We start from the raw sequence: 140,611 nt of genomic DNA, 5'->3' as shown, positions 1-140,611 counted from the left end.
TTCCTCCTGGAAATGTAAGAACTCTACTTTATGCAATTCCTCTGTAATCCCTCCTGGAAATGTAAGAGCTCTACTTTGTGCATTTCCTCTATAATTCCTCCTGGAAATGAAAGAACTTTACTTTATGCACTTCCTCAGTAATCCCTCCTGGAAATGTAAGAACTTTACTTTGTGCACTTCCTCTGTAAATCCTCCTGGAAATGTAAGAACTTTACTTTATGCACTTCCTCTGTAATCCCTCCTGGAAATGTAATGACTCTACTTTGTGCATTTCCTCTATAATTCCTCCTGGAAATGTAAGAACTTTACTTTATGCACTTACTCTGTAATCCCTCCTGGAAATGTAAGAAATCTACTTTGTGCACTTCCTCTGTAATCCCTCCTAGAAATGTAAGAACGTTGTGCATTTCTTCTGTAATTGCTCCTGGAAATGTAAGAACATTACTTTATGCACATCCCCTGTAATCCCTCCTGGAAATGTAAGAACTTTACTTTATGCACTTCCTCCTGGAAATGTAAGAACTTTACTTTGTGCACATCCCCTGTTATCCCTCCTGGAAATGTAAGAACTTTACTTTATGCACTTCCTCCTGGAAATGTAAGAACTTTACTTTATGCACTTCCTCTTATCCCTCCTGGAAATGTAAGAACTCTACTTTGTGCATTTCCTCTATAATTCCTCCTGGTAATGTAAGAAATTTATGCACTTCTTCTGTAATCCCACCTGGAAATGAAAGAACTCTACTTTGTGCACTTCCTCTGTAAATCCTCCTGGAAATGTAAGAACTTTACTTTATGCACTTCCTCTGTAATACCTCCTGGAAATGTAAGTACTTTACTTTATTCACTTCCTCTGTAATCCATCCTGGAAATGTAAGAAATCTACTTTGTACACTTCCTCTGTAATCCCTCCTGGAAATGTAAGAAATCTACTTTGTGCACTTCCTCTGTAATCCCTCCTGGGAATGTAAGAATGTTGTGCATTTCCTCTGTAATTCTTCCTGGAAATGTAAGAACTTTACTTTATGCACTTCCTCTGTAATCCCTCCTGGAAATGTAAGAACTTTACTTTATGCACTTCCTCAGTAATCCCTCCTGGAAATGTAAGAACTTTACTTTATGCACTTCCTCTGTAAATCCTTCTGGAAATGTAAGAACTTTACTTTGTGCACTTCCTCTGTAATCCCTCCTGGAAATGTAAGGACTCTACATTGTGCACTTCCTCTGTAATCCCTCTTGGAAATGTAAGAACTTTACTTTATGCACTTCCTCTGTAATCCCTCCTGGAAATGTAAGAACTTTACTTTATGCACTTCTTCTGTAATCCCTCCTGGAAATGTAAGAACTCTACTTTGTGCACTTCCTCTGTAATCCCTCCTGGAAATGTAAGAACTTTACTTTCTGCACTTCCTCTTTAATCCGTCCTGGAAATGTAAAAACTCTACTTTGTGCACTTCCTCTGTAATCCCTCCTGGAAATGTAAGAACTTTGTGCACTTCCTCTGTAATTCCTCCTGGAAATGTAAGAACTCTACTTTATGCAATTCCTCTGTAATTCCTCCTGGAAATGTAAGAACTCTACTTTGTGCATTTCCTCTATAATTCCTCCTAGAAATGTAAGAATTTTACTTTATGCACTTCCTCAGTAATACCTCCTGGAAATGTAAGAACTTTACTTTGTGCACTTCCTCTGTAAATCCTCCTGGAAATGTAAGAACTTTACTTTATGCACTTTCTCTGTAATCCCTCCTGGAAATGTAAGAACTTTACTTTATGCACTTCCACTGTAATCCCTCCTGAAAATGTAACGAATCTACTTTGTGCATTTCCTCTATAATTCCTCCTGCAAATGTAAGAACTTTACTTTTGCCCTTCCTCTGTATTCCCTCCTGGAAATGTAAGAAATCTACTTTGTGCACTTCCTCTGTAATCCCTCCTGGAAATGTAAGAACGTTGTGCATTTCCTCTGTAATTGCTCCTGGAAATGTAAGAACATTACTTCATGCACATCCCCTGTAATCCCTCCTGGAAATGTAAGAACTTTACTTTATGCACTTCCTGTGTAAATCCTCCTGGAAATGTAAGAACTTTACATTGTGCACATCCCTTGTAATCCCTCCTGGAAATGTAAGAACTTTACTTTATGCACTTCCTCTGTAAATCCTCCTGGAAATGTAAGAACTTTACTTTATGCACTTTCTCTGTAAATCCTCCTGGAAATGTAAGAACTTTACTATATGCAATTCCTCTGTAAATCCTCCTGGAAATATAAGAACTTTACTTTATGCACTTCCTCTGTAATACCTCCTGGAAATGTAAGAACTCTACTTTGTGCACTTCCTCTTTAATTCCTCATGGAAATGTAAGAACTTTACTTTATGCACTTCCTCTGTAATCCCTCCTGGAAATGTAAGAACTCTACTTTGTGCACATCCCATGTAATCCCTCCTGGAAATGTAAGGACTCTACTTTGTGCACTTCCTCTGTAATCCCTCCTGGAAATGTAAGAAATTTACTTTATGCACTTTCTGTGTAATCCCTCCTGGAAATGTAAGGACTCTATTTTGTGCATTTCCTCCATAATTCCTCATGGAAATGTAAGAACTTTACTTTATGCACTTCCTCTGTAATCTCTCCTGGAAATGTAAGTACTTTACTTTATGCACCTCCTCTGTAATCCCTCCTGGAAATGTAAGAAATCTACTTTGTGCACTTCCTCTGTAATCCCTCCTGGAAATGTAAGAAATCTACTTTGTGCACTTCCTCTGTAATCCCTCCTGGGAATGTAAGAATGTTGTGCATTTCCTCTGTAATTCTGCCTGGAAATGTAAAAACTTTCCTTTATGCACGTCCTCTGTAATCCCTCCTGGAAATGTAAGAACTTTACTTTATGCACTTCCTCTGTAAATCCTTCTGGAAATGTAAGAACTTTAATTTGAGCACTTCCTCTGTAATCCCTCCTGGAAATGTAAGGACTCTACTTTGTGCACTTCCTCTGTAATCCCTCCTGGAAATGTAAGAACTTTACATTATGCACTTCCTCTGTAATCCCTCTTGGAAATGTAAGAATTTTACTTTATGCTCTTCTTCTGTAAATCCTTCTGGATATGTAAGAACTTTACTTTATGCACTTCTTCTGTAATCCCTCCTGGAAATGTAAGAACTTCACTTTATGCACTTCCTCTGTAAATCCTTCTGGAAATGTTAGAACTTTACTTTGTGCACTTCCTCTGTAATCCCTCCTGGAAATGTAAGGACTCTACTTTGTGCACTTCCTCTGTAATCCCTCCTGGAAATGTAAGGACTCTACTTTGTGCACTTCCTCTGTAATCCCTCCTAGAAATGTAAGAACTTTACTTTCTGCACTTCCTCTTTAATCCCTCCTGGAAATGTAAAAACTCTATTTTGTGCACTTCCTCTGTAATCACTCCTGGAAATGTAATAACTTTGTGCACTTCCTCTGTAATTCCTCCTGGAAATGTAAGAACTCTACTTCATGCAATTCCTCTGTAATTCCTCCTGGAAATGTAAGAACTCTACTTTGTGCATTTCCTCTATAATTCCTCCTGGAAATGTAAGAACTTTACTTTATGCCCTTCCTCAGTAATCCCTCCTGGAAATGTAAGAACTTTACTTTGTGCACTTCCTCTGTAAATCCTCCTTTAAATGTAAGAACTTTACTTTATGCACTCACTCTGTAATCCCTCCTGGAAATGTAAGAACTTTACTTTATGCACTTCCTCTGTAATCCCTCCTGGAAATGTAAGAAATCTACTTTGTGCACTTCCTATGTAATCCCTCCTGGGAATGTAAGAATGTTGTGCATTTCCTCTGTAATTCTTCCTGGAAATGTAAGAACTTTCCTTTATGCACGTCCTCTGTAATCCCTCCTGGAAATGTAAGAACTTTACTTTTCGCACTTCCTCTGTAAATCCTTCTGGAAATGTAAGAACTTTACTTTATGCACTTCCTCTGTAATCCCTCGTGGAAATGTAAGAACTTTACTTTATGCACTTCCTCTGTAATCCCTCTTGGAAATGTAAGAACTTTACTTTATGCACTTCTTCTGTAAATCCTTCTGGAAATGTAAGAACTTTACTTTATGCACTTCTTCTGTAATCCCTCCTGGAAATGTAAGAACTTTACTTTATGCACTTCCTCTGTAAATCCTTCTGGAAATGTAAGAACTTTACTTTGTGCACTTCCTCTGTAATCCCTCCTGGAAATGTAAGAACTCTACTTTGTGCACATCCCCTGTAATCCCTCCTGGAAATGTAAGGACTCTACTATGTGCACTTCCTGTGTAATCCCTCCTGGAAATGTAAGGACTCTATTTTGTGCATTTCCTCTATAATTCCTCCTGGAAATATAAGAACATTATGCACTTCCTCTGTAATCTCTCCTGGAAATGTAAGTACTTTACTTTATGCACTTCCTCTGTAATCCATCCTGGAAATGTAAGAAATCTACTTTGTACACTTCCTCTGTAATCCCTCCTGGAAATGTAAGAAATCTACTTTGTGCACTACCTCTGTAATCCCTCCTGGGAATGTAAGAATGTTGTGCATTTCCTCTGAAATTCTTCCTGGAAATGTAAGAACTTTACTTTATGTACTTCCTCTGTAATCCCTCCTGGAAATGTAAGAACTTTACTTTATGCACTTCCTCAGTAATCCCTCCTGGAAATGTAAGAACTTTACTTTATGCACTTCCTCTGTAAATCCTTCTGGAAATGTAAGAACTTTACTTTGTGCACTTCCTCTGTAATCCCTCCTGGAAATGTAAGGACTCTACATTGTGCACTTCCTCTGTAATCCCTCTTGGAAATGTAAGAACTTTACTTTATGCACTTCCTCTGTAATCCCTCCTGGAAATGTAAGAACTTTACTTTATGCACTTCTTCTGTAATCCCTCCTGGAAATGTAAGAACTCTACTTTGTGCACTTCCTCTGTAATCCCTCCTGGAAATGTAAGAACTTTACTTTCTGCACTTCCTCTTTAATCCCTCCTGGAAATGTAAAAACTCTACTTTGTGCACTTCCTCTGTAATCCCTCCTGGAAATGTAAGAACTTTGTGCACTTCCTCTGTAATTCCTCCTGGAAATGTAAGAACTCTACTTTATGCAATTCCTCTGTAATTCCTCCTGGAAATGTAAGAACCCTACTTTGTGCATTTCCTCTATAATTCCTCCTAGAAATGTAAGAATTTTACTTTATGCACTTCCTCAGTAATACCTCCTGGAAATGTAAGAACTTTACTTTGTGCACTTCCTCTGTAAATCCTCCTGGAAATGTAAGAACTTTACTTTATGCACTTTCTCTGTGATCCCTCCTGGAAATGTAAGAACTTTACTTTATGCACTTCCACTGTAATCCCTCCTGAAAATGTAACGACTCTACTTTGTGCATTTCCTCTATAATTCCTCCTGCAAATGTAAGAACTTTACTTTATGCACTTCCTCTGCAATCCCTCCTGGAAATGTAAGAAATCTACTTTGTGCACTGCCTCTGTAATCCCTCCTGGAAATGTAAGAACGTTGTGCATTTCCTCTGTAATTGCTCATGGAAATGTAAGAACATTACTTCATGCACATCCCCTGTAATCCCTCCTGGAAATGTAAGAACTTTACTTTATGCACTTCCTCTGTAAATCCTCCTGGAAATGTAAGAACTTTACTTTATGCACTTTTTCTGTAAATCCTCCTGGAAATGTAAGAACTTTACTATATGCAATTCCTCTGTAAATCCTCCTGGAAATATGAGAACTTTACTTTATGCACTTCCTCTGTAATACCTCCTGGAAATGTAAGAACTCTACTTTGTGCACTTCCTCTTTAATTCCTCATGGAAATGTAAGAACTTTACTTTATGCACTTCCTCTGTAATCCCTCCTGGAAATGTAAGAACTCTACTTTGTGCACATCCCATGTAATCCCTCCTGGAAATGTAAGGACTCTACTTTGTGCACTTCCTCTGTAATCCCTCCTGGAAATGTAAGAAATTTACTTCATGCACTTTCTGTGTAATCCCTCCTGGAAATGTAAGGACTCTATTTTGTGCATTTCCTCTATAATTCCTCCTGGAAATGTAAGAACTTTACTTTATGCACTTCCTCTGTAATCTCTCCTGGAAATGTAAGTACTTTACTTTATGCACCTCCTCTGTAATCCCTCCTGGAAATGTAAGAAATCTACTTTGTGCACTTCCTCTGTAATTCCTCCTGGAAATGTAAGAAATCTACTTTGTGCACTTCCTCTGTAATCCCTCCTGGGAATGTAAGAATGTTGTGCATTTCCTCTGTAATTCTTCCTGGAAATGTAAGAACTTTCCTTTATGCACGTCCTCTGTAATCCCTCCTGGAAATGTAAGAACTTTACTTTATGCACTTCCTCTGTAAATCCTTCTGGAAATGTAAGAACTTTAATTTGAGCACTTCCTCTGTAATCCCTCCTGGAAATGTAAGGACTCTACTTTGTGCACTTCCTCTGTAATCCCTCCTGGAAATGTAAGAACTTTACTTTATGCACTTCCTCTGTAATCCCTCTTGGAAATGTAAGAACTTTACTTTATGCACTTTTTCTGTAAATCCTTCTGGAAATGTAAGAACTTTACTTTATGCACTTCTTCTGTAATCCCTCCTGGAAATGTAAGAACTTTACTTTATGCACTTCCTCTGTAAATCGTTCTGGAAATGTAAGAATTTTACTTTGTGCACTTCCTCTGTAATCCCTCCTGGAAATGTAAGGACTCTACTTTGTGCACTTCCTCTGTAATCCCTCCTGGAAATGTAAGGACTCTACTTTGTGCACTTCCTCTGTAATCCCTCCTGGGAATGTAAGAACTTTGTGCACTTCCTCTGTAATTCCTCCTGGAAATGTAAGAACTCTACTTTATGCAATTCCTCTGTAATTCCTCCTGGAAATGTAAGAAATCTACTTTGTGCATTTCCTCTATAATTCCTCCTGGAAATGTAAGAACTTTACTTTATGCACTTCCTCAGTAATCCCTCCTGGAAATGTAAGAACTTTACTTTGTGCACTTCCTCTGTAAATCCTCCTGAAAATGTAAGAACTTTACTTTATGCACTCACTCTGTAATCACTCCTGGAAATGTAAGAACTTTACTTTATGCACTTCCTCTGTAATCCCTCCTGGAAAAGTAACGACTCTACTTCGTGCATTTCCTCTATAATTCCTCCTGGAAATGTAAGAACTTTACTTTATGCACTTCCTCTGTAATCCCTCCTGGAAATGTAAGAAATCTACTTTGTGCACTTCCTCTGTAATCCCTCCTGGAAATGTAAGAACGTTGTGCATTTCCTCTGTAATTGCTCCTGGAAATGTAAGAACATTACTTTATGCACATCCCCTGTAATCCCTCCTGGAAATGTAAGAACTTTACTTTATGCACTTCCTCTGTAAATCCTCCTGGAAATGTAAGAACTTTACTTTATGCACTTCCTCTGTAATCCCTCCTGGAAATGTAAGAAATCTAATTTGTGCACTTCCTCTGTAATCCCTCCTGGAAATGTAAGAACGTTGTGCATTTCCTCTGTAATCCCTCCTGGAAATGTAAGGACTCTACTTTGTGCACTTCCTCTGTAATCCCTCCTGGAAATGTAAGAACTTTACTTTATGCACTTCCTCTGTAATCCCTCCTGGAATTGTAAGAACTTTACGTTATGCACTTCTTCTGTAATCCCTCCTGGAAATGTAAGAACTCTACTTTGTGCACTTCCTCTGTAATCCCTCCTGGAAATGTAAGAAATTTACTTTCTGCACTTCCTCTTTAATCCCTCCTGGAAATGTAAAAACTCTACTTTGTGCACTTCACCTGTAATCCCTCCTGGAAATGTAAGAACTTTGTGCACTTCCTCTGTAATTCCTCCTGGAAATGTAAGAACTCTACTTTATGCAATTCCTCTGTAATCCCTCCTGGAAATGTAAGAACTCTACTTTGTGCATTTCCTCTATAATTCCTCCTGAAAATGAAAGAACTTTACTTTATGCACTTCCTCAGTAATCCCTCCTGGAAATGTAAGAACGTTGTGCATTTCTTCTGTAATTGCTCCTGGAAATGTAAGAACATTACTTTATGCACATCCCCTGTAATCCCTCCTGGAAATGTAAGAACTTTACTTTATGCACTTCCTCCTGGAAATGTAAGAACTTTACTTTGTGCACATCCCCTGTTATCCCTCCTGGAAATGTAAGAACTTTACTTTATGCACTTCCTCCTGGAAATGTAAGAACTTTACTTTATGCACTTCCTCTGTTATCCCTCCTGGAAATGTAAGAACTCTACTTTGTGCATTTCCTCTATAATTCCTCCTGGTAATGTAAGAACTTTATGCACTTCTTCTGTAATCCCACCTGGAAATGAAAGAACTCTACTTTGTGCACTTCCTCTGTAAATCCTCCTGGAAATGTAAGAACTTTAATTTATGCACTTCCTCTGTAATACCTCCTGGAAATGTAAGAACTCTACTTTGTGCACTTCCTCTGTAATCCCTCCTGGAAATGTAAGAACTCTACTTTGTGCACATCCCCTGTAATCCCTCCTGGAAATGTAAGAAATCTACTTTGTGCACTTCCTCTGTAATCCCTCCTGGGAATGTAAGAATGTTGTGCATTTCCTCTGTAATTCTTCCTGGAAATGTAAGAACTTTACTTTATGCACTTCCTCTGTAATCGCTCCTGGAAATGTAAGAACTTTACTTTATGCACTTCCTCAGTAATCCCTCCTGGAAATGTAAGAACTTTACTTTATGTACTTCCTCTGTAAATCCTCCTGGAAATGTAAGAACTTTACTTTATGCACTTTTTCTGTAAATCCTCCTGGAAATGTAAGAACTTTACTATATGCAATTCCTCTGTAAATCCTCCTGGAAATATGAGAACTTTACTTTATGCACTTCCTCTGTAATACCTCCTGGAAATGTAAGAAATCTACTTTGTGCACTTCCTCTTTAATTCCTCATGGAAATGTAAGAACTTTACTTTATGCACTTCCTCTGTAATCCCTCCTGGAAATGTAAGAACTCTACTTTGTGCACATCCCATGTAATCCCTCCTGGAAATGTAAGGACTCTACTTTGTGCACTTCCTCTGTAATCCCTCCTGGAAATGTAAGAAATTTACTTCATGCACTTTCTGTGTAATCCCTCCTGGAAATGTAAGGACTCTATTTTGTGCATTTCCTCTATAATTCCTCCTGGAAATGTAAGAACTTTACTTTATGCACTTCCTCTGTAATCTCTCCTGGAAATGTAAGTACTTTACTTTATGCACCTCCTCTGTAATCCCTCCTGGAAATGTAAGAAATCTACTGTGTGCACTTCCTCTGTAATTCCTCCTGGAAATGTAAGAAATCTACTTTGTGCACTTCCTCTGTAATCCCTCCTGGGAATGTAAGAATGTTGTGCATTTCCTCTGTAATTCTTCCTGGAAATGTAAGAACTTTCCTTTATGCACGTCCTCTGTAATCCCTCCTGGAAATGTAAGAACTTTACTTTATGCACTTCCTCTGTAAATCCTTCTGGAAATGTAAGAACTTTAATTTGAGCACTTCCTCTGTAATCCCTCCTGGAAATGTAAGGACTCTACTTTGTGCACTTCCTCTGTAATCCCTCCTGGAAATGTAAGAACTTTACTTTATGCACTTCCTCTGTAATCCCTCTTGGAAATGTAAGAACTTTACTTTATGCACTTTTTCTGTAAATCCTTCTGGAAATGTAAGAACTTTACTTTATGCACTTCTTCTGTAATCCCTCCTGGAAATGTAAGAACTTTACTTTATGCACTTCCTCTGTAAATCGTTCTGGAAATGTAAGAATTTTACTTTGTGCACTTCCTCTGTAATCCCTCCTGGAAATGTAAGGACTCTACTTTGTGCACTTCCTCTGTAATCCCTCCTGGAAATGTAAGGACTCTACTTTGTGCACTTCCTCTGTAATCCCTCCTGGGAATGTAAGAACTTTGTGCACTTCCTCTGTAATTCCTCCTGGAAATGTAAGAACTCTACTTTATGCAATTCCTCTGTAATTCCTCCTGGAAATGTAAGAAATCTACTTTGTGCATTTCCTCTATAATTCCTCCTGGAAATGTAAGAACTTTACTTTATGCACTTCCTCAGTAATCCCTCCTGGAAATGTAAGAACTTTACTTTGTGCACTTCCTCTGTAAATCCTCCTGAAAATGTAAGAACTTTACTTTATGCACTCACTCTGTAATCACTCCTGGAAATGTAAGAACTTTACTTTATGCACTTCCTCTGTAATCCCTCCTGGAAAAGTAACGACTCTACTTCGTGCATTTCCTCTATAATTCCTCCTGGAAATGTAAGAACTTTACTTTATGCACTTCCTCTGTAATCCCTCCTGGAAATGTAAGAAATCTACTTTGTGCACTTCCTCTGTAATCCCTCCTGGAAATGTAAGAACGTTGTGCATTTCCTCTGTAATTGCTCCTGGAAATGTAAGAACATTACTTTATGCACATCCCCTGTAATCCCTCCTGGAAATGTAAGAACTTTACTTTATGCACTTCCTCTGTAAATCCTCCTGGAAATGTAAGAACTTTACTTTATGCACTTCCTCTGTAATCCCTCCTGGAAATGTAAGAAATCTAATTTGTGCACTTCCTCTGTAATCCCTCCTGGAAATGTAAGAACGTTGTGCATTTCCTCTGTAATCCCTCCTGGAAATGTAAGGACTCTACTTTGTGCACTTCCTCTGTAATCCCTCCTGGAAATGTAAGAACTTTACTTTATGCACTTCCTCTGTAATCCCTCCTGGAATTGTAAGAACTTTACGTTATGCACTTCTTCTGTAATCCCTCCTGGAAATGTAAGAACTCTACTTTGTGCACTTCCTCTGTAATCCCTCCTGGAAATGTAAGAAATTTACTTTCTGCACTTCCTCTTTAATCCCTCCTGGAAATGTAAAAACTCTACTTTGTGCACTTCACCTGTAATCCCTCCTGGAAATGTAAGAACTTTGTGCACTTCCTCTGTAATTCCTCCTGGAAATGTAAGAACTCTACTTTATGCAATTCCTCTGTAATCCCTCCTGGAAATGTAAGAACTCTACTTTGTGCATTTCCTCTATAATTCCTCCTGAAAATGAAAGAACTTTACTTTATGCACTTCCTCAGTAATCCCTCCTGGAAATGTAAGAACGTTGTGCATTTCTTCTGTAATTGCTCCTGGAAATGTAAGAACATTACTTTATGCACATCCCCTGTAATCCCTCCTGGAAATGTAAGAACTTTACTTTATGCACTTCCTCCTGGAAATGTAAGAACTTTACTTTGTGCACATCCCCTGTTATCCCTCCTGGAAATGTAAGAACTTTACTTTATGCACTTCCTCCTGGAAATGTAAGAACTTTACTTTATGCACTTCCTCTGTTATCCCTCCTGGAAATGTAAGAACTCTACTTTGTGCATTTCCTCTATAATTCCTCCTGGTAATGTAAGAACTTTATGCACTTCTTCTGTAATCCCACCTGGAAATGAAAGAACTCTACTTTGTGCACTTCCTCTGTAAATCCTCCTGGAAATGTAAGAACTTTAATTTATGCACTTCCTCTGTAATACCTCCTGGAAATGTAAGAACTCTACTTTGTGCACTTCCTCTGTAATCCCTCCTGGAAATGTAAGAACTCTACTTTGTGCACATCCCCTGTAATCCCTCCTGGAAATGTAAGAAATCTACTTTGTGCACTTCCTCTGTAATCCCTCCTGGGAATGTAAGAATGTTGTGCATTTCCTCTGTAATACTTCCTGGAAATGTAAGAACTTTACTTTATGCACTTCCTCTGTAATCGCTCCTGGAAATGTAAGAACTTTACTTTATGCACTTCCTCAGTAATCCCTCCTGGAAATGTAAGAACTTTACTTTATGTACTTCCTCTGTAAATCCTTCTGGAAATGTAAGAACTTTACTTTGTGCACTTTCTCTGTAATCCCTCCTGGAAATGTAAGAACTTTACTTCATGCACTTCCTCTGTAATCCCTCCTGGAAAAGTAACGACTCTACTTCGTGCATTTCCTCTATCATTCCTCCTGGAAATGTAAGAACTTTACTTTATGCACTTCCTCTGTAATTCCTCCTGGAAATGTAAGAAATCTACTTTGTGCACTTCCTCTGTAATCCCTCCTGGAAATGTAAGAACGTTGTGCATTTCCTCTGTAATTGCTCCTGGAAATGTAAGAACATTACTTTATGCACATCCCCTGTAATCCCTCCTGGAAATGTAAGAACTTTACTTTATGCACTTCCTCTGTAAATCCTTCTGGAAATGTAAGAACTTTACTTTGAGCACTTGCTCTGTAATCCCTCCTGGAAATGTAAGGACTCTACTTTGTGCACTTCCTCTGTAATCCCTCCTGGAAATGTAAGTACTTTACTTTATGCACTTCCTCTGTAATCCCTCTTGGAAATGTAAGAACTTTACTTTATGCACTTCTTCTGTAAATCCTTCTGGAAATGTAAGAACTTTACTTTATGCACTTCTTCTGTAATCCCTCCTGGAAATGTAAGAACTTTACTTTATGCACTTCCTCTGTAATCTCTCCTAGAAAAGTAAGTACTTTACTTTAGGCACTTCCCCTGTAATCCCTCCTGGAAATGTAAGAAATCTACTTTGTGCACTTCCTCTGTAATCCCTCCTGGGAATGTAAGAATGTTGTGCATTTCCTCTGTAATTTTTCCTGGAAATGTAAGAACTTTACTTTATGCACTTCCTCTGTAATCCCTCCTGGAAATGTAAGAACTTTACTTTATGCACTTCCTCAGTAATCCCTCCAGGAAATGTAAGAACTCTACTTTGTGCACTTCCTCTGTAATCCCTCCTGGAAATGTAAGAACTCTACTTTATGCAATTCCTCTGTAAATCCTTCTGGAAATGTAAGAACTGTACTTTGTGCACTTCCTCTGTAATCCCTCCTGGAAATGTAAGGACTCTACTTTGTGCACTTCCTCTGTAATCCCTCCTGGAAATGTAAGAACTTTACTTTATGCACTTCCTCTGTAATCCCTCCTGGAAATGTAAGAACTTTACTTTATGCACTTCTTCTGTAATCCCTCTTGGAAATGTAAGAACTCTACTTTCTGCACTTCCTCTTTCATCCCTCCTGGAAATGTAAAAACTCTACTTTGTGCACTTCCTCTGTAATCCCTCCTGGAAATGTAAGAACTTTGTGCACTTCCTTTGTAATTCCTCCTTGAAATGTAAGAACTCTACTTTATGCAATTCCTCTGTATTTCCTCCTGGAAATGTAAGAACTCTACTTTGTGCATTTCCTCTATAATTCCTTCTGGAAATGTAAGAACTTTACTTTATGCACTTCCTCAGTAATCCCTCCTGGAAATGTAAGAACTTTACTTTGTGCACTTCCTCTGTAAATCCTCCTGGAAATGTAAGAACTTTACTTTATGCACTTACTCTGTAATCCCTCCTGGAAATGTGAGAACTTTATTTATGCACTTCCTCTGTAATCCCTCCTGGAAATGTAACGACTCTACTTTGTGCATTTCCTCTATAATTCCTCCTGGAAATGTAAGAACTTTACTTTATGCACTTCCTCTGTAATCCCTCCTGGAAATGTAAGAACGTTGTGCATTTCCTCTGTAATTGCTCCTGGAAATGTAAGAACATTACTTTATGCACATCCCCTGTAATTCCTCCTGGAAATGTAAGTACTTTACTTTATGCACTTCCTCTGTAAATCCTCCTGGAAATGTAAGAACTTTACTTTGTGCACATCCCCTGTAATCCCTCCTGGAAATGTAAGAACTTTACTTTATGCACTTCCTCTGTAAATCCTCCTGGAAATGTAAGAACTTTACTTTATGCACTTCTTCTGTAATCCCACCTGGAAATGTAAGAACTCTACTTTGTGCACTTCCACTTTAATTCCTCATGGAAATGTAAGAACTTAACTTTATGTACTTCCTCTGCAATCCCTCCTGGAAATGTAAGAACTCTACTTTGTGCACATCCTCTGTAATCCCTCCTGGAAATGTAAGGACTCTATTTTGTGCACTTCCTCTTTAATTCCTCATGGAAATGTGAGAACTTAACTTTATGTACTTCCTCTGCAATCCCTCCTGGAAATGTAAGAACTTTACTTTGTGCACTTCCTCTGTAATCCCTCCTGGAAATGTAAGGACTCTATTTTGTGCATTTCCTCTATAATTCCTCCTGGAAATGTAAGAACTTTAATTTACGCACTTCCTCTGTAATCTCTCCTGGAAATGTAAGTACTTTACTTTATGCACTTCCTCTGTAATCCCTCCTGGAAATGTAAGAAATCTACTTTGTGCACTTCCTATGTAATCCCTCCTGGAAATGTAAGAAATCTACTTTGTGCACTTCCTCTTTAATCCCTCCTGGAAATGTAAGAAATCTACTTTGTGCACTTCCTCTGTAATCCCTCCTGGGAATGTAAGAATGTTGTGCATTTCCTCTGTAATTCCTCCTGGAAATGTAAGAACTTTACTTTATGCACTTCCTCTGTAATCCCTCCTGAAATGTAAGAACATTATTTTATGCACTTCCTCTGTAATCCCTCCTGGAAATGTAAGAAATCTACTTTGTGTACTTCCTCTGTAATCCCTCCTGGAAATGTAAGAAATCTACTTCATGCACTTCCTCAGTAATCCCTCCTGGAAATGTAAGAACTCTACTTTGTGCACTTCCTCTGTAATCCCTCCTGGAAATGTAAGAACTTTACTTTATGCACTTCCTATGTAATCCCTCCTGGAAATGTAAGAAATCTACTTTGTGCACTTCCTCTGTAATCCCTCCTGGAAATGTAAGAAATCTACTTTGTGCACTTCCTCTGTAATCCCTCCTGGGAATGTAAGAATGTTGTGCATTTCCTCTGTAATTCCTCCTGGAAATGTAAGAACTTTACTTTCTGCACTTCCTCTTTAATCCCTCCTGGAAATGTAAGAACTTTACTTTCTGCACTTCCTCTTTAATCCCTCCTGGAAATGTAAAAACTCTACTTTGTGCACTTCCACTGTAATCCGTCCTGGAAATGTAAGAACTTTGTGCACTTCCTCTGTAATTCCTCCTGGAAATGTAAGAACTCTACTTTATGCAATTCCTCTGTAATTCCTCCTGGAAATGTAAGAACTCTACTTTGTGCATTTCCTCTATAATTCCTCCTGGAAATGTAAGAACTTTACTTTATGCACTTCCTCAGTAATCCCTCCTGGAAATGTAAGAACTTTACTTTGTGCACTTCCTATGTAAATCCTCCTGGAAATGTAAGAACTTTACTTTATGCACTTACTCTGTAATCCCTTCTGGAAATGTAAGAACTTTACTTTATGCACTTCCTCTGTAATCCCTCCTGGAAATGTAAGAAATCTACATTGTGCACTTCCTCTGTAATCCCTCCTGGAAATGTAAGAAGATTACTTTATGCACATCCCCTGTAATCCCTCCTGGAAATGTAAGAACTTTACTTCATGCACTTCCTCTGTAAATCCTCCTGGAAATGTAAGAACTTTACTTTGTGCACATCCCCTGTAATCCCGCCTGGAAATGTAAGAACTTTACTTTATGCACTTCCTCTGTAAATCCTCCTGGAAATGTAAGAACTTTACTTTATACACTTCATCTGTAAATCCTCCTGGAAATGTAAGAACTTTACTTTGTGCATTTCCTCTATAATTCCTCCTGGAAATGTAAGAACTTTAAGCACTTCTTCTGTAATCCCACCTGGAAATGTAAGAACTCTACTTTGTGCACATCCTCTGTAAGTCATCCTGGAAATGTAAGAACTTTACTTTATGCACTTCCTCTGTAATACCTCCTGGAAATGTAAGAACTTTACTTTGTGCACTTCCTCTTTAATTCCTCATGGAAATGTAAGAACTTTACTTTATGTACTTCCTCTGCAATCCCTCCTGGAAATGTAAGAACTCTACTTTGTGCACATCCCCTGTAATCCCTCCTGGAAATGTAAGGACTCTACTTTGTGCACTTCCTCTGTAATCCCTCCTTTAAATGTAAGAGCTTTACTTTGTGCACTTCCTCTGTAAATCCTCCTGGAAATGTAAGAACTTTACTTTGTGCACATCCCCTGTAATCCCTCCTGGAAATGTAAGAACTTTACTTTATGCACTTCCTCTGTAAATCCTCCTGGAAATGTAAGAACTTTACTTTATGCACTTCATCTGTAATCCCTCCTGGAAATGTAAGAACTTTACTTTATGCACTTCCTATGTAATCCCTCCTGGAAATGTAAGAAATCTACTTTGTGCACTTCCTCTGTAATCCCTCCTGGAAATGTAAGAAATCTACTTTGTGCACTTCCTCTGTAATCCCTCCTGGGAATGTAAGAATGTTGTGCATTTCCTCTGTAATTCCTCCTGGAAATGTAAGAACTTTACTTTCTGCACTTCCTCTTTAATCCCTCCTGGAAATGTAAGAACTTTACTTTCTGCACTTCCTCTTTAATCCCTCCTGGAAATGTAAAAACTCTACTTTGTGCACTTCCTCTGTAATCCGTCCTGGAAATGTAAGAACTTTGTGCACTTCCTCTGTAATTCCTCATGGAAATGTAAGAACTCTACTTTATGCAATTCCTCTATAATTCCTCCTGGAAATGTAAGAACTCTACTTTGTGCATTTCCTCTATAATTCCTCCTGGAAATGTATGAACTTTACTTTATGCACTTCCTCAGTAATCCCTCCTGGAAATGTAAGAACTTTACTTTGTGCACTTCCTATGTAAATCCTCCTGGAAATGTAAGAACTTTACTTTATGCACTTACTCTGTAATCCCTCCTGGAAATGTAAGAACTTTACTTTATGCACTTCCTCTGTAATCCCTCCTGGAAATGTAAGAAATCTACTTTGTGCACTTCCTCTGTAATCTCTCCTGGAAATATAAGAACGTTGTGCATTTCCTCTGTAATTGCTCCTGGAAATGTAAGAACATTACTTTATGCACATACCCTGTAATCCCTCCTGCAAATGTAAGAACTTTACTTTATGCACTTCCTCTGTAAATCCTCCTGGAAATGTAAGAACTTTACTTTGTGCTCATCCCCTGTAATCCCTCCTGGAAATGTAAGAACTTTACTTTATGCACTTCCTCTGTAAATCCTCCTGGAAATGTAAGAACTTTACTTTATGCACTTCATCTGTAAATCCTCCTGGAAATGTAAGAACTTTACTTTATGCACTTCCTCAGTAATCCCTCCTGGAAATGTAAGAACTTTACTTTGTGCACTTCCTATGTAAATCCTCCTGGAAATGTAAGAACTTTACTTTATGCACTTACTCTGTAATCCCTTCTGGAAATGTAAGAACTTTACTTTATGCACTTCCTCTGTAATCCCTCCTGGAAATGTAAGAAATCTACATTGTGCACTTCCTCTGTAATCCCTCCTGGAAATGTAAGAAGATTACTTTATGCACATCCCCTGTAATCCCTCCTGGAAATGTAAGAACTTTACTTCATGCACTTCCTCTGTAAATCCTCCTGGAAATGTAAGAACTTTACTTTGTGCACATCCCCTGTAATCCCGCCTGGAAATGTAAGAACTTTACTTTATGCACTTCCTCTGTAAATCCTCCTGGAAATGTAAGAACTTTACTTTATACACTTCATCTGTAAATCCTCCTGGAAATGTAAGAACTTTACTTTGTGCATTTCCTCTATAATTCCTCCTGGAAATGTAAGAACTTTAAGCACTTCTTCTGTAATCCCATCTGGAAATGTAAGGACTCTACTTTGTGCACTTCCTCTGTAATCCCTCCTGGAAATGTAAGGACTCTATTTTGTGCATTTCCTCTATAATTCCTCCTGGAAATGTGAGAACTTTACTTTATGCACTTCCTCTGTAATCCCTCCAGGAAATGTAAGAACTTTACTTTATGCACTTACTCTGTAAATACTCCTGGAAATGTAAGAACTCTACTTTCTGCACTTCCTCTTTAATTACTCATGGAAATGTAAGAAGTTTACTTTATGCGCTTCCTCTGTAATCCCTCCTGAAAATGTAAGGACTCTATTTTGTGCACTTCCTCTGTAATCCCTCCTGGAAATGTAAGGACTCTATTTTCTGCACTTCCACTTTAATTCCTCATGGAAATGTAAGAACTTTACTATATGCACTTCCTCTGTAATCCCTCCTGGAAATGTAAGAACTTTACTTTATGCACTTCCTCTGTAATCCCTCCTGGAAATGTAAGAGCTTTACTTTATGCACTTCCTCTTTAATCCCTCCTGGAAATGTAAGACATCTACTTCGTGCACTTCCTCTGTAATCCCTCCTGGAAATGTAAGAACTCTACTTTATGCAATTCCTCTGTAAATCCTTCTGGAAATGTAAGAACTGTACTTTGTGCACTTCCTCTGTAATCCCTCCTGGAAATGTAAGGACTCTACTTTGTGCACTTCCTCTGTAATCCCTCCTGGAAATGTAAGAACTTTACTTTATGCACTTCCTCTGTAATCCCTCCTGGAAATGTAAGAACTTTACTTTATGCACTTCTTCTGTAATCCCTCTTGGAAATGTAAGAACTCTACTTTCTGCACTTCCTCTTTCATCCCTCCTGGAAATGTAAAAACTCTACTTTGTGCACTTCCTCTGTAATCCCTCCTGGAAATGTAAGAACTTTGTGCACTTCCTTTGTAATTCCTCCTTGAAATGTAAGAACTCTACTTTATGCAATTCCTCTGTATTTCCTCCTGGAAATGTAAGAACTCTACTTTGTGCATTTCCTCTATAATTCCTCCTGGAAATGTAAGAACTTTACTTTATGCACTTCCTCAGTAATCCCTCCTGGAAATGTAAGAACTTTACTTTGTGCACTTCCTCTGTAAATCCTCCTGGAAATGTAAGAACTTTACTTTATGCACTTACTCTGTAATCCCTCCTGGAAATGTGAGAACTTTATTTATGCACTTCCTCTGTAATCCCTCCTGGAAATGTAACGACTCTACTTTGTGCATTTCCTCTATAATTCCTCCTGGAAATGTAAGAACTTTACTTTATGCACTTCCTCTGTAATCCCTCCTGGAAATGTAAGAACGTTGTGCATTTCCTCTGTAATTGCTCCTGGAAATGTAAGAACATTACTTTATGCACATCCCCTGTAATTCCTCCTGGAAATGTAAGTACTTTACTTTATGCACTTCCTCTGTAAATCCTCCTGGAAATGTAAGAACTTTACTTTGTGCACATCCCCTGTAATCCCTCCTGGAAATGTAAGAACTTTACTTTATGCACTTCCTCTGTAAATCCTCCTGGAAATGTAAGAACTTTACTTTATGCACTTCTTCTGTAATCCCACCTGGAAATGTAAGAACTCTACTTTGTGCACTTCCAGTTTAATTCCTCATGGAAATGTAAGAACTTAACTTTATGTACTTCCTCTGCAATCCCTCCTGGAAATGTAAGAACTCTACTTTGTGCACATCCTCTGTAATCCCTCCTGGAAATGTAAGGACTCTATTTTGTGCACTTCCTCTTTAATTCCTCATGGAAATGTGAGAACTTAACTTTATGTACTTCCTCTGCAATCCCTCCTGGAAATGTAAGAACTTTACTTTGTGCACTTCCTCTGTAATCCCTCCTGGAAATGTAAGGACTCTATTTTGTGCATTTCCTCTATAATTCCTCCTGGAAATGTAAGAACTTTAATTTACGCACTTCCTCTGTAATCTCTCCTGGAAATGTAAGTACTTTACTTTATGCACTTCCTCTGTAATCCCTCCTGGAAATGTAAGAAATCTACTTTGTGCACTTCCTATGTAATCCCTCCTGGAAATGTAAGAAATCTACTTTGTGCACTTCCTCTTTAATCCCTCCTGGAAATGTAAGAAATCTACTTTGTGCACTTCCTCTGTAATCCCTCCTGGGAATGTAAGAATGTTGTGCATTTCCTCTGTAATTCCTCCTGGAAATGTAAGAACTTTACTTTATGCACTTCCTCTGTAATCCCTCCTGAAATGTAAGAACATTATTTTATGCACTTCCTCTGTAATCCCTCCTGGAAATGTAAGAAATCTACTTTGTGTACTTCCTCTGTAATCCCTCCTGGAAATGTAAGAAATCTACTTCATGCACTTCCTCAGTAATCCCTCCTGGAAATGTAAGAACTCTACTTTGTGCACTTCCTCTGTAATCCCTCCTGGAAATGTAAGAACTTTACTTTATGCACTTCCTATGTAATCCCTCCTGGAAATGTAAGAAATCTACTTTGTGCACTTCCTCTGTAATCCCTCCTGGAAATGTAAGAAATCTACTTTGTGCACTTCCTCTGTAATCCCTCCTGGGAATGTAAGAATGTTGTGCATTTCCTCTGTAATTCCTCCTGGAAATGTAAGAACTTTACTTTCTGCACTTCCTCTTTAATCCCTCCTGGAAATGTAAGAACTTTACTTTCTGCACTTCCTCTTTAATCCCTCCTGGAAATGTAAAAACTCTACTTTGTGCACTTCCACTGTAATCCGTCCTGGAAATGTAAGAACTTTGTGCACTTCCTCTGTAATTCCTCCTGGAAATGTAAGAACTCTACTTTATGCAATTCCTCTGTAATTCCTCCTGGAAATGTAAGAACTCTACTTTGTGCATTTCCTCTATAATTCCTCCTGGAAATGTAAGAACTTTACTTTATGCACTTCCTCAGTAATCCCTCCTGGAAATGTAAGAACTTTACTTTGTGCACTTCCTATGTAAATCCTCCTGGAAATGTAAGAACTTTACTTTATGCACTTACTCTGTAATCCCTTCTGGAAATGTAAGAACTTTACTTTATGCACTTCCTCTGTAATCCCTCCTGGAAATGTAAGAAATCTACATTGTGCACTTCCTCTGTAATCCCTCCTGGAAATGTAAGAAGATTACTTTATGCACATCCCCTGTAATCCCTCCTGGAAATGTAAGAACTTTACTTCATGCACTTCCTCTGTAAATCCTCCTGGAAATGTAAGAACTTTACTTTGTGCACATCCCCTGTAATCCCGCCTGGAAATGTAAGAACTTTACTTTATGCACTTCCTCTGTAAATCCTCCTGGAAATGTAAGAACTTTACTTTATACACTTCATCTGTAAATCCTCCTGGAAATGTAAGAACTTTACTTTGTGCATTTCCTCTATAATTCCTCCTGGAAATGTAAGAACTTTAAGCACTTCTTCTGTAATCCCACCTGGAAATGTAAGAACTCTACGTTGTGCACATCCTCTGTAAGTCATCCTGGAAATGTAAGAACTTTACTTTATGCACTTCCTCTGTAATACCTCCTGGAAATGTAAGAACTTTACTTTGTGCACTTCCTCTTTAATTCCTCATGGAAATGTAAGAACTTTACTTTATGTACTTCCTCTGCAATCCCTCCTGGAAATGTAAGAACTCTACTTTGTGCACATCCCCTGTAATCCCTCCTGGAAATGTAAGGACTCTACTTTGTGCACTTCCTCTGTAATCCCTCCTTTAAATGTAAGAGCTTTACTTTATGCACTTCCTCTGTAAATCCTCCTGGAAATGTAAGAACTTTACTTTGTGCACATCCCCTGTAATCCCTCCTGGAAATGTAAGAACTTTACTTTATGCACTTCCTCTGTAAATCCTCCTGGAAATGTAAGAACTTTACTTTATCCACTTCATCTGTAATCCCTCCTGGAAATGTAAGAACTTTACTTTATGCACTTCCTATGTAATCCCTCCTGGAAATGTAAGAAATCTACTTTGTGCACTTCCTCTGTAATCCCTCCTGGAAATGTAAGAAATCTACTTTGTGCACTTCCTCTGTAATCCCTCCTGGGAATGTAAGAATGTTGTGCATTTCCTCTGTAATTCCTCCTGGAAATGTAAGAACTTTACTTTCTGCACTTCCTCTTTAATCCCTCCTGGAAATGTAAGAACTTTACTTTCTGCACTTCCTCTTTAATCCCTCCTGGAAATGTAAAAACTCTACTTTGTGCACTTCCACTGTAATCCGTCCTGGAAATGTAAGAACTTTGTGCACTTCCTCTGTAATTCCTCCTGGAAATGTAAGAACTCTACTTTATGCAATTCCTCTGTAATTCCTCCTGGAAATGTAAGAACTCTACTTTGTGCATTTCCTCTATAATTCCTCCTGGAAATGTAAGAACTTTACTTTATGCACTTCCTCAGTAATCCCTCCTGGAAATGTAAGAACTTTACTTTGTGCACTTCCTATGTAAATCCTCCTGGAAATGTAAGAACTTTACTTTATGCACTTACTCTGTAATCCCTTCTGGAAATGTAAGAACTTTACTTTATGCACTTCCTCTGTAATCCCTCCTGGAAATGTAAGAAATCTACATTGTGCACTTCCTCTGTAATCCCTCCTGGAAATGTAAGAAGATTACTTTATGCACATCCCCTGTAATCCCTCCTGGAAATGTAAGAACTTTACTTCATGCACTTCCTCTGTAAATCCTCCTGGAAATGTAAGAACTTTACTTTGTGCACATCCCCTGTAATCCCGCCTGGAAATGTAAGAACTTTACTTTATGCACTTCCTCTGTAAATCCTCCTGGAAATGTAAGAACTTTACTTTATACACTTCATCTGTAAATCCTCCTGGAAATGTAAGAACTTTACTTTGTGCATTTCCTCTATAATTCCTCCTGGAAATGTAAGAACTTTAAGCACTTCTTCTGTAATCCCACCTGGAAATGTAAGAACTCTACGTTGTGCACATCCTCTGTAAGTCATCCTGGAAATGTAAGAACTTTACTTTATGCACTTCCTCTGTAATACCTCCTGGAAATGTAAGAACTTTACTTTGTGCACTTCCTCTTTAATTCCTCATGGAAATGTAAGAACTTTACTTTATGTACTTCCTCTGCAATCCCTCCTGGAAATGTAAGAACTCTACTTTGTGCACATCCCCTGTAATCCCTCCTGGAAATGTAAGGACTCTACTTTGTGCACTTCCTCTGTAATCCCTCCTTTAAATGTAAGAGCTTTACTTTATGCACTTCCTCTGTAAATCCTCCTGGAAATGTAAGAACTTTACTTTGTGCACATCCCCTGTAATCCCTCCTGGAAATGTAAGAACTTTACTTTATGCACTTCCTCTGTAAATCCTCCTGGAAATGTAAGAACTTTACTTTATCCACTTCATCTGTAATCCCTCCTGGAAATGTAAGAACTTTACTTTATGCACTTCCTATGTAATCCCTCCTGGAAATGTAAGAAATCTACTTTGTGCACTTCCTCTGTAATCCCTCCTGGAAATGTAAGAAATCTACTTTGTGCACTTCCTCTGTAATCCCTCCTGGGAATGTAAGAATGTTGTGCATTTCCTCTGTAATTCCTCCTGGAAATGTAAGAACTTTACTTTCTGCACTTCCTCTTTAATCCCTCCTGGAAATGTAAGAACTTTACTTTCTGCACTTCCTCTTTAATCCCTCCTGGAAATGTAAAAACTCTACTTTGTGCACTTCCTCTGTAATCCGTCCTGGAAATGTAAGAACTTTGTGCACTTCCTCTGTAATTCCTCATGGAAATGTAAGAACTCTACTTTATGCAATTCCTCTATAATTCCTCCTGGAAATGTAAGAACTCTACTTTGTGCATTTCCTCTATAATTCCTCCTGGAAATGTATGAACTTTACTTTATGCACTTCCTCAGTAATCCCTCCTGGAAATGTAAGAACTTTACTTTATGCACTTCCTCTGTAATCCCTCCTGGAAATGTAAGAAATCTACTTTGTGCACTTCCTCTGTAATCTCTCCTGGAAATATAAGAACGTTGTGCATTTCCTCTGTAATTGCTCCTGGAAATGTAAGAACATTACTTTATGCACATACCCTGTAATCCCTCCTGCAAATGTAAGAACTTTACTTTATGCACTTCCTCTGTAAATCCTCCTGGAAATGTAAGAACTTTACTTTGTGCTCATCCCCTGTAATCCCTCCTGGAAATGTAAGAACTTTACTTTATGCACTTCCTCTGTAAATCCTCCTGGAAATGTAAGAACTTTACTTTATGCACTTCATCTGTAAATCCTCCTGGAAATGTAAGAACTTTACTTTATGCACTTCTTCTGTAATCCCTCCTGGAAATGTAAGAACTCTACTTTGTGCATTTCCTCTATAATTCCTCCTGGAAATATAAGAACTTTATGCACTTCTTCTGTAATCCCACCTGGAAATGTAAGAACTCTACTTTGTGCACATCCTCTGTAAGTCATCCTGGAAATGTAAGAACTTTACTTTATGCACTTCCTCTGTAATACCTCCTGGAAATGTAAGAACTTTACTTTGTGCACTTCCTCTTTAATTCCTCATGGAAATGTAAGAACTTTACTTTATGTACTTCCTCTGCAATCCCTCCTGGAAATGTAAGAACTCTACTTTGTGCACATCCCCTGTAATCCCTCCTGGAAATGTAAGGACTCTACTTTGTGCACTTCCTCTGTAATCCCTCCTGGAAATGTAAGGACTCTATTTTGTGCATTTCCTCTATAATTCCTCCTGGAAATGTGAGAACTTTACTTTATGCACTTCCTCTGTAATCCCTCCAGGAAATGTAAGAACTTTACTTTATGCACTTACTCTGTAAATACTCCTGGAAATGTAAGAACTCTACTTTCTGCACTTCCTCTTTAATTACTCATGGAAATGTAAGAAGTTTACTTTATGCGCTTCCTCTGTAATCCCTCCTGAAAATGTAAGGACTCTATTTTGTGCACTTCCTCTGTAATCCCTCCTGGAAATGTAAGGACTCTATTTTCTGCACTTCCACTTTAATTCCTCATGGAAATGTAAGAACTTTACTATATGCACTTCCTCTGTAATCCCTCCTGGAAATGTAAGAACTTTACTTTATGCACTTCCTCTGTAATCCCTCCTGGAAATGTAAGAGCTTTACTTTATGCACTTCCTCTTTAATCCCTCCTGGAAATGTAAGACATCTACTTCGTGCACTTCCTCTGTAATCCCTCCTGGAAATGTAAGAATGTTGTGCATTTCCTCTGTAATTCCTCCTGGAAATTTAAGAACTTTACTTTATGCACTTCCTCTGTAATCCCTCCTGGAAATGTAAGAACTTTACTTTATGCACTTCCTCTGTAATCCCTCCTGTAAATGTAAGAACTTTACTTTATGCACTTCCTCTGTAAATCCTCCTGGAAACGTAAGAACTTTACTTTATGCACTTCCTCTGTAATCCCTTCTGGAAATGTAAGACCTATACTTTGTGCATTTCCACTATAATTCCTCCTGGAAATGTAAGAACTTTACTTTATGCAAGTCCACTGTAATCCCTCCTGGAAATGTAAGAACTTTACTTTATGCACTTCCTCTGTAATCCCTCCTGGAAATGTAAGAAATCTACTTTGTGCACTTCCTCTGTAAGTCCTCCTGGAAATGTAAGAACTTTACTTCATGCACTTCCTCTGTAATCCCTTCTGGAAATGTAAGAACTCTACTTTGTGCACTTCCTCTGTAATCCCTCCTAGAAATGTAAGTACTCTATTTTGTGCATTTCCTCTATAATTCCTCCTGGAAATGTAAGAACTTTACATTATGCACTTCCTCTGTAATCCCTCCTGGGAATGTAAGAATGTTGTGCATTTCCTCTGTAATTCCTCCTGGAAATGTAAGAACTTTTACTTTATGCACTTCCTCTGTAATCCCTCCTGGAAATGTAAGAACTTTACTTTATGCACTTCCTCAGTAATCCCTCCTGGAAATGTAAGAACTCTACTTTGTGCACTTCCTCTGTAATCCCTCCTGGAAATGTAAAAACTTTACTTTACGCACTTCCTCTGTAAATCCTTCTGGAAATGTAAGAAATTTACTTCATGCACTTTCTCTATAATCCCTCCTGGAAATGTAAGGACTCTATTTTGTGCATTTCCTCTATAATTCCTCCTGGAAATGTAAGAAGTTTACTTTATGCACTTCCTCTGTAATCTCTCCTAGAAAAGTAAGTACTTTACTTTAGGCACTTCCCCTGTAATCCCTCCTGGAAATGTAAGAAATCTACTTTGTGCACTTCCTCTGTAATCCCTCCTGGGAATGTAAGAATGTTGTGCATTTCCTCTGTAATTTTTCCTGGAAATGTAAGAACTTTACTTTATGCACTTCCTCTGTAATCCCTCCTGGAAATGTAAGAACTTTACTTTATGCACTTCCTCAGTAATCCCTCCAGGAAATGTAAGAACTCTACTTTGTGCACTTCCTCTGTAATCCCTCCTGGAAATGTAAGAACTCTACTTTATGTAATTCCTCTGTAAATCCTTCTGGAAATGTAAGAACTGTACTTTGTGCACTTACTCTGTAATCCCTCCTGGAAATGTAAGGACTCTACTTTGTGCACTTCCTCTGTAAACCCTCCTGGAAATGTAAGAACTTTACTTTATGCACTTCCTCTGTAATCCCTCCTGGAAATGTAAGAACTTTACTTTATGCACTTCTTCTGTAATCCCTCCTGGAAATGTAAGAACTCTACTTTCTGCACTTCCTCTTTCATCCCTCCTGGAAATGTAAAAACTCTACTTTGTGCACTTCCTCTGTAATCCCTCCTGGAAATGTAAGAACTTTGTGCACTTCCTTTGTAATTCCTCCTTGAAATGTAAGAACTCTACTTTATGCAATTCCTCTGTATTTCCTCCTGGAAATGTAAGAACTCTACTTTGTGCATTTCCTCTATAATTCCTCCTGGAAATGTAAGAACTTTACTTTATGCACTTCCTCAGTAATCCCTCCTGGAAATGTAAGAACTTTACTTTGTGCACTTCCTCTGTAAATCCTCCTGGAAATGTAAGAACTTTACTTTATGCACTTACTCTGTAATCCCTCCTGGAAATGTGAGAACTTTATTTATGCACTTCCTCTGTAATCCCTCCTGGAAATGTAACGACTCTACTTTGTGCATTTCCTCTATAATTCCTCCTGGAAATGTAAGAACTTTACTTTATGCACTTCCTCTGTAATCCCTCCTGGAAATGTAAGAACGTTGTGCATTTCCTCTGTAATTGCTCCTGGAAATGTAAGAACATTACTTTATGCACATCCCCTGTAATCCCTCCTGGAAATGTAAGAACTTTACTTTATGCACTTCCTATGTAATCCCTCCTGGAAATGTAAGAAATCTACTTTGTGCACTTCCTCTGTAATCCCTCCTGGAAATGTAAGAAATCTACTTTGTGCACTTCCTCTGTAATCCCTCCTGGGAATGTAAGAATGTTGTGCATTTCCTCTGTAATTCCTCCTGGAAATGTAAGAACTTTACTTTCTGCACTTCCTCTTTAATCCCTCCTGGAAATGTAAGAACTTTACTTTCTGCACTTCCTCTTTAATCCCTCCTGGAAATGTAAAAACTCTACTTTGTGCACTTCCTCTGTAATCCGTCCTGGAAATGTAAGAACTTTGTGCACTTCCTCTGTAATTCCTCATGGAAATGTAAGAACTCTACTTTATGCAATTCCTCTATAATTCCTCCTGGAAATGTAAGAACTCTACTTTGTGCATTTCCTCTATAATTCCTCCTGGAAATGTATGGACTTTACTTTATGCACTTCCTCAGTAATCCCTCCTGGAAATGTAAGAACTTTACTTTGTGCACTTCCTATGTAAATCCTCCTGGAAATGTAAGAACTTTACTTTATGCACTTACTCTGTAATCCCTCCTGGAAATGTAAGAACTTTACTTTATGCACTTCCTCTGTAATCCCTCCTGGAAATGTAAGAAATCTACTTTGTGCACTTCCTCTGTAATCTCTCCTGGAAATATAAGAACGTTGTGCATTTCCTCTGTAATTGCTCCTGGAAATGTAAGAACATTACTTTATGCACATACCCTGTAATCCCTCCTGCAAATGTAAGAACTTTACTTTATGCACTTCCTCTGTAAATCCTCCTGGAAATGTAAGAACTTTACTTTGTGCTCATCCCCTGTAATCCCTCCTGGAAATGTAAGAACTTTACTTTATGCACTTCCTCTGTAAATCCTCCTGGAAATGTAAGAACTTTACTTTATGCACTTCATCTGTAAATCCTCCTGGAAATGTAAGAACTTTATGCACTTCTTCTGTAATCCCTCCTGGAAATGTAAGAACTCTTCTTTGTGCATTTCCTCTATAATTCCTCCTGGAAATATAAGAACTTTATGCACTTCTTCTGTAATCCCACCTGGAAATGTAAGAACTCTACTTTGTGCACATCCTCTGTAAGTCATCCTGGAAATGTAAGAACTTTACTTTATGCACTTCCTCTGTAATACCTCCTGGAAATGTAAGAACTTTACTTTGTGCACTTCCTCTTTAATTCCTCACGGAAATGTAAGAACTTTACTTTATGTACTTCCTCTGCAATCCCTCCTGGAAATGTAAGAACTCTACTTTGTGCACATCCCCTGTAATCCCTCCTGGAAATGTAAGAAATCTACTTTGTGCACTTCCTCTGTAATCTCTCCTGGAAATGTAAGAACTCTACTTTGTGCACTTCCTCTGTAATCCCTCCTGGAAATGTAAGGACTCTATTTTGTGCACTTCCTCTGTAATCCCTCCTGGAAATGTAAGGACTCTACTTTCTGCACTTCCACTTTAATTCCTCATGGAAATGTAAGAACTTTACTATATGCACTTCCTCTGTAATCCCTCCTGGAAATGTAAGAACTTTACTTTATGCACTTCCTCTGTAATCCCTCCTGGAAATGTAAGAGCTTTACTTTATGCACTTCCTCTTTAATCCCTCCTGGAAATGTAAGACATCTACTTCGTGCACTTCCTCTGTAATCCCTCCTGGAAATGTAAGAATGTTGTGCATTTCCTCTGTAATTGCTCCTGGAAATTTAAGAACTTTACTTTATGCACTTCCTCTTTAATCCCTCCTGGAAATGTAAGAACTTTACTTTATGCACTTCCTCTGTAATCCCTCCTGTAAATGTAAGAACTTTACTTTATGCACTTCCTCTGTAAATCCTCCTGGAAACGTAAGAACTTTACTTTATGCACTTCCTCTGTAATCCCTTCTGGAAATGTAAGAACTATACTTTGTGCATTTCCAGTATAATTCCTCCTGGAAATGTAAGAACTTTACTTTATGCAAGTCCACTGTAATCCCTCCTGGAAATGTAAGAACTTTACTTTATGCACTTCCTCTGTAATCCCTCCTGGAAATGTAAGAAATCTACTTTGTGCACTTCCTCTGTAAGTCCTCCTGGAAATGTAAGAACTTTACTTCATGCACTTCCTCTGTAATCCCTTCTGGAAATGTAAGAACTCTACTTTGTGCACTTCCTCTGTAATCCCTCCTAGAAATGTAAGTACTCTATTTTGTGCATTTCCTCTATAATTCCTCCTGGAAATGTAAGAACTTTACTTTATGCACTTCCTCTGTAATCTCTCCTGGAAATGTAAGTACTTTACTTCATGCACTTCCTCTGTAATCCCTCCTGGGAATGTAAGAATGTTGTGCATTTCCTCTGTAATTCCTCCTGGAAATGTAAGAACTTTTACTTTATGCACTTCCTCTGTAATCCCTCCTGGAAATGTAAGAACTTTACTTTATGCACTTCCTCAGTAATCCCTCCAGGAAATGTAAGAACTCTACTTTGTGCACTTCCTCTGTAATCCCTCCTGGAAACGTAAGAACTCTACTTTATGCAATTCCTCTGTAAATCCTTCTGGAAATGTAAGAACTGTACTTTGTGCACTTCCTCTGTAATCCCTCCTGGAAATGTAAGGACTCTACTTTGTGCACTTCCTCTTTCATCCCTCCTGGAAATGTAAAAACTCTACTTTGTGCACTTCCTCTGTAATCCCTCCTGGAAATGTAAGAACTTTACTTTATGCACTTCCTCTGTAATCCCTCCTGGAAATGTAAGAACTTTACTTTATGCACTTCTTCTGTAATCCCTCCTGGAAATGTAAGAACTCTACTTTCTGCACTTCCTCTTTCATCCCTCCTGGAAATGTAAAAACTCTACTTTGTGCACTTCCTCTGTAATCCCTCCTGGAAATGTAAGAACTTTGTGCACTTCCTTTGTAATTCCTCCTTGAAATGTAAGAACTCTACTTTATGCAATTCCTCTGTATTTCCTCCTGGAAATGTAAGAACTCTACTTTGTGCATTTCCTCTATAATTCCTCCTGGAAATGTAAGAACTTTACTTTATGCACTTCCTCAGTAATCCTTCCTGGAAATGTAAGAACTTTACTTTGTGCACTTCCTCTGTAAATCCTCCTGGAAATGTAAGAACTTTACTTTATGCACTTACTCTGTAATCCCTCCTGGAAATGTGAGAACTTTATTTATGCACTTCCTCTGTAATCCCTCCTGGAAATGTAACGACTCTACTTTGTGCATTTCCTCTATAATTCCTCCTGGAAATGTAAGAACTTTACTTTATGCACTTCCTCTGTAATCCCTCCTGGAAATGTAAGAACGTTGTGCATTTCCTCTGTAATTGCTCCTGGAAATGTAAGAACATTACTTTATGCACATCCCCTGTAATTCCTCCTGGAAATGTAAGTACTTTACTTTATGCACTTCCTCTGTAAATCCTCCTGGAAATGTAAGAACTTTACTTTGTGCACATCCCCTGTAATCCCTCCTGGAAATGTAAGAACTTTACTTTATGCACTTCCTCTGTAAATCCTCCTGGAAATGTAAGAACTTTACTTTATGCACTTCTTCTGTAATCCCACCTGGAAATGTAAGAACTCTACTTTGTGCACATCCTCTGTAAGTTATCCTGAAAATGTAAGAACTTTACTTTATGCACTTCCTCTGTAATACTTCCTGGAAATGTAAGAACTTTACTTTGTGTACTTCCTCTTTAATTCCTCATGGAAATGTAAGAACTTAACTTTATGTACTTCCTCTGCAATCCCTCCTGGAAATGTAAGAACTCTACTTTGTGCACATCCTCTGTAATCCCTCCTGGAAATGTAAGGACTCTATTTTGTGCACTTCCTCTTTAATTCCTGATGGAAATGTGAGAACTTAACTTTATGTACTTCCTCTGCAATCCCTCCTGGAAATGTAAGAACTTTACTTTGTGCACTTCCTCTGTAATCCCTCCTGGAAATGTAAGGACTCTATTTTGTGCATTTCCTCTATAATTCCTCCTGGAAATGTAAGAACTTTAATTTACGCACTTCCTCTGTAATCTCTCCTGGAAATGTAAGTACTTTACTTTATGCACTTCCTCTGTAATCCCTCCTGGAAATGTAAGAAATCTACTTTGTGCACTTCCTATGTAATCCCTCCTGGAAATGTAAGAAATCTACTTTGTGCACTTCCTCTTTAATCCCTCCTGGAAATGTAAGAAATCTACTTTGTGCACTTCCTCTGTAATCCCTCCTGGGAATGTAAGAATGTTGTGCATTTCCTCTGTAATTCCTCCTGGAAATGTAAGAACTTTACTTTATGCACTTCCTCTGTAATCCCTCCTGAAATGTAAGAACATTATTTTATGCACTTCCTCTGTAATCCCTCCTGGAAATGTAAGAAATCTACTTTGTGTACTTCCTCTGTAATCCCTCCTGGAAATGTAAGAAATCTACTTCATGCACTTCCTCAGTAATCCCTCCTGGAAATGTAAGAACTCTACTTTGTGCACTTCCTCTGTAATCCCTCCTGGAAATGTAAGAACTTTACTTTATGCACTTCCTATGTAATCCCTCCTGGAAATGTAAGAAATCTACTTTGTGCACTTCCTCTGTAATCCCTCCTGGAAATGTAAGAAATCTACTTTGTGCACTTCCTCTGTAATCCCTCCTGGGAATGTAAGAATGTTGTGCATTTCCTCTGTAATTCCTCCTGGAAATGTAAGAACTTTACTTTCTGCACTTCCTCTTTAATCCCTCCTGGAAATGTAAGAACTTTACTTTCTGCACTTCCTCTTTAATCCCTCCTGGAAATGTAAAAACTCTACTTTGTGCACTTCCACTGTAATCCGTCCTGGAAATGTAAGAACTTTGTGCACTTCCTCTGTAATTCCTCCTGGAAATGTAAGAACTCTACTTTATGCAATTCCTCTGTAATTCCTCCTGGAAATGTAAGAACTCTACTTTGTGCATTTCCTCTATAATTCCTCCTGGAAATGTAAGAACTTTACTTTATGCACTTCCTCAGTAATCCCTCCTGGAAATGTAAGAACTTTACTTTGTGCACTTCCTATGTAAATCCTCCTGGAAATGTAAGAACTTTACTTTATGCACTTACTCTGTAATCCCTTCTGGAAATGTAAGAACTTTACTTTATGCACTTCCTCTGTAATCCCTCCTGGAAATGTAAGAAATCTACATTGTGCACTTCCTCTGTAATCCCTCCTGGAAATGTAAGAAGATTACTTTATGCACATCCCCTGTAATCCCTCCTGGAAATGTAAGAACTTTACTTCATGCACTTCCTCTGTAAATCCTCCTGGAAATGTAAGAACTTTACTTTGTGCACATCCCCTGTAATCCCGCCTGGAAATGTAAGAACTTTACTTTATGCACTTCCTCTGTAAATCCTCCTGGAAATGTAAGAACTTTACTTTATGCACTTCATCTGTAAATCCTCCTGGAAATGTAAGAACTTTACTTTATGCACTTCCTCTGTAATCCCACCTGGAAATGTAAGAACTCTACTTTGTGCACATCCTCTGTAAGTCATCCTGGAAATGTAAGAACTTTACTTTATGCACTTCCTCTGTAATACCTCCTGGAAATGTAAGAACTTTACTTTGTGCACTTCCTCTTTAATTCCTCATGGAAATGTAAGAACTTAACTTTATGTACTTCCTCTGCAATCCCTCCTGGAAATGTAAGAACTCTACTTTGTGCACATCCTCTGTAATCCCTCCTGGAAATGTAAGGACTCTATTTTGTGCACTTCCTCTTTAATTCCTCATGGAAATGTGAGAACTTAACTTTATGTACTTCCTCTGCAATCCCTCCTGGAAATGTAAGAACTTTACTTTGTGCACTTCCTCTGTAATCCCTCCTGGAAATGTAAGGACTCTATTTTGTGCATTTCCTCTATAATTCCTCCTGGAAATGTAAGAACTTTAATTTACGCACTTCCTCTGTAATCTCTCCTGCAAATGTAAGTACTTTACTTTATGCACTTCCTCTGTAATCCCTCCTGGAAATGTAAGAAATCTAATTTGTGCACTTCCTATGTAATCCCTCCTGGAAATGTAAGAAATCTACTTTGTGCACTTCCTCTTTAATCCCTCCTGGAAATGTAAGAAATCTACTTTGTGCACTTCCTCTGTAATCCCTCCTGGGAATGTAAGAATGTTGTGCATTTCCTCTGTAATTCCTCCTGGAAATGTAAGAACTTTACTTTATGCACTTCCTCTGTAATCCCTCCTGAAATGTAAGAACATTATTTTATGCACTTCCTCTGTAATCCCTCCTGGAAATGTAAGAAATCTACTTTGTATACTTCCTCTGTAATCCCTCCTGGAAATGTAAGAAATCTACTTCATGCACTTCCTCAGTAATCCCTCCTGGAAATGTAAGAACTCTACTTTGTGCACTTCCTCTGTAATCCCTCCTGGAAATGTAAGAACTTTACTTTATGCACTTCCTATGTAATCCCTCCTGGAAATGTAAGAAATCTACTTTGTGCACTTCCTCTGTAATCCCTCCTGGGAATGTAAGAATGTTGTGCATTTCCTCTGTAATTCCTCCTGGAAATGTAAGAACTTTACTTTCTGCACTTCCTCTTTAATCCCTCCTGGAAATGTAAGAACTTTACTTTCTGCACTTCCTCTTTAATCCCTCCTGGAAATGTAAAAACTCTACTTTGTGCACTTCCACTGTAATCCGTCCTGGAAATGTAAGAACTTTGTGCACTTCCTCTGTAATTACTCCTGGAAATGTAAGAACTCTACTTTATGCAATTCCTCTGTAATTCCTCCTGGAAATGTAAGAACTCTACTTTGTGCATTTCCTCTATAATTCCTCCTGGAAATGTAAGAACTTTACTTTATGCACTTCCTCAGTAATCCCTCCTGGAAATGTAAGAACTTTACTTTGTGCACTTCCTATGTAAATCCTCCTGGAAATGTAAGAACTTTACTATATGCACTTACTCTGTAATCCCTTCTGGAAATGTAAGAACTTTACTTTATGCACTTCCTCTGTAATCCCTCCTGGAAATGTAAGAAATCTACATTGTGCACTTCCTCTGTAATCCCTCCTGGAAATGTAAGAAGATTACTTTATGCACATCCCCTGTAATCCCTCCTGGAAATGTAAGAACTTTACTTCATGCACTTCCTCTGTAAATCCTCCTGGAAATGTAAGAACTTTACTTTGTGCACATCCCCTGTAATCCCGCCTGGAAATGTAAGAACTTTACTTTATGCACTTCCTCTGTAAATCCTCCTGGAAATGTAAGAACTTTACTTTATGCACTTCATCTGTAAATCCTCCTGGAAATGTAAGAACTTTACTTTATGCACTTCCTCTGTAATCCCACCTGGAAATGTAAGAACTCTACTTTGTGCACATCCTCTGTAAGTCATCCTGGAAATGTAAGAACTTTACTTTATGCACTTCCTCTGTAATACCTCCTGGAAATGTAAGAACTTTACTTTGTGCACTTCCTCTTTAATTCCTCATGGAAATGTAAGAACTTTACTTTATGTACTTCCTCTGCAATCCCTCCTGGAAATGTAAGAACTCTACTTTGTGCACATCCCCTGTAATCCCTCCTGGAAATGTAAGGACTCTACTTTGTGCACTTCCTCTGTAATCCCTCCTTTAAATGTAAGAACTTTACTTTATGCACTTCCTCTGTAAATCCTCCTGGAAATGTAAGAACTTTACTTTGTGCACATCCCCTGTAATCCCTCCTGGAAATGTAAGAACTTTACTTTATGCACTTCCTCTGTAAATCCTCCTGGAAATGTAAGAACTTTACTTTATGCACTTCCTATGTAATCCCTCCTGGAAATGTAAGAAATCTACTTTGTGCACTTCCTCTGTAATCCCTCCTGGAAATGTAAGAAATCTACTTTGTGCACTTCCTCTGTAATCCCTCCTGGGAATGTAAGAATGTTGTGCATTTCCTCTGTAATTCCTCCTGGAAATGTAAGAACTTTACTTTCTGCACTTCCTCTTTAATCCCTCCTGGAAATGTAAGAACTTTACTTTCTGCACTTCCTCTTTAATCCCTCCTGGAAATGTAAAAACTCTACTTTGTGCACTTCCTCTGTAATCCGTCCTGGAAATGTAAGAACTTTGTGCACTTCCTCTGTAATTCCTCATGGAAATGTAAGAACTCTACTTTATGCAATTCCTCTGTAATTCCTCCTGGAAATGTAAGAACTCTACTTTGTGCATTTCCTCTATAATTCCTCCTGGAAATGTATGAACTTTACTTTATGCACTTCCTCAGTAATCCCTCCTGGAAATGTAAGAACTTTACTTTGTGCACTTCCTATGTAAATCCTCCTGGAAATGTAAGAACTTTACTTTATGCACTTACTCTGTAATCCCTCCTGGAAATGTAAGAACTTTACTTTATGCACTTCCTCTGTAATCCCTCCTGGAAATGTAAGAAATCTACTTTGTGCACTTCCTCTGTAATCTCTCCTGGAAATATAAGAACGTTGTGCATTTCCTCTGTAATTGCTCCTGGAAATGTAAGAACATTACTTTATGCACATACCCTGTAATCCCTCCTGCAAATGTAAGAACTTTACTTTATGCACTTCCTCTGTAAATCCTCCTGGAAATGTAAGAACTTTACTTTGTGCTCATCCCCTGTAATCCCTCCTGGAAATGTAAGAACTTTACTTTATGCACTTCCTCTGTAAATCCTCCTGGAAATGTAAGAACTTTACTTTATGCACTTCATCTGTAAATCCTCCTGGAAATGTAAGAACTTTACTTTATGCACTTCTTCTGTAATCCCTCCTGGAAATGTAAGAACTCTACTTTGTGCATTTCCTCTATAATTCCTCCTGGAAATATAAGAACTTTATGCACTTCTTCTGTAATCCCACCTGGAAATGTAAGAACTCTACTTTGTGCACATCCTCTGTAAGTCATCCTGGAAATGTAAGAACTTTACTTTATGCACTTCCTCTGTAATACCTCCTGGAAATGTAAGAACTTTACTTTGTGCACTTCCTCTTTAATTCCTCATGGAAATGTAAGAACTTTACTTTATGTACTTCCTCTGCAATCCCTCCTGGAAATGTAAGAACTCTACTTTGTGCACATCCCCTGTAATCCCTCCTGGAAATGTAAGGACTCTACTTTGTGCACTTCCTCTGTAATCCCTCCTGGAAATGTAAGGACTCTATTTTGTGCATTTCCTCTATAATTCCTCCTGGAAATGTGAGAACTTTACTTTATGCACTTCCTCTGTAATCCCTCCAGGAAATGTAAGAACTTTACTTTATGCACTTACTCTGTAAATACTCCTGGAAATGTAAGAACTCTACTTTCTGCACTTCCTCTTTAATTACTCATGGAAATGTAAGAAGTTTACTTTATGCGCTTCCTCTGTAATCCCTCCTGAAAATGTAAGGACTCTATTTTGTGCACTTCCTCTGTAATCCCTCCTGGAAATGTAAGGACTCTACTTTCTGCACTTCCACTTTAATTCCTCATGGAAATGTAAGAACTTTACTATATGCACTTCCTCTGTAATCCCTCCTGGAAATGTAAGAACTTTACTTTATGCACTTCCTCTGTAATCCCTCCTGGAAATGTAAGAGCTTTACTTTATGCACTTCCTCTTTAATCCCTCCTGGAAATGTAAGACATCTACTTCGTGCACTTCCTCTGTAATCCCTCCTGGAAATGTAAGAATGTTGTGCATTTCCTCTGTAATTCCTCCTGGAAATTTAAGAACTTTACTTTATGCACTTCCTCTGTAATCCCTCCTGGAAATGTAAGAACTTTACTTTATGCACTTCCTCTGTAATCCCTCCTGTAAATGTAAGAACTTTACTTTATGCACTTCCTCTGTAAATCCTCCTGGAAACGTAAGAACTTTACTTTATGCACTTCCTCTGTAATCCCTTCTGGAAATGTAAGAACTATACTTTGTGCATTTCCACTATAATTCCTCCTGGAAATGTAAGAACTTTACTTTATGCAAGTCCACTGTAATCCCTCCTGGAAATGTAAGAACTTTACTTTATGCACTTCCTCTGTAATCCCTCCTGGAAATGTAAGAAATCTACTTTGTGCACTTCCTCTGTAAGTCCTCCTGGAAATGTAAGAACTTTACTTCATGCACTTCCTCTGTAATCCCTTCTGGAAATGTATGAACTTTACTTTATGCACTTCCTCTGTAATCCCTCCTGGAAATGTAAGAACTTTACTTTGTGCACTTCCTCTGTAAGTCCTCCTGGAAATGTAAGAACTTTACTTTATGCACTTCCTCTGTAATCCCTTCTGGAAATGTAAGAACTTTACTTTGTGCACTTCCTCTGTAAGTCCTCCTGGAAATGTAAGAACTTTACTTTATGCACTTCCTCTGTAATCCCTTCTGGAAATGTAAGAACTTTACTTTATGCACTTCCTCTGTAATCCCTCCTGGAAATGTAAGGACTCTACTTTGTGCATTTCCTCTATAATTCCTCCTGGAAATGTAAGAACTTTACTTTATGCACTTCCTCTGTAATCCCTCCTGGAAATGTAAGAACTTTACTTTATGCACTTCCTCTGTAATCCCTCCCGGAAATGTAAGAAATCTTCTTTGTGCACCTCCTCTGTAATCCCTCCTGGAAATGTAAGAAATCTACTTTGTGCACTTCCTCTGTAATCCCTCCTGTATATGTAAAAATGTTGTGCATTTCCTCTGTAATTCCTCCTGGAAATGTAAGAACTTTACTTTATGCACTTCCTCTGTAATCCCTTCTGGAAATTTAAGAACTTTACTTTATGCACTTCCTCTGTAATCCCTCCTGGAAATGTAAGAACTTTACTTTATGCACTTCCTCTGTAAATCCTTCTGGAAATCTAAGAACTTTACTTTGTGCACATCCCCTGTAATCCCTCCTGGAAATGTAAGGACTCTACTTTGTGCACTTCCTCTGTAATCCCTCCTGGAAATGTAAGAACTTTACTTTCTGCACTTCCTCTTTAATCCCTCCTGGAAATGTAAAAACTCTACTTTGTGCACTTCCTTTGTAATCCCTCCTGGAAATGTAAGAACTTTACTTTATGCACTTCCTCTGTAATCCCTCCTGGAAATGTAAGAACTTTACTTTATGCACTTCCTCTGTAATCCCTCCTGGAAATGTAAGAAATCTTCTTTGTGCACTTCCTCTGTAATCCCTCCTGGAAATGTAAGAAATCTACTTTGTGCACTTCCTCTGTAATCCCTCCTGGAAATGTAAGAATGTTGTGCATTTCCTCTGTAATCCCTCCTGGAAATGTAAGAACTTTACTTTATGCACTTCCTCTGTAATCCCTCCTGGAAATGTAAGAACTTTACTTTATACACTTCCTCTGTAAATCCTTCTGGAAATGTAAGAACTTTACTTTGTGCACATCCCCTGTAATCCCTCCTGGAAATGTAAGGACTCTACTTTGTGCACTTCCTCTGTAATCCCTCCTGGAAATGTAAGGACTCTACTTTGTGCACTTCCTCTGTAATCCCTCCTGAAAATGTAAGAACTTTACTTTCTGCACTTCCTCTTTAATCCCTCCTGGAAATGTAAAAACTCTACTTCGTGCACTTCCTTTGTAATCCCTCCTGGAAATGTAAGAACTTTGTGTAGTTCCTCTGTAATTTCTCCTGGAAATGTAAGAACTCTACTTTATGCAGTTCCTCTGTAATCCCTCCTGGAAATGTAAGAACTCTACTTTGTGCATTTCCTCTATAATTCCTCCTGGAAATGTAAGAACTTTACTTTATGCACTTCCTCTGTAATCCCTCCTGGAAATGTAAGAATTTTACTTTATGCACTTCCTCTGTAATCCCTCCTGGAAATGTAAGAACTCTACTTTGCGCATTTCCTCTATAATTCCTCCTGGAAATGTAAGAACTTTACTTTATGCACTTCCTCTGTAATCCCTCCTGGAATTGTAAGAACTTTACTTTATGCCCTTCCTCTGTAAATACTCCTGGAAATGTAAGAACTCTACTTTCTTCACTTCCTCTTTAATTTCTCATGGAAATGTAAGAACTTTACTTTAGGCACTTCCTCTGTAATCCCTCCTGGAAATGTAAGAACTTTACTTTTTGCACTTCCTCTGTAAATACTCCTGGAAATGTAAGATCTTTGCTATATGCACTTCCTCTGTAATCCCTCCTGGAAATGTAAGAAATCTACTTTGTGCACTTCCTCTGTAATCCCTCCTGGAAATGTAAGAACGTTGTGCATTTCCTCTGTAATTGCTCCTAGAAATGTAATAAATTTACTTTATGCACTTCCTCTGTAAATCCTCCTGGAAATGTAAGAACTTTACTTTATGCACTTCCTCTATAATCCCTCCTGGAAATGTAAGAACTTTACTTTATGCACTTCCTCTGTAAATCCTCCTGGAAATGTAAGAACTTTACTTTATGCACTTCCTCTGTAAATCCTCCTGGAAATGTAAGAACTTTACTTTATGCACTTCCTCTCTAATCCCTCCTGGAAATGTAAGAACTCTACTTTGTGCATTTCCTCTATAATTCCTCCTGGAAATGTAAGAACTTTATGCACTTCCTCTGTTATCCCTCCTGGAAATGTAAGAACTTTACTTTATGCACTTCCTCTGTAAATCCTCCTGGAAATGTAAGAACTTTACTTTATGCACTTCCTCTGTAAATCCTCCTGGAAATGTAAGAACTTTACTTTGTGCACATCCCCTGTAATCTCTCCTGGAAATGTAAGGACTCTACTTTATGCACTTCTTCTGTAATCCCTCCTGGAAATGTAAGAACTTTACTTTATGCACTTCCTCTGTAATCCCTCCTGGAAATGTAAGAACTTTACTTTATGCACTTCTTCTGTAATCCCACCTGGAAATGTAAGAACTCTACTTTGTACACTTCCTCTGTAATCCCTCCTGGAAATGTAAGAACTTTACTTTCTGCACTTCCTCTTTAATCCCTCCTGGAAATGTAAAAACTCTACTTTGTGCACTTCCTCTGTAATCACTCCTGGAAATGTAAGAACTTTGTCCACTTCCTCTGTAATTCCTCCTGGAAATGTAAGAACTCTACTTTATGCACTTCCTCTGTAATTCCTCCTGGAAATGTAAGAACTCTACTTTGTGCATTTCCTCTATAATTCCTCCTGGAAATGTAAGAACTTTACTTTATGCACTTCCTCTGTAATCTCTCCTGGAAATGTAAGAACTTTACTTTATGCACTTCCTCTGTAATTCCTCCTGGAAATGTAAGAACTCTACTTTGTGCATTTCCTCTATAATTCCTCCTGGAAATGTAAGAACTTTACTTTATGCACTTCCTCTGTAATCTCTCCTGGAAATGTAAGAACTCTACTTTATGCACTTCCTCTGTAATCCCTCCTGGAAATGTAAGAACTCTACTTTGTGCATTTCCTCTATAATTCCTCATGGAAATGTAAGAACTTTACTTTATGCACTTCCTCTGTAATCCCTCCTGGAAATGTTAGAACTTTACGTTATGCACTTCCTCTGTAAATACTCCTGGAAATGTAAGAACTATGCTTTCTGCACTTCCTCTTTAATTCCTCATGGAAATGTAAGAACTTAACTTTATTCTCTTCCTCTGTAATCCATCGTGGAAATGCAAGAACTTAACATTTTGCAATTCCTCTGTAAATACTCCTGGAAATGTAAGAACTTTACTTTATGCACTTCCTCTGTAATCCCTCCTGGAAATGTAAGAACTTTACTTTGTGCACTTCCTCTGTAATCCCTCCTGGAAATGTAAGGACTCTACTTTGTGCACTTCCTCTGTAATCCCTCCTGGAAATGTAAGAACTTTACTTTATGCACTTCCTCTGTAATCCCTCCTGGAAATTTAAGAAATCTACTTTGTGCACTTCCTCTGTAATCCCTCCTGGAAATGTAAGAACGTTGTGCATTTCCTCTGTAATTCCTCCTGGAAATGTAAGAACTTTACTTTATGCACATCCCCTGTAATCCCTCCTGGAAATGTAAGAACTTTACTACATGCACTTCCTCTGTAATCCCTCCTGGAAATGTAAGAACTTTACTTTATGCACTTCCTCTGTAATTCCTCCTGGAAATGTGAGAAATCTACTTTGTGCACTTCCTCTGTAATCCCTCCTGGAAATGTAAGAACGTTGTGCATTTCCTCTGTAATTCCTCCTGGAAAGGTAAGAACTTTACTTTATGCACTTCCTCTGTAATCCTTCCTGGAAATGTAAAAAAAAACATAAAAAATTGACAGCTCTCCTGACAGGTTTATTTTAGTCTATTCCTCAATGAAATACCAATTCAGAAACCTCATTTTTTAAGTAAGGTTTATGCAGTTCCTCTGTTATCCCTCCTGGAAATGTGTGATTAATTTGATTGTTGGTGTTTCCATTCTCCTTGTCAATGGGATGTATCCCTATTCCCTAACCATTCTGTCTTGTCTTTAATGGGGAGGTTTTCCAACCAGTTTTTAATTTATTCATACATTTCCAGGATGGATAACTGAGGAACAGCACAAACCAGTGTTTGATAAAAGATGCTACAGATTTCAGCTCTCCTGACAAGTTTGTTTTAGTGTATTCTTGTCTACCCATTGAAATACCGATTCAGAAACCTCATATTTTAGAAGGTTTTTGCAGTTCCTCCGTTATCCCTTCTGGAAATTTATGACTAAATTGACTGTTGGTGTTATCATTCTCTTCGTCAATGGGTTGTATCCATACATATACTGTCTTTCCTTAATGGGGAGGGTTACACCCAGCTTTCATTTATTCATACATTTCCAGGAGGGCTAACAAGAGGAACAGTATAAAGCAGAGTTAAATAAAAGATATTACAAAATTCAGCTATCCAGACATGTTTGTTTTTAATAAATTCCCATATTTCTCATGAAATACCTTTTCAGAAGCCTCATTTCTAAGAACTAAGCTCTATGCAGTTCCTCTGTTATAAATTGACAGCCAAAGTCCCCATTCTGTTTGTCAATGGGATGTCCAATCAAGTGTGTCAATGGCAGACTGTGTAGAGACATCTCCATGGGGAAAGGCAAAGCCTAGCTGTCAATTTAAAAAAAAAAAAAATTCCAGGAGGGGTAAAAGAGGAAAAGCACAAAACAGAGTTCAATAAAATATTTTATAGAATTATCCTTTCCAGACATATCTGTTTTAGTACACTCCCATATTCTGCATGAAATGACAATTTTAGATTATCTCTACTTTCACCCTCTGTTGTCCCTCCTGGGAATGAATGAGTAATCTGAAAATTGGGTGTTGCCATTCCCTTGTCCATACCCACTGTGCAATCAATGATAAAACTGTGTAGAATAACATCCCATGGAGCACAGTAATACTAAGCTGTCAATTTATTTCTACATTTCCAGGAGGGATAACAGAGGAACGGCACAACAGTGAGTGCTAAAATGCTCAGAAGTATCTACTAAAACAGATGGAATTAAGCCCATAGAGATCGTTTGTAAATTGCCGACTTCTCGGAGTCATTTCTCTACACCTAAAAATGCAAATTTTCCTTTCATACAACAAATAAAAAAAACATTATTATTCGTTTTATGCAGAACGGAGCGAAATAAATAAGGGATTATTATTATCGATCTCCTCTGCCCTCCGCGTATATAGCAGGAGGAAACACCCAAGGATTGTTTTTTAATATGGTTTCACATAAAAGGTTGGATGACAAACATCTTCAAGGAGTTCAACCCCTATTATGTGCAGCATAAAGCAGGATGGAACAGCCACTCGCTCAGTGAGCTCTGCTCGCTCTGCGGCTGCTGCCAGGGGATTATATACAGTGACATATTATTTTTTAGCCAATAGATTACTCATCTAAATGGCAGTAAATAAAGATTACCCAAAATAAGGTGCACGTAAGCCGTCCAGTATTGTTATGGGTGTTTTCTAAAAAATAGAGTGAGGAAGCACAGGAATGGTGGAGGAGTGAGGAAGCACAGGAATGGTGGTGGACTGAGGAAGCACAGGAATGGTGGAGGAGTGAGGAAGCACAGGAATGGTGGTGGACTGAGGAAGCACAGGAATGGTGGTGGACTGAGGAAGCACAGGAATGGTGGAGGGGTGAGGAAGCACAGGAATGGTGGAGGAGTGAGGAAGCACAGGAATGGTGGGGGAGTAAGGAAGCACAGGAATGGTGGACTGAGGAAGCACAGGAATGGTGGAGGAGTGAGGAAGCACAGGAATGGTGGAGGGGTGAGGAAGCACAGGAATGGTGGAGGAGTGAGGAAGCACAAGAATGGTGGAGGAGTGAGGAAGCACAGGAATGGTGGAGGGGTGAGGAAGCACAAGAATGGTGGAGGAGTGAGGAAGCACAGGAATGGTGGAGGAGTGAGGAAGCACAGGAATGGTGGAGGGGTGAGGAAGCACAGGAATGGTGGAGGAGTGAGGAAGCACAAGAATGGTGGAGGGGTGAGGAAGCACAGGAATGGTGGAGGGGTGAGGAAGCACAGGAATGGTGGAGGAGTGAGGAAGCACAGGAATGGTGGAGGGGTGAGGAAGCACAGGAATGGTGGAGGAGTGAGGAAGCACAAGAATGGTGGAGGAGTGAGGAAGCACAGGAATGGTGGAGGGGTGAGGAAGCACAGGAATAGTGGAGGAGTGAGGAAGCACAGGAATGGTGGAGGGGTGAGGAAGCACAGGAATGGTGGAGGGGTGAGGAAGCACAGGAATGGTGGAGGGGTGAGGAAGCACAGGAATGGTGGAGGGGTGAGGAAGCACAGGAATGGTGAAGGAGTGAGGAAGCACAGGAATGGTGAAGGAGTGAGGAAGCACAGGAATGGCAGAAGACTGAGGAAGCACAGGAATGGTGGAGGGGTCAGGAAGCACAGGAATGGTGGAGGGGTGAGGAAGCACAGGAATGGTGGAGGAGTGAGGAAGCACAGGAATGGCAGAAGACTGAGGAAGCACAGGAATGGCAGAAGACTGAGGAAGCACAGGAATGGCAGAAGACTGAGGAAGCACAGGAATGGCAGAGGACTGAGGAAGCACAGGAATGGCAGAGGACTGAGGAAGCAGAGAAATGGGGGAGGACTGACTGAGGAAGCACAGGAATGGCAGAGGACTAAGGAAGCACAGGAATGGCAGAAGACTGAGGAAGCAGAGGAATGGTGGAGGACTGACTGAGGAAGCACAAGAATGGCGGAGGACTGACTGAAGAAGCACAGGATTGGCGGAGGACTAAGGAAGCACAGGGATGGCAGAAGACTGAGGAAGCACAGGAATGGCAGAAGACTGAGGAAGCACAGGAATGGTGAAGGAGTGAGGAAGCACAGGAATGGTGGAGGAGTGAGGAAGCACAGGAATGGCAGAAGACTGAGGAAGCACAGGAATGGTGGAGGAGTGAGGAAGCACAGGAATGGTGGAGGATTGAGGAAGCACAGGAATGGCAGAAGACTGAGGAAGCACAGGAATGGCAGAAGACTGTGGATGCCCAGGAATGGCAGAAGACTGAGGAAGCAAAGTTGTTAGCTAACCATTACTTACAAATTGCAGGGGATCCTTCCACTGGACGTCCCACCAAGAACCTGTCACCTCCTAAAAATGGGGCTCTGGGTCCTGGAAGCCAGGCTCTCAGCCTAAAAGGAGCAGTAGGGCACATGCTTGACCTCAGCTCCATTCATACAGGACTGTTGGAAACGGTGGAGCGCTGTACTGGGCTTTCTCCAGCAGTAGCAGTCCTATAGACAATGATTCACATGGAGGTTGAGCATTCAAGATGGGACTGATCCTCAAGATCCATAACCGTCTTCCATGGGGAACCTCAAGTAGTGAGTAAACTACCCCCCCCCGCCATCCTGTAATTTTGGGATTACTTTAAATTCTGGGAATCCTCTCTTCGTAGGGTCTGCAGTGGGATCTCTGAAGGTCAAGGAACCTATGGAGTACTCCCTTTTCTATGGCCCCTGCAATAAAACAATTGAAAGGGGAGAATGGTCCAAGGATCAAGGAGGGGCCAGCACCCTTTTCTCTATGTACGCCCCTGAATATGTCACCGCATTTTTATGAAGAACCACAAATCCTGAAATCCTGTAGGTTCTTGAAATTTGCTGGTGGGTAATCGGAGCCCACTTTTACTCAGCTCCCAATTAACCCTTTGCATGCTACACCGTATATATATATGTGTATATATATATATATATATCTGTAGCTTTGTCGCGATAAAAACATGGGGGCTCGGACACATTTCTTGCACTTGGGCCCCAAGCTGTTAATGTCCACCCCAACTTTTTTCAACCTATGTAACTATGTAGAATGCACATAAGGAAAATGCTTGAAATGCAATTCCCAATAATATTATTGGTGTATGGCATTACATGTTAAGCAGTTGTCTTTGGTGTATGGCATTGTCTGTTAAGCAGTTGTCTTTAGTTTTTGGCATTGTCTGCTAAGCAGTTGTCTTTAGTTTATGGCGTTGCCTGTTAAGCAGTTGTCTTTGGTGTATGGCATTGCCTGTTAAGCAGTTGTCTTTGGTGTATGGCATTGTCTGTTAAGCAGTTTTCTTTGGTGTATGGCATTGTCTGCTAAGCAGTTGTCTTTAGTTTATGGCGTTGTCTGTTAAACAGTTGTCTTTGGTGTATGGCATTGTCTGTTAAGCAGTTGTGTTTGGTGTATGGCATTGTCTGTTAAGCAGTTGTCTTTGGTGTATGGCATTGTCTGTTAAGCAGTTGTCTTTGGTGTATGGCATTGTCTGTTAAGCAGTTGTCTTTGGTGTATGGCATTGCCTGTTAAGCAGTAATCTTTGGTGTATGGCATTGTCTGTTAAGCAGTTGTCTTTAGTTTATGGCGTTGTCTGTTAAGCAGTTGTCTTTGGTGTATGGCATTGTCTGTTAAGCAGTTGTCTTTAGTGTATGGCATTGTCTGTTAAGCAGTTGTCTTTAGTTTATGGCGTTGTCTGTTAAGCAGTTGTCTTTGGTGTATGGCATTGTCTGTTAAGCAGTTGTCTTTAGTGTATGGCATTGTCTGTTAAGCAGTTGTATTTGGTGTATGGCATTGTCTGTTAAGCAGTTGTCTTTAGTTTATGGCGTTGTCTGTTAAGCAGTTATCCTTGGTGTATGGCATTGTCTGTTAAGCAGTTGTCTTTGGTGTATGGCATTGTCTGTTAAGCAGTTGTCTTTGGTGTATGGCATTGTCTGTTAAGCAGTTGTCTTTGGTGTATGGCAGTGTCTGTTAAGCAGTTGTCTTTGGTGTATGGCATTGTCTGTTAAGCAGTTGTCTTTAGTTTATGGCGTTGTCTGTTAAGCAGTTGTCTTTGGTGTATGGCATTGTCTGTTAAGCAGTTGTCTTTGGTGTATGGCATTGTCTGTTAAGCAGTTGTCTTTGGTGTATGGCATTGTCTCTTAAGCAGTTGTCTTTGGTGTATGGCGTTGTCTGTTAAGCAGTTGTCTTTGGTGTATGGCATTGTCTGTTAAGCAGTTGTCTTTGGTGTATGGCATTGTCTGTTAAGCAGTTGTCTTTGGTGTATGGCATTGTCTGTTAAGCAGTTGTCTTTGGTGTATGGCATTGTCTGTTAAGCAGTTGTCTTTGGTGTATGGCAGTGTCTGTTAAGCAGTTGTCTTTAGTTTATGGCGTTGTCTGTTAAGCAGTTGTCTTTGGTGTATGGCATTGCCTGTTAAGCAGTTGTCTTTGGTGTATGGCATTGTCTGTTAAGCAGTTGTCTTGAGTTTATGGCGTTGTCTGTTAAGCAGTTGTCTTTGGTGTATGGCATTGCCTGTTAAGCAGTTGTGTTTGGTGTATGGCATTGTCTGCTAAGCAGTTGTCTTTAGTTTATGGCGTTGTCTGTTAAGCAGTTGTCTTTGGTGTATGGCATTGTCTGTTAAGCAGTTAGTTGTCTTTGGTGTATGGCATTGTCTGTTAAGCAGTTGTCTTTGGTGTATGGCATTACCTGTTAAGCAGTTGTCTTTGGTGTATGGCATTGCCTGTTAAGCAGTTGTCTTTGGTGTATGGCATTGTCTGTTAAGCAGTTGTCTTTTGTGTATGGCATTGTCTGTTAAGCAGTTGTATTTGGTGTATGGCATTGTCTGTTAAGCAGTTGTCTTTGGTGTATGGCATTGTCTGTTAAGCAGTTGTCTTTGGTGTATGGCGTTGTCTGTTAAGCAGTTGTCTTTGGTGTATGGCATTGTCTGCTAAGCAGTTGTCTTTAGTTTATGGCGTTGTCTGTTAAGCAGTTGTCTTTAGTTTATGGCGTTGTCTGTTAAGCAGTTGTCTTTGGTGTATAGCATTGTCTGTTAAGCAGTTGTCTTCGGTGTATGGCATTGTCTGTTAAGCAGTTGTCTTTGGTGTATGGCATTGTCTGTTAAGCAGTTGTCTTTGGTGTATGGCATTGCCTGTTAAGCAGTTGTCTTTGGTGTATGGCGTTGTCTGCTAAGCAGTTGTCTTTGGTGTATGGCGCTGCCTGTTAAGCAGTTGTCTTTAGTTTTTGGCATTGCCTGTTAAGCAGTTGTCTTTGGGGTATGGCATTGCCTGTTAAGCAGTTGTCTTTGGTGTATGGCGTTGTCTGCTAAGCAGTTGTCTTTAGTTTATGGCGTTGCCTGTTAAGCAGTTGTCTTTGGTGTATGGCATTGCCTGTTAAGCAGTTGTATTTGGTGTATGGCATTGTCTGTTAAGCAGTTGTCTTTGGTGTATGGCATTGTCTGTTAAGCAGTTGTCTTTGGTGTATGGCATTGCCTGTTAAGCAGTTGTCTTTAGTTTTTGGCATTGTCTGCTAAGCAGTTGTCTTTAGTTTATGGCGTTGCCTGATAAGCAGTTGTCTTTGGTGTATGGCATTGCCTGTTAAGCAGTTGTCTTTAGTTTATGGCATTGTCTGTTAAGCAGTTGTCTTTGGTGTATGCATTGCTTGTTAAGCAGTTGTCTTTGGTGTATGGCAGTGTCTGTTAAGCAGTTGTCTTTGGTGTATGGCATTGCCTGTTAAGCAGCTGTCTTTGGTGTATGTCATTGTCTGCTAAGCAGTTGTCTTTAGTTTATGGCGTTGTCTGTTAAGCAGTTGTCTTTGGTGTATGGCATTGTCTGTTAAGCAGTTGTCTTTGGTGTATGGCATTGCCTGTTAAGCAGTTGTCTTTGGTGTATGGCATTGTCTGTTAAGCAGTTGTCTTTAGTTTATGGCGTTGTCTGTTAAGCAGTTGTCTTTGGTGTATGGCATTGTCTGTTAAGCAGTTGTCTTTAGTTTATGGCGTTGTCTGTTAAGCAGTTGTCTTTGGTGTATGGCATTGTCTGTTAAGCAGTTGTCTTTGGTGTATGGCATTGTCTGTTAAGCAGTTGTATTTGGTGTATGGCATTGTCTGTTAAGCAGTTGTCTTTAGTTTATGGCGTTGTCTGTTAAGCAGTTGTCTTTGGTGTATGGCATTGTCTGTTAAGCAGTTGTCTTTGGTGTATGGCATTGTCTGTTAAGCAGTTGTCTTTGGTGTATGGCATTGTCTGTTAAGCAGTTGTCTTTGGTGTATGGCATTGTCTGTTAAGCAGTTGTCTTTAGTGTATGGCATTGTCTGTTAAGCAGTTGTCTTTGGTGTATGGCATTGTCTGTTAAGCAGTTGTATTTGGTGTATGGCATTGTCTGTTAAGCAGTTGTCTTTAGTTTATGGCGTTGTCTGTTAAGCAGTTGTCTTTGGTGTATGGCATTGTCTGTTAAGCAGTTGTCTTTGGTGTATGGCATTGTCTGTTAAGCAGTTGTCTTTGGTGTATGGCATTGTCTGTTAAGCAGTTGTCTTTAGTTTATGGCGTTGTCTGTTAAGCAGTTGTCTTTGGTGTATGGCATTGTCTGTTAAGCAGTTGTCTTTGGTGTATGGCATTGTCTGTTAAGCAGTTGTCTTTGGTGTATGGCATTGTCTGTTAAGCAGTTGTCTTTGGTGTATGGCATTGTCTGTTAAGCAGTTGTCTTTAGTGTATGGCATTGTCTGTTAAGCAGTTGTCTTTGGTGTATGGCATTGTCTGTTAAGCAGTTGTATTTGGTGTATGGCATTGTCTGTTAAGCAGTTGTCTTTAGTTTATGGCGTTGTCTGTTAAGCAGTTGTCTTTGGTGTATGGCATTGTCTGTTAAGCAGTTGTCTTTGGTGTATGGCATTGTCTGTTAAGCAGTTGTATTTGGTGTATGGCATTGTCTGTTAAGCAGTTGTCTTTAGTTTATGGCATTGTCTGTTAAGCAGTTGTCTTTGGTGTATGGCATTGTCTGTTAAGCAGTTGTCTTTAGTGTATGGCATTGTCTGTTAAGCAGTTGTATTTGGTGTATGGCATTGACTGTTAAGCAGTTGTCTTTGGTGTATGGCAGTGTCTGTTAAGCAGTTGTCTTTGGTGTATGGCAGTGTCTGTTAAGCAGTTGTCTTTGGTGTATGGCATTGTCTGTTAAGCAGTTGTCTTTGGTGTATGGCATTGTCTGTTAAGCAGTTGTCTTTGGTGTATGGCATTGTCTGTTAAGCAGTTGTCTTTGGTGTATGGCATTGTCTGTTAAGCAGTTGTCTTTGGTGTATGGCATTGTCTGTTAAGCAGTTGTCTTTAGTTTATGGCGTTGTCTGTTAAGCAGTTGTCTTTGGTGTATGGCATTGTCTGTTAAGCAGTTGTCTTTGGTGTATGGCATTGTCTGTTAAGCAGTTGTCTTTGGTGTATGGCATTGTCTGTTAAGCAGTTGTCTTTGGTGTATGGCGTTGTCTGTTAAGCAGTTGTCTTTGGTGTATGGCATTGTCTGTTAAGCAGTTGTCTTTGGTGTATGGCATTGTCTGATAAGCAGTTGTCTTTGGTGTATGGCATTGTCTGTTAAGCAGTTGTCTTTGGTGTATGGCATTGTCTGTTAAGCAGTTGTCTTTGGTGTATGGCATTGTCTGTTAAGCAGTTGTCTTTGGAGTATGGCAGTGTCTGTTAAGCAGTTGTCTTTAGTTTATGGCGTTGTCTGTTAAGCAGTTGTCTTTGGTGTATGGCATTGCCTGTTAAGCAGTTGTCTTTGGTGTATGGCATTGTCTGTTAAGCAGTTGTCTTTAGTTTATGGCATTGTCTGTTAAGCAGTTGTCTGTGGTGTATGGCATTGTGTGCTAAGCAGTTGTCTTTGGTGTATGGCATTACCTGTTAAGCAGTTGTCTTTGGTGTATGGCATTGCCTGTTAAGCAGTTGTCTTTGGTGTATGGCAGTGTCTGTTAAGCAGTTGTATTTGGTGTATGGCATTGTCTGTTAAGCAGTTGTCTTTGGTGTATGGCATTGTCTGTTAAGCAGTTGTCTTTGGTGTATGGCGTTGTCTGTTAAGCAGTTGTCTTTGGTGTATGGCATTGTGTGCTAAGCAGTTGTCTTTAGTTTATGGCGTTGTCTGTTAAGCAGTTGTCTTTAGTTTATGACGTTGTCTGTTAAGCAGTTGTCTTCGGTGTATGGCACTGTCTGTTAAGCAGTTGTCTTTGGTTTATGGCATTGTCTGTTAAGCAGTTGTCTTTGGTGCATGGCATTGTCTGTTAAGCAGTTGTCTTTGGTGTATGGCATTGTCTGCTAAGCAGTTGTCTTTGGTGTATGGCGTTGCCTGTTAAGCAGTTGTCTTTAGTTTTTGGCATTGCCTGTTAAGCAGTTGTCTTTGGTGTATGGCATTGTCTGTTAAGCAGTTGTCTTTGGTGTATGGCATTGTCTGTTAAGCAGTTGTCTTTGGTGTATGGCGTTGTCTGCTAAGCAGTTGTCTTTAGTTTATGGCGTTGCCTGTTAAGCAGTTGTCTTTGGTGTATGGCATTGCCTGTTAAGCAGTTGTCTTTGGTGTATGGCATTGCCTGTTAAGCAGTTGTCTTTGGTGTATGGCGTTGCCTGTTAAGCAGTTGTCTTTAGTTTTTGGCATTGCCTGTTAAGCAGTTGTCTTTGGGGTATGGCGTTGTCTGCTAAGCAGTTGTCTTTAGTTTATGGCATTGTCTGTTAAGCAGTTGTCTTTGGTGTATGGCATTGTCTGTTAAGCAGTTGTCTTTGGTGTATGGCATTGCCTGTTAAGCAGTTGTCTTTGGTGTATGGCATTGTCTGTTAAGCAGTTGTCTTTGGTGTATGGCATTGTCTGTTAAGCAGTTGTCTTTGGTGTATGGCATTGCCTGTTAAGCAGTTGTCTTTAGTTTTTGGCATTGTCTGCTAAGCAGTTGTGTTTAGTTTATGGCGTTGCCTGATAAGCAGTTGTCTTTGGTGTATGGCATTGCCTGTTAAGCAGTTGTCTTTAGTTTATGGCATTGTCTGTTAAGCAGTTGTCTTTGGTGTATGGCATTGCTTGTTAAGCAGTTGTCTTTGGTGTATGGCATTGCCTGTTAAGCAGTTGTCTTTGGTGTATGTCATTGTCTGTTAAGCAGTTGTCTTTGGTGTATGGCGTTGTCTGTTAAGCAGTTGTCTTTGGTGTATGGCATTGTCTGTTAAGCAGTTGTCTTTGGTGTATGGCATTGTCTGTTAAGCAGTTGTCTTTGGTATATGGCATTGTCTGTTAAGCAGTTGTCTTTGGTGTATGGCATTGCCTGTTAAGCAGTTGTCTTTGGTGTATGGCATTGTCTGTTAAGCAGTTGTATTTGGTGCATGGCATTGCCTGTTAAGCAGTTGTCTATAGTGTATGGCATTGCCTGTTAAGCAGTTGTCTTTGGTGTATGGCAGTGTCTGTTAAGCAGTTGTCTTTGGTGTATGGCATTGTCTGTTAAGCAGTTGTCTTTGGTGTATGGCATTGTCTGCTAAGCAGTTGTCTTTAGTTTATGGTGTTGCCTGTTAAGCAGTTGTCTTTGGTGTATGGCATTGCCTGTTAAGCAGTTGTCTTTGGTGTATGGCATTGTCTGTTAAGCAGTTGTCTTTGGTGTATGGCATTGCCTGTTAAGCAGTTGTCTTTGGTGTATGGCATTGTCTGTTAAACAGTTGTATTTGGTGTATGGCATTGTCTGTTAAGCAGTTGTCTTTGGTGTATGGCATTGCCTGTTAAGCAGTTGTCTTTGGTGTATGGCAGTGTCTGTTAAGCAGTTGTCTTTGGTGTATGACATTGCCTGTTAAGCAGTTGTCTTTGGTGTATGGCATTGCCTGTTAAGCAGTTGTCTTTGGTGTATGGCATTGCCTGTTAAGCAGTTGTCTTTAGTTTTTGGCATTGTCTGCTAAGCAGTTGTCTTTAGTTTATGGCGTTGCCTGTTAAGCAGTTGTCTTTGGTGTATGGCATTGTCTGTTAAGCAGTTGTCTTTGGTGTATGGCATTGCCTGTTAAGCAGTTGTCTTTAGTGTATGGCATTGTCTGTTAAGCAGTTATCTTTAGTTTATGGCATTGTCTGTTAAGCAGTTGTCTTTGGTGTATGGCATTGTCTGCTAAGCAGTTGTCTTTAGTTTATGGCGTTGTCTGTTAAGCAGTTGTCTTTGGTGTATGGCATTGTCTGTTAAGCAGTTGTCTTTGGTGTATGGCATTGTCTGTTAAGCAGTTGTCTTTGGTGTATGGCATTGTCTGTTAAGCAGTTGTCTTTGGTGTATGGCATTACCTGTTAAGCAGTTGTCTTTGGTGTATGGCATTACCTGTTAAGCAGTTGTCTTTGGTGTATGGCATTACCTGTTAAGCAGTTGTCTTTGGTGTATGGCATTGCCTGTTAAGCAGTTGTCTTTGGTGTATGGCAGTGTCTGTTAAGCAGTTGTATTTGGTGTATGGCATTGTCTGTTAAGCAGTTGTCTTTGGTGTATGGCATTGTCTGTTAAGCAGTTGTCTTTGGTGTATGGCGTTGTCTGTTAAGCAGTTGTCTTTGGTGTATGGCATTGTGTGCTAAGCAGTTGTCTTTAGTTTATGGCGTTGTCTGTTAATCAGTTGTCTTTAGTTTATGGCGTTGTCTGTTAAGCAGTTGTCTTCGGTGTATGGCATTGTCTGTTAAGCAGTTGTCTTTGGTTTATGGCATTGTCTGTTAAGCAGTTGTCTTTGGTGCATGGCATTGTCTGTTAAGCAGTTGTCTTTGGTGTATGGCATTGTCTGCTAAGCAGTTGTCTTTGGTGTATGGCGTTGCCTGTTAAGCAGTTGTCTTTAGTTTTTGGCATTGCCTGTTAAGCAGTTGTCTTTGGTGTATGGCATTGTCTGTTAAGCAGTTGTCTTTGGTGTATGGCATTGTCTGTTAAGCAGTTGTCTTTGGTGTATGGCGTTGTCTGCTAAGCAGTTGTCTTTAGTTTATGGCGTTGCCTGTTAAGCAGTTGTCTTTGGTGTATGGCATTGCCTGTTAAGCAGTTGTCTTTGGTGTATGGCATTGCCTGTTAAGCAGTTGTCTTTGGTGTATGGCGTTGCCTGTTAAGCAGTTGTCTTTAGTTTTTGGCATTGCCTGTTAAGCAGTTGTCTTTGGGGTATGGCGTTGTCTGCTAAGCAGTTGTCTTTAGTTTATGGCATTGTCTGTTAAGCAGTTGTCTTTGGTGTATGGCATTGCCTGTTAAGCAGTTGTCTTTGGTGTATGTCATTGTCTGTTAAGCAGTTGTCTTTAGTTTATGGCGTTGCCTGATAAGCAGTTGTCTTTGGTGTATGGCATTGCCTGTTAAGCAGTTGTCTTTAGTTTATGGCATTGTCTGTTAAGCAGTTTTCTTTGGTGTATGGCATTGCTTGTTAAGCAGTTGTCTTTGGTGTATGGCATTGCCTGTTAAGCAGTTGTCTTTGGTGTATGTCATTGTCTGCTAAGCAGTTGTCTTTAGTTTATGGCGTTGTCTGTTAAGCAGTTGTCTTTGGTGTATGGCGTTGTCTGTTAAGCAGTTGTCTTTGGTGTATGGCATTGTCTGTTAAGCAGTTGTCTTTGGTGTATGGCATTGTCTGTTAAGCAGTTGTCTTTGGTATATGGCATTGTCTGTTAAGCAGTTGTCTTTGGTGTATGGCATTGCCTGTTAAGCAGTTGTCTTTGGTGTATGGCATTGTCTGTTAAGCAGTTGTATTTGGTGCATGGCATTGCCTGTTAAGCAGTTGTCTATAGTGTATGGCATTGCCTGTTAAGCAGTTGTCTTTGGTGTATGGCAGTGTCTGTTAAGCAGTTGTCTTTGGTGTATGGCATTGCCTGTTAAGCAGTTGTCTTTGGTGTATGGCATTGTCTGTTAAGCAGTTGTCTTTGGTGTATGGCATTGTCTGCTAAGCAGTTGTCTTTAGTTTATGGTGTTGCCTGTTAAGCAGTTGTCTTTGGTGTATGGCATTGCCTGTTAAGCAGTTGTCTTTGGTGTATGGCATTGTCTGTTAAGCAGTTGTCTTTGGTGTATGGCATTGCCTGTTAAGCAGTTGTCTTTGGTGTATGGCATTGTCTGTTAAACAGTTGTATTTGGTGTATGGCATTGTCTGTTAAGCAGTTGTCTTTGGTGTATGGCATTGCCTGTTAAGCAGTTGTCTTTGGTGTATGGCAGTGTCTGTTAAGCAGTTGTCTTTGGTGTATGACATTGCCTGTTAAGCAGTTGTCTTTGGTGTATGGCATTGCCTGTTAAGCAGTTGTCTTTGGTGTATGGCATTGCCTGTTAAGCAGTTGTCTTTAGTTTTTGGCATTGTCTGCTAAGCAGTTGTCTTTAGTTTATGGCGTTGCCTGTTAAGCAGTTGTCTTTGGTGTATGGCATTGCCTGTTAAGCAGTTGTCTTTGGTGTATGGCATTGTCTGTTAAGCAGTTGTCTTTGGTGTATGGCATTGCCTGTTAAGCAGTTGTCTTTAGTGTATGCCATTGTCTGTTAAGCAGTTGTATTTGGTGTATGGCATTGTCTGTTAAGCAGTTGTCTTTGGTGTATGGCATTGTCTGTTAAGCAGTTGTCTTTGGTGCATGGCATTGTCTGTTAAGCAGTTGTCTTTTGTGTATGACATTGCCTGTTAAGCAGTTGTCTATAGTGTATGGCATTGTCTGTTAAGCAGTTGTCTTTTGTGTATGGCATTGCCTGTTAAGCAGTTGTCTATAGTGTATGGCATTGCCTGTTAAGCAGTTGTCTTTGGTGTATGGCAGTGTCTGTTAAGCAGTTGTCTTTGGTGTATGGCATTGTCTGTTAAGCAGTTGTCTTTGGTGTATGGCATTGTCTGTTAAGCAGTTGTCTTTGGTGTATGGCATTGTCTGTTAAGCAGTTGTCTTTGGTGTATGGCATTGTCTGTTAAGCAGTTGTCTTTGGTGTATGGCATTGCCTGTTAAGCAGTAATCTTTGGTGTATGGCAGTGTCTGTTAAGCAGTTGTATTTGGTGCATGGCATTGTCTGTTAAGCAGTTGTCTTTGGTGTATGGCATTGCCTGTTAAGCAGTTGTCTTTAGTGTATGCCATTGTCTGTTAAGCAGTTGTATTTGGTGTATGGCATTGTCTGTTAAGCAGTTGTCTTTGGTGTATGGCATTGCCTGTTAAGCAGTAATCTTTGGTGTACGGTAGTGTCTGTTAAGCAGTTGTCTTTGGTGCATGGCATTGTCTGTTAAGCAGTTGTCTTTTGTGTATGGCATTGCCTGTTAAGCAGTTGTCTTTGGTGCATGGCATTGTCTGTTAAGCAGTTGTCTTTTGTGTATGGCATTGCCTGTTAAGCAGTTGTCTATAGTGTATGGCATTGCCTGTTAAGCAGTTGTCTTTGGTGTATGGCAGTGTCTGTTAAGCAGTTGTCTTTGGTGTATGGCATTGTCTGTTAAGCAGTTGTCTTTGGTGTATGGCATTGTCTGTTAAGCAGTTGTCTTTGGTGTATGGCATTGTCTGTTAAGCAGTTGTCTTTGGTGTATGGCATTGTCTGTTAAGCAGTTGTCTTTGGTGTATGGCATTGCCTGTTAAGCAGTAATCTTTGGTGTATGGCAGTGTCTGTTAAGCAGTTGTATTTGGTGCATGGCATTGTCTGTTAAGCAGTTGTCTTTTGTGTATGGCATTGCCTGTTAAGCAGTTGTCTATAGTGTATGGCATTGCCTGTTAAGCAGTTGTCTTTGGTGTATGGCAGTGTCTGTTAAGCAGTTGTCTTTGGTGTATGGCATTGCCTGTTAAGCAGTTGTCTTTGGTGTATGGCATTGTCTGTTAAGCAGTTGTCTTTGGTGTATGGCATTGTCTGTTAAGCAGTTGTCTTTGGTGTATGGCATTGCCTGTTAAGCAGTTGTCTTTAGTTTTTGGCATTGTCTGCTAAGCAGTTGTCTTTAGTTTATGGCGTTGCCTGTTAAGCAGTTGTCTTTGGTGTATTTCAGTGTCTGTTAAGCAGTTGTCTTTGGTGTATGGCATTGTCTGTTAAGCAGTTGTCGTTGGTGTATGGCATTGCCTGTTAAGCAGTTGTCTTTAGTTTATGGCATTGTCTGTTAAGCAGTTGTCTTTGGTGTATGGCATTGCCTGTTAAGCAGTTGTCTTTGGTGTATGGCATTGCCTGTTGAGCAGTTGTCTTCAGTGTATGGCATTGCCTGTTAAGCAGTTGTCTTTAGTGTATGTCATTGCCTGTTAAGCAGTTGTCTTTGGTGTATGGCATTGCATGTTAAGCAGTTGTCTTTGGTGTATGTCATTGTCTGCTAAGCAGTTGTCTTTAGTTTATGGCGTTGTCTGTTAAGCAGTTGTCTTTGGTGTATGGCGTTGTCTGTTAAGCAGTTGTCTTTGGTGTATGGCATTGCCTGTTAAGCAGTTGTCTTTGGTGTATGGCATTGCCTGTTAAGCAGTTGTGTTTGGTGTATGGCATTGTCTGTTAAGCAGTTGTCTTTGGTGTATGGCATTGTCTGTTAAGCAGTTGTCTTTGGTGTATGGCATTGTCTGTTAAGCAGTTGTCTTTGGTGTATGGCATTGTCTGTTAAGCAGTTGTCTTTGGTGTATGGCATTGCCTGTTAAGCAGTTGTCTTTGGTGTATGGCATTGCCTGTTAAGCAGTTGTCTTTAGTGTATGGCATTGTCTGTTAAGCAGTTGTATTTGGTGTATGGCATTGTCTGTTAAGCAGTTGTCTTTGGTGTATGGCATTGCCTGTTAAGCAGTTGTCTTTGGTGTATGGCAGTGTCTGTTAAGCAGTTGTATTTGGTGTATGGCATTGTCTGTTAAGCAGTTGTCTTTGGTGTATGGCATTGCCTGTTAAGCAGTTGTCTTTGGTGTATGGCATTGTCTGTTAAGCAGTTGTCTTTTGTGTATGGCATTGCCTGTTAAGCAGTTGTCTATAGTGTATGGCATTGCCTGTTAAGCAGTTGTCTTTGGTGTATGGCAGTATCTGTTAAGCAGTTGTCTTTGGTGTATGGCAGTGTCTGTTAAGCAGTTGTCTTTGGTGTATGGCATTGCCTGTTAAGCAGTAATCTTTGGTGTATGGCAGTGTCTGTTAAGCAGTTGTCTTTGGTGTATGTCATTGTCTGTTAAGCAGTTGTCTTTGGTGTATGGCATTGCCTATTAAGCAGTTGTCTTTCGTGTATGGCATTGCCTGTTAAGCAGTTGTCTTTGGTGTATGGCATTGTCTGCTAAGCAGTTGTCTTTAGTTTATGGCGTTGTCTGTTAAGCAGTTGTCTTTGGTGTATTTCAGTGTCTGTTAAGCAGTTGTCTTTGGTGTATGACATTGTCTGTTAAACAGTTGTCTTTGGTGTATGGCATTGCCTGTTAAGCAGTTGTCTTTAGTTTATGGCATTGTCTGTTAAGCAGTTGTCTTTGGTGTATGGCATTGCCTGTTGAGCAGTTGTCTTTGGTGTATGGCATTGCCTGTTAAGCAGTTGTCTTTAGTGTATGTCATTGCCTGTTAAGCAGTTGTCTTTGGTGTATGGCATGGCCTGTTAAGCAGTTGTCTTTGGTGTATGTCATTGTCTGCTAAGCAGTTGTCTTTAGTTTATGGCGTTGTCTGTTAAGCAGTTGTCTTTGGTGTATGGCGTTGTCTGTTAAGCAGTTGTCTTTGGTGTATGGCATTGTCTGTTAAGCAGTTGTCTTTGGTGTATGGCATTGTCTGTTAAGCAGTTGTCTTTGGTGTATGGCATTGTCTGTTAAGCAGCTGTCTTTGGGGTATGGCACTGTCTGTTAAGCAGTTGTCTTTGGTGTATGGCATTGCCTGTTAAGCAGTTGTCTTTGGTGTATGGCATTGCCTGTTAAGCAGTTGTCTTTAGTGTATGGCATTGTCTGTTAAGCAGTTGTATTTGGTGTATGGCATTGTCTGTTAAGCAGTTGTCTTTGGTGTATGGCATTGCCTGTTAAGCAGTTGTCTTTAGTGTATGGCATTGTCTGTTAAGCAGTTGTATTTGGTGTATGGCATTGTCTGTTAAGCAGTTGTCTTTGGTGTATGGTATTGCCTGTTAAGCAGTCATCTTTGGTGTACGGTAGTGCCTGTTAAGCAGTTGTCTTTGCTGTATGGCATTGTCTACTAAGCAGTTGTCTTTGGTGTATGGCAGTGTCTGTTAAGCAGTTGTATTTGCTGCATGGCATTGTCTGTTAAGCAGTTGTCTTTTGTGTATGGCATTGCCTGTTAAGCAGTTGTCTATAGTGTATGGCATTGCCCGTTAAGCAGTTGTCTTTGGTGTATGGTAGTGTCTGTTAAGCAGTTGTCGTTGGTGTATGGCAGTGTCTGTTAAGCAGTTGTCTTTGGTGTATGGCATTGCCTGTTAAGCAGTAATCTTTGGTGTATGGCAGTGTCTGTTAAGCAGTTGTCTTTGGTGTATGGCATTGTCTGTTAAGCAGTTGTCTTTGGTGTATGGCAGTGTCTGTTAAGCAGTTGTCTTTGGTGTATGGCATTGCCCGTTAAGCAGTTGTCTTTGGTGTATGGCAGTGTCTGTTAAGCAGTTGTCTTTGGTGTATGGCAGTGTCTGTTAAGCAGTTGTCTTTGGTGTATGGCATTGCCTGTTAAGCAGTAATCTTTGGTGTACGGTAATGTCTGTTAAGCAGTTGTCTTTGGTGTATGGCATTGCCTGTTAAGCAGTTGTCTTTGGTGTATGGTATTGTCTGTTAAGCCGTTGTCTTTCGTGTATGGCATTGTCTGTTAAGCAGTTGTCTTTGGTGTATGGCATTGCCTATTAAGCAGTTGTCTTTGGTGTATGGCATTGCCTGTTAAGCAGTTGTCTTTGGTGTATGGCATTGTCTGTTAAGCAGTTGTCTTTGGTGTATGGCATTGTCTGCTAAGCAGTTGTCTTTAGTTTATGGCGTTGTCTGTTAAGCAGTTGTCTTTAGTTTATGGCGTTGTCTGTTAAGCAGTTGTCTTTGGTGTAGAGCATTGTCTGTTAAGCAGTTGTCTTTGGTGTATGGCATTGTCTGTTAAGCAGTTGTCTTTGGTGTATGGCATTGTCTGTTAAGCAGTTGTCTTTGGTGTATGGCATTGCCTGTTAAGCAGTTGTCTTTGGTGTATGGCATTGCCTGTTAAGCAGTTGTCTTTGGTGTATGGCGTTAAGCAGTTGTCTTTGGTGTATGGCATTGCCTGTTAAGCAGTTGTCTTTGGTGTATGGCATTGTCTGTTAAGCAGTTGTCTTTGGTGTATGGCATTGCCTGTTAAGCAGTTGTCTTTGGTGTATGGCATTGCCTGTTAAGCAGTTGTCTTTGGTGCATGGCATTGCCTGTTAAGCATTTGTCTTTGGTGTATGGCATTGTCTGTTAAGCAGTTGTCTTTGGTGTATGGCATTGTCTGTTAAGCAGTTGTCTTTGGTGTATGGCATTGCCTGTTAAGCAGTTGTCTTTGGTGTATGGCATTGTCTGTTAAGCAGTTGTCTTTGGTGTATGGCATTGTCTGTTAAGCAGTTGTCTTTAGTGTATGGCGTTGTCTGTTAAGCAGTTGTCTTTGGTGTATGCCATTGCCTGTTAAGCAGTTGTCTTTGGTGTATGGCATTGTCTGTTAAGCAGTTATCTTTGGTGTATGGCATTGTCTGTTAAGCAGTTGTCTTTGGTGCATGGCATTGTCTGTTAAGCAGTTGTCTATTGTGTATGGCATTGTCTGTTAAGCAGTTGTCTTTGGTGTATGGCATTGTCTGTTAAACAGTTGTCTTTGGTGTATGGCATTGTCTGTTAAGCAGTTGTCTTTGGTGCATGGCTTTGTCTGTTAAGCAGTTGTCTTTGGTGTATGGCATTGTCTGTTAAGCAGTTGTCTTTGGTGTATGGCATTGTCTGTTAAGCAGTTGTCTTTGGTGCATGGCATTGTCTGTTAAGCAGTTGTCTTTTGTGTATGGCATTGTCTGTTAAGCAGTTGTCTTTGGTGTATGGCATTGCCTGTTAAGCAGTTGTCTTTAGTGTATGGCATTGTCTTAAGCAGTTGTCTTTGGTGTATGGCGTTGCCTGTTAAGCAGTTGTCTTTGGTGTATGGCGTTGCCTGTTAAGCAGTTGTCTTTGGTGTATGGCATTGTCTGTTAAGCAGTTGTCTTTGGTGTATGGCATTGTCTGTTAAGCAATTGTCTTTGGTGCATGGCATTGCCTGTTAAGCAGTTGTCTTTGGTGTATGGCATTGCCTGTTAAGCAGTTGTCTTTGGTGCATGGCGTTGCCTGTTAAGCTGTTGTCTTTGGTGTATGGCTGTGTCTGTTAAGCAGTTGTCTTTGGTGTATGGCATTGTCTGTTAAGCAGTTGTCTTTGGTGTATGGCATTGCCTGTTAAGCAGTTGTCTTTGGTGTATGGCAGTGTCTGTTAAGCAGTTGTCTTTAGTGTATGGCATTGCCTGTTAAGCAGTTGTCTTTGGTGTATGGCAGTGTCTGTTAAGCAGTTGTCCTTGGTGTATGGCAGTGTCTGTTAAGCAGTTGTCTTTGGTGTATGGCATTGTCTGTTAAGCAGTTGTCTTTGTTGCATGGCGTTACGTGTTAAGCAGTTGTCTTTGGTGTATGGCAGTGTCTGTTAAGCAGTTGTCTTTGGTGTATGGCATTGTCTGTTAAGCAGTTGTCTTTGGTGTATGGCACTGCCTGTTAAGCAGTTGTCTTTGGTGTATGGCATTGCCTGTTAAGCAGTTGTCTTTGGTGTATGGCAGTGTCTGTTAAGCAGTTGTCTTTGGTGTATGGCATTGTCTCTTAAGCAGTTGTCTTTGGTGTATGGCATTGCCTGTTAAGCAGTTGTCTTTGGTGTATGGCATTGCCTGTTAAGCAGTTGTCTTTAGTGTATGGCATTGTCTCTTAAGCAGTTGTCTTTGGTATATGGCATTGCATGTTAAGCAGTTGTCTTTGTTGTATGGCATTGTCTGTTAAGAAGTTGTTTTTGGTATATGGCATTGCCTGTTAAGCAGTTGTCTTTGGTGTATGGCATTGCCTGTTAATCAGTTGTCTTTGGTGTATGGCATTGTCTCTTAAGCAGTTGTCTTTGGTATATGACATTGCCTGTTAAGCAGTTGTCTTTGGTGTATGGCATTGTCTGTTAAGCAGTTGTCTTTGGTGTATGGCATTGTCTGTTAATCAGTTGTCTTTGGTGTATTGCATTGTCTCTTAAGCAGTTGTCTTTGGTATATGACATTGCCTGTTAAGCAGTTGTCTTTGGTGTATGGCATTGTCTGTTAAGCAGTTGTCTTTGGTGTATGGCATTGTCTGTTAAGCAGTTATCTTTGGTGTATGGCATTGCCTGTTAAGCAGTTGTCTTTGGTGTATGGCATTGCCTGTTAAGCAGTTGTCTTTGGTGTATGGCATTGTCTGTTAAGCAGTTGTCTTTGGTGTATGGCATTGCCTGTTAAGCAGTTGTCTTTGGTGTATGGCATTGTCTGTTAAGCAGTTGTCTTTGGTGTATGGCATTGCATGTTAAGCAGTTGTCTATAGTGTATGGCATTGCCTGTTAAGCAGTTGTCTTTGGTGTATGGCAGTGTCTGTTAAGCAGTTGTCTTTGGTGTATGGCAGTGTCTGTTAAGCAGTTGTCTTTGGTGTATGGCATTGCCTGTTAAGCAGTAATCTTTGGTGTATGGCAGTGTCTGTTAAGCAGTTGTCTTTGGTGTATGGCATTGCCTATTAAGCAGTTGTCTTTGGTGTATGGCATTGCCTGTTAAGCAGTTGTCTTTGTTGTATGGCATTGTCTGCTAAGCAGTTGTCTTTAGTTTATGGCGTTGTCTGTTAAGCAGTTGTGTTTGGTGTATGGCATTGCCTGTTAAGCAGTTGTCTTTAGTTTATGGCATTGTCTGTTAAGCAGTTGTCTTTGGTGTATGGCATTGTCTGTTAAGCAGTTGTCTTTGGTGTATGGCATTGTCTGTTAAGCAGTTGTCTTTAGTTTATGGCGTTGCCTGTTAAGCAGTTGTCTTTGGTGTATGGCATTGCCTGTTAAGCAGTTGTCTTTGGTGTATGGCATTGCCTGTTAAGCAGTTGTCTTTGGTGTATGGCATTGTCTGTTAAGCAGTTGTCTTTGATGTATGGCATTGTCTGTTAAGCAGTTGTCTTTGGTGTATGGCATTGTCTGTTAAGCAGTTGTCTTTAGTGTATGGCGTTGTCTGTTAAGCAGTTGTCTTTGGTGTATGCCATTGCCTGTTAAGCAGTTGTCTTTGGTGTATGGCATTGTCTGTCAAGCAGTTATCTTTGGTGTATGGCATTGTCTGTTAAGCAGTTGTCTTTGGTGCATGGCATTGTCTGTTAAGCAGTTGTCTTTGGTGTATGGCACTGTCTGTTAAGCAGTTGTCTTTGGTGTATGGCACTGTCTGTTAAGCAGTTGTCTTTGGTGTATGGCATTGTCTGTTAAGCAGTTGTCTTTGGTGTATGGCATTGTCTGTTAAGCAGTTGTCTTTGGTGCATGGCTTTGTCTGTTAAGCAGTTGTCTTTGGTGTATGGCATTGTCTGTTAAGCAGTTGTCTATGGTGTATGGCATTGTCTGTTAAGCAGTTGTCTTTGGTGCATGGCATTGTCTGTTAAGCAGTTGTCTTTTGTGTATGGCATTGCCTGTTAAGCAGTTGTCTTTAGTGTATGGCATTGTCTTAAGCAGTTGTCTTTGGTGTATGGCGTTGCCTGTTAAGCAGTTGTCTTTGGTGTATGGCGTTGCCTGTTAAGCAGTTGTCTTTGGTGTATGGCATTGTCTGTTAAGCAGTTGTCTTTGGTGTATGACATTGTCTTAAGCAGTTGTCTTTGGTGTATGGCATTGCCTGTTAAGCAGTTGCCTTTTGTGTATGGCATTGCCTGTTAAGCAGTTGTCTTTGGTGTATGGCATTGCCTGTTAAGCAGTTGTCTTTGGTGTATGGCGTTGCCTGTTAAGCAGTTGTCTTTGGTGTATGGCATTGTCTGTTAAGCAGTTGTCTTTGGTGTATGGCATTGTCTGTTAAGCAGTTGTCTTTGGTGCATGGCATTGCCTGTTAAGCAGTTGTCTTTGGTGTATGGCATTGCCTGTTAAGCAGTTGTCTTTGGTGCATGGCGTTGCCTGTTAAGCTGTTGTCTTTGGTGTATGGCTGTGTCTTTTAAGCAGTTGTCTTTGGTGTATGGCATTGTCTGTTAAGCAGTTGTCTTTGTTGCATGGCGTTACGTGTGAAGCAGTTGTCTTTGGTGTATGGCATTGTCTGTTAAGCAGTTGTCTTTGGTATATGGCATTGCCTGTTAAGCAGTTGTCTTTGGTGTATGGCATTGTCTGTTAAGCAGTTGTCTTTGGTATGTGGCATTGCCTGTTAAGCAGTTGTCTTTGGTGTATGGCATTGCCTGTTAAGCAGTTGTCTTTGGTGTATGGCAGTGTCTGTTAAGCAGTTGTCTTTGGTGTATGGCATTGTCTCTTAAGCAGTTGTCTTTGGTGTATGGCATTGCCTGTTAAGCAGTTGTCTTTGGTGTATGGCATTGCCTGTTAAGCAGTTGTCTTTAGTGTATGGCATTGTCTCTTAAGCAGTTGTCTTTGGTATATGGCATTGCATGTTAAGCAGTTGTCTTTGGTGTATGGCATTGTCTGTTAAGAAGTTGTCTTTGGTATATGGCATTGCCTGTTAAGCAGTTGTCTTTGGTGTATGGCATTGTCTGTTAAGCAGTTGTCTTTGGTATATGGCATTGCCTGTTAAGCAGTTGTCTTTGGTGTATGGCAATGTCTGTTAATCAGTTGTCTTTGGTGTATGGCATTGTCTCTTAAGCAGTTGTCTTTGGTATATGGCATTGCCTGTTAAGCAGTTGTCTTTGGTGTATGGCATTGTCTGTTAAGCAGTTGTCTTTGGTGTATGGCATTGTCTGTTAATCAGTTGTCTTTGGTGTATGGCATTGCCTGTTAAGCAGTTGTCTTTAGTGTATGGCATTGCCTGTTAAGCAGTTGTCTTTAGTGTATGGCATTGCCTGTTAAGCAGTTGTCTTTAGTGTATGGCATTGCCTGTTAAGCAGTTGTCTTTAGTGTATGGCATTGCCTGTTAAGCAGTTGTCTTTAGTGTATGGCACTGTCTGTTAAGCAGTTGTCTTTGGTGTACGGCATTGTCTGTTAAGCAGTTGTCTTTGATGTATGGCATTGTCTGTTAAGCATTTATCTTTGGTGTATGGCATTGCCTGTTAAGCAGTTGTCTTTGGTGTATGGCATTGTCTGTTAAGCAGTTGTCTTTGGTGTATGGCATTGTCTGTTAAGCAGTTGTCTTTGGTGTATGGCATTGCCTGTTAAGCAGTTGTCTTTGGTGTACCGCATTGTCTGTTAAGCAGTTGTCTTTGATGTATGGCATTGTCTGTTAAGCATTTATCTTTGGTGTATGGCATTGCCTGTTAAGCAGTTGTCTTTAGTGTATGGCACTGTCTATTAAGCAGTTGTCTTTGGTGTATGGCATTGTCTGTTAAGCAGTTGTCTTTGGTGTATGGCATTGCCTGTTAAGCAGTTGTCTTTGGTGTATGGCATTGTCTCTTGAGCAGTTGTCTTTGGTGTATGGCATTGTCTGTTAAGCAGTTGTCTTTGGTGTATGGCATTGCCTGTTAAGCAGTTGTCTTTGGTGTATGGCATTGTCTGTTAAGCAGTTGTCTTTGGTGTATGGCATTGTCTGTTAAGCAGTTGTCTTTGGTGTATAGCACTGTCTGTTCAGAAGTTGTCTTTAGTGTATGGCATTGCCTGTCAAGCAGTTGTCTTTAGTGTATGGCATTGCCTGTTAAGCAGTTGTCTTTGGTGTATGGCATTGTCTGTTAAGCAGTTGTCTTTGGTGTATGGCATTGCCTGTTAAGCAGTTGTCTTTGGTGTATTGCATTGCCTGTTAAGCAGTTGTCTTTGGTGTATGGCATAGCCTGTCAAGCAGTTATCTTTGGTGTATGGCATTGCCTGTTAATCAGTTGTATTTGGTGTATGGCATTGTCTGTTAAGCAGTTGTCTTTGGTGTATGGCATTGCCTGTTAAGTAGTAGTCTTTGGTGTCTGGTATTGTCTGTTAAGCAGTTGTCTTTGGTATATGGCGTTGCCAGATAAGCAGTTGTCTTTGGTGTATGGCATTGCCTGTTAAGCAGTTGTCTTTAGTTTATGGCATTGTCTGTTAAGCAGTTGTCTTTGGTGTATGGCAGGGTCTGTTAAGCAGTTGTCTATAGTGTATGGCATTGTCTGTTAAGCAGTTGTCTTTGGTGTATTGCATTGCCTGTTAAGCAGTTGTCTTTGGTGTATGGCAGTGTCTGTTAAGCAGTTGTCTTTGGTGTATGGCATTGTCTGTTAAGCAGTTGTCTTTGGTGTATGGCATTGTCTGTTAAGCAGTTGTCTTTAGTTTTTGGCATTGTCTGCTAAGCAGTTGTCTTTAGTTTATGGCGTTGCCTGATAAGCAGTTGTCTTTGGTGTATGGCATTGCCTGTTAAGCAGTTGTCTTTAGTTTATGGCATTGTCTGTTAAGCAGTTGTCTTTGGTGTATGGCATTGCTTGTTAAGCAGTTGTCTTTGGTGTATGGCATTGCCTGTTAAGCAGTTGTCTTTGGTGTATGTCATTGTCTGCTAAGCAGTTGTCTTTAGTTTATGGCGTTGTCTGTTAAGCAGTTGTCTTTGGTGTATGGCGTTGTCTGTTAAGCAGTTGTCTTTGGTGTATGGCATTGTCTGTTAAGCAGTTGCCTTTGGTGTATGGCATTGTCTGTTAAGCAGTTGTCTTCGGTGTATGGCATTGTCTGTTAAGCAGTTGTCTTTGTTGCATGGCGTTACGTGTTAAGCAGTTGTCTTTGGTGTATGGCATTGCCTGTTAAGCAGTTGTCTTTGGTGTATGGCATTGACTGTTAAGCAGTTGTCTTTGGTGCATGGCAGTGTCTGTTAAGCAGTTGTCTTTGGTGTATGGCATTGTCTCTTAAGCAGTTGTCTTTGGTGTATGGCATTGCCTGTTAAGCAGTTGTCTTTGGTGTATGGCATTACCTGTTAAGCAGTTGTCTTTAGTGTATGGCATTGTCTCTTAAGCAGTTGTCTTTGGTATATGGCATTGCCTGTTAAGCAGTTGTCTTTAGTGTATGGCATTGTCTCTTAAGCAGTTGTCTTTGGTGTATGGCATTGTCTGTTAAGCAGTTATCTTTGGTGTATGGCATTGTCTGTTAAGCAGTTATCTTTGGTGTATGGCATTGCCTGTTAAGCAGTTGTCTTTGGTGTATGGCATTGCCTGTTAAGCAGTTGTCTTTGGTGTATGGCATTGTCTGTTAAGCAGTTGTCTTTGGTGTATGGCGTTGCATGTTAAGCAGTTGTCTATAGTGTATGGCATTGCCTGTTAAGCAGTTGTCTTTGGTGTATGGCAGTGTCTGTTAAGCAGTTGTCTTTGGTGTATGGCATTGCCTGTTAAGCAGTTGTCTTTGGTGTATGGCAGTGTCTGTTAAGCAGTTGTCTTTGGTGTATGGCAGTGTCTGTTAAGCAGTTGTCTTTGGTGTATGGCATTGTCTCTTAAGCAGTTGTCTTTGGTGTATGGCATTGCCTGTTAAGCAGTTGTCTTTGGTGTATGGCATTGCCTGTTAAGCAGTTGTCTTTGGTGTATGGCATTGTCTCTTAAGCAGTTGTCTTTGGTGTATGGCATTGCCTGTTAAGCAGTTGTCTTTGGTGTATGGCAGTGTCTGTTAATCAGTTGTCTTTGGTGTATGGCATTGTCTCTTAAGCAGTTGTCTTTGGTGTATGGAATTGCCTGTTAAGCAGTTGTCTATAGTGTATGGCATTGCCTGTTAAGCAGTTGTCTTTGGTGTATAGCATTGTCTGTTAAGCAGTTGTCTTCGGTGTATGGCATTGTCTGTTAAGCAGTTGTCTTTGTTGCATGGCGTTACGTGTTAAGCAGTTGTCTTTGGTGTATGGCATTGCCTGTTAAGCAGTTGTCTTTGGTGTATGGCATTGCCTGTTAAGCAGTTGTCTTTGGTGCATGGCAGTGTCTGTTAAGCAGTTGTCTTTGGTGTATGGCATTGTCTCTTAAGCAGTTGTCTTTGGTGTATGGCATTGCCTGTTAAGCAGTTGTCTTTGGTGTATGGCATTACCTGTTAAGCAGTTGTCTTTAGTGTATGGCACTGTCTCTTAAGCAGTTGTCTTTGGTATATGGCATTGCCTGTTAAGCAGTTGTCTTTGGTGTATGGCATTGTCTGTTAAGCAGTTATCTTTGGTGTATGGCATTGTCTGTTAAGCAGTTATCTTTGGTGTATGGCATTGCCTGTTAAGCAGTTGTCTTTGGTGTATGGCATTGCCTGTTAAGCAGCTGTCTTTGGTGTATGGCATTGTCTGTTAAGCAGTTGTCTTTGGTGTATGGCGTTGCATGTTAAGCAGTTGTCTATAGTGTATGGCATTGCCTGTTAAGCAGTTGTCTTTGGTGTATGGCAGTGTCTGTTAAGCAGTTGTCTTTGGTATATGGCATTGCCTGTTAAGCAGTTGTCTTTGGTGTATGGCAGTGTCTGTTAAGCAGTTGTCTTTGGTGTATGGCAGTGTCTGTTAAGCAGTTGTCTTTGGTGTATGGCATTGTCTCTTAAGCAGTTGTCTTTGGTGTATGGCATTGCCTGTTAAGCAGTTGTCTATAGTGTATGGCATTGCCTGTTAAGCAGTTGTCTTTGGTGTATGGCAGTGTCTGTTAAGCAGTTGTCTTTGGTGTATGGCATTGTCTCTTAAGCAGTTGTCTTTGGTGTATGGCATTGCCTGTTAAGCAGTTGTCTTTGGTGTATGGCAGTGTCTGTTAAGCAGTTGTCTTTGGTGTATGGCATTGTCTGTTAAGCAGTTGTCTTTGGTGTATGGCATTGTCTGTTAAGCAGTTGTCTTTAGTTTTTGGCATTGTCTGCTAAGCAGTTGTCTTTAGTTTATGGCGTTGCCTGATAAGCAGTTGTCTTTGGTGTATGGCATTGCCTGTTAAGCAGTTGTCTTTAGTTTATGGCATTGTCTGTTAAGCAGTTGTCTTTGGTGTATGGCATTGCTTGTTAAGCAGTTGTCTTTGGTGTATGGCATTGCCTGTTAAGCAGTTGTCTTTGGTGTATGTCATTGTCTGCTAAGCAGTTGTCTTTAGTTTATGGCGTTGTCTGTTAAGCAGTTGTCTTTGGTGTATGGCGTTGTCTGTTAAGCAGTTGTCTTTGGTGTATGGCATTGTCTGTTAAGCAGTTGCCTTTGGTGTATGGCATTGTCTGTTAAGCAGTTGTCTTCGGTGTATGGCATTGTCTGTTAAGCAGTTGTCTTTGTTGCATGGCGTTACGTGTTAAGCAGTTGTCTTTGGTGTATGGCATTGCCTGTTAAGCAGTTGTCTTTGGTGTATGGCATTGACTGTTAAGCAGTTGTCTTTGGTGCATGGCAGTGTCTGTTAAGCAGTTGTCTTTGGTGTATGGCATTGTCTCTTAAGCAGTTGTCTTTGGTGTATGGCATTGCCTGTTAAGCAGTTGTCTTTGGTGTATGGCATTACCTGTTAAGCAGTTGTCTTTAGTGTATGGCATTGTCTCTTAAGCAGTTGTCTTTGGTATATGGCATTGCCTGTTAAGCAGTTGTCTTTGGTGTATGGCATTGTCTGTTAAGCAGTTATCTTTGGTGTATGGCATTGTCTGTTAAGCAGTTATCTTTGGTGTATGGCATTGCCTGTTAAGCAGTTGTCTTTGGTGTATGGCATTGCCTGTTAAGCAGTTGTCTTTGGTGTATGGCATTGTCTGTTAAGCAGTTGTCTTTGGTGTATGGCGTTGCATGTTAAGCAGTTGTCTATAGTGTATGGCATTGCCTGTTAAGCAGTTGTCTTTGGTGTATGGCAGTGTCTGTTAAGCAGTTGTCTTTGGTGTATGGCATTGCCTGTTAAGCAGTTGTCTTTGGTGTATGGCAGTGTCTGTTAAGCAGTTGTCTTTGGTGTATGGCAGTGTCTGTTAAGCAGTTGTCTTTGGTGTATGGCATTGTCTCTTAAGCAGTTGTCTTTGGTGTATGGCATTGCCTGTTAAGCAGTTGTCTTTGGTGTATGGCATTGCCTGTTAAGCAGTTGTCTTTAGTGTATGGCATTGTCTCTTAAGCAGTTGTCTTTGGTGTATGGCATTGCCTGTTAAGCAGTTGTCTTTGGTGTATGGCAGTGTCTGTTAATCAGTTGTCTTTGGTGTATGGCATTGTCTCTTAAGCAGTTGTCTTTGGTGTATGGAATTGCCTGTTAAGCAGTTGTCTATAGTGTATGGCATTGCCTGTTAAGCAGTTGTCTTTGGTGTATAGCATTGTCTGTTAAGCAGTTGTCTTCGGTGTATGGCATTGTCTGTTAAGCAGTTGTCTTTGTTGCATGGCGTTACGTGTTAAGCAGTTGTCTTTGGTGTATGGCATTGCCTGTTAAGCAGTTGTCTTTGGTGTATGGCATTGCCTGTTAAGCAGTTGTCTTTGGTGCATGGCAGTGTCTGTTAAGCAGTTGTCTTTGGTGTATGGCATTGTCTCTTAAGCAGTTGTCTTTGGTGTATGGCATTGCCTGTTAAGCAGTTGTCTTTGGTGTATGGCATTACCTGTTAAGCAGTTGTCTTTGGTGTATGGCACTGTCTCTTAAGCAGTTGTCTTTGGTATATGGCATTGCCTGTTAAGCAGTTGTCTTTGGTGTATGGCATTGTCTGTTAAGCAGTTATCTTTGGTGTATGGCATTGTCTGTTAAGCAGTTATCTTTGGTGTATGGCATTGCCTGTTAAGCAGTTGTCTTTGGTGTATGGCATTGCCTGTTAAGCAGCTGTCTTTGGTGTATGGCATTGTCTGTTAAGCAGTTGTCTTTGGTGTATGGCGTTGCATGTTAAGCAGTTGTCTATAGTGTATGGCATTGCCTGTTAAGCAGTTGTCTTTGGTGTATGGCAGTGTCTGTTAAGCAGTTGTCTTTGGTGTATGGCATTGCCTGTTAAGCAGTTGTCTTTGGTGTATGGCAGTGTCTGTTAAGCAGTTGTCTTTGGTGTATGGCAGTGTCTGTTAAGCAGTTGTCTTTGGTGTATGGCATTGTCTCTTAAGCAGTTGTCTTTGGTGTATGGCATTGCCTGTTAAGCAGTTGTCTTTGGTGTATGGCATTGCCTGTTAAGAAGTTGTCTTTGGTGTATGGCATTGCCTGTTAAGCAGTTGTCTATAGTGTATGGCATTGCCTGTTAAGCAGTTGTCTTTGGTGTATGGCAGTGTCTGTTAAGCAGTTGTCTTTGGTGTATGGCATTGTCTCTTAAGCAGTTGTCTTTGGTGTATGGCATTGCCTGTTAAGCAGTTGTCTTTGGTGTATGGCATTGCCTGTTAAGCAGTTGTCTTTAGTGTATGGCATTGTCTCTTAAGCAGTTGTCTTTGGTGTATGGCATTGCCTGTTAAGCAGTTGTCTTTGGTGTATGACAGTGTCTGTTATTCAGTTGTCTTTGGTGTATGGCATTGTCTCTTAAGCAGTTGTCTTTGGTATATGGCATTGCCTGTTAAGCAGTTGTCTTTGGTGTATGGCATTGTCTGTTAAGCAGTTGTCTTTGGTGTATGGCATTGTCTGTTAAGCAGTTATCTTTGGTGTATGGCATTGCCTGTTAAGCAGTTGTCTTTGGTGTATGGCATTGCCTGTTAAGCAGTTGTCTTTGGTGTATGGCATTGTCTGTTAAGCAGTTGTCTTTGGTGTATGGCATTGCATGTTAAGCAGTTGTCTATAGTGTATGGCATTGCCTGTTAAGCAGTTGTTTTTGGTGTATGGCAGTGTCTGTTAAGCAGTTGTCTTTGGTGTATGGCATTGCCTGTTAAGCAGTAATCTTTGGTGTATGGCAGTGTCTGTTAAGCAGTTGTCTTTGGTGTATGGCATTGTCTGTTAAGCAGTTGTCTTTGGTGTATGGCATTGCCTATTAAGCAGTTGTCTTTGGTGTATGGCATTGCCTGTTAAGCAGTTGTCTTTAGTGTATGGCATTGTCTCTTAAGCAGTTGTCTTTGGTATATGGCATTGCATGTTAAGCAGTTGTCTTTGGTGTATGGCATTGTCTGTTAAGAAGTTGTCTTTGTGTATGGCATTGTCTCTTAAGCAGTTGTCTTTGGTATATGGCATTGTCTGTTAAGCAGTTGTCTTTGGTGTATGGCATTGTCTGTTAAGCAGTTATCTTTGGTGTATGGCATTGCCTGTTAAGCAGTTGTTTTTGGTGTATGGCATTGCCTGTTAAGCAGTTGTCTTTGGTGTATGGCATTGTCTGTTAAGCAGTTGTCTTTGGTGTATGGCAGTGTCTGTTAAGCAGTTGTCTTTGGTGTATGGCATTGTCTCTTAAGCAGTTGTCTTTGGTGTATGGCATTGCCTGTTAAGCAGTTGTCTTTGGTGTATGGCATTGCCTGTTAAGCAGTTGTCTTTAGTGTATGGCATTGTCTCTTAAGCAGTTGTCTTTGGTGTATGGCATTGCCTGTTAAGCAGTTGTCTTTGGTGTATGACAGTGTCTGTTATTCAGTTGTCTTTGGTGTATGGCATTGTCTCTTAAGCAGTTGTCTTTGGTATATGGCATTGCCTGTTAAGCAGTTGTCTTTGGTGTATGGCATTGTCTGTTAAGCAGTTGTCTTTGGTGTATGGCATTGTCTGTTAAGCAGTTATCTTTGGTGTATGGCATTGCCTGTTAAGCAGTTGTCTTTGGTGTATGGCATTGCCTGTTAAGCAGTTGTCTTTGGTGTATGGCATTGTCTGTTAAGCAGTTGTCTTTGGTGTATGGCATTGCATGTTAAGCAGTTGTCTATAGTGTATGGCATTGCCTGTTAAGCAGTTGTTTTTGGTGTATGGCAGTGTCTGTTAAGCAGTTGTCTTTGGTGTATGGCATTGCCTGTTAAGCAGTAATCTTTGGTGTATGGCAGTGTCTGTTAAGCAGTTGTCTTTGGTGTATGGCATTGTCTGTTAAGCAGTTGTCTTTGGTGTATGGCATTGCCTATTAAGCAGTTGTCTTTGGTGTATGGCATTGCCTGTTAAGCAGTTGTCTTTAGTGTATGGCATTGTCTCTTAAGCAGTTGTCTTTGGTATATGGCATTGCATGTTAAGCAGTTGTCTTTGGTGTATGGCATTGTCTGTTAAGAAGTTGTCTTTGTGTATGGCATTGTCTCTTAAGCAGTTGTCTTTGGTATATGGCATTGTCTGTTAAGCAGTTGTCTTTGGTGTATGGCATTGTCTGTTAAGCAGTTATCTTTGGTGTATGGCATTGCCTGTAAAGCAGTTGTCTTTGGTGTATGGCATTGTCTGTTAAGCAGTTGTCTTTGGTGTATGGCATTGTCTGTTAAGCAGTTATCTTTGGTGTATGGCATTGCCTGTTAAGCAGTTGTTTTTGGTGTATGGCATTGCCTGTTAAGCAGTTGTCTTTGGTGTATGGCATTGTCTGTTAAGCAGTTGTCTTTGGTGTATGGCATTGCATGTTAAGCAGTTGTCTATAGTGTATGGCATTGCCTGTTAAGCAGTTGTCTTTGGTGTATGGCAGTGTCTGTTCAGCAGTTGTCTTTGGTGTATGGCAATGTCTGTTAAGCAGTTGTCTTTGGTGTATGGCAGTGTCTGTTAAGCAGTTGTCTTTGGTGTATGGCATTGTCTCTTAAGCAGTTGTCTTTGGTGTATGGCATTGCCTGTTAAGCAGTTGTCTTTGGTGTATGGCATTGCCTGTTAAGCAGTTGTCTTTAGTGTATGGCATTGCCTGTTAAGCAGTTGTCTTTGGTGTATGGCATTGTCTGTTAATCAGTTGTCTTTGGTGTATGGCATTGTCTCTTAAGCAGTTGTCTTTGGTGTATGGCATTGCCTGTTAAGCAGTTGTCTATAGTGTATGGCATTGCCTGTTAAGCAGTTGTCTTTGGTGTATGGCAGTGTCTGCTAAGCAGTTGTCTTTGGTGTATGGCATTGTCTCTTAAGCAGTTGTCTTTGGTGTATGGCATTGCCTGTTAAGCAGTTGTCTATAGTGTATGGCATTGCCTGTTAAGCAGTTGTCTTTGGTGTATGGCAGTGTCTGTTAAGCAGTTGTCTTCGGTGTATGGCATTGTCTCTTAAGCAGTTGTCTTTGGTGTATGGCATTGCCTGTTAAGCAGTTGTCTTTGGTGTATGGCATTGCCTGTTAAGCAGTTGTCTTTAGTGTATGGCATTGTCTCTTAAGCAGTTGTCTTTGATGTATGGCATTGCCTGTTAAGCAGTTGTCTTTGGTGTATGCCAGTGTCTGTTAATCAGTTGTCTTTGGTGTATGGCATTGTCTCTTAAGCAGTTGTCTTTGGTATATGGCATTGCCTGTTAAGCAGTTGTCTTTGGTGTATGGCATTGTCTGTTAAGCAGTTGTCTTTGGTGTATGGCATTGCATGTTAAGCAGTTGTCTATAGTGTATGGCATTTCCTGTTAAGCAGTTGTCTTTGGTGTATGGCAGTGTCTGTTAAGCAGTTGTCTTTGGTGTATGGCATTGTCTCTTAAGCAGTTGTCTTTGGTGTATGGCATTGCATGTTAAGCAGTTGTCTATAGTGTATGGCATTGCCTGTTAAGCAGTTGTCTTTGGTGTATGGCAGTGTCTGTTAAGCAGTTGTCTTTGGTGTATGGCATTGCCTGTTAAGCAGTAATCTTTGGTGTATGGCAGTGTCTGTTAAGCAGTTGTCTTTGGTGTATGGCATTGTCTGTTAAGCAGTTGTCTTTGGTGTATGGCAGTGTCTGTTAAGCAGTTGTCTTTGGTGTATGGCATTGTCTGTTAAGCAGTTATCTTTGGTGTATGGCATTGTCTGTTAAGCAGTTATCTTTGGTGTATGGCATTGCCTGTTAAGCAGTTGTCTTTGGTGTATGGCATTGCCTGTTAAGCAGTTGTCTTTGGTGTATGGCATTGTCTGTTAAGCAGTTGTCTTTGGTGTATGGCGTTGCATGTTGAGCAGTTGTCTATAGTGTATGGCATTGCCTGTTAAGCAGTTGTCTTTGGTGTATGGCAGTGTCTGTTAAGCAGTTGTCTTTGGTGTATGGCATTGCCTGTTAAGCAGTTGTCTTTGGTGTATGGCAGTGTCTGTTAAGCAGTTGTCTTTGGTGTATGGCATTGTCTCTTAAGCAGTTGTCTTTGGTGTATGGCATTGCCTGTTAAGCAGTTGTCTTTGGTGTATGGCATTGCCTGTTAAGAAGTTGTCTTTAGTGTATGGCATTGTCTCTTAAGCAGTTGTCTTTGGTGTATGGCATTGCCTGTTAAGCAGTTGTCTTTGGTGTATGGCAGTGTCTGTTAATCAGTTGTCTTTGGTGTATGGCATTGTCTCTTAAGCAGTTGTCTTTGGTGTATGGCATTACCTGTTTAGCAGTTGTCTATAGTGTATGGCATTGCCTGTTAAGCAGTTGTCTTTGGTGTATGGCAGTGTCTGTTAAGTAGTTGTCTTTGGTGTATGGCATTGTCTCTTAAGCAGTTGTCTTTGGTGTATGGCATTGCCTGTTAAGCAGTTGTCTTTGGTGTATGGCATTGCCTGTTAAGCAGTTGTCTTTAGTGTATGGCATTGTCTCTTAAGCAGTTGTCTTTGGTGTATGGCATTGCCTGTTAAGCAGTTGTCTTTGGTGTATGACAGTGTCTGTTATTCAGTTGTCTTTGGTGTATGGCATTGTCTCTTAAGCAGTTGTCTTTGGTATATGGCATTGCCTGTTAAGCAGTTGTCTTTGGTGTATGGCATTGTCTGTTAAGCAGTTGTCTTTGGTGTATGGCATTGTCTGTTAAGCAGTTATCTTTGGTGTATGGCATTGCCTGTTAAGCAGTTGTCTTTGGTGTATGGCATTGCCTGTTAAGCAGTTGTCTTTGGTGTATGGCATTGCCTGTTAAGCAGTTGTCTTTGGTGCATGGCAGTGTCTGTTAAGCAGTTGTCTTTGGTGTATGGCATTGTCTCTTAAGCAGTTGTCTTTGGTGTATGGCATTGCCTGTTAAGCAGTTGTCTTTGGTGTATGGCATTACCTGTTAAGCAGTTGTCTTTGGTGTATGGCACTGTCTCTTAAGCAGTTGTCTTTGGTATATGGCATTGCCTGTTAAGCAGTTGTCTTTGGTGTATGGCATTGTCTGTTAAGCAGTTATCTTTGGTGTATGGCATTGTCTGTTAAGCAGTTATCTTTGGTGTATGGCATTGCCTGTTAAGCAGTTGTCTTTGGTGTATGGCATTGCCTGTTAAGCAGCTGTCTTTGGTGTATGGCATTGTCTGTTAAGCAGTTGTCTTTGGTGTATGGCGTTGCATGTTAAGCAGTTGTCTATAGTGTATGGCATTGCCTGTTAAGCAGTTGTCTTTGGTGTATGGCAGTGTCTGTTAAGCAGTTGTCTTTGGTGTATGGCATTGCCTGTTAAGCAGTTGTCTTTGGTGTATGGCAGTGTCTGTTAAGCAGTTGTCTTTGGTGTATGGCAGTGTCTGTTAAGCAGTTGTCTTTGGTGTATGGCATTGTCTCTTAAGCAGTTGTCTTTGGTGTATGGCATTGCCTGTTAAGCAGTTGTCTTTGGTGTATGGCATTGCCTGTTAAGAAGTTGTCTTTGGTGTATGGCATTGCCTGTTAAGCAGTTGTCTATAGTGTATGGCATTGCCTGTTAAGCAGTTGTCTTTGGTGTATGGCAGTGTCTGTTAAGCAGTTGTCTTTGGTGTATGGCATTGTCTCTTAAGCAGTTGTCTTTGGTGTATGGCATTGCCTGTTAAGCAGTTGTCTTTGGTGTATGGCATTGCCTGTTAAGCAGTTGTCTTTAGTGTATGGCATTGTCTCTTAAGCAGTTGTCTTTGGTGTATGGCATTGCCTGTTAAGCAGTTGTCTTTGGTGTATGACAGTGTCTGTTATTCAGTTGTCTTTGGTGTATGGCATTGTCTCTTAAGCAGTTGTCTTTGGTATATGGCATTGCCTGTTAAGCAGTTGTCTTTGGTGTATGGCATTGTCTGTTAAGCAGTTGTCTTTGGTGTATGGCATTGTCTGTTAAGCAGTTATCTTTGGTGTATGGCATTGCCTGTTAAGCAGTTGTCTTTGGTGTATGGCATTGCCTGTTAAGCAGTTGTCTTTGGTGTATGGCATTGTCTGTTAAGCAGTTGTCTTTGGTGTATGGCATTGCATGTTAAGCAGTTGTCTATAGTGTATGGCATTGCCTGTTAAGCAGTTGTTTTTGGTGTATGGCAGTGTCTGTTAAGCAGTTGTCTTTGGTGTATGGCATTGCCTGTTAAGCAGTAATCTTTGGTGTATGGCAGTGTCTGTTAAGCAGTTGTCTTTGGTGTATGGCATTGTCTGTTAAGCAGTTGTCTTTGGTGTATGGCATTGCCTATTAAGCAGTTGTCTTTGGTGTATGGCATTGCCTGTTAAGCAGTTGTCTTTAGTGTATGGCATTGTCTCTTAAGCAGTTGTCTTTGGTATATGGCATTGCATGTTAAGCAGTTGTCTTTGGTGTATGGCATTGTCTGTTAAGAAGTTGTCTTTGTGTATGGCATTGTCTCTTAAGCAGTTGTCTTTGGTATATGGCATTGTCTGTTAAGCAGTTGTCTTTGGTGTATGGCATTGTCTGTTAAGCAGTTATCTTTGGTGTATGGCATTGCCTGTTAAGCAGTTGTTTTTGGTGTATGGCATTGCCTGTTAAGCAGTTGTCTTTGGTGTATGGCATTGTCTGTTAAGCAGTTGTCTTTGGTGTATGGCAGTGTCTGTTAAGCAGTTGTCTTTGGTGTATGGCATTGTCTCTTAAGCAGTTGTCTTTGGTGTATGGCATTGCCTGTTAAGCAGTTGTCTTTGGTGTATGGCATTGCCTGTTAAGCAGTTGTCTTTAGTGTATGGCATTGTCTCTTAAGCAGTTGTCTTTGGTGTATGGCATTGCCTGTTAAGCAGTTGTCTTTGGTGTATGACAGTGTCTGTTATTCAGTTGTCTTTGGTGTATGGCATTGTCTCTTAAGCAGTTGTCTTTGGTATATGGCATTGCCTGTTAAGCAGTTGTCTTTGGTGTATGGCATTGTCTGTTAAGCAGTTGTCTTTGGTGTATGGCATTGTCTGTTAAGCAGTTATCTTTGGTGTATGGCATTGCCTGTTAAGCAGTTGTCTTTGGTGTATGGCATTGCCTGTTAAGCAGTTGTCTTTGGTGTATGGCATTGTCTGTTAAGCAGTTGTCTTTGGTGTATGGCATTGCATGTTAAGCAGTTGTCTATAGTGTATGGCATTGCCTGTTAAGCAGTTGTTTTTGGTGTATGGCAGTGTCTGTTAAGCAGTTGTCTTTGGTGTATGGCATTGCCTGTTAAGCAGTAATCTTTGGTGTATGGCAGTGTCTGTTAAGCAGTTGTCTTTGGTGTATGGCATTGTCTGTTAAGCAGTTGTCTTTGGTGTATGGCATTGCCTATTAAGCAGTTGTCTTTGGTGTATGGCATTGCCTGTTAAGCAGTTGTCTTTAGTGTATGGCATTGTCTCTTAAGCAGTTGTCTTTGGTATATGGCATTGCATGTTAAGCAGTTGTCTTTGGTGTATGGCATTGTCTGTTAAGAAGTTGTCTTTGTGTATGGCATTGTCTCTTAAGCAGTTGTCTTTGGTATATGGCATTGTCTGTTAAGCAGTTGTCTTTGGTGTATGGCATTGTCTGTTAAGCAGTTATCTTTGGTGTATGGCATTGCCTGTTAAGCAGTTGTTTTTGGTGTATGGCATTGCCTGTAAAGCAGTTGTCTTTGGTGTATGGCATTGTCTGTTAAGCAGTTGTCTTTGGTGTATGGCATTGTCTGTTAAGCAGTTATCTTTGGTGTATGGCATTGCCTGTTAAGCAGTTGTTTTTGGTGTATGGCATTGCCTGTTAAGCAGTTGTCTTTGGTGTATGGCATTGTCTGTTAAGCAGTTGTCTTTGGTGTATGGCATTGCATGTTAAGCAGTTGTCTATAGTGTATGGCATTGCCTGTTAAGCAGTTGTCTTTGGTGTATGGCAGTGTCTGTTCAGCAGTTGTCTTTGGTGTATGGCAATGTCTGTTAAGCAGTTGTCTTTGGTGTATGGCAGTGTCTGTTAAGCAGTTGTCTTTGGTGTATGGCATTGTCTCTTAAGCAGTTGTCTTTGGTGTATGGCATTGCCTGTTAAGCAGTTGTCTTTAGTGTATGGCATTGCCTGTTAAGCAGTTGTCTTTGGTGTATGGCATTGTCTGTTAATCAGTTGTCTTTGGTGTATGGCATTGTCTCTTAAGCAGTTGTCTTTGGTGTATGGCATTGCCTGTTAAGCAGTTGTCTATAGTGTATGGCATTGCCTGTTAAGCAGTTGTCTTTGGTGTATGGCAGTGTCTGCTAAGCAGTTGTCTTTGGTGTATGGCATTGTCTCTTAAGCAGTTGTCTTTGGTGTATGGCATTGCCTGTTAAGCAGTTGTCTATAGTGTATGGCATTGCCTGTTAAGCAGTTGTCTTTGGTGTATGGCAGTGTCTGTTAAGCAGTTGTCTTCGGTGTATGGCATTGTCTCTTAAGCAGTTGTCTTTGGTGTATGGCATTGCCTGTTAAGCAGTTGTCTTTGGTGTATGGCATTGCCTGTTAAGCAGTTGTCTTTAGTGTATGGCATTGTCTCTTAAGCAGTTGTCTTTGATGTATGGCATTGCCTGTTAAGCAGTTGTCTTTGGTGTATGCCAGTGTCTGTTAATCAGTTGTCTTTGGTGTATGGCATTGTCTCTTAAGCAGTTGTCTTTGGTATATGGCATTGCCTGTTAAGCAGTTGTCTTTGGTGTATGGCATTGTCTGTTAAGCAGTTGTCTTTGGTGTATGGCATTGCATGTTAAGCAGTTGTCTATAGTGTATGGCATTTCCTGTTAAGCAGTTGTCTTTGGTGTATGGCAGTGTCTGTTAAGCAGTTGTCTTTGGTGTATGGCATTGTCTCTTAAGCAGTTGTCTTTGGTGTATGGCATTGCATGTTAAGCAGTTGTCTATAGTGTATGGCATTGCCTGTTAAGCAGTTGTCTTTGGTGTATGGCAGTGTCTGTTAAGCAGTTGTCTTTGGTGTATGGCATTGCCTGTTAAGCAGTAATCTTTGGTGTATGGCAGTGTCTGTTAAGCAGTTGTCTTTGGTGTATGGCATTGTCTGTTAAGCAGTTGTCTTTGGTGTATGGCAGTGTCTGTTAAGCAGTTGTCTTTGGTGTATGGCATTGTCTGTTAAGCAGTTATCTTTGGTGTATGGCATTGTCTGTTAAGCAGTTATCTTTGGTGTATGGCATTGCCTGTTAAGCAGTTGTCTTTGGTGTATGGCATTGCCTGTTAAGCAGTTGTCTTTGGTGTATGGCATTGTCTGTTAAGCAGTTGTCTTTGGTGTATGGCGTTGCATGTTGAGCAGTTGTCTATAGTGTATGGCATTGCCTGTTAAGCAGTTGTCTTTGGTGTATGGCAGTGTCTGTTAAGCAGTTGTCTTTGGTGTATGGCATTGCCTGTTAAGCAGTTGTCTTTGGTGTATGGCAGTGTCTGTTAAGCAGTTGTCTTTGGTGTATGGCATTGTCTCTTAAGCAGTTGTCTTTGGTGTATGGCATTGCCTGTTAAGCAGTTGTCTTTGGTGTATGGCATTGCCTGTTAAGAAGTTGTCTTTAGTGTATGGCATTGTCTCTTAAGCAGTTGTCTTTGGTGTATGGCATTGCCTGTTAAGCAGTTGTCTTTGGTGTATGGCAGTGTCTGTTAATCAGTTGTCTTTGGTGTATGGCATTGTCTCTTAAGCAGTTGTCTTTGGTGTATGGCATTACCTGTTTAGCAGTTGTCTATAGTGTATGGCATTGCCTGTTAAGCAGTTGTCTTTGGTGTATGGCAGTGTCTGTTAAGTAGTTGTCTTTGGTGTATGGCATTGTCTCTTAAGCAGTTGTCTTTGGTGTATGGCATTGCCTGTTAAGCAGTTGTCTTTGGTGTATGGCATTGCCTGTTAAGCAGTTGTCTTTAGTGTATGGCATTGTCTCTTAAGCAGTTGTCTTTGGTGTATGGCATTGCCTGTTAAGCAGTTGTCTTTGGTGTATGACAGTGTCTGTTATTCAGTTGTCTTTGGTGTATGGCATTGTCTCTTAAGCAGTTGTCTTTGGTATATGGCATTGCCTGTTAAGCAGTTGTCTTTGGTGTATGGCATTGTCTGTTAAGCAGTTGTCTTTGGTGTATGGCATTGTCTGTTAAGCAGTTATCTTTGGTGTATGGCATTGCCTGTTAAGCAGTTGTCTTTGGTGTATGGCATTGCCTGTTAAGCAGTTGTCTTTGGTGTATGGCATTGTCTGTTAAGCAGTTGTCTTTGGTGTATGGCATTGCCTGTTAAGCAGTTGTCTTTGGTGTATGGCATTGTCTGTTAAGCAGTTGTCTTTGGTGTATGGCATTGTCTGTTAAGCAGTTGTCTTTGGTGTATGGCATTGTCTGTTAAGCAGTTGTCTTTGGTGTATGGCATTGTCTGTTAAGCAGTTGTCATTGGTGTATGGCAGTGTCTGTTAAGCAGTTGTCTTTGGTGTATGGCATTGCCTATTAAGCAGTTGTCTTTCGTGTATGGCATTGCCTGTTAAGCAGTTGTCTTTGGTGTATGGCATTGTCTGCTAAGCAGTTGTCTTTAGTTTATGGCGTTGTCTGTTAAGCAGTTGTCTTTGGTGTATTTCAGTGTCTGTTAAGCAGTTGTCTTTGGTGTATGACATTGTCTGTTAAACAGTTGTCTTTGGTGTATGGCATTGCCTGTTAAGCAGTTGTCTTTAGTTTATGGCATTGTCTGTTAAGCAGTTGTCTTTGGTGTATGGCATTGCCTGTTAAGCAGTTGTCTTTGGTGTATGGCATTGCCTGTTGAGCAGTTGTCTTTGGTGTATGGCATTGCCTGTTAAGCAGTTGTCTTTAGTGTATGTCATTGCCTGTTAAGCAGTTGTCTTTGGTGTATGGCATGGCCTGTTAAGCAGTTGTCTTTGGTGTATGTCATTGTCTGCTAAGCAGTTGTCTTTAGTTTATGGCGTTGTCTGTTAAGCAGTTGTCTTTGGTGTATGGCGTTGTCTGTTAAGCAGTTGTCTTTGGTGTATGGCATTGTCTGTTAAGCAGTTGTCTTTGGTGTATGGCATTGTCTGTTAAGCAGTTGTCTTTGGTGTATGGCATTGTCTGTTAAGCAGTTGTCTTTGGGGTATGGCATTGTCTGTTAAGCAGTTGTCTTTGGTGTATGGCATTGCCTGTTAAGCAGTTGTCTTTGGTGTATGGCATTGCCTGTTAAGCAGTTGTCTTTAGTGTATGGCATTGTCTGTTAAGCAGTTGTATTTGGTGTATGGCATTGTCTGTTAAGCAGTTGTCTTTGGTGTATGGCATTGCCTGTTAAGCAGTCATCTTTGGTGTACAGTAGTGTCTGTTAAGCAGTTGTCTTTGGTGTATGCCATTGTCTGTTAAGCAGTTGTCTTTGGTGTATGGCATTGCCTGTTAAGCAGTTGTCTTTAGTGTATGGCATTGTCTGTTAAGCAGTTGTATTTGGTGTATGGCATTGTCTGTTAAGCAGTTGTCTTTGGTGTATGGTATTGCCTGTTAAGCAGTCATCTTTGGTGTACGGTAGTGCCTGTTAAGCAGTTGTCTTTGCTGTATGGCATTGTCTATTAAGCAGTTGTCTTTGGTGTATGGCAGTGTCTGTTAAGCAGTTGTATTTGCTGCATGGCATTGTCTGTTAAGCAGTTGTCTTTTGTGTATGGCATTGCCTGTTAAGCAGTTGTCTATAGTGTATGGCATTGCCCGTTAAGCAGTTGTCTTTGGTGTATGGTAGTGTCTGTTAAGCAGTTGTCTTTGGTGTATGGCAGTGTCTGTTAAGCAGTTGTCTTTGGTGTATGGCATTGCCTGTTAAGCAGTAATCTTTGGTGTATGGCAGTGTCTGTTAAGCAGTTGTCTTTGGTGTATGGCATTGTCTGTTAAGCAGTTGTCTTTGGTGTATGGCAGTGTCTGTTAAGCAGTTGTCTTTGGTGTATGGCATTGCCCGTTAAGCAGTTGTCTTTGGTGTATGGCAGTGTCTGTTAAGCAGTTGTCTTTGGTGTATGGCAGTGTCTGTTAAGCAGTTGTCTTTGGTGTATGGCATTGCCTGTTAAGCAGTAATCTTTGGTGTACGGTAGTGTCTGTTAAGCAGATGTCTTTGGTGTATGGCATTGCCTGTTAAGCAGTTGTCTTTGGTGTATGGTATTGTCTGTTAAGCCGTTGTCTTTCGTGTATGGCATTGTCTGTTAAGCAGTTGTCTTTGGTGTATGGCATTGCCTATTAAGCAGTTGTCTTTGGTGTATGGCATTGCCTGTTAAGCAGTTGTCTTTGGTGTATGGCATTGTCTGTTAAGCAGTTGTCTTTGGTGTATGGCATTGTCTGCTAAGCAGTTGTCTTTAGTTTATGGCGTTGTCTGTTAAGCAGTTGTCTTTAGTTTATGGCGTTGTCTGTTAAGCAGTTGTCTTTGGTGTATAGCATTGTCTGTTAAGCAGTTGTCTTTGGTGTATGGCATTGTCTGTTAAGCAGTTGTCTTTGGTGTATGGCATTGTCTGTTAAGCAGTTGTCTTTGGTGTTTGGCATTGCCTGTTAAGCAGTTGTCTTTGGTGTATGGCATTGCCTGTTAAGCAGTTGTCTTTGGTGTATGGCGTTAAGCAGTTGTCTTTGGTGTATGGCATTGCCTGTTAAGCAGTTGTCTTTGGTGTATGGCATTGTCTGTTAAGCAGTTGTCTTTGGTGTATGGCATTGCCTGTTAAGCAGTTGTCTTTGGTGTATGGCATTGCCTGTTAAGCAGTTGTCTTTGGTGCATGGCATTGCCTGTTAAGCATTTGTCTTTGGTGTATGGCATTGTCTGTTAAGCAGTTGTCTTTGGTGTATGGCATTGTCTGTTAAGCAGTTGTCTTTGGTGTATGGCATTGCCTGTTAAGCAGTTGTCTTTGGTGTATGGCATTGTCTGTTAAGCAGTTGTCTTTGGTGTATGGCATTGTCTGTTAAGCAGTTGTCTTTAGTGTATGGCGTTGTCTGTTAAGCAGTTGTCTTTGGTGTATGCCATTGCCTGTTAAGCAGTTGTCTTTGGTGTATGGCATTGTCTGTTAAGCAGTTATCTTTGGTGTATGGCATTGTCTGTTAAGCAGTTGTCTTTGGTGCATGGCATTGTCTGTTAAGCAGTTGTCTATTGTGTATGGCATTGTCTGTTAAGCAGTTGTCTTTGGTGTATGGCATTGTCTGTTAAACAGTTGTCTTTGGTGTATGGCATTGTCTGTTAAGCAGTTGTCTTTCTTGCATGGCTTTGTCTGTTAAGCAGTTGTCTTTGGTGTATGGCATTGTCTGTTAAGCAGTTGTCTTTGGTGTATGGCATTGTCTGTTAAGCAGTTGTCTTTGGTGCATGGCATTGTCTGTTAAGCAGTTGTCTTTTGTGTATGGCATTGTCTGTTAAGCAGTTGTCTTTGGTGTATGGCATTGCCTGTTAAGCAGTTGTCTTTAGTGTATGGCATTGTCTTAAGCAGTTGTCTTTGGTGTATGGCGTTGCCTGTTAAGCAGTTGTCTTTGGTGTATGGCGTTGCCTGTTAAGCAGTTGTCTTTGGTGTATGGCATTGTCTGTTAAGCAGTTGTCTTTGGTGTATGGCAGTGTCTGTTAAGCAGTTGTCTTTGGTGTATGGCATTGCCCGTTAAGCAGTTGTCTTTGGTGTATGGCAGTGTCTGTTAAGCAGTTGTCTTTGGTGTATGGCAGTGTCTGTTAAGCAGTTGTCTTTGGTGTATGGCATTGCCTGTTAAGCAGTAATCTTTGGTGTACGGTAGTGTCTGTTAAGCAGATGTCTTTGGTGTATGGCATTGCCTGTTAAGCAGTTGTCTTTGGTGTATGGTATTGTCTGTTAAGCCGTTGTCTTTCGTGTATGGCATTGTCTGTTAAGCAGTTGTCTTTGGTGTATGGCATTGCCTATTAAGCAGTTGTCTTTGGTGTATGGCATTGCCTGTTAAGCAGTTGTCTTTGGTGTATGGCATTGTCTGTTAAGCAGTTGTCTTTGGTGTATGGCATTGTCTGCTAAGCAGTTGTCTTTAGTTTATGGCGTTGTCTGTTAAGCAGTTGTCTTTAGTTTATGGCGTTGTCTGTTAAGCAGTTGTCTTTGGTGTATAGCATTGTCTGTTAAGCAGTTGTCTTTGGTGTATGGCATTGTCTGTTAAGCAGTTGTCTTTGGTGTATGGCATTGTCTGTTAAGCAGTTGTCTTTGGTGTTTGGCATTGCCTGTTAAGCAGTTGTCTTTGGTGTATGGCATTGCCTGTTAAGCAGTTGTCTTTGGTGTATGGCGTTAAGCAGTTGTCTTTGGTGTATGGCATTGCCTGTTAAGCAGTTGTCTTTGGTGTATGGCATTGTCTGTTAAACAGTTATCTTTGGTGTATGGCATTGTCTGTTAAACAGTTGTCTTTGGTGCATGGCTTTGTCTGTTAAGCAGTTGTCTTTGGTGTATGGCATTGTCTGTTAAGCAGTTGTCTTTGGTGTATGGCATTGTCTGTTAAGCAGTTGTCTTTGGTGCATGGCATTGTCTGTTAAGCAGTTGTCTTTTGTGTATGGCATTGTCTGTTAAGCAGTTGTCTTTGGTGTATGGCATTGCCTGTTAAGCAGTTGTCTTTAGTGTATGGCATTGTCTTAAGCAGTTGTCTTTGGTGTATGGCGTTGCCTGTTAAGCAGTTGTCTTTGGTGTATGGCGTTGCCTGTTAAGCAGTTGTCTTTGGTGTATGGCATTGTCTGTTAAGCAGTTGTCTTTGGTGTATGGCATTGTCTGTTAAGCAATTGTCTTTGGTGCATGGCATTGCCTGTTAAGCAGTTGTCTTTGGTGTATGGCATTGCCTGTTAAGCAGTTGTCTTTGGTGCATGGCGTTGCCTGTTAAGCTGTTGTCTTTGGTGTATGGCTGTGTCTGTTAAGCAGTTGTCTTTGGTGTATGGCATTGCCTGTTAAGCAGTTGTCTTTGGTGTATGGCAGTGTCTGTTAAGCAGTTGTCTTTAGTGTATGGCATTGCCTGTTAAGCAGTTGTCTTTGGTGTATGGCAGTGTCTGTTAAGCAGTTGTCTTTGGTGTATGGCATTGTCTGTTAAGCAGTTGTCTTTGTTGCATGGCGTTACGTGTTAAGCAGTTGTCTTTGGTGTATGGCAGTGTCTGTTAAGCAGTTGTCTTTGGTGTATGGCATTGTCTGTTAAGCAGTTGTCTTTGGTGTATGGCACTGCCTGTTAAGCAGTTGTCTTTGGTGTATGGCATTGCCTGTTAAGCAGTTGTCTTTGGTGTATGGCAGTGTCTGTTAAGCAGTTGTCTTTGGTGTATGGCATTGTCTCTTAAGCAGTTGTCTTTGGTGTATGGCATTGCCTGTTAAGCAGTTGTCTTTGGTGTATGGCATTGCCTGTTAAGCAGTTGTCTTTAGTGTATGGCATTGTCTCTTAAGCAGTTGTCTTTGGTATATGGCATTGCATGTTAAGCAGTTGTCTTTGTTGTATGGCATTGTCTGTTAAGAAGTTGTTTTTGGTATATGGCATTGCCTGTTAAGCAGTTGTCTTTGGTGTATGGCAGTGTCTGTTAATCAGTTGTCTTTGGTGTATGGCATTGTCTCTTAAGCAGTTGTCTTTGGTATATGACATTGCCTGTTAAGCAGTTGTCTTTGGTGTATGGCATTGTCTGTTAAGCAGTTGTCTTTGGTGTATGGAATTGTCTGTTAAGCAGTTATCTTTGGTGTATGGCATTGCCTGTTAAGCAGTTGTCTTTGGTGTATGGCATTGCCTGTTAAGCAGTTGTCTTTGGTGTATGGCATTGTCTGTTAAGCAGTTGTCTTTGGTGTATGGCATTGCCTGTTAAGCAGTTGTCTTTGGTGTATGGCATTGTCTGTTAAGCAGTTGTCTTTGGTGTATGGCATTGCATGTTAAGCAGTTGTCTATAGTGTATGGCATTGCCTGTTAAGCAGTTGTCTTTGGTGTATGGCAGTGTCTGTTAAGCAGTTCTCTTTGGTGTATGGCAGTGTCTGTTAAGCAGTTGTCTTTGGTGTATGGCATTGCCTGTTAAGCAGTAATCTTTGGTGTATGGCAGTGTCTGTTAAGCAGTTGTCTTTGGTGTATGGCATTGCCTATTAAGCAGTTGTCTTTGGTGTATGGCATTGCCTGTTAAGCAGTTGTCTTTGTTGTATGGCATTGTCTGCTAAGCAGTTGTCTTTAGTTTATGGCGTTGTCTGTTAAGCAGTTGTGTTTGGTGTATGGCATTGCCTGTTAAGCAGTTGTCTTTAGTTTATGGCATTGTCTGTTAAGCAGTTGTCTTTGGTGTATGGCATTGTCTGTTAAGCAGTTGTCTTTGGTGTATGGCATTGTCTGTTAAGCAGTTGTCTTTAGTTTATGGCGTTGCCTGTTAAGCAGTTGTCTTTGGTGTATGGCATTGCCTGTTAAGCAGTTGTCTTTGCTGTATGGCATTGCCTGTTAAGCAGTTGTCTTTGGTGTATGGCATTGTCTGTTAAGCAGTTGTCTTTGATGTATGGCATTGTCTGTTAAGCAGTTGTCTTTGGTGTATGGCATTGTCTGTTAAGCAGTTGTCTTTAGTGTATGGCGTTGTCTGTTAAGCAGTTGTCTTTGGTGTATGCCATTGCCTGTTAAGCAGTTGTCTTTGGTGTATGGCATTGTCTGTCAAGCAGTTATCTTTGGTGTATGGCATTGTCTGTTAAGCAGTTGTCTTTGGTGCATGGCATTGTCTGTTAAGCAGTTGTCTTTGGTGTATGGCACTGTCTGTTAAGCAGTTGTCTTTGGTGTATGGCACTGTCTGTTAAGCAGTTGTCTTTGGTGCATGGCATTGTCTGTTAAGCAGTTGTCTTTGGTGTATGGCACTGTCTGTTAAGCAGTTGTCTTTGGTGCATGGCTTTGTCTGTTAAGCAGTTGTCTTTGGTGTATGGCATTGTCTGTTAAGCAGTTGTCTTTGGTGTATGGCATTGTCTGTTAAGCAGTTGTCTTTGGTGCATGGCATTGTCTGTTAAGCAGTTGTCTTTTGTGTATGGCATTGTCTGTTAAGCAGTTGTCTTTGGTGTATGGCATTGCCTGTTAAGCAGTTGTCTTTAGTGTATGGCATTGTCTTAAGCAGTTGTCTTTGGTGTATGGCGTTGCCTGTTAAGCAGTTGTCTTTGGTGTATGGCGTTGCCTGTTAAGCAGTTGTCTTTGGTGTATGGCATTGTCTGTTAAGCAGTTGTCTTTGGTGTATGGCATTGTCTTAAGCAGTTGTCTTTGGTGTATGGCATTGCCTGTTAAGCAGTTGCCTTTTGTGTATGGCATTGCCTGTTAAGCAGTTGTCTTTGGTGTATGGCATTGCCTGTTAAGCAGTTGTCTTTGGTGTATGGCGTTGCCTGTTAAGCAGTTGTCTTTGGTGTATGGCATTGTCTGTTAAGCAGTTGTCTTTGGTGTATGGCATTGTCTGTTAAGCAGTTGTCTTTGGTGCATGGCATTGCCTGTTAAGCAGTTGTCTTTGGTGTATGGCATTGCCTGTTAAGCAGTTGTCTTTGGTGCATGGCGTTGCCTGTTAAGCTGTTGTCTTTGGTGTATGGCTGTGTCTTTTAAGCAGTTGTCTTTGGTGTATGGCATTGTCTGTTAAGCAGTTGTCTTTGGTTTATGGCATTGCCTGTTAAGCAGTTGTCTTTGGTGTATAGCATTGTCTGTTAAGCAGTTGTCTTCGGTGTATGGCATTGTCTGTTAAGCAGTTGTCTTTGTTGCATGGCGTTACGTGTTAAGCAGTTGTCTTTGGTGTATGGCATTGCCTGTTAAGCAGTTGTCTTTGGTGTATGGCATTGCCTGTTAAGCAGTTGTCTTTGGTGCATCGCAGTGTCTGTTAAGCAGTTGTCTTTGGTGTATGGCAGTGTCTGTTAAGCAGTTGTCTTTGGTGCATGGCATTGTCTGTTAAGCAGTTGTCTTTGGTGTATGGCATTGCCTGTTAAGCAGTTGTCTTTGGTGTATGGCATTACCTGTTAAGCAGTTGTCTTTGGTGTATGGCATTACCTGTTAAGCAGTTGTCTTTAGTGTATGGCAGTGTCTCTTAAGCAGTTGTCTTTGGTGTATGGCATTGCCTGTTAAGCAGTTGTCTTTGGTGTATGGCATTACCTGTTAAGCAGTTGTCTTTAGTGTATGGCATTGTCTCTTAAGCAGTTGTCTTTGGTATATGGCATTGCCTGTTAAGCAGTTGTCTTTGGTGTATGGCATTGTCTGTTAAGCAGTTATCTTTGGTGTATGGCATTGTCTGTTAAGCAGTTATCTTTGGTGTATGGCATTGCCTGTTAAGCAGTTGTCTTTGGTGTATGGCATTGTCTGTTAAGCAGTTGTCTTTGGTGTATGGTGTTGCCTGTTAAGCAGTTGTCTTTGGTGTATGGCAGTGTCTGTTAAGCAGTTGTCTTTGGTGTATGGCATTGCCTGTTAAGCAGTTGTCTTTGGTGTATGGCAGTGTCTGTTAAGCAGTTGTCTTTGGTGTATGGCAGTGTCTGTTAAGCAGTTGTCTTTGGTGTATGGCATTGTCTCTTAAGCAGTTGTCTTTGGTGTATGGCATTGCCTGTTAAGCAGTAATCTTTGGTGTATGGCAGTGTCTTTTAAGCAGTTGTCTTTGGTGTATGGCATTGTCTGTTAAGCAGTTGTCTTTGGTGTATGGCAGTGGCTGTTAAGCAGTTGTCTTTGGTGTATGGCATTGTCTGTTAAGCAGTTGTCTTTGGTGTATGGCATTGCTTATTAAGCAGTTGTCTTTGGTGTATGGCATTGCCTGTTAAGCAGTTGTCTTTGGTGTATGGCATTGCCTGTTAAGCAGTTGTCTTTGGTGTATGGCATTGCCTGTTAACAGTTGTCTTTGGTGTATGGCATTGTCTGTTAAGCAGTTGTCTTTGGTGTATGGCATTGTCTGTTAAGCAGTTGTCTTTGGTGTATGGCATTGTCTGTTAAGCAGTTGTCTTTGGTGTATGGCATTGCCTGTTAAGCAGTTGTCTTTGGTGTATGGCATTGCCTGTTAAGCAGTTGTCTTTGGTGTATGGCATTGCCTGTTAAGCAGTTGTCTTTGGTGCATGGCGTTGCCTGTTAAGCTGTTGTCTTTGGTGTATGGCTGTGTCTTTTAAGCAGTTGTCTTTGGTGTATGGCATTGTCTGTTAAGCAGTTGTCTTTGGTTTATGGCATTGCCTGTTAAGCAGTTGTCTTTGGTGTATAGCATTGTCTGTTAAGCAGTTGTCTTCGGTGTATGGCATTGTCTGTTAAGCAGTTGTCTTTGTTGCATGGCGTTACGTGTTAAGCAGTTGTCTTTGGTGTATGGCATTGCCTGTTAAGCAGTTGTCTTTGGTGTATGGCATTGCCTGTTAAGCAGTTGTCTTTGGTGCATCGCAGTGTCTGTTAAGCAGTTGTCTTTGGTGTATGGCAGTGTCTGTTAAGCAGTTGTCTTTGGTGCATGGCATTGTCTGTTAAGCAGTTGTCTTTGGTGTATGGCATTGCCTGTTAAGCAGTTGTCTTTGGTGTATGGCATTACCTGTTAAGCAGTTGTCTTTGGTGTATGGCATTACCTGTTAAGCAGTTGTCTTTAGTGTATGGCAGTGTCTCTTAAGCAGTTGTCTTTGGTGTATGGCATTGCCTGTTAAGCAGTTGTCTTTGGTGTATGGCATTACCTGTTAAGCAGTTGTCTTTAGTGTATGGCATTGTCTCTTAAGCAGTTGTCTTTGGTATATGGCATTGCCTGTTAAGCAGTTGTCTTTGGTGTATGGCATTGTCTGTTAAGCAGTTATCTTTGGTGTATGGCATTGTCTGTTAAGCAGTTATCTTTGGTGTATGGCATTGCCTGTTAAGCAGTTGTCTTTGGTGTATGGCATTGTCTGTTAAGCAGTTGTCTTTGGTGTATGGTGTTGCCTGTTAAGCAGTTGTCTTTGGTGTACGGCAGTGTCTGTTAAGCAGTTGTCTTTGGTGTATGGCATTGCCTGTTAAGCAGTTGTCTTTGGTGTATGGCAGTGTCTGTTAAGCAGTTGTCTTTGGTGTATGGCAGTGTCTGTTAAGCAGTTGTCTTTGGTGTATGGCATTGTCTCTTAAGCAGTTGTCTTTGGTGTATGGCATTGCCTGTTAAGCAGTAATCTTTGGTGTATGGCAGTGTCTTTTAAGCAGTTGTCTTTGGTGTATGGCATTGTCTGTTAAGCAGTTGTCTTTGGTGTATGGCAGTGGCTGTTAAGCAGTTGTCTTTGGTGTATGGCATTGCCTGTTAAGCAGTTGTCTTTGGTGTATGGCATTGCTTATTAAGCAGTTGTCTTTGGTGTATGGCATTGCCTGTTAAGCAGTTGTCTTTGGTGTATGGCATTGCCTGTTAAGCAGTTGTCTTTGGTGTATGGCATTGCCTGTTAACAGTTGTCTTTGGTGTATGGCATTGTCTGTTAAGCAGTTGTCTTTGGTGTATGGCATTGTCTGTTAAGCAGTTGTCTTTGGTGTATGGCATTGTCTGTTAAGCAGTTGTCTTTGGTGTATGGCATTGCCTGTTAAGCAGTTGTCTTTGGTGCATGGCGTTGCCTGTTAAGCTGTTGTCTTTGGTGTATGGCTGTGTCTGTTAAGCAGTTGTCTTTGGTGTATGGCATTGCCTGTTAAGCAGTTGTCTTTGGTGTATGGCAGTGTCTGTTAAGCAGTTGTCTTTAGTGTATGGCATTGCCTGTTAAGCAGTTGTCTTTGGTGTATGGCAGTGTCTGTTAAGCAGTTGTCTTTGGTGTATGGCATTGTCTGTTAAGCAGTTGTCTTTGTTGCATGGCGTTACGTGTTAAGCAGTTGTCTTTGGTGTATGGCAGTGTCTGTTAAGCAGTTGTCTTTGGTGTATGGCATTGTCTGTTAAGCAGTTGTCTTTGGTGTATGGCACTGCCTGTTAAGCAGTTGTCTTTGGTGTATGGCATTGCCTGTTAAGCAGTTGTCTTTGGTGTATGGCAGTGTCTGTTAAGCAGTTGTCTTTGGTGTATGGCATTGTCTCTTAAGCAGTTGTCTTTGGTGTATGGCATTGCCTGTTAAGCAGTTGTCTTTGGTGTATGGCATTGCCTGTTAAGCAGTTGTCTTTAGTGTATGGCATTGTCTCTTAAGCAGTTGTCTTTGGTATATGGCATTGCATGTTAAGCAGTTGTCTTTGTTGTATGGCATTGTCTGTTAAGAAGTTGTTTTTGGTATATGGCATTGCCTGTTAAGCAGTTGTCTTTGGTGTATGGCAGTGTCTGTTAATCAGTTGTCTTTGGTGTATGGCATTGTCTCTTAAGCAGTTGTCTTTGGTATATGACATTGCCTGTTAAGCAGTTGTCTTTGGTGTATGGCATTGTCTGTTAAGCAGTTGTCTTTGGTGTATGGAATTGTCTGTTAAGCAGTTATCTTTGGTGTATGGCATTGCCTGTTAAGCAGTTGTCTTTGGTGTATGGCATTGCCTGTTAAGCAGTTGTCTTTGGTGTATGGCATTGTCTGTTAAGCAGTTGTCTTTGGTGTATGGCATTGCCTGTTAAGCAGTTGTCTTTGGTGTATGGCATTGTCTGTTAAGCAGTTGTCTTTGGTGTATGGCATTGCATGTTAAGCAGTTGTCTATAGTGTATGGCATTGCCTGTTAAGCAGTTGTCTTTGGTGTATGGCAGTGTCTGTTAAGCAGTTCTCTTTGGTGTATGGCAGTGTCTGTTAAGCAGTTGTCTTTGGTGTATGGCATTGCCTGTTAAGCAGTAATCTTTGGTGTATGGCAGTGTCTGTTAAGCAGTTGTCTTTGGTGTATGGCATTGCCTATTAAGCAGTTGTCTTTGGTGTATGGCATTGCCTGTTAAGCAGTTGTCTTTGTTGTATGGCATTGTCTGCTAAGCAGTTGTCTTTAGTTTATGGCGTTGTCTGTTAAGCAGTTGTGTTTGGTGTATGGCATTGCCTGTTAAGCAGTTGTCTTTAGTTTATGGCATTGTCTGTTAAGCAGTTGTCTTTGGTGTATGGCATTGTCTGTTAAGCAGTTGTCTTTGGTGTATGGCATTGTCTGTTAAGCAGTTGTCTTTAGTTTATGGCGTTGCCTGTTAAGCAGTTGTCTTTGGTGTATGGCATTGCCTGTTAAGCAGTTGTCTTTGCTGTATGGCATTGCCTGTTAAGCAGTTGTCTTTGGTGTATGGCATTGTCTGTTAAGCAGTTGTCTTTGATGTATGGCATTGTCTGTTAAGCAGTTGTCTTTGGTGTATGGCATTGTCTGTTAAGCAGTTGTCTTTAGTGTATGGCGTTGTCTGTTAAGCAGTTGTCTTTGGTGTATGCCATTGCCTGTTAAGCAGTTGTCTTTGGTGTATGGCATTGTCTGTCAAGCAGTTATCTTTGGTGTATGGCATTGTCTGTTAAGCAGTTGTCTTTGGTGCATGGCATTGTCTGTTAAGCAGTTGTCTTTGGTGTATGGCACTGTCTGTTAAGCAGTTGTCTTTGGTGTATGGCACTGTCTGTTAAGCAGTTGTCTTTGGTGTATGGCATTGTCTGTTAAGCAGTTGTCTTTGGTGTATGGCATTGTCTGTTAAGCAGTTGTCTTTGGTGCATGGCTTTGTCTGTTAAGCAGTTGTCTTTGGTGTATGGCATTGTCTGTTAAGCAGTTGTCTTTGGTGTATGGCATTGTCTGTTAAGCAGTTGTCTTTGGTGCATGGCATTGTCTGTTAAGCAGTTGTCTTTTGTGTATGGCATTGTCTGTTAAGCAGTTGTCTTTGGTGTATGGCATTGCCTGTTAAGCAGTTGTCTTTAGTGTATGGCATTGTCTTAAGCAGTTGTCTTTGGTGTATGGCGTTGCCTGTTAAGCAGTTGTCTTTGGTGTATGGCGTTGCCTGTTAAGCAGTTGTCTTTGGTGTATGGCATTGTCTGTTAAGCAGTTGTCTTTGGTGTATGGCATTGTCTTAAGCAGTTGTCTTTGGTGTATGGCATTGCCTGTTAAGCAGTTGCCTTTTGTGTATGGCATTGCCTGTTAAGCAGTTGTCTTTGGTGTATGGCATTGCCTGTTAAGCAGTTGTCTTTGGTGTATGGCGTTGCCTGTTAAGCAGTTGTCTTTGGTGTATGGCATTGTCTGTTAAGCAGTTGTCTTTGGTGTATGGCATTGTCTGTTAAGCAGTTGTCTTTGGTGCATGGCATTGCCTGTTAAGCAGTTGTCTTTGGTGTATGGCATTGCCTGTTAAGCAGTTGTCTTTGGTGCATGGCGTTGCCTGTTAAGCTGTTGTCTTTGGTGTATGGCTGTGTCTTTTAAGCAGTTGTCTTTGGTGTATGGCATTGTCTGTTAAGCAGTTGTCTTTGGTTTATGGCATTGCCTGTTAAGCAGTTGTCTTTGGTGTATAGCATTGTCTGTTAAGCAGTTGTCTTCGGTGTATGGCATTGTCTGTTAAGCAGTTGTCTTTGTTGCATGGCGTTACGTGTTAAGCAGTTGTCTTTGGTGTATGGCATTGCCTGTTAAGCAGTTGTCTTTGGTGTATGGCATTGCCTGTTAAGCAGTTGTCTTTGGTGCATCGCAGTGTCTGTTAAGCAGTTGTCTTTGGTGTATGGCAGTGTCTGTTAAGCAGTTGTCTTTGGTGCATGGCATTGTCTGTTAAGCAGTTGTCTTTGGTGTATGGCATTGCCTGTTAAGCAGTTGTCTTTGGTGTATGGCATTACCTGTTAAGCAGTTGTCTTTGGTGTATGGCATTACCTGTTAAGCAGTTGTCTTTAGTGTATGGCAGTGTCTCTTAAGCAGTTGTCTTTGGTGTATGGCATTGCCTGTTAAGCAGTTGTCTTTGGTGTATGGCATTACCTGTTAAGCAGTTGTCTTTAGTGTATGGCATTGTCTCTTAAGCAGTTGTCTTTGGTATATGGCATTGCCTGTTAAGCAGTTGTCTTTGGTGTATGGCATTGTCTGTTAAGCAGTTATCTTTGGTGTATGGCATTGTCTGTTAAGCAGTTATCTTTGGTGTATGGCATTGCCTGTTAAGCAGTTGTCTTTGGTGTATGGCATTGTCTGTTAAGCAGTTGTCTTTGGTGTATGGTGTTGCCTGTTAAGCAGTTGTCTTTGGTGTATGGCAGTGTCTGTTAAGCAGTTGTCTTTGGTGTATGGCATTGCCTGTTAAGCAGTTGTCTTTGGTGTATGGCAGTGTCTGTTAAGCAGTTGTCTTTGGTGTATGGCAGTGTCTGTTAAGCAGTTGTCTTTGGTGTATGGCATTGTCTCTTAAGCAGTTGTCTTTGGTGTATGGCATTGCCTGTTAAGCAGTAATCTTTGGTGTATGGCAGTGTCTTTTAAGCAGTTGTCTTTGGTGTATGGCATTGTCTGTTAAGCAGTTGTCTTTGGTGTATGGCAGTGGCTGTTAAGCAGTTGTCTTTGGTGTATGGCATTGTCTGTTAAGCAGTTGTCTTTGGTGTATGGCATTGCTTATTAAGCAGTTGTCTTTGGTGTATGGCATTGCCTGTTAAGCAGTTGTCTTTGGTGTATGGCATTGCCTGTTAAGCAGTTGTCTTTGGTGTATGGCATTGCCTGTTAACAGTTGTCTTTGGTGTATGGCATTGTCTGTTAAGCAGTTGTCTTTGGTGTATGGCATTGTCTGTTAAGCAGTTGTCTTTGGTGTATGGCATTGTCTGTTAAGCAGTTGTCTTTGGTGTATGGCATTGCCTGTTAAGCAGTTGTCTTTGGTGTATGGCATTGCCTGTTAAGCAGTTGTCTTTGGTGTATGGCATTGCCTGTTAAGCAGTTGTCTTTGGTGCATGGCGTTGCCTGTTAAGCTGTTGTCTTTGGTGTATGGCTGTGTCTTTTAAGCAGTTGTCTTTGGTGTATGGCATTGTCTGTTAAGCAGTTGTCTTTGGTTTATGGCATTGCCTGTTAAGCAGTTGTCTTTGGTGTATAGCATTGTCTGTTAAGCAGTTGTCTTCGGTGTATGGCATTGTCTGTTAAGCAGTTGTCTTTGTTGCATGGCGTTACGTGTTAAGCAGTTGTCTTTGGTGTATGGCATTGCCTGTTAAGCAGTTGTCTTTGGTGTATGGCATTGCCTGTTAAGCAGTTGTCTTTGGTGCATCGCAGTGTCTGTTAAGCAGTTGTCTTTGGTGTATGGCAGTGTCTGTTAAGCAGTTGTCTTTGGTGCATGGCATTGTCTGTTAAGCAGTTGTCTTTGGTGTATGGCATTGCCTGTTAAGCAGTTGTCTTTGGTGTATGGCATTACCTGTTAAGCAGTTGTCTTTAGTGTATGGCAGTGTCTCTTAAGCAGTTGTCTTTGGTGTATGGCATTGCCTGTTAAGCAGTTGTCTTTGGTGTATGGCATTACCTGTTAAGCAGTTGTCTTTAGTGTATGGCATTGTCTCTTAAGCAGTTGTCTTTGGTATATGGCATTGCCTGTTAAGCAGTTGTCTTTGGTGTATGGCATTGTCTGTTAAGCAGTTATCTTTGGTGTATGGCATTGTCTGTTAAGCAGTTATCTTTGGTGTATGGCATTGCCTGTTAAGCAGTTGTCTTTGGTGTATGGCATTGTCTGTTAAGCAGTTGTCTTTGGTGTATGGTGTTGCCTGTTAAGCAGTTGTCTTTGGTGTACGGCAGTGTCTGTTAAGCAGTTGTCTTTGGTGTATGGCATTGCCTGTTAAGCAGTTGTCTTTGGTGTATGGCAGTGTCTGTTAAGCAGTTGTCTTTGGTGTATGGCAGTGTCTGTTAAGCAGTTGTCTTTGGTGTATGGCATTGTCTCTTAAGCAGTTGTCTTTGGTGTATGGCATTGCCTGTTAAGCAGTAATCTTTGGTGTATGGCAGTGTCTTTTAAGCAGTTGTCTTTGGTGTATGGCATTGTCTGTTAAGCAGTTGTCTTTGGTGTATGGCAGTGGCTGTTAAGCAGTTGTCTTTGGTGTATGGCATTGCCTGTTAAGCAGTTGTCTTTGGTGTATGGCATTGCTTATTAAGCAGTTGTCTTTGGTGTATGGCATTGCCTGTTAAGCAGTTGTCTTTGGTGTATGGCATTGCCTGTTAAGCAGTTGTCTTTGGTGTATGGCATTGCCTGTTAACAGTTGTCTTTGGTGTATGGCATTGTCTGTTAAGCAGTTGTCTTTGGTGTATGGCATTGTCTGTTAAGCAGTTGTCTTTGGTGTATGGCATTGTCTGTTAAGCAGTTGTCTTTGGTGTATGGCATTGCCTGTTAAGCAGTTGTCTTTGGTGTATGGCATTGCCTGTTAAGCAGTTGTCTTTGGTGTATGGCATTGCCTGTTAAGCAGTTGTCTTTGGTGTATGGCATTGTCTGTTAAGCAGTTGTCTTTGGTGTATGGCATTGTCTGTTAAGTAGTTGTCTTTGGTGTATGGCATTGTCTGTTAAGCAGTTGTCTTTGGTGTATGGCATTGCCTGTTAAGCAGTTGTCTTTGGTGTATGGCATTGCCTGTTAAGCAGTTGTCTTTGGTGTATGGCATTGCCTGTTAAGCAGTTGTCTTTGGTGTTTGGCATTGTCTGTTAAGCAGTTGTCTTTGGTGTATGGCATTGTCTGTTAAGTAGTTGTCTTTGGTGTATGGCAGTGTCTGTTAAGCAGTTGTCTTTGGTGTATGGCATTGTCTGTTAAGCAGTTGTCTTTAGTGTATGGCGTTGTCTGTTAAGCAGTTGTCTTTGGTGTATGCCATTGCCTGTTAAGCAGTTGTCTTTGGTGTATGGCATTGTCTGTTAAGCAGTTATCTTTGGTGTATGGCATTGTCTGTTAAGCAGTTGTCTTTAGTTAATGGCGTTGTCTGTTAAGCAGTTGTCTTTGGTGTATGGCATTGTCTGTTAAGCAGTTGTCTTTGGTGCATGGCATTGTCTGTTAAGCAGTTGTCTTTTGTGTATGGCATTGTCTGTTAAGCAGTTGTCTTTTGTGTATGGCATTGTCTGTTAAGCAGTTGTCTTTGGTGTATGACATTGTCTGTTAAGCAGTTGTCTTTGGTGTATGGCATTGTCTCTTAAGCAGTTGTCTTTGGTTTATGACATTGTCTGTTAAGCAGTTGTCTTTGGTGTATGGCATTGCCTGTTAAGCAGTTGTCTTTGGTGTATGGCATTGTCTGTTAAGCAGTTGTCTTTGGTGCATGGCTTTGTCTGTTAAGCAGTTGTCTTTGGTGTATGGCATTGTCTGTTAAGCAGTTGTCTTTGGTGCATGGCTTTGTCTGTTAAGCAGTTGTCTTTGGTGTATGGCATTGTCTGTTAAGCAGTTGTCTTTGGTGTATGGCATTGTCTGTTAAGCAGTTGTCTTTGGTGCATGGCATTGTCTGTTAAGCAGTTGTCTTTTGTGTATGTCATTGTCTGTTAAGCAGTTGTCTTTGGTGTATGGCATTGCCTGTTAAGCAGTTGTCTTTAGTGTATGGCATTGTCTTAAGCAGTTGTCTTTGGTGTATGGCGTTGCCTGTTAAGCAGTTGTCTTTGGTGTATGGCGTTGCCTGTTAAGCAGTTGTCTTTGGTGTATGGCATTGTCTGTTAAGCAGTTGTCTTTGGTGTATGGCATTGTCTGTTATGCAGTTGTCTTTGGTTCATGGCATTGCCTGTTAAGCAGTTGTCTTTGGTGTATGGCGTTGCCTGTTAAGCAGTTGTCTTTCGTGTATGGCATTGTCTGTTAAGCAGTTGTCTTTGGTGTATGGCATTGTCTGTTAAGCAGTTGTCTTTGGTGCATGGCATTGCCTGTTAAGCAGTTGTCTTTGGTGTATGGCATTGCCTGTTAAGCAGTTGTCTTTGGTGCATGGCGTTGCCTGTTAAGCAGTTGTCTTTGGTGTATGGCATTGTCTGTTAAGCAGTTGTCTTTGGTATGTGGCATTGCCTGTTAAGCAGTTGTCTTTGGTGTATGGCATTGCCTGTTAAGCAGTTGTCTTTGGTGTATGGCAGTGTCTGTTAAGCAGTTGTCTTTGGTGTATGGCATTGTCTCTTAAGCAGTTGTCTTTGGTGTATGGCATTGCCTGTTAAGCAGTTGTCTTTGGTGTATGGCATTGCCTGTTAAGCAGTTGTCTTTAGTGTATGGCATTGTCTCTTAAGCAGTTGTCTTTGGTATATGGCATTGCATGTTAAGCAGTTGTCTTTGGTGTATGGCATTGTCTGTTAAGAAGTTGTCTTTGGTATATGGCATTGCCTGTTAAGCAGTTGTCTTTGGTGTATGGCATTGTCTGTTAAGCAGTTGTCTTTGGTATATGGCATTGCCTGTTAAGCAGTTGTCTTTGGTGTATGGCAATGTCTGTTAATCAGTTGTCTTTGGTGTATGGCATTGTCTCTTAAGCAGTTGTCTTTGGTATATGGCATTGCCTGTTAAGCAGTTGTCTTTGGTGTATGGCATTGTCTGTTAAGCAGTTGTCTTTGGTGTATGGCGTTGTCTGTTAAGCAGTTGTCTTTGGTGTATGGCATTGCCTGTTAAGCAGTTGTCTTTAGTGTATGGCATTGCCTGTTAAGCAGTTGTCTTTAGTGTATGGCATTGCCTGTTAAGCAGTTGTCTTTAGTGTATGGCATTGCCTGTTAAGCAGTTGTCTTTAGTGTATGGCATTGCCTGTTAAGCAGTTGTCTTTAGTGTATGGCACTGTCTGTTAAGCAGTTGTCTTTGGTGTACGGCATTGTCTGTTAAGCAGTTGTCTTTGATGTATGGCATTGTCTGTTAAGCATTTATCTTTGGTGTATGGCATTGCCTGTTAAGCAGTTGTCTTTAGTGTATGGCACTGTCTGTTAAGCAGTTGTCTTTGGTGTATGGCATTGTCTGTTAAGCAGTTGTCTTTGGTGTATGGCATTGCCTGTTAAGCAGTTGTCTTTGGTGTATGGCATTGTCTGTTAAGCAGTTGTCTTTGGTGTATGGCATTGTCTGTTAAGCAGTTGTCTTTGGTGTATAGCACTGTCTGTTCAGAAGTTGTCTTTAGTGTATGGCATTGCCTGTTAAGCAGTTGTCTTTAGTGTATGGCATTGCCTGTTAAGCAGTTGTCTTTGGTGTATGGCATTGTCTGTTAAGCAGTTGTCTTTGGTGTATGGCATTGCCTGTTAAGCAGTTGTCTTTGGTGTATTGCATTGCCTGTTAAGCAGTTGTCTTTGGTGTATGGCATAGCCTGTCAAGCAGTTGTCTTTGGTGTATGGCATTGCCTGTTAATCAGTTGTATTTGGTGTATGGCATTGTCTGTTAAGCAGTTGTCTTTGGTGTATGGCATTGCCTGTTAAGTAGTAGTCTTTGGTGTCTGGTATTGTCTGTTAAGCAGTTGTCTTTGGTATATGGCGTTGCCAGATAAGCAGTTGTCTTTGGTGTATGGCGTTGCCTGATAAGCAGTTGTCTTTGGTGTATGGCATTGCCTGTTAAGCAGTTGTGTTTAGTTTATGGCATTGTCTGTTAAGCAGTTGTCTTTGGTGTATGGCAGGGTCTGTTAAGCAGTTGTCTATAGTGTATGGCATTGCCTGTTAAGCAGTTGTCTTTGGTGTATGGCAGTGTCTGTTAAGCAGTTGTCTTTGGTGTATGGCATTGTCTGTTAAGCAGTTGTCTTTGGTGTATGGCATTGTCTGTTAAGCAGTTGTCTTTAGTTTTTGGCGTTGCCTGATAAGCAGTTGTCTTTGGTGTATGGCATTGCCTGTTAAGCAGTTGTCTTTAGTTTATGGCGTTGCCTGATAAGCAGTTGTCTTTGGTGTATGGCATTGCCTGTTAAGCAGTTGTCTTTAGTTTATGGCATTGTCTGTTAAGCAGTTGTCTTTGGTGTATGGCATTGCTTGTTAAGCAGTTGTCTTTGGTGTAAGGCATTGCCTGTTAAGCAGTTGTCTTTGGTGTATGTCATTGTCTGCTAAGCAGTTGTCTTTAGTTTATGGCGTTGTCTGTTAAGCAGTTGTCTTTGGTGTATGGCATTGTCTGTTAAGCAGTTGCCTTTGGTGTATGGCATTGTCTGTTAAGCAGTTGTCTTCGGTGTATGGCATTGTCTGTTAAGCAGTTGTCTTTGTTGCATGGCGTTACGTGTTAAGCAGTTGTCTTTGGTGTATGGCATTGCCTGTTAAGCAGTTGTCTTTGGTGTATGGCATTGCCTGTTAAGCAGTTGTCTTTGGTGCATGGCAGTGTCTGTTAAGCAGTTGTCTTTGGTGTATGGCATTGTCTCTTAAGCAGTTGTCTTTGGTGTATGGCATTGCCTGTTAAGCAGTTGTCTTTGGTGTATGGCATTACCTGTTAAGCAGTTGTCTTTAGTGTATGGCATTGTCTCTTAAGCAGTTGTCTTTGGTATATGGCATTGCCTGTTAAGCAGTTGTCTTTGGTGTATGGCATTGTCTGTTAAGCAGTTATCTTTGGTGTATGGCATTGTCTGTTAAGCAGTTATCTTTGGTGTATGGCATTGCCTGTTAAGCAGTTGTCTTTGGTGTATGGCATTGCCTGTTAAGCAGTTGTCTTTGGTGTATGGCATTGTCTGTTAAGCAGTTGTCTTTGGTGTATGGCGTTGCATGTTAAGCAGTTGTCTATAGTGTATGGCATTGCCTGTTAAGCAGTTGTCTTTGGTGTATGGCAGTGTCTGTTAAGCAGTTGTCTTTGGTGTATGGCATTGCCTGTTAAGCAGTTGTCTTTGGTGTATGGCAGTGTCTGTTAAGCAGTTGTCTTTGGTGTATGGCAGTGTCTGTTAAGCAGTTGTCTTTGGTGTATGGCATTGTCTCTTAAGCAGTTGTCTTTGGTGTATGGCATTGCCTGTTAAGCAGTTGTCTTTGGTGTATGGCATTGCCTGTTAAGCAGTTGTCTTTAGTGTATGGCATTGTCTCTTAAGCAGTTGTCTTTGGTGTATGGCATTGCCTGTTAAGCAGTTGTCTTTGGTGTATGGCAGTGTCTGTTAATCAGTTGTCTTTGGTGTATGGCATTGTCTCTTAAGCAGTTGTCTTTGGTGTATGGAATTGCCTGTTAAGCAGTTGTCTATAGTGTATGGCATTGCCTGTTAAGCAGTTGTCTTTGGTGTATAGCATTGTCTGTTAAGCAGTTGTCTTCGGTGTATGGCATTGTCTGTTAAGCAGTTGTCTTTGTTGCATGGCGTTACGTGTTAAGCAGTTGTCTTTGGTGTATGGCATTGCCTGTTAAGCAGTTGTCTTTGGTGTATGGCATTGCCTGTTAAGCAGTTGTCTTTGGTGCATGGCAGTGTCTGTTAAGCAGTTGTCTTTGGTGTATGGCATTGTCTCTTAAGCAGTTGTCTTTGGTGTATAGCATTGCCTGTTAAGCAGTTGTCTTTGGTGTATGGCATTACCTGTTAAGCAGTTGTCTTTGGTGTATGGCATTGTCTCTTAAGCAGTTGTCTTTGGTGTATGGCATTGCCTGTTAAGCAGTTGTCTTTGGTGTATGGCATTGCCTGTTAAGCAGTTGTCTTTAGTGTATGGCATTGTCTCTTAAGCAGTTGTCTTTGGTATATGGCATTGCCTGTTAAGCAGTTGTCTTTGGTGTATGGCATTGTCTGTTAAGCAGTTATCTTTGGTGTATGGCATTGTCTATTAAGCAGTTATCTTTGGTGTATGGCATTGCCTGTTAAGCAGTTGTCTTTGGTGTATGGCATTGCCTGTTAAGCAGCTGTCTTTGGTGTATGGCATTGTCTGTTAAGCAGTTGTCTTTGGTGTATGGCGTTGCATGTTAAGCAGTTGTCTATAGTGTATGGCATTGCCTGTTAAGCAGTTGTCTTTGGTGTATGGCAGTGTCTGTTAAGCAGTTGTCTTTGGTGTATGGCATTGCCTGTTAGCAGTTGTCTTTGGTGTATGGCAGTGTCTGTTAAGCAGTTGTCTTTGGTGTATGGCAGTGTCTGTTAAGCAGTTGTCTTTGGTGTATGGCATTGTCTCTTAAGCAGTTGTCTTTGGTGTATGGCATTGCCTGTTAAGCAGTTGTCTTTGGTGTATGGCATTGCCTGTTAAGAAGTTGTCTTTAGTGTATGGCATTGTCTCTTAAGCAGTTGTCTTTGGTGTATGGCATTGCCTGTTAAGCAGTTGTCTTTGGTGTATGGCAGTGTCTGTTAATCAGTTGTCTTTGGTGTATGGCATTGTCTCTTAAGCAGTTGTCTTTGGTGTATGGCATTGCCTGTTAAGCAGTTGTCTATAGTGTATGGCATTGCCTGTTAAGCAGTTGTCTTTGGTGTATGGCAGTGTCTGTTAAGCAGTTGTCTTTGGTGTATGGCATTGTCTCTTAAGCAGTTGTCTTTGGTGTATGGCATTGCCTGTTAAGCAGTTGTCTTTGGTGAATGGCATTGCCTGTTAAGCAGTTGTCTTTAGTGTATGGCATTGTCTCTTAAGCAGTTGTCTTTGGTGTATGGCATTGCCTGTTAAGCAGTTGTCTTTGGTGTATGACAGTGTCTGTTATTCAGTTGTCTTTGGTGTATGGCATTGTCTCTTAAGCAGTTGTCTTTGGTATATGGCATTGCCTGTTAAGCAGTTGTCTTTGGTGTATGGCATTGTCTGTTAAGCAGTTGTCTTTGGTGTATGGCATTGTCTGTTAAGCAGTTATCTTTGGTGTATGGCATTGCCTGTTAAGCAGTTGTCTTTGGTGTATGGCATTGCCTGTTAAGCAGTTGTCTTTGGTGTATGGCATTGTCTGTTAAGCAGTTGTCTTTGGTGTATGGCATTGCATGTTAAGCAGTTGTCTATAGTGTATGGCATTGCCTGTTAAGCAGTTGTTTTTGGTGTATGGCAGTGTCTGTTAAGCAGTTGTCTTTGGTGTATGGCATTGCCTGTTAAGCAGTAATCTTTGGTGTATGGCAGTGTCTGTTAAGCAGTTGTCTTTGGTGTATGGCATTGTCTGTTAAGCAGTTGTCTTTGGTGTATGGCATTGCCTATTAAGCAGTTGTCTTTGGTGTATGGCATTGCCTGTTAAGCAGTTGTCTTTAGTGTATGGCATTGTCTCTTAAGCAGTTGTCTTTGGTATATGGCATTGCATGTTAAGCAGTTGTCTTTGGTGTATGGCATTGTCTGTTAAGAAGTTGTCTTTGTGTATGGCATTGTCTCTTAAGCAGTTGTCTTTGGTATATGGCATTGTCTGTTAAGCAGTTGTCTTTGGTGTATGGCATTGTCTGTTAAGCAGTTACCTTTGGTGTATGGCATTGCCTGTTAAGCAGTTGTTTTTGGTGTATGGCATTGCCTGTTAAGCAGTTGTCTTTGGTGTATGGCATTGTCTGTTAAGCAGTTGTCTTTGGTGTATGGCATTGTCTGTTAAGCAGTTATCTTTGGTGTATGGCATTGCCTGTTAAGCAGTTGTTTTTGGTGTATGGCATTGCCTGTTAAGCAGTTGTCTTTGGTGTATGGCATTGTCTGTTAAGCAGTTGTCTTTGGTGTATGGCATTGCATGTTAAGCAGTTGTCTATAGTGTATGGCATTGCCTGTTAAGCAGTTGTCTTTGGTGTATGGCAGTGTCTGTTCAGCAGTTGTCTTTGGTGTATGGCAATGTCTGTTAAGCAGTTGTCTTTGGTGTATGGCAGTGTCTGTTAAGCAGTTGTCTTTGGTGTATGGCATTGTCTCTTAAGCAGTTGTCTTTGGTGTATGGCATTGCCTGTTAAGCAGTTGTCTTTGGTGTATGGCATTGCCTGTTAAGCAGTTGTCTTTAGTGTATGGCATTGCCTGTTAAGCAGTTGTCTTTGGTGTATGGCATTGTCTGTTAATCAGTTGTCTTCGGTGTATGGCATTGTCTCTTAAGCAGTTGTCTTTGGTGTATGGCATTGCCTGTTAAGCAGTTGTCTATAGTGTATGGCATTGCCTGTTAAGCAGTTGTCTTTGGTGTATGGCAGTGTCTGTTAAGCAGTTGTCTTTGGTGTATGGCATTGTCTCTTAAGCAGTTGTCTTTGGTGTATGGCATTGCCTGTTAAGCAGTTGTCTATAGTGTATGGCATTGCCTGTTAAGCAGTTGTCTTTGGTGTATGGCAGTGTCTGTTAAGCAGTTGTCTTTGGTGTATGGCATTGTCTCTTAAGCAGTTGTCTTTGGTGTATGGCATTGCCTGTTAAGCAGTTGTCTTTGGTGTATGGCATTGCCTGTTAAGCAGTTGTCTTTAGTGTATGGCATTGTCTCTTAAGCAGTTGTCTTTGATGTATGGCATTGCCTGTTAAGCAGTTGTCTTTGGTGTATGCCATTGTCTGTTAATCAGTTGTCTTTGGTGTATGGCATTGTCTCTTAAGCAGTTGTCTTTGGTATATGGCATTGCCTGTTAAGCAGTTGTCTTTGGTGTATGGCATTGTCTGTTAAGCAGTTGTCTTTGGTGTATGGCATTGCATGTTAAGCAGTTGTCTATAGTGTATGGCATTGCCTGTTAAGCAGTTGTCTTTGGTGTATGGCAGTGTCTGTTAAGCAGTTGTCTTTGGTGTATGGCATTGTCTCTTAAGCAGTTGTCTTTGGTGTATGGCATTGCATGTTAAGCAGTTGTCTATAGTGTATGGCATTGCCTGTTAAGCAGTTGTCTTTGGTGTATGGCAGTGTCTGTTAAGCAGTTGTCTTTGGTGTATGGCATTGCCTGTTAAGCAGTAATCTTTGGTGTATGGCAGTGTCTGTTAAGCAGTTGTCTTTGGTGTATGGCATTGTCTGTTAAGCAGTTGTCTTTGGTGTATGGCAGTGTCTGTTAAGCAGTTGTCTTTGGTGTATGGCATTGTCTGTTAAGCAGTTATCTTTGGTGTATGGCATTGTCTGTTAAGCAGTTATCTTTGGTGTATGGCATTGCCTGTTAAGCAGTTGTCTTTGGTGTATGGCATTGCCTGTTAAGCAGTTGTCTTTGGTGTATGGCATTGTCTGTTAAGCAGTTGTCTTTGGTGTATGGCGTTGCATGTTAAGCAGTTGTCTATAGTGTATGGCATTGCCTGTTAAGCAGTTGTCTTTGGTGTATGGCAGTGTCTGTTAAGCAGTTGTCTTTGGTGTATGGCATTGCCTGTTAAGCAGTTGTTTTGGTGTATGGCAGTGTCTGTTAAGCAGTTGTCTTTGGTGTATGGCATTGTCTCTTAAGCAGTTGTCTTTGGTGTATGGCATTGCCTGTTAAGCAGTTGTCTTTGGTGTATGGCATTGCCTGTTAAGAAGTTGTCTTTAGTGTATGGCATTGTCCCTTAAGCAGTTGTCTTTGGTGTATGGCATTGCCTGTTAAGCAGTTGTCTTTGGTGTATGGCAGTGTCAGTTAATCAGTTGTCTTTGGTGTATGGCATTGTCTCTTAAGCAGTTGTCTTTGGTGTATGGCATTGCCTGTTAAGCAGTTGTCTTTGGTGTATGGCAGTGTCTGTTAAGCAGTTGTCTTTGGTGTATGGCATTGTCTGTTAAGCAGTTATCTTTGGTGTATGGCATTGTCTGTTAAGCAGTTATCTTTGGTGTATGGCATTGCCTGTTAAGCAGTTGTCTTTGGTGTATGGCATTGCCTGTTAAGCAGTTGTCTTTGGTGTATGGCATTGCCTGTTAAGCAGTTGTCTTTGGTGTATGGCAGTGTCTGTTAAGTAGTTGTCTTTGGTGTATGGCATTGTCTCTTAAGCAGTTGTCTTTGGTGTATGGCATTGCCTGTTAAACAGTTGTCTTTGGTGTATGGCATTGCCTGTTAAGCAGTTGTCTTTAGTGTATGGCATTGTCTCTTAAGCAGTTGTCTTTGGTGTATGGCATTGCCTGTTAAGCAGTTGTCTTTGGTGTATGACAGTGTCTGTTATTCAGTTGTCTTTGGTGTATGGCATTGTCTCTTAAGCAGTTGTCTTTGGTATATGGCATTGCCTGTTAAGCAGTTGTCTTTGGTGTATGGCATTGTCTGTTAAGCAGTTGTCTTTGGTGTATGGCATTGTCTGTTAAGCAGTTATCTTTGGTGTATGGCATTGCCTGTTAAGCAGTTGTCTTCGGTGTATGGCATTGCCTGTTAAGCAGTTGTCTTTGGTGTATGGCATTGTCTGTTAAGCAGTTGTCTTTGGTGTATGGCATTGCCTGTTAAGCAGTTGTCTTTGGTGTATGGCATTGTCTGTTAAGCAGTTGTCTTTGGTGTATGGCATTGTCTGTTAAGCAGTTGTCTTTGGTGTATGGCATTGTCTGTTAAGCAGTTGTCTTTGGTGTATGGCATTGTCTGTTAAGCAGTTATCTTTGGTGTATGGCATTGCCTGTTAAGCAGTTGTCTTTGGTGTATGGCATTGCCTGTTAAGCAGTTGTCTTTTGTGTATGGCATTGTCTATTAAGCAGTTGTCTTTGGTGTATGGCATTGTCTGTTAAGCAGTTGTCTTTGGTGTATGGCATTGCATGTTAAGCAGTTGTCTTCGGTGTATGGCATTGCCTGTTAAGCAGTTGTCTTTAGTGTATGGCATTGCCTGTTAAGCAGTTGTCTTTAGTGTATGGCATTGCCTGTTAAGCAGTTGTCTTTAGTGTATGGCATTGCCTGTTAAGCAGTTGTCTTTAGTGTATGGCATTGCCTGTTAAGCAGTTGTCTTCGGTGTATGGCATTGCCTGTTAAGCAGTTGTCTTCGGTGTATGGCATTGTCTGTTAAGCAGTTGTCTTTGGTGTATAGCATTGCATGTTAAGCAGTTGTCTTCGGTGTATGGCATTGCCTGTTAAGCAGTTGTCTTTAGTGTATGGCATTACCTGTTAAGCAGTTGTCTTTAGTGTATGGCATTGCCTGTTAAGCAGTTGTCTTTAGTGTATGGCATTGCCTGTTAAGCAGTTGTCTTTAGTGTATGGCATTGCCTGTTAAGCAGTTGTCTTTAGTGTATGGCACTGTCTGTTAAGCAGTTGTCTTTGGTGTATGGCATTGTCTGTTAAGCAGTTGTCTTTGGTGTATGGCATTGCCTGTTAAGCAGTTGTCTTTGGTGTATGGCATTGCCTGTTAAGCAGTTGTCTTTGGTGTATGGCATTGCCTGTTAAGCAGTTGTCTTTGGTGTATGGCATTGCCTGTTAAGCAGTTGTCTTTGGTGTATGGCATTGCCTGTTAAGCAGTTGTCTTTGGTGTATGGCATTGTCTGTTAAGCAGTTGTCTTTGGTGTATGGCATTGTCTGTTAAGCAGTTGTCTTTAGTTTTTGGCATTGTCTGCTAAGCAGTTGTCTTTAGTTTATGGCGTTGCCTGATAAGCAGTTGTCTTTGGTGTATGGCATTGCCTGTTAAGCAGTTGTCTTTAGTTTATGGCATTGTCTGTTAAGCAGTTGTCTTTGGTGTATGGCAGGGTCTGTTAAGCAGTTGTCTTTGGTGTATGGCATTGCCTGTTAAGCAGTTGTCTTTGGTGTATGGCAGTGTCTGTTAAGCAGTTGTCTTTGGTGTATGGCATTGTCTGTTAAGCAGTTGTCTTTGGTGTATGGCATTGTCTGTTAAGCAGTTGTCTTTAGTTTTTGGCATTGTCTGCTAAGCAGTTGTCTTTAGTTTATGGCGTTGCCTGATAAGCAGTTGTCTTTGGTGTATGGCATTGCCTGTTAAGCAGTTGTCTTTAGTTTATGGCATTGTCTGTTAAGCAGTTGTCTTTGGTGTATGGCATTGCTTGTTAAGCAGTTGTCTTTGGTGTATGGCTTTGCCTGTTAAGCAGTTGTCTTTGGTGTATGTCATTGTCTGCTAAGCAGTTGTCTTTAGTTTATGGCGTTGTCTGTTAAGCAGTTGTCTTTGGTGTATGGCGTTGTCTGTTAAGCAGTTGTCTTTGGTGTATGGCAGTGTCTGTTAAGCAGTTGTCTTTGGTGTATGGCATTGTCTCTTAAGCAGTTGTCTTTGGTGTATGGCATTGCCTGTTAAGCAGTTGTCTTTGGTGTATGGCATTGCCTGTTAAGCAGTTGTCTTTAGTGTATGGCATTGTCTCTTAAGCAGTTGTCTTTGATGTATGGCATTGCCTGTTAAGCAGTTGTCTTTGGTGTATGCCATTGTCTGTTAATCAGTTGTCTTTGGTGTATGGCATTGTCTCTTAAGCAGTTGTCTTTGGTATATGGCATTGCCTGTTAAGCAGTTGTCTTTGGTGTATGGCATTGTCTGTTAAGCAGTTGTCTTTGGTGTATGGCATTGCATGTTAAGCAGTTGTCTATAGTGTATGGCATTGCCTGTTAAGCAGTTGTCTTTGGTGTATGGCAGTGTCTGTTAAGCAGTTGTCTTTGGTGTATGGCATTGTCTCTTAAGCAGTTGTCTTTGGTGTATGGCATTGCATGTTAAGCAGTTGTCTATAGTGTATGGCATTGCCTGTTAAGCAGTTGTCTTTGGTGTATGGCAGTGTCTGTTAAGCAGTTGTCTTTGGTGTATGGCATTGCCTGTTAAGCAGTAATCTTTGGTGTATGGCAGTGTCTGTTAAGCAGTTGTCTTTGGTGTATGGCATTGTCTGTTAAGCAGTTGTCTTTGGTGTATGGCAGTGTCTGTTAAGCAGTTGTCTTTGGTGTATGGCATTGTCTGTTAAGCAGTTATCTTTGGTGTATGGCATTGTCTGTTAAGCAGTTATCTTTGGTGTATGGCATTGCCTGTTAAGCAGTTGTCTTTGGTGTATGGCATTGCCTGTTAAGCAGTTGTCTTTGGTGTATGGCATTGTCTGTTAAGCAGTTGTCTTTGGTGTATGGCGTTGCATGTTAAGCAGTTGTCTATAGTGTATGGCATTGCCTGTTAAGCAGTTGTCTTTGGTGTATGGCAGTGTCTGTTAAGCAGTTGTCTTTGGTGTATGGCATTGCCTGTTAAGCAGTTGTTTTGGTGTATGGCAGTGTCTGTTAAGCAGTTGTCTTTGGTGTATGGCATTGTCTCTTAAGCAGTTGTCTTTGGTGTATGGCATTGCCTGTTAAGCAGTTGTCTTTGGTGTATGGCATTGCCTGTTAAGAAGTTGTCTTTAGTGTATGGCATTGTCCCTTAAGCAGTTGTCTTTGGTGTATGGCATTGCCTGTTAAGCAGTTGTCTTTGGTGTATGGCAGTGTCTGTTAATCAGTTGTCTTTGGTGTATGGCATTGTCTCTTAAGCAGTTGTCTTTGGTGTATGGCATTGCCTGTTAAGCAGTTGTCTTTGGTGTATGGCAGTGTCTGTTAAGCAGTTGTCTTTGGTGTATGGCATTGTCTGTTAAGCAGTTATCTTTGGTGTATGGCATTGTCTGTTAAGCAGTTATCTTTGGTGTATGGCATTGCCTGTTAAGCAGTTGTCTTTGGTGTATGGCATTGCCTGTTAAGCAGTTGTCTTTGGTGTATGGCATTGCCTGTTAAGCAGTTGTCTTTGGTGTATGGCAGTGTCTGTTAAGTAGTTGTCTTTGGTGTATGGCATTGTCTCTTAAGCAGTTGTCTTTGGTGTATGGCATTGCCTGTTAAACAGTTGTCTTTGGTGTATGGCATTGCCTGTTAAGCAGTTGTCTTTAGTGTATGGCATTGTCTCTTAAGCAGTTGTCTTTGGTGTATGGCATTGCCTGTTAAGCAGTTGTCTTTGGTGTATGACAGTGTCTGTTATTCAGTTGTCTTTGGTGTATGGCATTGTCTCTTAAGCAGTTGTCTTTGGTATATGGCATTGCCTGTTAAGCAGTTGTCTTTGGTGTATGGCATTGTCTGTTAAGCAGTTGTCTTTGGTGTATGGCATTGTCTGTTAAGCAGTTATCTTTGGTGTATGGCATTGCCTGTTAAGCAGTTGTCTTCGGTGTATGGCATTGCCTGTTAAGCAGTTGTCTTTGGTGTATGGCATTGTCTGTTAAGCAGTTGTCTTTGGTGTATGGCATTGCCTGTTAAGCAGTTGTCTTTGGTGTATGGCATTGTCTGTTAAGCAGTTGTCTTTGGTGTATGGCATTGTCTGTTAAGCAGTTGTCTTTGGTGTATGGCATTGTCTGTTAAGCAGTTGTCTTTGGTGTATGGCATTGTCTGTTAAGCAGTTATCTTTGGTGTATGGCATTGCCTGTTAAGCAGTTGTCTTTGGTGTATGGCATTGCCTGTTAAGCAGTTGTCTTTTGTGTATGGCATTGTCTATTAAGCAGTTGTCTTTGGTGTATGGCATTGTCTGTTAAGCAGTTGTCTTTGGTGTATGGCATTGCATGTTAAGCAGTTGTCTTCGGTGTATGGCATTGCCTGTTAAGCAGTTGTCTTTAGTGTATGGCATTGCCTGTTAAGCAGTTGTCTTTAGTGTATGGCATTGCCTGTTAAGCAGTTGTCTTTAGTGTATGGCATTGCCTGTTAAGCAGTTGTCTTTAGTGTATGGCATTGCCTGTTAAGCAGTTGTCTTCGGTGTATGGCATTGCCTGTTAAGCAGTTGTCTTCGGTGTATGGCATTGTCTGTTAAGCAGTTGTCTTTGGTGTATAGCATTGCATGTTAAGCAGTTGTCTTCGGTGTATGGCATTGCCTGTTAAGCAGTTGTCTTTAGTGTATGGCATTACCTGTTAAGCAGTTGTCTTTAGTGTATGGCATTGCCTGTTAAGCAGTTGTCTTTAGTGTATGGCATTGCCTGTTAAGCAGTTGTCTTTAGTGTATGGCATTGCCTGTTAAGCAGTTGTCTTTAGTGTATGGCACTGTCTGTTAAGCAGTTGTCTTTGGTGTATGGCATTGTCTGTTAAGCAGTTGTCTTTGGTGTATGGCATTGCCTGTTAAGCAGTTGTCTTTGGTGTATGGCATTGCCTGTTAAGCAGTTGTCTTTGGTGTATGGCATTGCCTGTTAAGCAGTTGTCTTTGGTGTATGGCATTGCCTGTTAAGCAGTTGTCTTTGGTGTATGGCATTGCCTGTTAAGCAGTTGTCTTTGGTGTATGGCATTGTCTGTTAAGCAGTTGTCTTTGGTGTATGGCATTGTCTGTTAAGCAGTTGTCTTTAGTTTTTGGCATTGTCTGCTAAGCAGTTGTCTTTAGTTTATGGCGTTGCCTGATAAGCAGTTGTCTTTGGTGTATGGCATTGCCTGTTAAGCAGTTGTCTTTAGTTTATGGCATTGTCTGTTAAGCAGTTGTCTTTGGTGTATGGCAGGGTCTGTTAAGCAGTTGTCTTTGGTGTATGGCATTGCCTGTTAAGCAGTTGTCTTTGGTGTATGGCAGTGTCTGTTAAGCAGTTGTCTTTGGTGTATGGCATTGTCTGTTAAGCAGTTGTCTTTGGTGTATGGCATTGTCTGTTAAGCAGTTGTCTTTAGTTTTTGGCATTGTCTGCTAAGCAGTTGTCTTTAGTTTATGGCGTTGCCTGATAAGCAGTTGTCTTTGGTGTATGGCATTGCCTGTTAAGCAGTTGTCTTTAGTTTATGGCATTGTCTGTTAAGCAGTTGTCTTTGGTGTATGGCATTGCTTGTTAAGCAGTTGTCTTTGGTGTATGGCTTTGCCTGTTAAGCAGTTGTCTTTGGTGTATGTCATTGTCTGCTAAGCAGTTGTCTTTAGTTTATGGCGTTGTCTGTTAAGCAGTTGTCTTTGGTGTATGGCGTTGTCTGTTAAGCAGTTGTCTTTGGTGTATGGCATTGTCTGTTAAGCAGTTGTCTTTGGTGTATGGCATTGTCTGTTAAGCAGTTGTCTTTAGTTTTTGGCATTGTCTGCTAAGCAGTTGTCTTTAGTTTATGGCGTTGCCTGATAAGCAGTTGTCTTTGGTGTATGGCATTGCCTGTTAAGCAGTTGTCTTTAGTTTATGGCATTGTCTGTTAAGCAGTTGTCTTTGGTGTATGGCGTTGTCTGTTAAGCAGTTGTCTTTGGTGTATGGCATTGCTTGTTAAGCAGTTGTCTTTGGTGTATGGCATTGCCTGTTAAGCAGTTGTCTTTGGTGTATGTCATTGTCTGCTAAGCAGTTGTCTTTAGTTTATGGCGTTGTCTGTTAAGCAGTTGTCTTTGGTGTATGGCGTTGTCTGTTAAGCAGTTGTCTTTGGTGTATGGCATTGTCTGTTAAGCAGTTGTCTTTGGTGTATGGCATTGTCTGTTAAGCAGTTGTCTTTGGTGTATGGCATTGTCTGTTAAGCAGTTGTCTTTGGTGTATGGCATTGCCTGTTAAGCAGTTGTCTTTGGTGTATGGCATTGTCTGTTAAGCAGTTGTATTTGGTGCATGGCATTGTCTGTTAAGCAGTTGCCTTTGGTGTATGGCATTGTCTGTTAAGCAGTTGTCTATAGTGTATGGCATTGCCTGTTAAGCAGTTGTCTTTGGTGTATGGCAGTGTCTGTTAAGCAGTTGTCTTTGGTGTATGGCATTGCCTGTTAAGCAGTTGTCTTTGGTGTATGGCATTGCCTGTTAAGCAGTTGTCTTTGGTGTATGGCATTGTCTGTTAAGCAGTTGTCTTTGGTGTATGGCATTGTCTGTTAAGCAGTTGTCTTTAGTTTTTGGCATTGTCTGCTAAGCAGTTGTCTTTAGTTTATGGCGTTGCCTGTTAAGCAGTTGTCTTTGGTGTATGGCATTGCCTGTTAAACAGTTGTCTTTGGTGTATGGCATTGTCTGTTAAGCAGTTGTCTTTGGTGTATGGCATTGCCTGTTAAGCAGTTGTCTTTGGTGTATGGCATTGTCTGTTAAACAGTTGTATTTGGTGTATGGCATTGTCTGTTAAGCAGTTGTCTTTGGTGTATGGCATTGCCTGTTAAGCAGTTGTCTTTGGTGTATGGCAGTGTCTGTTAAGCAGTTGTCTTTGGTGTATGGCATTGCCTGTTAAACAGTTGTCTTTGGTGTATGGCATTGCCTGTTAAGCAGTTGTCTTTGGTGTATGGCATTGTCTGTTAAGCAGTTGTCTTTGGTGTATGGCATTGCCTATTAAGCAGTTGTCTTTGGTGTATGGCAGTGTCTGTTAAGCAGTTGTCTTTGGTGTATGGCATTGTCTGTTAAGCAGTTGTCTTTGGTGTATGGCGTTGTCTGTTAAGCAGTTGTCTTTGGTGTATGACATTGTCTGTTAAGCAGTTATCTTTGGTGTATGGCATTGCCTGTTAAGCAGTTGTCTTTGGTGCATGGCATTGCCTGTTAAGCAGTTGTCTTTGGGGTATGGCATTGTCTGTTAAGCAGTTGTCTTTGGTGTATGGCATTGTCTGTTAAGCAGTTGTCTTTGGTGTATGGCATTGCATGTTAAGCAGTTGTCTTCGGTGTATGGCATTGCCTGTTAAGCAGTTGTCTTTAGTGTATGGCATTGCCTGTTAAGCAGTTGTCTTTAGTGTATGGCATTGCCTGTTAAGCAGTTGTCTTTAGTGTATGGCATTGCCTGTTAAGCAGTTGTCTTTAGTGTATGGCATTGCCTGTTAAGCAGTTGTCTTTAGTGTATGGCATTGCCTGTTAAGCAGTTGTCTTTAGTGTATGGCACTGTCTGTTAAGCAGTTGTCTTCGGTGTATGGCATTGCCTGTTAAGCAGTTGTCTTCGGTGTATGGCATTGTCTGTTAAGCAGTTGTCTTCGGTGTATGGCATTGCATGTTAAGCAGTTGTCTTCGGTGTATGGCATTGCCTGTTAAGCAGTTGTCTTCGGTGTATGGCATTGCCTGTTAAGCAGTTGTCTTTGGTGTATGGCATTGTCTGTTAAGCAGTTGTCTTTGGTGTATGGCATTGCCTGTTAAGCAGTTGTCTTTGGTGTATGGCATTGTCTGTTAAGCAGTTGTCTTTGGTGTATGGCATTGCCTGTTAAGCAGTTGTCTTTGGTGTATGGCATTGCCTGTTAAGCAGTTGTCTTTGGTGTATGGCATTGCCTGTTAAGCAGTTGTCTTTGGTGTATGGCATTGCCTGTTAAGCAGTTGTCTTTGGTGTATGGCATTGCCTGTTAAGCAGTTGTCTTTGGTGTATGGCATTGTCTGTTAAGCAGTTGTCTTTGGTGTATGGCATTGTCTGTTAAGCAGTTGTCTTTAGTTTTTGGCATTGTCTGCTAAGCAGTTGTCTTTAGTTTATGGCGTTGCCTGATAAGCAGTTGTCTTTGGTGTATGGCATTGCCTGTTAAGCAGTTGTCTTTAGTTTATGGCATTGTCTGTTAAGCAGTTGTCTTTGGTGTATGGCAGGGTCTGTTAAGCAGTTGTCTTTGGTGTATGGCATTGCCTGTTAAGCAGTTGTCTTTGGTGTATGGCAGTGTCTGTTAAGCAGTTGTCTTTGGTGTATGGCATTGTCTGTTAAGCAGTTGTCTTTGGTGTATGGCATTGTCTGTTAAGCAGTTGTCTTTAGTTTTTGGCATTGTCTGCTAAGCAGTTGTCTTTAGTTTATGGCGTTGCCTGATAAGCAGTTGTCTTTGGTGTATGGCATTGCCTGTTAAGCAGTTATCTTTAGTTTATGGCATTGTCTGTTAAGCAGTTGTCTTTGGTGTATGGCATTGCTTGTTAAGCAGTTGTCTTTGGTGTATGGCATTGCCTGTTAAGCAGTTGTCTTTGGTGTATGTCATTGTCTGCTAAGCAGTTGTCTTTAGTTTATGGCGTTGTCTGTTAAGCAGTTGTCTTTGGTGTATGGCGTTGTCTGTTAAGCAGTTGTCTTTGGTGTATGGCATTGTCTGTTAAGCAGTTGTCTTTGGTGTATGGCATTGTCTGTTAAGCAGTTGTCTTTAGTTTTTGGCATTGTCTGCTAAGCAGTTGTCTTTAGTTTATGGCGTTGCCTGATAAGCAGTTGTCTTTGGTGTATGGCATTGCCTGTTAAGCAGTTGTCTTTAGTTTATGGCATTGTCTGTTAAGCAGTTGTCTTTGGTGTATGGCGTTGTCTGTTAAGCAGTTGTCTTTGGTGTATGGCATTGCTTGTTAAGCAGTTGTCTTTGGTGTATGGCATTGCCTGTTAAGCAGTTGTCTTTGGTGTATGTCATTGTCTGCTAAGCAGTTGTCTTTAGTTTATGGCGTTGTCTGTTAAGCAGTTGTCTTTGGTGTATGGCGTTGTCTGTTAAGCAGTTGTCTTTGGTGTATGGCATTGTCTGTTAAGCAGTTGTCTTTGGTGTATGGCATTGTCTGTTAAGCAGTTGTCTTTGGTGTATGGCATTGTCTGTTAAGCAGTTGTCTTTGGTGTATGGCATTGCCTGTTAAGCAGTTGTCTTTGGTGTATGGCATTGTCTGTTAAGCAGTTGTATTTGGTGCATGGCATTGTCTGTTAAGCAGTTGCCTTTGGTGTATGGCATTGTCTGTTAAGCAGTTGTCTATAGTGTATGGCATTGCCTGTTAAGCAGTTGTCTTTGGTGTATGGCAGTGTCTGTTAAGCAGTTGTCTTTGGTGTATGGCATTGCCTGTTAAGCAGTTGTCTTTGGTGTATGGCATTGCCTGTTAAGCAGTTGTCTTTGGTGTATGGCATTGTCTGTTAAGCAGTTGTCTTTGGTGTATGGCATTGTCTGTTAAGCAGTTGTCTTTAGTTTTTGGCATTGTCTGCTAAGCAGTTGTCTTTAGTTTATGGCGTTGCCTGTTAAGCAGTTGTCTTTGGTGTATGGCATTGCCTGTTAAACAGTTGTCTTTGGTGTATGGCATTGTCTGTTAAGCAGTTGTCTTTGGTGTATGGCATTGCCTGTTAAGCAGTTGTCTTTGGTGTATGGCATTGTCTGTTAAACAGTTGTATTTGGTGTATGGCATTGTCTGTTAAGCAGTTGTCTTTGGTGTATGGCATTGCCTGTTAAGCAGTTGTCTTTGGTGTATGGCAGTGTCTGTTAAGCAGTTGTCTTTGGTGTATGGCATTGCCTGTTAAACAGTTGTCTTTGGTGTATGGCATTGCCTGTTAAGCAGTTGTCTTTGGTGTATGGCATTGTCTGTTAAGCAGTTGTCTTTGGTGTATGGCATTGCCTATTAAGCAGTTGTCTTTGGTGTATGGCAGTGTCTGTTAAGCAGTTGTCTTTGGTGTATGGCATTGTCTGTTAAGCAGTTGTCTTTGGTGTATGGCGTTGTCTGTTAAGCAGTTGTCTTTGGTGTATGACATTGTCTGTTAAGCAGTTATCTTTGGTGTATGGCATTGCCTGTTAAGCAGTTGTCTTTGGTGCATGGCATTGCCTGTTAAGCAGTTGTCTTTGGGGTATGGCATTGTCTGTTAAGCAGTTGTCTTTGGTGTATGGCATTGTCTGTTAAGCAGTTGTCTTTGGTGTATGGCATTGCATGTTAAGCAGTTGTCTTCGGTGTATGGCATTGCCTGTTAAGCAGTTGTCTTTAGTGTATGGCATTGCCTGTTAAGCAGTTGTCTTTAGTGTATGGCATTGCCTGTTAAGCAGTTGTCTTTAGTGTATGGCATTGCCTGTTAAGCAGTTGTCTTTAGTGTATGGCATTGCCTGTTAAGCAGTTGTCTTTAGTGTATGGCATTGCCTGTTAAGCAGTTGTCTTTAGTGTATGGCACTGTCTGTTAAGCAGTTGTCTTCGGTGTATGGCATTGCCTGTTAAGCAGTTGTCTTCGGTGTATGGCATTGTCTGTTAAGCAGTTGTCTTCGGTGTATGGCATTGCATGTTAAGCAGTTGTCTTCGGTGTATGGCATTGCCTGTTAAGCAGTTGTCTTCGGTGTATGGCATTGCCTGTTAAGCAGTTGTCTTTGGTGTATGGCATTGTCTGTTAAGCAGTTGTCTTTGGTGTATGGCATTGTCTGTTAAGCAGTTGTCTTTAGTTTTTGGCATTGTCTGCTAAGCAGTTGTCTTTAGTTTATGGCGTTGCCTGTTAAGCAGTTGTCTTTGGTGTATGGCATTGCCTGTTAAGCAGTTGTCTTTGGTGTATGGCATTGTCTGTTAAGCAGTTGTCTTTGGTGTATGGCATTGCCTGTTAAGCAGTTGTCTTTGGTGTATGGCATTGTCTGTTAAACAGTTGTATTTGGTGTATGGCATTGTCTGTTAAGCAGTTGTCTTTGGTGTATGGCATTGCCTGTTAAGCAGTTGTCTTTGGTGTATGGCAGTGTCTGTTAAGCAGTTGTCTTTGGTGTATGGCATTGCCTGTTAAGCAGTTGTCTTTGGTGTATGGCATTGCCTGTTAAGCAGTTGTCTTTGGTGTATGGCATTGTCTGTTAAGCAGTTGTCTTTGGTATATGGCATTGTCTGTTAAGCAGTTGTCTTTGGTGTATGGCATTGCATGTTAAGCAGTTGTCTTCGGTGTATGGCATTGTCTGTTAAGCAGTTGTCTTTGGTGTATGGCATTGTCTGTTAAGCAGTTGTCTTTGGTGTATGGCATTGTCTGTTAAGCAGTTATCTTTGGTGTATGGCATTGCCTGTTAAGCAGTTGTCTTTGGTGTATGGCATTGCCTGTTAAGCAGTTGTCTTTGGTGTATGGCATTGTCTGTTAAGCAGTTGTCTTTGGTGTATGGCATTGTCTGTTAAGCAGTTGTCTTTGGTGTATGGCATTGCATGTTAAGCAGTTGTCTTTGGTGTATGGCATTGTCTGTTAAGCAGTTGTCTTTGGTGTATGGCATTGTCTGTTAAGCAGTTGTCTTTGGTGTATGGCATTGTCTGTTAAGCAGTTGTCTTTGGTGTATGGCATTGCATGTTAAGCAGTTGTCTTTAGTGTATGGCATTGCCTGTTAAGCAGTTGTCTTTAGTGTATGGCATTGCCTGTTAAGCAGTTGTCTTTAGTGTATGGCATTGCCTGTTAAGCAGTTGTCTTTGGTGTATGGCATTGTCTGTTAAGCAGTTGTCTTTGGTGTATGGCATTGCATGTTAAGCAGTTGTCTTTAGTGTATGGCATTGCCTGTTAAGCAGTTGTCTTTAGTGTATGGCATTGCCTGTTAAGCAGTTGTCTTTAGTGTATGGCATTGCCTGTTAAGCAGTTGTCTTTGGTGTATGGCATTGTCTGTTAAGCAGTTGTCTTTGGTGTATGGCATTATCTGTTAAGCAGTTGTCTTTGGTGTATGGCATTGTCTGTTAAGCAGTTGTCTTTGGTGTATGGCATTGTCTGTTAAGCAGTTGTCTTTGGTGTATGGCATTGTCTGTTAAGCAGTTGTCTTTGGTGTATGGCATTGTCTGTTAAGCAGTTGTCTTTGGTGTATGGCATTGTCTGTTAAGCAGTTGTCTTTGCTGTATGGCATTGTCTGTTAAGCAGTTGTCTTTGGTGTATAGCAGTGTCTGTTAAGCAGTTGTCTTTGGTGCATGGCGTTGCCTGTTAAGCAGTTGTCTTTGGTGTATGGCAGTGTCTGTTAAGCAGTTGTCTTTGGTTTATGGCATTGCCTGTTAAGCAGTTGTCTTTGGTGTATGGCATTGCCTGTTAAGCAGTTGTCTTTGGTGTATGGCATTGCCTGTTAAGCAGTTGTCTTTGGTGTATGGCATTGTCTGTTAAGCAGTTGTCTTTGGTGTATGGCATTGCATGTTAAGCAGTTGTCTTCGGTGTATGGCATTGTCTGTTAAGCAGTTGTCTTTGGTGTATGGCATTGTCTGTTAAGCAGTTGTCTTTGGTATATGGCATTGCCTGTTAAGCAGTTGTCTTTGGTGTATGGCATTGCCTGTTAAGCAGTTGTCTTTGGTGTATGGCATTGCCTGTTAAGCAGTTGTCTTTGGTGTATGGCATTGCCTGTTAAGCAGTTGTCTTTGGTGTATGGCATTGTCTGTTAAGCAGTTGTCTTTGCTGTATGGTATTGCATGTTAAGCAGTTGTCTTTGGTGTATGGCATTGTCTGTTAAGCAGTTGTCTTTGGTGTATGGCATTGTCTGTTAAGCAGTTGTCTTTGGTGTATGGCATTGTCTGTTAAGCAGTTGTCTTTGGTGTATGGCATTGCATGTTAAGCAGTTGTCTTTAGTGTATGGCATTGCCTGTTAAGCAGTTGTCTTTAGTGTATGGCATTGCCTGTTAAGCAGTTGTCTTTAGTGTATGGCATTGTCTGTTAAGCAGTTGTCTTTAGTTTATGGCATTGCCTGTTAAGCAGTTGTCTTTAGTGTATGGCATTGCCTGTTAAGCAGTTGTCTTTGGTGTATGGCATTGTCTGTTAAGCAGTTGTCTTTGGTGTATGGCATTGTCTGTTAAGCAGTTGTCTTTGGTGTATGGCATTGCCTGTTAAGCAGTTGTCTTTGGTGTATGGCATTGTCTGTTAAGCAGTTGTCTTTGGTGTATGGCATTGCCTGTTAAGCAGTTGTCTTTGGTGTATGGCATTGTCTGTTAACCAGTTGTCTTCGGTGTATGGCATTGCCTGTTAAGCAGTTGTCTTCGGTGTATGGCATTGTCTGTTTAGCAGTTGTCTTTGGTGTATGGCATTGCCTGTTAAGCAGTTGTCTTTAGTGTATGGCATTGCCTGTTAAGCAGTTGTCTTTGGTGTATGGCATTGTCTGTTAAGCAGTTGTCTTTGGTGTATGGCATTGTCTGTTAAGCAGTTGTCTTTGGTTTATGGCATTGCCTGTTAAGCAGTTGTCTTTGGTGTATGGCATTGCCTGTTAAGCAGTTGTCTTTGGTGTATGGCATTGCCTGTTAAGCAGTTGTCTTTGGTGTATGGCATTGTCTGTTAAGCAGTTGTCTTTGGTGTATGGCATTGTCTGTTAAGCAGTTGACTTTGGTGTATGGCATTGCATGTTAAGCAGTTGTCTTCGGTGTATGGCATTGTCTGTTAAGCAGTTGTCTTTGGTGTATGGCATTGTCTGTTAAGCAATTGTCTTTGGTGTATGGCATTGTCTGTTAAGCAGTTATCTTTGGTGTATGGCATTGCCTGTTAAGCAGTTGTCTTTGGTGTATGGCATTGTCTGTTAAGCAGTTGTCTATGGTGTATGGCATTGTCTGTTAAGCAGTTGTCTTTGGTGTATGGCATTGCATGTTAAGCAGTTGTCTTTGGTGTATGGCATTGTCTGTTAAGCAGTTGTCTTTGGTGTATGGCATTGTCTGTTAAGCAGTTGTCTTTGGTGTATGGCATTGTCTGTTAAGCAGTTGTCTTTGGTGTATGGCATTGCATGTTAAGCAGTTGTCTTTAGTGTATGGCATTGCCTGTTGAGCAGTTGTCTTTAGTGTATGGCATTGCCTGTTAAGCAGTTGTCTTTAGTGTATGGCATTGCCTGTTAAGCAGTTGTCTTTGGTGTATGGCATTGTCTGTTAAGCAGTTGTCTTTGGTGTATGGCATTATCTGTTAAGCAGTTGTCTTTGGTGTATGGCATTGCCTGTTAAGCAGTTGTCTTTGGTGTATGGCATTGTCTGTTAAGCAGTTGTCTTTGGTGTATGGCATTGTCTGTTAAGCAGTTGTCTTTGGTGTATGGCATTGTCTGTTAAGCAGTTGTCTTTGGTGTATGGCATTGTCTGTTAAGCAGTTGTCTTTGGTGTATGGCATTGTCTGTTAAGCAGTTGTCTTTGCTGTATGGCATTGTCTGTTAAGCAGTTGTCTTTGGTGTATAGCAGTGTCTGTTAAGCAGTTGTCTTTGGTGCATGGCGTTGCCTGTTAAGCAGTTGTCTTTGGTGTATGGCAGTGTCTGTTAAGCAGTTGTCTTTGGTTTATGGCATTGCCTGTTAAGCAGTTGTCTTTAGTTTATGGCATTGTCTGTTAAGCAGTTGTCTTTGGTGTATGGCAGGGTCTGTTAAGCAGTTGTCTTTGGTGTATGGCATTGCCTGTTAAGCAGTTGTCTTTGGTATATGGCAGTGTCTGTTAAGCAGTTGTCTTTGGTGTATGGCATTGTCTGTTAAGCAGTTGTCTTTGGTGTATGGCATTGTCTGTTAAACAGTTGTCTTTAGTTTTTGGCATTGTCTGCTAAGCAGTTGTCTTTAGTTTATGGCGTTGCCTGATAAGCAGTTGTCTTTGGTGTATGGCATTGCCTGTTAAGCAGTTGTCTTTAGTTTATGGCATTGTCTGTTAAGCAGTTGTCTTTGGTGTATGGCATTGCTTGTTAAGCAGTTGTCTTTGGTGTATGGCATTGCCTGTTAAGAAGTTGTCTTTGGTGTATGTCATTGTCTGCTAAGCAGTTGTCTTTAGTTTATGGCGTTGTCTGTTAAGCAGTTGTCTTTGGTGTATGGCGTTGTCTGTTAAGCAGTTGTCTTTGGTGTATGGCATTGTCTGTTAAGCAGTTGTCTTTGGTGTATGGCATTGTCTGTTAAGCAGTTGTCTTTAGTTTTTGGCATTGTCTGCTAAGCAGTTGTCTTTAGTTTATGGCGTTGCCTGATAAGCAGTTGTCTTTGGTGTATGGCATTGCCTGTTAAGCAGTTGTCTTTAGTTTATGGCATTGTCTGTTAAGCAGTTGTCTTTGGTGTATGGCAGGGTCTGTTAAGCAGTTGTCTATAGTGTATGGCATTGCCTGTTAAGCAGTTGTCTTTGGTGTATGGCATTGTCTGTTAAGCAGTTGTCTTTGGTGTATGGCATTGTCTGTTAAGCAGTTGTCTTTAGTTTTTGGCATTGTCTGCTAAGCAGTTGTCTTTAGTTTATGGCGTTGCCTGATAAGCAGTTGTCTTTGGTGTATGGCATTGCCTGTTAAGCAGTTGTCTTTAGTTTATGGCATTGTCTGTTAAGCAGTTGTCTTTGGTGTATGGCGTTGTCTGTTAAGCAGTTGTCTTTGGTGTATGGCATTGCTTGTTAAGCAGTTGTCTTTGGTGTATGGCATTGCCTGTTAAGCAGTTGTCTTTGGTGTATGTCATTGTCTGCTAAGCAGTTGTCTTTAGTTTATGGCGTTGTCTGTTAAGCAGTTGTCTTTGGTGTATGGCGTTGTCTGTTAAGCAGTTGTCTTTGGTGTATGGCATTGTCTGTTAAGCAGTTGTCTTTGGTGTATGGCATTGTCTGTTAAGCAGTTGTCTTTGGTGTATGGCATTGTCTGTTAAGCAGCTGTCTTTGGTGTATGGCATTGCCTGTTAAGCAGTTGTCTTTGGTGTATGGCATTGTCTGTTAAGCAGTTGTATTTGGTGCATGGCATTGTCTGTTAAGCAGTTGCCTTTGGTGTATGGCATTGTCTGTTAAGCAGTTGTCTATAGTGTATGGCATTGCCTGTTAAGCAGTTGTCTTTGGTGTATGGCAGTGTCTGTTAAGCAGTTGTCTTTGGTGTATGGCATTGCCTGTTAAGCAGTTGTCTTTGGTGTATGGCATTGCCTGTTAAGCAGTTGTCTTTGGTGTATGGCATTGTCTGTTAAGCAGTTGTCTTTGGTGTATGGCATTGTCTGTTAAGCAGTTGTCTTTAGTTTTTGGCATTGTCTGCTAAGCAGTTGTCTTTAGTTTATGGCGTTGCCTGTTAAGCAGTTGTCTTTGGTGTATGGCATTGCCTGTTAAACAGTTGTCTTTGGTGTATGGCATTGTCTGTTAAGCAGTTGTCTTTGGTGTATGGCATTGCCTGTTAAGCAGTTGTCTTTGGTGTATGGCATTGTCTGTTAAACAGTTGTATTTGGTGTATGGCATTGTCTGTTAAGCAGTTGTCTTTGGTGTATGGCATTGCCTGTTAAGCAGTTGTCTTTGGTGTATGGCAGTGTCTGTTAAGCAGTTGTCTTTGGTGTATGGCATTGTCTGTTAAGCAGTTGTCTTTGGTGTATGGCATTGCATGTTAACCAGTTGTCTTCGGTGTATGGCATTGTCTGTTAAGCAGTTGTCTTTGGTGTATGGCATTGCCTGTTAAGCAGTTGTCTTTGGTGTATGACATTGTCTGTTAAGCAGTTGTCTTTGGTGTATGGCATTGCCTGTTAAGCAGTTGTCTTTGGGGTATGGCATTGTCTGTTAAGCAGTTGTCTTTGGTGTATGGCATTGTCTGTTAAGCAGTTGTCTTTGGTGTATGGCATTGCATGTTAAGCAGTTGTCTTCGGTGTATGGCATTGCCTGTTAAGCAGTTGTCTTTAGTGTATGGCATTGCCTGTTAAGCAGTTGTCTTTAGTGTATGGCATTGCCTGTTAAGCAGTTGTCTTTAGTGTATGGCATTGCCTGTTAAGCAGTTGTCTTTAGTGTATGGCATTGCCTGTTAAGCAGTTGTCTTTAGTGTATGGCATTGCCTGTTAAGCAGTTGTCTTTAGTGTATGGCACTGTCTGTTAAGCAGTTGTCTTCGGTGTATGGCATTGCCTGTTAAGCAGTTGTCCTCGGTGTATGGCATTGTCTGTTAAGCAGTTGTCTTCGGTGTATGGCATTGCATGTTAAGCAGTTGTCTTCGGTGTATGGCATTGCCTGTTAAGCAGTTGTCTTCGGTGTATGGCATTGCCTGTTAAGCAGTTGTCTTTGGTGTATGGCATTGTCTGTTAAGCAGTTGTCTTTGGTGTATGGCATTGTCTGTTAAGCAGTTGTCTTTAGTTTTTGGCATTGTCTGCTAAGCAGTTGTCTTTAGTTTATGGCGTTGCCTGTTAAGCAGTTGTCTTTGGTGTATGGCATTGCCTGTTAAGCAGTTGTCTTTGGTGTATGGCATTGTCTGTTAAGCAGTTGTCTTTGGTGTATGGCATTGCCTGTTAAGCAGTTGTCTTTGGTGTATGGCATTGTCTGTTAAACAGTTGTATTTGGTGTATGGCATTGTCTGTTAAGCAGTTGTCTTTGGTGTATGGCATTGCCTGTTAAGCAGTTGTCTTTGGTGTATGGCAGTGTCTGTTAAGCAGTTGTCTTTGGTGTATGGCATTGCCTGTTAAGCAGTTGTCTTTGGTGTATGGCATTGCCTGTTAAGCAGTTGTCTTTGGTGTATGGCATTGTCTGTTAAGCAGTTGTCTTTGGTGTATGGCATTGTCTGTTAAGCAGTTGTCTTTGGTGTATGGCATTGCATGTTAAGCAGTTGTCTTCGGTGTATGGCATTGTCTGTTAAGCAGTTGTCTTTGGTGTATGGCATTGTCTGTTAAGCAGTTGTCTTTGGTGTATGGCATTGTCTGTTAAGCAGTTATCTTTGGTGTATGGCATTGCCTGTTAAGCAGTTGTCTTTGGTGTATGGCATTGCCTGTTAAGCAGTTGTCTTTGGTGTATGGCATTGTCTGTTAAGCAGTTGTCTTTGGTGTATGGCATTGTCTGTTAAGCAGTTGTCTTTGGTGTATGGCATTGCATGTTAAGCAGTTGTCTTTGGTGTATGGCATTGTCTGTTAAGCAGTTGTCTTTGGTGTATGGCATTGTCTGTTAAGCAGTTGTCTTTGGTGTATGGCATTGTCTGTTAAGCAGTTGTCTTTGGTGTATGGCATTGCATGTTAAGCAGTTGTCTTTAGTGTATGGCATTGCCTGTTAAGCAGTTGTCTTTAGTGTATGGCATTGCCTGTTAAGCAGTTGTCTTTAGTGTATGGCATTGCCTGTTAAGCAGTTGTCTTTGGTGTATGGCATTGTCTGTTAAGCAGTTGTCTTTGGTGTATGGCATTATCTGTTAAGCAGTTGTCTTTGGTGTATGGCATTGCCTGTTAAGCAGTTGTCTTTGGTGTATGGCATTGTCTGTTAAGCAGTTGTCTTTGGTGTATGGCATTGTCTGTTAAGCAGTTGTCTTTGGTGTATGGCATTGTCTGTTAAGCAGTTGTCTTTGGTGTATGGCATTGTCTGTTAAGCAGTTGTCTTTGGTGTATGGCATTGTCTGTTAAGCAGTTGTCTTTGCTGTATGGCATTGTCTGTTAAGCAGTTGTCTTTGGTGTATAGCAGTGTCTGTTAAGCAGTTGTCTTTGGTGCATGGCGTTGCCTGTTAAGCAGTTGTCTTTGGTGTATGGCAGTGTCTGTTAAGCAGTTGTCTTTGGTTTATGGCATTGCCTGTTAAGCAGTTGTCTTTGGTGTATGGCATTGCCTGTTAAGCAGTTGTCTTTGGTGTATGGCATTGCCTGTTAAGCAGTTGTCTTTGGTGTATGGCATTGTCTGTTAAGCAGTTGTCTTTGGTGTATGGCATTGCATGTTAAGCAGTTGTCTTCGGTGTATGGCATTGTCTGTTAAGCAGTTGTCTTTGGTGTATGGCATTGTCTGTTAAGCAGTTGTCTTTGGTATATGGCATTGCCTGTTAAGCAGTTGTCTTTGGTGTATGGCATTGCCTGTTAAGCAGTTGTCTTTGGTGTATGGCATTGCCTGTTAAGCAGTTGTCTTTGGTGTATGGCATTGTCTGTTAAGCAGTTGTCTTTGGTGTATGGCATTGCATGTTAAGCAGTTGTCTTTGGTGTATGGCATTGTCTGTTAAGCAGTTGTCTTTGGTGTATGGCATTGTCTGTTAAGCAGTTGTCTTTGGTGTATGGCATTGTCTGTTAAGCAGTTGTCTTTGGTGTATGGCATTGCATGTTAAGCAGTTGTCTTTAGTGTATGGCATTGCCTGTTAAGCAGTTGTCTTTAGTGTATGGCATTGCCTGTTAAGCAGTTGTCTTTAGTGTATGGCATTGTCTGTTAAGCAGTTGTCTTTGGTGTATGGCATTGTCTGTTAAGCAGTTGTCTTTGGTGTATGGCATTGCCTGTTAAGCAGTTGTCTTTGGTGTATGGCATTGTCTGTTAAGCAGTTGTCTTTGGTGTATGGCATTGCCTGTTAAGCAGTTGTCTTTGGTGTATGGCATTGTCTGTTAAGCAGTTGTCTTCGGTGTATGGCATTGCCTGTTAAGCAGTTGTCTTCGGTGTATGGCATTGTCTGTTTAGCAGTTGTCTTTGGTGTATGGCATTGCCTGTTAAGCAGTTGTCTTTAGTGTATGGCATTGCCTGTTAAGCAGTTGTCTTTGGTGTATGGCATTGTCTGTTAAGCAGTTGTCTTTGGTGTATGGCATTGTCTGTTAAGTAGTTGTCTTTGGTTTATGGCATTGCCTGTTAAGCAGTTGTCTTTGGTGTATGGCATTGCCTGTTAAGCAGTTGTCTTTGGTGTATGGCATTGCCTGTTAAGCAGTTGTCTTTGGTGTATGGCATTGTCTGTTAAGCAGTTGTCTTTGGTGTATGGCATTGTCTGTTAAGCAGTTGACTTTGGTGTATGGCATTGCATGTTAAGCAGTTGTCTTCGGTGTATGGCATTGTCTGTTAAGCAGTTGTCTTTGGTGTATGGCATTGTCTGTTAAGCAATTGTCTTTGGTGTATGGCATTGTCTGTTAAGCAGTTATCTTTGGTGTATGGCATTGCCTGTTAAGCAGTTGTCTTTGGTGTATGGCATTGCCTGTTAAGCAGTTGTCTTTGGTGTATGGCATTGTCTGTTAAGCAGTTGTCTTTGGTGTATGGCATTGTCTGTTAAGCAGTTGTCTTTGGTGTATGGCATTGCATGTTAAGCAGTTGTCTTTGGTGTATGGCATTGTCTGTTAAGCAGTTGTCTTTGGTGTATGGCATTGTCTGTTAAGCAGTTGTCTTTGGTGTATGGCATTGTCTGTTAAGCAGTTGTCTTTGGTGTATGGCATTGCATGTTAAGCAGTTGTCTTTAGTGTATGGCATTGCCTGTTAAGCAGTTGTCTTTAGTGTATGGCATTGCCTGTTAAGCAGTTGTCTTTAGTGTATGGCATTGCCTGTTAAGCAGTTGTCTTTGGTGTATGGCATTGTCTGTTAAGCAGTTGTCTTTGGTGTATGGCATTATCTGTTAAGCAGTTGTCTTTGGTGTATGGCATTGCCTGTTAAGCAGTTGTCTTTGGTGTATGGCATTGCCTGTTAAGCAGTTGTCTTTGGTGTATGGCATTGTCTGTTAAGCAGTTATCTTTGGTGTATGGCATTGTCTGTTAAGCAGTTGTCTTTGGTGTATGGCATTGCATGTTAAGCAGTTGTCTTTGGTGTATGGCATTGTCTGTTAAGCAGTTGTCTTTGGTGTATGGCATTGTCTGTTAAGCAGTTGTCTTTGGTGTATGGCATTGTCTGTTAAGCAGTTGTCTTTGGTGTATGGCATTGCATGTTAAGCAGTTGTCTTTAGTGTATGGCATTGCCTGTTAAGCAGTTGTCTTTAGTGTATGGCATTGCCTGTTAAGCAGTTGTCTTTAGTGTATGGCATTGCCTGTTAAGCAGTTGTCTTTGGTGTATGGCATTGTCTGTTAAGCAGTTGTCTTTGGTGTATGGCATTGCATGTTAAGCAGTTGTCTTTAGTGTATGGCATTGCCTGTTAAGCAGTTGTCTTTAGTGTATGGCATTGCCTGTTAAGCAGTTGTCTTTAGTGTATGGCATTGCCTGTTAAGCAGTTGTCTTTGGTGTATGGCATTGTCTGTTAAGCAGTTGTCTTTGGTGTATGGCATTATCTGTTAAGCAGTTGTCTTTGGTGTATGGCATTGTCTGTTAAGCAGTTGTCTTTGGTGTATGGCATTGCATGTTAAGCAGTTGTCTTTAGTGTATGGCATTGCCTGTTAAGCAGTTGTCTTTAGTGTATGGCATTGCCTGTTAAGCAGTTGTCTTTAGTGTATGGCATTGTCTGTTAAGCAGTTGTCTTTAGTTTATGGCATTGCCTGTTAAGCAGTTGTCTTTAGTGTATGGCATTGCCTGTTAAGCAGTTGTCTTTGGTGTATGGCATTGTCTGTTAAGCAGTTGTCTTTGGTGTATGGCATTGTCTGTTAAGCAGTTGTCTTTGGTGTATGGCATTGCCTGTTAAGCAGTTGTCTTTGGTGTATGGCATTGTCTGTTAAGCAGTTGTCTTTGGTGTATGGCATTGCCTGTTAAGCAGTTGTCTTTGGTGTATGGCATTGTCTGTTAAGCAGTTGTCTTCGGTGTATGGCATTGCCTGTTAAGCAGTTGTCTTCGGTGTATGGCATTGTCTGTTTAGCAGTTGTCTTTGGTGTATGGCATTGCCTGTTAAGCAGTTGTCTTTAGTGTATGGCATTGCCTGTTAAGCAGTTGTCTTTGGTGTATGGCATTGTCTGTTAAGCAGTTGTCTTTGGTGTATGGCATTGTCTGTTAAGTAGTTGTCTTTGGTTTATGGCATTGCCTGTTAAGCAGTTGTCTTTGGTGTATGGCATTGCCTGTTAAGCAGTTGTCTTTGGTGTATGGCATTGCCTGTTAAGCAGTTGTCTTTGGTGTATGGCATTGTCTGTTAAGCAGTTGTCTTTGGTGTATGGCATTGTCTGTTAAGCAGTTGACTTTGGTGTATGGCATTGCATGTTAAGCAGTTGTCTTCGGTGTATGGCATTGTCTGTTAAGCAGTTGTCTTTGGTGTATGGCATTGTCTGTTAAGCAATTGTCTTTGGTGTATGGCATTGTCTGTTAAGCAGTTATCTTTGGTGTATGGCATTGCCTGTTAAGCAGTTGTCTTTGGTGTATGGCATTGCCTGTTAAGCAGTTGTCTTTGGTGTATGGCATTGTCTGTTAAGCAGTTGTCTTTGGTGTATGGCATTGTCTGTTAAGCAGTTGTCTTTGGTGTATGGCATTGCATGTTAAGCAGTTGTCTTTGGTGTATGGCATTGTCTGTTAAGCAGTTGTCTTTGGTGTATGGCATTGTCTGTTAAGCAGTTGTCTTTGGTGTATGGCATTGTCTGTTAAGCAGTTGTCTTTGGTGTATGGCATTGCATGTTAAGCAGTTGTCTTTAGTGTATGGCATTGCCTGTTAAGCAGTTGTCTTTAGTGTATGGCATTGCCTGTTAAGCAGTTGTCTTTAGTGTATGGCATTGCCTGTTAAGCAGTTGTCTTTGGTGTATGGCATTGTCTGTTAAGCAGTTGTCTTTGGTGTATGGCATTATCTGTTAAGCAGTTGTCTTTGGTGTATGGCATTGCCTGTTAAGCAGTTGTCTTTGGTGTATGGCATTGCCTGTTAAGCAGTTGTCTTTGGTGTATGGCATTGTCTGTTAAGCAGTTATCTTTGGTGTATGGCATTGTCTGTTAAGCAGTTGTCTTTGGTGTATGGCATTGCATGTTAAGCAGTTGTCTTTGGTGTATGGCATTGTCTGTTAAGCAGTTGTCTTTGGTGTATGGCATTGTCTGTTAAGCAGTTGTCTTTGGTGTATGGCATTGTCTGTTAAGCAGTTGTCTTTGGTGTATGGCATTGCATGTTAAGCAGTTGTCTTTAGTGTATGGCATTGCCTGTTAAGCAGTTGTCTTTAGTGTATGGCATTGCCTGTTAAGCAGTTGTCTTTAGTGTATGGCATTGCCTGTTAAGCAGTTGTCTTTGGTGTATGGCATTGTCTGTTAAGCAGTTGTCTTTGGTGTATGGCATTGCATGTTAAGCAGTTGTCTTTAGTGTATGGCATTGCCTGTTAAGCAGTTGTCTTTAGTGTATGGCATTGCCTGTTAAGCAGTTGTCTTTAGTGTATGGCATTGCCTGTTAAGCAGTTGTCTTTGGTGTATGGCATTGTCTGTTAAGCAGTTGTCTTTGGTGTATGGCATTATCTGTTAAGCAGTTGTCTTTGGTGTATGGCATTGTCTGTTAAGCAGTTGTCTTTGGTGTATGGCATTGTCTGTTAAGCAGTTGTCTTTGGTGTATGGCATTGTCTGTTAAGCAGTTGTCTTTGGTGTATGGCATTGTCTGTTAAGCAGTTGTCTTTGGTGTATGGCATTGTCTGTTAAGCAGTTGTCTTTGCTGTATGGCATTGTCTGTTAAGCAGTTGTCTTTGGTGTATAGCAGTGTCTGTTAAGCAGTTGTCTTTGGTGCATGGCGTTGCCTGTTAAGCAGTTGTCTTTGGTGTATGGCAGTGTCTGTTAAGCAGTTGTCTTTGGTTTATGGCATTGCCTGTTAAGCAGTTGTCTTTGGTGTATGGCATTGCCTGTTAAGCAGTTGTCTTTGGTGTATGGCATTGCCTGTTAAGCAGTTGTCTTTGGTGTATGGCATTGTCTGTTAAGCAGTTGTCTTTGGTGTATGGCATTGCATGTTAAGCAGTTGTCTTCGGTGTATGGCATTGTCTGTTAAGCAGTTGTCTTTGGTGTATGGCATTGTCTGTTAAGCAGTTGTCTTTGGTATATGGCATTGCCTGTTAAGCAGTTGTCTTTGGTGTATGGCATTGCCTGTTAAGCAGTTGTCTTTGGTGTATGGCATTGCCTGTTAAGCAGTTGTCTTTGGTGTATGGCATTGCCTGTTAAGCAGTTGTCTTTGGTGTATGGCATTGTCTGTTAAGCAGTTGTCTTTGCTGTATGGCATTGCATGTTAAGCAGTTGTCTTTGGTGTATGGCATTGTCTGTTAAGCAGTTGTCTTTGGTGTATGGCATTGTCTGTTAAGCAGTTGTCTTTGGTGTATGGCATTGTCTGTTAAGCAGTTGTCTTTGGTGTATGGCATTGCATGTTAAGCAGTTGTCTTTAGTGTATGGCATTGCCTGTTAAGCAGTTGTCTTTAGTGTATGGCATTGCCTGTTAAGCAGTTGTCTTTAGTGTATGGCATTGTCTGTTAAGCAGTTGTCTTTAGTTTATGGCATTGCCTGTTAAGCAGTTGTCTTTAGTGTATGGCATTGCCTGTTAAGCAGTTGTCTTTGGTGTATGGCATTGTCTGTTAAGCAGTTGTCTTTGGTGTATGGCATTGTCTGTTAAGCAGTTGTCTTTGGTGTATGGCATTGCCTGTTAAGCAGTTGTCTTTGGTGTATGGCATTGTCTGTTAAGCAGTTGTCTTTGGTGTATGGCATTGCCTGTTAAGCAGTTGTCTTTGGTGTATGGCATTGTCTGTTAAGCAGTTGTCTTTGGTGTATGGCATTGTCTGTTAAGCAATTGTCTTTGGTGTATGGCATTGTCTGTTAAGCAGTTATCTTTGGTGTATGGCATTGCCTGTTAAGCAGTTGTCTTTGGTGTATGGCATTGCCTGTTAAGCAGTTGTCTTTGGTGTATGGCATTGTCTGTTAAGCAGTTGTCTATGGTGTATGGCATTGTCTGTTAAGCAGTTGTCTTTGGTGTATGGCATTGCATGTTAAGCAGTTGTCTTTGGTGTATGGCATTGTCTGTTAAGCAGTTGTCTTTGGTGTATGGCATTGTCTGTTAAGCAGTTGTCTTTGGTGTATGGCATTGTCTGTTAAGCAGTTGTCTTTGGTGTATGGCATTGCATGTTAAGCAGTTGTCTTTAGTGTATGGCATTGCCTGTTGAGCAGTTGTCTTTAGTGTATGGCATTGCCTGTTAAGCAGTTGTCTTTAGTGTATGGCATTGCCTGTTAAGCAGTTGTCTTTGGTGTATGGCATTGTCTGTTAAGCAGTTGTCTTTGGTGTATGGCATTATCTGTTAAGCAGTTGTCTTTGGTGTATGGCATTGCCTGTTAAGCAGTTGTCTTTGGTGTATGGCATTGTCTGTTAAGCAGTTGTCTTTGGTGTATGGCATTGTCTGTTAAGCAGTTGTCTTTGGTGTATGGCATTGTCTGTTAAGCAGTTGTCTTTGGTGTATGGCATTGTCTGTTAAGCAGTTGTCTTTGGTGTATGGCATTGTCTGTTAAGCAGTTGTCTTTGCTGTATGGCATTGTCTGTTAAGCAGTTGTCTTTGGTGTATAGCAGTGTCTGTTAAGCAGTTGTCTTTGGTGCATGGCGTTGCCTGTTAAGCAGTTGTCTTTGGTGTATGGCAGTGTCTGTTAAGCAGTTGTCTTTGGTTTATGGCATTGCCTGTTAAGCAGTTGTCTTTAGTTTATGGCATTGTCTGTTAAGCAGTTGTCTTTGGTGTATGGCAGGGTCTGTTAAGCAGTTGTCTTTGGTGTATGGCATTGCCTGTTAAGCAGTTGTCTTTGGTGTATGGCAGTGTCTGTTAAGCAGTTGTCTTTGGTGTATGGCATTGTCTGTTAAGCAGTTGTCTTTGGTGTATGGCATTGTCTGTTAAACAGTTGTCTTTAGTTTTTGGCATTGTCTGCTAAGCAGTTGTCTTTAGTTTATGGCGTTGCCTGATAAGCAGTTGTCTTTGGTGTATGGCATTGCCTGTTAAGCAGTTGTCTTTAGTTTATGGCATTGTCTGTTAAGCAGTTGTCTTTGGTGTATGGCATTGCTTGTTAAGCAGTTGTCTTTGGTGTATGGCATTGCCTATTAAGCAGTTGTCTTTGGTGTATGTCATTGTCTGCTAAGCAGTTGTCTTTAGTTTATGGCGTTGTCTGTTAAGCAGTTGTCTTTGGTGTATGGCGTTGTCTGTTAAGCAGTTGTCTTTGGTGTATGGCATTGTCTGTTAAGCAGTTGTCTTTGGTGTATGGCATTGTCTGTTAAGCAGTTGTCTTTAGTTTTTGGCATTGTCTGCTAAGCAGTTGTCTTTAGTTTATGGCGTTGCCTGATAAGCAGTTGTCTTTGGTGTATGGCATTGCCTGTTAAGCAGTTGTCTTTAGTTTATGGCATTGTCTGTTAAGCAGTTGTCTTTGGTGTATGGCAGGGTCTGTTAAGCAGTTGTCTATAGTGTATGGCATTGCCTGTTAAGCAGTTGTCTTTGGTGTATGGCATTGTCTGTTAAGCAGTTGTCTTTGGTGTATGGCATTGTCTGTTAAGCAGTTGTCTTTAGTTTTTGGCATTGTCTGCTAAGCAGTTGTCTTTAGTTTATGGCGTTGCCTGATAAGCAGTTGTCTTTGGTGTATGGCATTGCCTGTTAAGCAGTTGTCTTTAGTTTATGGCATTGTCTGTTAAGCAGTTGTCTTTGGTGTATGGCGTTGTCTGTTAAGCAGTTGTCTTTGGTGTATGGCATTGCTTGTTAAGCAGTTGTCTTTGGTGTATGGCATTGCCTGTTAAGCAGTTGTCTTTGGTGTATGTCATTGTCTGCTAAGCAGTTGTCTTTAGTTTATGGCGTTGTCTGTTAAGCAGTTGTCTTTGGTGTATGGCGTTGTCTGTTAAGCAGTTGTCTTTGGTGTATGGCATTGTCTGTTAAGCAGTTGTCTTTGGTGTATGGCATTGTCTGTTAAGCAGTTGTCTTTGGTGTATGGCATTGTCTGTTAAGCAGTTGTCTTTGGTGTATGGCATTGCCTGTTAAGCAGTTGTCTTTGGTGTATGGCATTGTCTGTTAAGCAGTTGTATTTGGTGCATGGCATTGTCTGTTAAGCAGTTGCCTTTGGTGTATGGCATTGTCTGTTAAGCAGTTGTCTATAGTGTATGGCATTGCCTGTTAAGCAGTTGTCTTTGGTGTATGGCAGTGTCTGTTAAGCAGTTGTCTTTGGTGTATGGCATTGCCTGTTAAGCAGTTGTCTTTGGTGTATGGCATTGCCTGTTAAGCAGTTGTCTTTGGTGTATGGCATTGTCTGTTAAACAGTTGTCTTTGGTGTATGGCATTGTCTGTTAAGCAGTTGTCTTTAGTTTTTGGCATTGTCTGCTAAGCAGTTGTCTTTAGTTTATGGCGTTGCCTGTTAAGCAGTTGTCTTTGGTGTATGGCATTGCCTGTTAAACAGTTGTCTTTGGTGTATGGCATTGTCTGTTAAGCAGTTGTCTTTGGTGTATGGCATTGCCTGTTAAGCAGTTGTCTTTGGTGTATGGCATTGTCTGTTAAACAGTTGTATTTGGTGTATGGCATTGTCTGTTAAGCAGTTGTCTTTGGTGTATGGCATTGCCTGTTAAGCAGTTGTCTTTGGTGTATGGCAGTGTCTGTTAAGCAGTTGTCTTTGGTGTATGGCATTGTCTGTTAAGCAGTTGTCTTTGGTGTATGGCATTGCATGTTAACCAGTTGTCTTCGGTGTATGGCATTGTCTGTTAAGCAGTTGTCTTTGGTGTATGGCATTGCCTGTTAAGCAGTTGTCTTTGGTGTATGACATTGTCTGTTAAGCAGTTATCTTTGGTGTATGGCATTGCCTGTTAAGCAGTTGTCTTTGGTGCATGGCATTGCCTGTTAAGCAGTTGTCTTTGGGGTATGGCATTGTCTGTTAAGCAGTTGTCTTTGGGGTATGGCATTGTCTGTTAAGCAGTTGTCTTTGGTGTATGGCATTGCATGTTAAGCAGTTGTCTTCGGTGTATGGCATTGCCTGTTAAGCAGTTGTCTTTAGTGTATGGCATTGCCTGTTAAGCAGTTGTCTTTAGTGTATGGCATTGCCTGTTAAGCAGTTGTCTTTAGTGTATGGCATTGCCTGTTAAGCAGTTGTCTTTAGTGTATGGCATTGCCTGTTAAGCAGTTGTCTTTAGTGTATGGCATTGCCTGTTAAGCAGTTGTCTTTAGTGTATGGCACTGTCTGTTAAGCAGTTGTCTTCGGTGTATGGCATTGCCTGTTAAGCAGTTGTCCTCGGTGTATGGCATTGTCTGTTAAGCAGTTGTCTTCGGTGTATGGCATTGCATGTTAAGCAGTTGTCTTCGGTGTATGGCATTGCCTGTTAAGCAGTTGTCTTCGGTGTATGGCATTGCCTGTTAAGCAGTTGTCTTTGGTGTATGGCATTGTCTGTTAAGCAGTTGTCTTTGGTGTATGGCATTGTCTGTTAAGCAGTTGTCTTTAGTTTTTGGCATTGTCTGCTAAGCAGTTGTCTTTAGTTTATGGCGTTGCCTGTTAAGCAGTTGTCTTTGGTGTATGGCATTGCCTGTTAAGCAGTTGTCTTTGGTGTATGGCATTGTCTGTTAAGCAGTTGTCTTTGGTGTATGGCATTGCCTGTTAAGCAGTTGTCTTTGGTGTATGGCATTGTCTGTTAAACAGTTGTATTTGGTGTATGGCATTGTCTGTTAAGCAGTTGTCTTTGGTGTATGGCATTGCCTGTTAAGCAGTTGTCTTTGGTGTATGGCAGTGTCTGTTAAGCAGTTGTCTTTGGTGTATGGCATTGCCTGTTAAGCAGTTGTCTTTGGTGTATGGCATTGCCTGTTAAGCAGTTGTCTTTGGTGTATGGCATTGTCTGTTAAGCAGTTGTCTTTGGTGTATGGCATTGTCTGTTAAGCAGTTGTCTTTGGTGTATGGCATTGCATGTTAAGCAGTTGTCTTCGGTGTATGGCATTGTCTGTTAAGCAGTTGTCTTTGGTGTATGGCATTGTCTGTTAAGCAGTTGTCTTTGGTGTATGGCATTGTCTGTTAAGCAGTTATCTTTGGTGTATGGCATTGCCTGTTAAGCAGTTGTCTTTGGTGTATGGCATTGCCTGTTAAGCAGTTGTCTTTGGTGTATGGCATTGTCTGTTAAGCAGTTGTCTTTGGTGTATGGCATTGTCTGTTAAGCAGTTGTCTTTGGTGTATGGCATTGCATGTTAAGCAGTTGTCTTTGGTGTATGGCATTGTCTGTTAAGCAGTTGTCTTTGGTGTATGGCATTGTCTGTTAAGCAGTTGTCTTTGGTGTATGGCATTGTCTGTTAAGCAGTTGTCTTTGGTGTATGGCATTGCATGTTAAGCAGTTGTCTTTAGTGTATGGCATTGCCTGTTAAGCAGTTGTCTTTAGTGTATGGCATTGCCTGTTAAGCAGTTGTCTTTAGTGTATGGCATTGCCTGTTAAGCAGTTGTCTTTGGTGTATGGCATTGTCTGTTAAGCAGTTGTCTTTGGTGTATGGCATTATCTGTTAAGCAGTTGTCTTTGGTGTATGGCATTGCCTGTTAAGCAGTTGTCTTTGGTGTATGGCATTGTCTGTTAAGCAGTTGTCTTTGGTGTATGGCATTGTCTGTTAAGCAGTTGTCTTTGGTGTATGGCATTGTCTGTTAAGCAGTTGTCTTTGGTGTATGGCATTGTCTGTTAAGCAGTTGTCTTTGGTGTATGGCATTGTCTGTTAAGCAGTTGTCTTTGCTGTATGGCATTGTCTGTTAAGCAGTTGTCTTTGGTGTATAGCAGTGTCTGTTAAGCAGTTGTCTTTGGTGCATGGCGTTGCCTGTTAAGCAGTTGTCTTTGGTGTATGGCAGTGTCTGTTAAGCAGTTGTCTTTGGTTTATGGCATTGCCTGTTAAGCAGTTGTCTTTGGTGTATGGCATTGCCTGTTAAGCAGTTGTCTTTGGTGTATGGCATTGCCTGTTAAGCAGTTGTCTTTGGTGTATGGCATTGTCTGTTAAGCAGTTGTCTTTGGTGTATGGCATTGCATGTTAAGCAGTTGTCTTCGGTGTATGGCATTGTCTGTTAAGCAGTTGTCTTTGGTGTATGGCATTGTCTGTTAAGCAGTTGTCTTTGGTATATGGCATTGCCTGTTAAGCAGTTGTCTTTGGTGTATGGCATTGCCTGTTAAGCAGTTGTCTTTGGTGTATGGCATTGCCTGTTAAGCAGTTGTCTTTGGTGTATGGCATTGTCTGTTAAGCAGTTGTCTTTGGTGTATGGCATTGCATGTTAAGCAGTTGTCTTTGGTGTATGGCATTGTCTGTTAAGCAGTTGTCTTTGGTGTATGGCATTGTCTGTTAAGCAGTTGTCTTTGGTGTATGGCATTGTCTGTTAAGCAGTTGTCTTTGGTGTATGGCATTGCATGTTAAGCAGTTGTCTTTAGTGTATGGCATTGCCTGTTAAGCAGTTGTCTTTAGTGTATGGCATTGCCTGTTAAGCAGTTGTCTTTAGTGTATGGCATTGTCTGTTAAGCAGTTGTCTTTAGTTTATGGCATTGCCTGTTAAGCAGTTGTCTTTAGTGTATGGCATTGCCTGTTAAGCAGTTGTCTTTGGTGTATGGCATTGTCTGTTAAGCAGTTGTCTTTGGTGTATGGCATTGTCTGTTAAGCAGTTGTCTTTGGTGTATGGCATTGCCTGTTAAGCAGTTGTCTTTGGTGTATGGCATTGTCTGTTAAGCAGTTGTCTTTGGTGTATGGCATTGCCTGTTAAGCAGTTGTCTTTGGTGTATGGCATTGTCTGTTAAGCAGTTGTCTTCGGTGTATGGCATTGCCTGTTAAGCAGTTGTCTTCGGTGTATGGCATTGTCTGTTTAGCAGTTGTCTTTGGTGTATGGCATTGCCTGTTAAGCAGTTGTCTTTAGTGTATGGCATTGCCTGTTAAGCAGTTGTCTTTGGTGTATGGCATTGTCTGTTAAGCAGTTGTCTTTGGTGTATGGCATTGTCTGTTAAGTAGTTGTCTTTGGTTTATGGCATTGCCTGTTAAGCAGTTGTCTTTGGTGTATGGCATTGCCTGTTAAGCAGTTGTCTTTGGTGTATGGCATTGCCTGTTAAGCAGTTGTCTTTGGTGTATGGCATTGTCTGTTAAGCAGTTGTCTTTGGTGTATGGCATTGTCTGTTAAGCAGTTGACTTTGGTGTATGGCATTGCATGTTAAGCAGTTGTCTTCGGTGTATGGCATTGTCTGTTAAGCAGTTGTCTTTGGTGTATGGCATTGTCTGTTAAGCAATTGTCTTTGGTGTATGGCATTGTCTGTTAAGCAGTTATCTTTGGTGTATGGCATTGCCTGTTAAGCAGTTGTCTTTGGTGTATGGCATTGCCTGTTAAGCAGTTGTCTTTGGTGTATGGCATTGTCTGTTAAGCAGTTGTCTTTGGTGTATGGCATTGTCTGTTAAGCAGTTGTCTTTGGTGTATGGCATTGCATGTTAAGCAGTTGTCTTTGGTGTATGGCATTGTCTGTTAAGCAGTTGTCTTTGGTGTATGGCATTGTCTGTTAAGCAGTTGTCTTTGGTGTATGGCATTGTCTGTTAAGCAGTTGTATTTGGTGTATGGCATTGCATGTTAAGCAGTTGTCTTTAGTGTATGGCATTGCCTGTTAAGCAGTTGTCTTTAGTGTATGGCATTGCCTGTTAAGCAGTTGTCTTTAGTGTATGGCATTGCCTGTTAAGCAGTTGTCTTTGGTGTATGGCATTGTCTGTTAAGCAGTTGTCTTTGGTGTATGGCATTATCTGTTAAGCAGTTGTCTTTGGTGTATGGCATTGCCTGTTAAGCAGTTGTCTTTGGTGTATGGCATTGCCTGTTAAGCAGTTGTCTTTGGTGTATGGCATTGTCTGTTAAGCAGTTGTCTTTGGTGTATGGCATTGTCTGTTAAGCAGTTGTCTTTGGTGTATGGCATTGCATGTTAAGCAGTTGTCTTTGGTGTATGGCATTGTCTGTTAAGCAGTTGTCTTTGGTGTATGGCATTGTCTGTTAAGCAGTTGTCTTTGGTGTATGGCATTGTCTGTTAAGCAGTTGTCTTTGGTGTATGGCATTGCATGTTAAGCAGTTGTCTTTAGTGTATGGCATTGCCTGTTAAGCAGTTGTCTTTAGTGTATGGCATTGCCTGTTAAGCAGTTGTCTTTAGTGTATGGCATTGCCTGTTAAGCAGTTGTCTTTGGTGTATGGCATTGTCTGTTAAGCAGTTGTCTTTGGTGTATGGCATTGCATGTTAAGCAGTTGTCTTTAGTGTATGGCATTGCCTGTTAAGCAGTTGTCTTTAGTGTATGGCATTGCCTGTTAAGCAGTTGTCTTTAGTGTATGGCATTGCCTGTTAAGCAGTTGTCTTTGGTGTATGGCATTGTCTGTTAAGCAGTTGTCTTTGGTGTATGGCATTATCTGTTAAGCAGTTGTCTTTGGTGTATGGCATTGTCTGTTAAGCAGTTGTCTTTGGTGTATGGCATTGTCTGTTAAGCAGTTGTCTTTGGTGTATGGCATTGTCTGTTAAGCAGTTGTCTTTGGTGTATGGCATTGTCTGTTAAGCAGTTGTCTTTGGTGTATGGCATTGTCTGTTAAGCAGTTGTCTTTGCTGTATGGCATTGTCTGTTAAGCAGTTGTCTTTGGTGTATAGCAGTGTCTGTTAAGCAGTTGTCTTTGGTGCATGGCGTTGCCTGTTAAGCAGTTGTCTTTGGTGTATGGCAGTGTCTGTTAAGCAGTTGTCTTTGGTTTATGGCATTGCCTGTTAAGCAGTTGTCTTTGGTGTATGGCATTGCCTGTTAAGCAGTTGTCTTTGGTGTATGGCATTGCCTGTTAAGCAGTTGTCTTTGGTGTATGGCATTGTCTGTTAAGCAGTTGTCTTTGGTGTATGGCATTGCATGTTAAGCAGTTGTCTTCGGTGTATGGCATTGTCTGTTAAGCAGTTGTCTTTGGTGTATGGCATTGTCTGTTAAGCAGTTGTCTTTGGTATATGGCATTGCCTGTTAAGCAGTTGTCTTTGGTGTATGGCATTGCCTGTTAAGCAGTTGTCTTTGGTGTATGGCATTGCCTGTTAAGCAGTTGTCTTTGGTGTATGGCATTGCCTGTTAAGCAGTTGTCTTTGGTGTATGGCATTGTCTGTTAAGCAGTTGTCTTTGCTGTATGGCATTGCATGTTAAGCAGTTGTCTTTGGTGTATGGCATTGTCTGTTAAGCAGTTGTCTTTGGTGTATGGCATTGTCTGTTAAGCAGTTGTCTTTGGTGTATGGCATTGTCTGTTAAGCAGTTGTCTTTGGTGTATGGCATTGCATGTTAAGCAGTTGTCTTTAGTGTATGGCATTGCCTGTTAAGCAGTTGTCTTTAGTGTATGGCATTGCCTGTTAAGCAGTTGTCTTTAGTGTATGGCATTGTCTGTTAAGCAGTTGTCTTTAGTTTATGGCATTGCCTGTTAAGCAGTTGTCTTTAGTGTATGGCATTGCCTGTTAAGCAGTTGTCTTTGGTGTATGGCATTGTCTGTTAAGCAGTTGTCTTTGGTGTATGGCATTGTCTGTTAAGCAGTTGTCTTTGGTGTATGGCATTGCCTGTTAAGCAGTTGTCTTTGGTGTATGGCATTGTCTGTTAAGCAGTTGTCTTTGGTGTATGGCATTGCCTGTTAAGCAGTTGTCTTTGGTGTATGGCATTGTCTGTTAAGCAGTTGTCTTCGGTGTATGGCATTGCCTGTTAAACAGTTGTCTTCGGTGTATGGCATTGTCTGTTTAGCAGTTGTCTTTGGTGTATGGCATTGCCTGTTAAGCAGTTGTCTTTAGTGTATGGCATTGCCTGTTAAGCAGTTGTCTTTGGTGTATGGCATTGTCTGTTAAGCAGTTGTCTTTGGTGTATGGCATTGTCTGTTAAGCAGTTGTCTTTGGTTTATGGCATTGCCTGTTAAGCAGTTGTCTTTGGTGTATGGCATTGCCTGTTAAGCAGTTGTCTTTGGTGTATGGCATTGCCTGTTAAGCAGTTGTCTTTGGTGTATGGCATTGTCTGTTAAGCAGTTGTCTTTGGTGTATGGCATTGTCTGTTAAGCAGTTGACTTTGGTGTATGGCATTGCATGTTAAGCAGTTGTCTTCGGTGTATGGCATTGTCTGTTAAGCAGTTGTCTTTGGTGTATGGCATTGTCTGTTAAGCAATTGTCTTTGGTGTATGGCATTGTCTGTTAAGCAGTTATCTTTGGTGTATGGCATTGCCTGTTAAGCAGTTGTCTTTGGTGTATGGCATTGCCTGTTAAGCAGTTGTCTTTGGTGTATGGCATTGTCTGTTAAGCAGTTGTCTATGGTGTATGGCATTGTCTGTTAAGCAGTTGTCTTTGGTGTATGGCATTGCATGTTAAGCAGTTGTCTTTGGTGTATGGCATTGTCTGTTAAGCAGTTGTCTTTGGTGTATGGCATTGTCTGTTAAGCAGTTGTCTTTGGTGTATGGCATTGTCTGTTAAGCAGTTGTCTTTGGTGTATGGCATTGCATGTTAAGCAGTTGTCTTTAGTGTATGGCATTGCCTGTTGAGCAGTTGTCTTTAGTGTATGGCATTGCCTGTTAAGCAGTTGTCTTTAGTGTATGGCATTGCCTGTTAAGCAGTTGTCTTTGGTGTATGGCATTGTCTGTTAAGCAGTTGTCTTTGGTGTATGGCATTATCTGTTAAGCAGTTGTCTTTGGTGTATGGCATTGCCTGTTAAGCAGTTGTCTTTGGTGTATGGCATTGTCTGTTAAGCAGTTGTCTTTTGTGTATGGCATTGTCTGTTAAGCAGTTGTCTTTGGTGTATGGCATTGTCTGTTAAGCAGTTGTCTTTGGTGTATGGCATTGTCTGTTAAGCAGTTGTCTTTGGTGTATGGCATTGTCTGTTAAGCAGTTGTCTTTGCTGTATGGCATTGTCTGTTAAGCAGTTGTCTTTGGTGTATAGCAGTGTCTGTTAAGCAGTTGTCTTTGGTGCATGGCGTTGCCTGTTAAGCAGTTGTCTTTGGTGTATGGCAGTGTCTGTTAAGCAGTTGTCTTTGGTTTATGGCATTGCCTGTTAAGCAGTTGTCTTTAGTTTATGGCATTGTCTGTTAAGCAGTTGTCTTTGGTGTATGGCAGGGTCTGTTAAGCAGTTGTCTTTGGTGTATGGCATTGCCTGTTAAGCAGTTGTCTTTGGTGTATGGCAGTGTCTGTTAAGCAGTTGTCTTTGGTGTATGGCATTGTCTGTTAAGCAGTTGTCTTTGGTGTATGGCATTGTCTGTTAAACAGTTGTCTTTAGTTTTTGGCATTGTCTGCTAAGCAGTTGTCTTTAGTTTATGGCGTTGCCTGATAAGCAGTTGTCTTTGGTGTATGGCATTGCCTGTTAAGCAGTTGTCTTTAGTTTATGGCATTGTCTGTTAAGCAGTTGTCTTTGGTGTATGGCATTGCTTGTTAAGCAGTTGTCTTTGGTGTATGGCATTGCCTGTTAAGCAGTTGTCTTTGGTGTATGTCATTGTCTGCTAAGCAGTTGTCTTTAGTTTATGGCGTTGTCTGTTAAGCAGTTGTCTTTGGTGTATGGCGTTGTCTGTTAAGCAGTTGTCTTTGGTGTATGGCATTGTCTGTTAAGCAGTTGTCTTTGGTGTATGGCAGTGTCTGTTAAGCAGTTGTCTTTGGTGTA

This window comes from Phyllobates terribilis, unplaced genomic scaffold, assembly GCF_046119375.1.
Source record: "Phyllobates terribilis strain yellow unplaced genomic scaffold, ASM4611937v1 Scaffold_63__1_contigs__length_7903474, whole genome shotgun sequence".
Classification (NCBI taxonomy): domain Eukaryota; kingdom Metazoa; phylum Chordata; class Amphibia; order Anura; family Dendrobatidae; genus Phyllobates; species Phyllobates terribilis.
The sequence above is the reverse complement of the archived record's forward strand: the minus strand, read 5'-3'. Positions refer to the sequence as shown.